The 143,538-nt window shown below is 41.7% G+C and overlaps 7 protein-coding genes across 10 annotated transcripts in view; 5 read left to right on the top strand and 2 right to left on the bottom strand.

Moving 5' to 3' along the window:
* Positions 1 to 14,290, top strand: part of ILDR1 (immunoglobulin like domain containing receptor 1) — a 17,196-nt gene extending 2,906 nt beyond the window's left edge. Inside the window, exons 2-8 of the mRNA XM_033146561.1 lie at positions 3,521 to 3,691; positions 6,500 to 6,649; positions 6,908 to 7,027; positions 8,170 to 8,316; positions 9,622 to 9,726; positions 10,945 to 11,771; positions 13,749 to 14,290. Of these exons, the coding sequence (XP_033002452.1) occupies positions 3,521 to 3,691; positions 6,500 to 6,649; positions 6,908 to 7,027; positions 8,170 to 8,316; positions 9,622 to 9,726; positions 10,945 to 11,771; positions 13,749 to 13,790 (1,562 nt within the window). The 3' untranslated portion in view covers positions 13,791 to 14,290. The remainder of the gene's footprint in view (positions 1 to 3,520; positions 3,692 to 6,499; positions 6,650 to 6,907; positions 7,028 to 8,169; positions 8,317 to 9,621; positions 9,727 to 10,944; positions 11,772 to 13,748) is intronic.
* Positions 14,291 to 17,186: 2,896 nt separating this feature from the next.
* Positions 17,187 to 28,253, top strand: LOC117045479 (apovitellenin-1-like). Of its 2 annotated transcripts, XR_004426434.1 has the most exons (4): positions 17,187 to 17,346; positions 18,192 to 18,354; positions 24,970 to 25,152; positions 27,663 to 28,253. XR_004426434.1 is itself a non-coding variant. In XM_033146559.1 (3 exons), exons 1-3 carry the CDS (start codon positions 17,289 to 17,291, stop codon positions 25,070 to 25,072), a joined length of 324 nt encoding a protein of 107 aa, XP_033002450.1. In that variant the 5' UTR covers positions 17,187 to 17,288; the 3' UTR covers positions 25,073 to 26,306. The 2 variants fall into 2 exon arrangements, 1 of the variants encoding a protein (XP_033002450.1); XM_033146559.1 differs by lacking the exon at positions 27,663 to 28,253 and having other exon boundaries at positions 24,970 to 26,306.
* A 6,906-nt stretch (positions 28,254 to 35,159) lies between these two features.
* GPR15 (G protein-coupled receptor 15) lies at positions 35,160 to 36,351 on the bottom strand. The gene has a single exon (XM_033146558.1). The coding sequence runs from the start codon at positions 36,292 to 36,294 to the stop codon at positions 35,212 to 35,214; it is 1,083 nt and encodes a 360-aa protein (XP_033002449.1). The 5' UTR covers positions 36,295 to 36,351; the 3' UTR covers positions 35,160 to 35,211.
* Positions 36,352 to 38,972: 2,621 nt separating this feature from the next.
* On the top strand, positions 38,973 to 47,280 carry CLDND1 (claudin domain containing 1). 3 transcript variants are annotated; one of them, XM_033146554.1, is made up of 5 exons: positions 38,973 to 39,093; positions 43,855 to 44,144; positions 45,284 to 45,388; positions 45,992 to 46,129; positions 46,246 to 47,280. In XM_033146554.1, exons 2-5 carry the CDS (start codon positions 43,865 to 43,867, stop codon positions 46,464 to 46,466), a joined length of 744 nt encoding a protein of 247 aa, XP_033002445.1. In that variant the 5' UTR covers positions 38,973 to 39,093; positions 43,855 to 43,864; the 3' UTR covers positions 46,467 to 47,280. The 3 variants fall into 3 exon arrangements, with proteins under 3 accessions (XP_033002445.1, XP_033002446.1, XP_033002448.1); XM_033146555.1 differs by lacking the exon at positions 38,973 to 39,093 and adding an exon at positions 40,553 to 40,740; XM_033146557.1 differs by lacking the exon at positions 38,973 to 39,093 and having other exon boundaries at positions 44,018 to 44,144; positions 45,280 to 45,388.
* Positions 47,281 to 55,502: 8,222 nt separating this feature from the next.
* Positions 55,503 to 64,671, top strand: LOC117045476 (phospholipase A2-like). The gene is made up of 5 exons (XM_033146553.1): positions 55,503 to 56,369; positions 59,587 to 59,752; positions 60,809 to 60,915; positions 61,885 to 62,034; positions 64,608 to 64,671. The coding sequence occupies exons 1-5, from the start codon at positions 56,330 to 56,332 to the stop codon at positions 64,628 to 64,630; spliced, it is 486 nt and encodes a 161-aa protein (XP_033002444.1). The 5' UTR covers positions 55,503 to 56,329; the 3' UTR covers positions 64,631 to 64,671.
* On the bottom strand, positions 62,981 to 73,720 carry LOC117045475. The gene is made up of 4 exons (XM_033146552.1): positions 73,404 to 73,720; positions 69,317 to 69,775; positions 64,800 to 64,940; positions 62,981 to 63,101 (listed from the first exon to the last, which is right to left on the bottom strand). Exons 1-4 carry the CDS (start codon positions 73,468 to 73,470, stop codon positions 63,097 to 63,099), a joined length of 672 nt encoding a protein of 223 aa, XP_033002443.1. The 5' UTR covers positions 73,471 to 73,720; the 3' UTR covers positions 62,981 to 63,096.
* Positions 73,721 to 78,480: 4,760 nt separating this feature from the next.
* GRAMD1C (GRAM domain containing 1C) lies at positions 78,481 to 138,519 on the top strand. The gene is given in 19 exon segments (XM_033146550.1): positions 78,481 to 78,573; positions 81,036 to 81,164; positions 97,505 to 97,589; positions 104,411 to 104,514; positions 105,035 to 105,130; positions 107,204 to 107,284; positions 115,850 to 115,968; positions 119,829 to 119,952; positions 121,774 to 121,888; positions 121,891 to 121,944; positions 125,670 to 125,813; positions 126,565 to 126,683; positions 127,510 to 127,652; positions 128,224 to 128,327; positions 129,112 to 129,288; positions 132,877 to 132,934; positions 135,131 to 135,241; positions 136,185 to 136,290; positions 137,945 to 138,519. Coding segments are annotated over 19 exon segments (1,950 nt in total). The 5' UTR covers positions 78,481 to 78,570; the 3' UTR covers positions 138,023 to 138,519.
* Positions 138,520 to 143,538: the final 5,019 nt, after the last annotated feature.

Here is a 143,538-nt window from a genome sequence, read left to right as displayed (position 1 = left end):
ACACTATCTCTCTGTCTGTCTATCTCCTATCTCTCTGTCTATCCATCTGTCTTTCTATCTGCCCAGCACGGGGAGCCGCAGCCTTTTATTGACAAGAACAAACAACGTCATGATCAATACTTTTACCAATCAGAACGCTGCCCCTGAAAAGGGCGGGAAGCAGATTAACTGACCATCAACCAATTTGAACTTGGAGCCAATAAGTCCCGGCGGAGGGATCTCAGCGGCAAGTCGCCTGCTGGATCCTCCTTTCACTTTCACTTTCTTGCGGAGGGATACATAAAATAGTGCATAATTGTTGTTGTTGTTCAGTCGTGTCCGACTCTTCGTGACCCCATGGACCAGAGCACGCCAGGCACGCCTATCCTTCACTGCCTCTCGCAGTTTGGCCAAACTCATGTTAGTAGCTTCAAGAACACTGTCCAACCATCTCATCCTCTGTCGTCCCCTTCTTGTGCCCTCCATCTTTCCCAACATCAGCGTCTTTTCTAGGGAGTCTTCTCTTCTCATGAGGTGGCCAAAGTACTGGAGCCTCAACTTGAGGATCTGTCCTTCTAGTGAGCACTCAGGGCTGATTTCTTTGAGAATGGATAGGTTTGATCTTCTTGCAGTCCATGGGACTCTCAAGAGCCTCCTCCAGCACCATAATTCAAAAGCATCAATTCTTCGGCAATCAGCCTTCTTGATGGTCCAGCTCTCACTTCCGTACATTACTACTGGGAAAACCATAGCTTTAACTATACGGACCTTAGTCGGCAAGGTGATGTCTTTGCTTTTTAAGATGCTGTCTAGGTTTGTCATTGCTTTTCTCCCAAGAAGCAGGCGTCTTCTAATTTCGTGACTGCTGTCACCATCTGCAGTGATCATGGAACCCAAGAAAGTGAAATCTCTCACTGCCTCCATTTCTTCCCCTTCTATTTGCCAGGAGGTGATGGGACCAGTGGCCATGATCTTAGTTTTTTTTATGTTGAGCTTCAGACCATATTTTGCGCTCTCCTCTTTCACCCTCATTAAAAGGTTCTTTAATTCCTCCTCACTTTCTGCCATCAAGGTAGTATCATCAGCGTATCTGAGGTTGTTGATATTTTTTCCGGCAATCTTAATTCCTGTTTGGGATTCATCCAGTCCAGCCTTTCGCATGATGATTTCTGCATATAAGTTAAATAAGCAGGGAGACAATATACAGCCTTGTCGTACTCCTTTCCCAATTTTGAACCAATCAGTTGTTTCATATCCAGTTCTAACTGTAGCTTCTTGTCCCACATAGAGATTTCTCAGGAGACAAATGAGGTGATCCGGCACTCCCATTTCTTTAAGAACTTGCCATAGTTTGCTGTGGTCGACACAGTCAAACGCTTTTGCGTAGTCAATGAAGCAGAAGTAGATGTTTTTCTGGAACTCTCTAGCTTTCTCCATAATCCAGCGCATGTTTGCAATTTGGTCTCTGGTTCCTCTGCCCCTTCGAAATCCAGCTTGCACTTCTGGGAGTTCTCGGTCCACATACTGCTTAAGCCTGCCTTGTAGAATTTTAAGCATAACCTTGCTAGCGTGTGAAATGAGTGCAATTGTGCGGTAGTTGGAGCATTCTTTGGCACTGCCCTTCTTTGGGATTGGGATGTAGACTGATCTTCTCCAATCCTCTGGCCACTGCTGAGTTTTCCAAACTTGCTGGCATATTGAGTGTAGCACCTTAACAGCATCCTCTTTTAAAATTTTAAATAGTTCAGCTGGAATATCATCACTTCCACTGGCCTTGTTGTTAGCAAGGCTTTCTAAGGCCCATTTGACTTCACTCTCCATAATTAGTGCATAATTACTAACAAACAAACATAAATGACCGCAGGTACACACACGAAGTGTATTCCCACAAGTTTGTTCTTGGTATGAGCTTTCGTGTGCATGCACACTTCTTCAGATACCTCATTGTACCTCATTGGTAGAATGTCAACTTGGCATGCCAAAGATCCCAGGTTCAAACCTTGACTTCTCCAGATAGGGCTGGGAGAGACTCCTGCCTGAAACACTGGAAAGTGTCAGTGTAGACCAGGCATAGGCAAACTCGGCCCTCCAGATGTTTTGGGACTACAACTCCCATCATCCCTGACCACATCTGGAGGGCCGAGTTTGCCTATGCCTGGTGTAGACAGTACCAAGCTAGCTGGACCAATGATCTGACTCCGTATAAAACAGCTTCTTATGTTAATGAGTACCTAACTGGGAGCCCAACAGCCAACCAGCCTGCAAGATTTCCTGAAAAAAATGCAGAAAAACCAAGGAAAACTCCCAGATGAAAAAGGCTTGCTTAGTTTAGGGTGCGTAAAACATGTAATGGATTAGCAAACAAAGACTCACAAAAGGGTAGGCTGGTTTGGGATGGGTCCTTGAATGGATGCTTTCCACATGAACAAAAGAAATGTGACCACCATTTCCTGCTTAGTAAAAGGAAAAGGAGTTTCAGAGTAGAGTTGTAGCATAGACTAAAGAGTTCTTTGTTTCTTTTATAGTATGGAGACCCACACTTCTGCTTGTCAAGTGCCCAGAAAGTATGAGTCCAAGCAGTTTTCTGTTTGCCCTGCTGCTTTCACCAGGAAAACCCCACTCCTTAGTACTGAAACACAGCAATCTGCGGAAAACCAAATTGACGTTCGCTCCGATTCAGCAGTAAAGAGCGCATTTTCCTAGGTGAAAGCGGAAGTCTGGATTAGCCCTCACTCTCAGTGTTGTCAATAGCTAATGGATTGGCGATGTAACACTTCTTTGATTGAAATCACGCCATTATATGAGGGATGCAGGTGCTCCCTTTTAGTTTCACTGGAGGGTGTTGGTGGGAACTTTCGTGTACATTTTGTCCTAATTTTCTAGATCTTTTCAGATTCCCAGGCAAAACTGAGACTTTTAAGGCACAGTGCTCGTTCGTATATGCAAGCATCCTAGTACCCTCTGGCATCAAATGTGACTGAAACAATCAGTTCCTGTATGTTGGATATGGATCTTCTCTGTTATAGCAGGGGATATAAAGTTCCAAACATAGATTTCCTACAGACTTGGCCAACCTGAAGAACTCACATATTCCCCATTTGTGAAACTAGTATTACGCATCCCTTACCCTTATTGAGAGATAATACAAAACCTGCCCTCATCCCAGCTTCTAGGACATCCTGAATAAAGCTGTCGTTTGCACAGCTTCTTCCCCATGACATTTCTTCATCTATCTCACACTTGCTCCTGCTGCTGGTAAATTCAAAGATTATGGCACTGCTGTCTTCCAAAGCCCTATCAAATCCAGAACTAGGATAAAGTAATTCCTGTGGGTACAGACCAGATGCAAACTGTAGAATATGTCTGCAGAGTCACACAAGTAATGAACCAGTCCTTTGGAAAACTATGTAACTTGATTTTTTAAAAACTAAATCTCCCTATACTTGGTTTGCTGTCTGCATTGGTAGATGTTTTTTCCCTGGGGCATAGGGGTGGTTTTCATATGCTTACTGATAGCTGTTGTTCATGTTCTTCATTGCAGGTTGCTTCTCTATCCTGGTGACTGTGCCAGTTGCTGAGCGATACACAACTTTATTTGCCTCTGTGACCCTCAGGTGTGACTACAGTACCTCTGCCCAGCTGCAGGATGTGCTAGTTACCTGGCGCTATAAGTCCTTTTGCAAGGACCCCATCCTTGACTACTACAGTGTTGGTGAGTGCCACTGATTTTTGCAGCCACCACCAAGGATTGCTCTCCACACACATGAGAAGAGGCAGGGAGGGAGGGAGCCCCAGGGAAGACAGTTGTTTGACTTGTTGTTCTCCAGAGCCAAATAATGGGGAAGTTGATCTCTTCGGTCTCTGAACCAAAATGGATGGAGTGATAGCTAGAAGATGCTGCTTTAGGAAATGACTGCTTGTGATTTCACTTTTAAGACACTGTGTTATCTTTGGAATGCATGAAACCCTAGAGGGCTCTGTGATTTTAGGAAAGGGGGCCTTTCACTTTCAGTCATGCTCTCCTTTGGCTCTAGCACTTCCAATTCAAAAGGAAAAATCTGAAGTTTAAGACTAATTTCTCCCTCTAATACTGAGCTCAACCAGAGAGTGCCAACAAATTCAGGAAGAGGATTGAGACTTGTGTTGCACTGCACTTTGGCCTGTAGTCTGACATGGATGAACCCCAGCCCACCTTCTAAGTTGGGGGGCAGGGAGGGACTATCTTTAACCTCACACCCTATTTTCAGAGGAATTCTAGAGCCAATCTGGAACTCGTTGTGATATTGGAGAAGGGATTATATCCCTCACTGAATGAGGAGCAAGGGTCCCTACAGTCAAAAATGCTGGCAGGCTATCCAAAAGTTGTGAGTCTGGAGAGGCTTAGTGAGATGCTCAGAGTTCTTGCAATCTGAACCATGAATTATAGCTTTCACTATTGTAAAATTAGATGAAAAGTATTGGGTTTCCAAAGCATTGTTTTAGTTATCTGTATGGTCTAATATCCACCAATTTTTTCTTCCCTCTTTGTGCCAAATCCTGATAGCTTATCCTGTGAATGATGGGCTTGCCAACTTTTTCAAATATATCCCAAAGTCTCATCCCACGTTGTTTCCCCATATGCCCAGCAAAGTTCGCAGTTCATATAGCATCAGGGCTTGCTGTCTCCGGAAATCAATTGACTCTTTGGTAATTTCTCCTCTGTACCTCCATAATTTTTTCTGTTGTTACCACTTATAAAGGGACAGGTAATAAACATAGAGTGATCTTTCCTCACTGGAATTTTAAGGAGCACTATTATGAATTTGGAAAGGACCTAACAGAAGCAGAAGACATCAAGAAGAGGTGGCAAGAATACACAGAGGAATTATACCAGAAAGATATGGAGGTCTCATACACCCCAGGAAATGTGGTTGCTGACCTTGAGCCAGACATCCTGGAGAGTGAAGTCAAATGGGCCTTAGAAAGCCTCGCTAACAACAAGGCCAGTGGAAGTGATGATATTCCAGCTGAACTATTTAAAATTTTAAAAGAGGATGCTGTTAAGGTGCTGCACTCAATATGCCAGCAAGTTTGGAAAACTCAGCAGTGGCCAGAGGATTGGAGAAGATCAGTCTACATCCCAATCCCAAAGAAGGGCAGTGCCAAAGAATGCTCCAACTACCGCACAATTGCACTCATTTCACACGCTAGCAAGGTTATGCTTAAAATTCTACAAGGCAGGCTTAAGCAGTATGTGGACCGAGAACTCCCAGAAGTGCAAGCTGGATTTCGAAGGGGCAGAGGAACCAGAGACCAAATTGCAAACATGCGCTGGATTATGGAGAAAGCCAGAGAGTTCCAGAAAAACATCTACTTCTGCTTCATTGATTATGCAAAAGCATTTGACTGTGTCGACCACAGCAAACTATGGCAAGTTCTTAAAGAAATGGGAGTGCCGGATCACCTCATTTGCCTCCTGAGAAATCTCTATGTGGGACAAGAAGCTACAGTTAGAACTGGATATGGAACAACTGATTGGTTCAAAATTGGGAAAGGAGTACGACAAGGCTGTATATTGTCTCCCTGCTTATTTAACTTATATGCAGAATACATCATGCGAAAGGCTGGACTGGATGAATCCCCAACCGGAATTAAGATTGCCGGAAAAAATATCAACAACCTCAGATATGCTGATGATACTACCTTGATGGCAGAAAGTGAGGAAGAATTGAAGAACCTTTTAATGAGGGTGAAAGAAGAGAGCGCTAAATATGGTCTGAAGCTCAACATCAAAAAAACTAAGATCATGGCCACTGGTCCCATCACCTCCTGGCAAATAGAAGGGGAAGAAATGGAGGCAGTGAGAGATTTCACTTTCTTGGGTTCCATGATCACTGCAGATGGTGACAGCAGTCACGAAATCAGAAGACGCCTGCTTCTTGGGAGAAAAGCAATGACAAACCTAGACAGCATCTTAAAAAGCAAAGACATCACCTTGCCGACAAAAGTCCGTATAGTTAAAGCTATGGTTTTCCCAGTAGTAATGTACGGAAGTGAGAGCTGGACCATAAAGAAGGCTGATCGCCGTAGAATTGATGCTTTTGAATTATGGTGCTGGAGGAGACTCTTGAGAGTCCCGTGGACTGCAAGAAGATCAAACCTATCCATTCTCAAAGAAATCAGCCCTGAGTACTCACTAGAAGGACAGATCCTGAAGTTGAGGCTCCAGTACTTTGGCCACCTCATGAGAAGAGAAGAATCCCTAGAAAAGACCCTGATGTTGGGAAAGATGGAGGGCACAAGGAGAAGGGGGCGACAGAGGATGAGATGGTTGGACAGTGTTCTTGAAGCTACTAACATGAGTTTGGCCAAACTGCGAGAGGCAGTGAAGGATAGGCGTGCCTGGCGTACTCTGGTCCATGGGGTCACGAAGAGTCGGACACGACTGAACGACTGAACAACAACAACATTATGAATTTAATATTTTGGATTTAAATACACTGGCATTCATTTTGTAATTTATCCCCTTTGTTTATTGCAGCCTATCAAGCAGGCCTAGCTCTTGGCCAGGACCCTTCCAACGACTGCAATGACAATCAGCGGGAAATACGCATTGTTGCTCAGCGAAGAGGGCAAAATGAACCTGTGCTTGGTGTTGATTACAGACAGCGGAGGATAACCATTCAGAACAGTAAGAACATTTGAGCAGGGACCGAGAAACTGTGGCCTGTAGAGGTCTCATTAGTGCTAAGGAAACACAGCCTTAAGCAGCCTTAAGCAGCATGAAGTAATTGTATCTTATGGAGGTGTAAATGACTCGGAATGTAGTTTCAGCTCTCCAAAAGTCTGCCTGCACAATACTTTTTGCAATTCAGGAATGTGCTGTCGTGGTATGAGAAGAATACCACCCATTTGCCTACTTTCGCCATGCTGTGTTTGTTCTTCATAGGAGCAGATCTCCTGATCAGTGAAGTGATGTGGTGGGACCATGGAGTCTACTACTGTAATGTTGAAGCTCCAGGAGATACAAGCGGTGACTCAGACACAGAGGTCAAGCTCATTGTTCTCAGTACGTAGCGCTGTTCTATTTTTTAAAATTTTTATTTTAGGGTGACCTCTTCATTTTTTTCTTACTGTTTATGAAGTTTTAGAGAACAAAGCATGGAGCAAAATGAGCCATGCTCTGATCCTAAAGATGTCTACTTCCAGGGTTATCACTTATTTCAATCTACGTATTAAAAGGGGAGAAGAAGACATCAGCAATTCCTGATCTTGCGTTGCTGGAATGCAGCCTACTGTACAATGACAAGAGCTGTATCTCTTGCCTCTGGCCCTTCCCAGCACTGGCATTCAGTCCTCAAAAGGCTACTGCAAGATAGGAAGACATTATTTCTGTATGCAACTGGAAGGGGAATTACATACCGACAAAGGAAGATTGGCTAAACAAGCTTTTAGAATTTATTGAATTTGCAAAACTAACCGCAGTAATAAGATATCAAACAAACCAGAAACTAAGATCACAATGGAAGTGGTTTGAAGAATGTGTGCATAGCTGTCAACCTTCCCTTTTTTTGCAGTGGGAAACGGCGCTGGAATAAGGGAATTCCCCGCAAAAAAAAGGGAAAGTTGACAGCTATGTATATGAGCAAACACTGTGCTAAAGACAACATGCTGATATGACTAGATTAAGTTGGTAAAGTTGATTCAGAAAACAAAATATTAGTAAAATAACAGTACTAAAGATGAGAGTTACAAATTGCAATATAAATAAGAATATAATAAACATAAGAAATGACGAACACTGGTGGAGGAAAGTCACGTAAGTGTAACATTTATGTGTGTGTTTTTGCATTGTCGGTATCTGAATGGTTGTAGTTTTAATGTTGTGTGTGCATTGTATATAATAAATTATTATTATTATTATTATTATTATTATTATTATTATTATTATTATTATTATTTTAAAAGGCTGCCCGTTATGCAACGAGCCCTTGGACTGGGTTTCTCTACCCCTGGAATAAACAAATAGTTTTTGTTGTTACATCTGAATGCAGCACTCTGTGTGAATGCTCTCTCTGTATTGGATGAGCTATCTTGTGAGGGAAGATTGCAGAAAGCTTCCTTTTTGGTGCAGGAAGCTCATCTTACAGGCATCTAGTAACAAGAAAAGCAAGGTGATAGGGGATGATGATGTCCTCTTTCCCCCATCAGATTGGCTGACTGTCGTCCTTATCGTCCTTGGTGGCCTCCTCCTCCTCATGCTGATAGGGGTGTGCTGGTGCCAGTGCTGCCCTCAGCATTGCTGCTGCCATGTGCGCTGTGCCTGCTGCCCAACTCGCTGCTGCTGCAATGAAAAAGGTAAATCAGAAAGCAGGGTGTCTGTAAATTGGAGAGCCAGTGTGGTGTAGTGGTTAAGAGCGGTAGACTTGTAATCTGGTGAACCGGGTTCGCGTCTCCGCTCCTCCGCATGCAGCTGGGCTAGTCACACTTCTCTGAAGTCTCTCAGCCCCACTCACCTCACAGAGTGTTTGTTGAGGGGGGGGGGAGGAAGGGAAAGGAGATTGTGAGCCGCTTTGAGACTCCTTCGGGTAGTGATAAAGCAGGATATCAAATCCAAACTCTTCTTCTTCTTCTTCTTCCTTGCATTTGTTCCCAGGGAAACAATATCAGCAAAATAGGTGTATTAAACCAAAAGTTGTTTTCGTGCACGCTTCAGCGACAAGCATGCCACTTGGATGTCCTCTGTGGGATTTGGGGTGGTCGTGGAGGGGGAATACTGCTCAGTTGGAAACCTGACTCTGCGTCTTATCCAAAATGTACACAAATAGGAGGGCCTTCATAGTTTCCTCCAAGTAGTTCAAGGTGATGTTTTATCCTCACACCAAGCCTGTGAAGTAGATTAGAATAAGAGACCATGATTAGCTTAAGGTCACCCAGTGAGCTTCATGACTGTGTCAGGTTTTGAACCCTGGTCTCCCAGGTCCCTGATATGAAATTCTAACCACTATGCCCCATCTCCATCCCTTTCTCCCATTTGCATTTACTCTTTCAGCATGTATAAATGCTCTCTTCGTGTAACATGCTGAAGTAGACCATAATTTTATGTTAAGGGCATTGTGTAGGACAGAGTTTGCTAAACTTTTGGGACCCATTGACACATCTGTGAACTGGAGAAACAGTTATGAACACCTTGTGTATTTATTAAATTTATTTTCTACCTTTCAGCAGCACAACACACACACATAAATATAATGTTAACTATTCTATTGGCTACAATAGAATGCTTTTGAGCATAATTTCAGCAGGGGGAATGGAGTCTGTGGGAACCAGGGAAGTCCTCTGCCAGGACTACATTGGCAAAGCCCCAGTGTGAAGGAATTCAGGATTGCACTTTTAATGTTAGAAAATTTAGTGTCTCCAGAATAAATATCCGTCTGAAATCAAAATCACACATTTGATGCGGACAGACTGTATTGTTTCATGCCACCCCAATCTTGGAGCGGTGCAAGATTCCAGGGGTTCCAGGCATTCTAAATCAAGCAAGGAACCTCCCTGTCACTAATTTTGGCTTCCAATATAGCTGTTCTATAAAATGGAGAGAAAAAGATCTCCAGACTGCTCGAGTGCACCTGTATAACATCTGTTGCTTTTTCTATCCTCTAGTGCTGGAACGACATCAGTTTATGAAACAGGCTCAACAACTTTTCCCATGGATGACACACCACTCCCGGTCATCTTCATATCAACTAAACCCATTGTTACAGAGAGGTAGGGCTGCGTCTACAAGTCCCAAGGGAGTGTATATATTACAGCAGTTTAATGACTTGGATGCTTGCGGTTTGGCTTAATGATGATGCTTCTCCCAGAGGTGAAAGAGCATCAGAGGCTACCAACCCAACTGCTCAGAGGTGGCAAGGGTCAGGGCTGAGTTTATTCGTTACACTGGCAAGTGGAAGCATATAATTTGGGATCTGTAAAGACTTGGCATCTTGTTTCCCACAGTGACCAACCAGTTGTTTTGGAGAAAGCCCAACAAATGTTTCTGGGAAATCCACAACCAGGGCGTGAAGAAGAGAAACCTCTCCCGTTGTTTTGGGGGGTGTTTCTTTTATTGTCCATCTGCAAACCTTGAAATTTCCCAAGCCTAGTGGTTCATCTCTTTTGTACATGAATGGAGCAGATCTGGGCTCCATGAGGATCTACACTCACAGAATTAGATTTCTATTTGCATTTAAGAAAGATTGCCCCTCTGTGGATTTCTTTTTGTAATCCACGTTTAAAGCCATCTAAGCTATTCACCATAATTACATTTTGTAGCATAGTGGACTCCATAGATTAATTATGCCTTGTGTGGTGATGTACTTTATCTGTCTTGAATCTACTGTCATCCAATTTCATGGAGGGGAGGGGGAGAGAGGGAAACCACTTTTCTACACTAGGCATAATTTTAGAAACTGAATTGCTTTTGTTTTCTAAACTTAAAATGCTCCAAACAATTACTTTCATTTATTAAATTTATATACTGTACTGCCCTTCATCTGAAGATCACAATGTAGCTTTTTCTCCTAAGGAAGGTCCTCTACTTGTTGATTCCTTTGCCTCCCATTTTTCTGCACTTTTTGAAGCAGTCTTTTTCTCAATGGGGTGATCAAAACAGGTACTTGCCAATGAGGTCACGCCCACTGTATATGCATTTGGAGCAGACCAAGTTTAAACAAATTGATCCTGCTGCTACTACATCTACTCTGAGTCTCTGTCTTAATGCTAAATTGGAATCCTTTATTTCAGGCCTAGGAAATCTGTGCCCCCCCCAGCTGCTGTTGCCCTCCAGCTGCCGTCAGCCCAAGCCAGCATGGTCATTGGTTAGAGATGGTGGAAGCTGTGGTCAAGCAACATCTCGGAGGGACACAGTTACCAGTCCCTCTTGACCTGTTTTTCTCTCATGGCAGGTGTCTTTCTTCCCTCTCCCCACCTTCTGTTCCATAGATGTGTCTCTGCAGAGCAGTCAGGCACGGATGCCTCCACTTACCCAGTTTCCCTCCAACAAGATCTTGGAGCAGCTTGAGTCTGAGGTCAGGAACCTTGGCGTTTCCCAGCCCGTGATACCTCCGCACCGCGTTGAGAGCAGTCGTCATCCTAGCATCCTCTCCTCTCTGGGCTCAGAGATTGTGGAACGCAGAGTGATCCAACTGCCTCCCATCATTGAGCGCATCCCATCCTCCCGCAGAACTAGTGGTTCGTCACGACCACGGCGGTCGACATATGCCTCGCGACCCCGGAGCCAGGCAAGTGACGACGAGAGGGAGAGGAGGAGGAGGCGCTTGTCTTTGGATGAAGAAGATGATTCCTACTCCAGTTACGACCAGGAACTCCGGAACAGACCTAGAGACCGCAAAGTCGAGAGGCAGAGGGCTGGCAGCCATTATGACAGGTCTCGGAGTTCTAGGCCAGACTTATCTCCCACTTTGCACGGTAGGAACAGTTCCGATTCGTATCCTGAGGAGGAAAGAAGGGAGCGTTCCGCACGGCATCCCTCTGACAGAAGGTATTCAGGGCAGCGAGCTTATCGACCTCTCAGTCAGAGGAGTAGGGACTCTGATCGCCAGGGCCGCCGCCGCCATCGCAGCTGTTCTCCACCATCCCGCCGGGAGTCTTGGAGTTCATCTGATGAGTACGAGCGCTTCCAAGGAAACAGTAGGCGGCATCGCCAGCGCCGCTCTCCAGACTGGCCAGAGAAACCTCCTAGTTACCGCTCGGTAGAAATCATCCCAGCCAAAGGCGACAAAGCCAGAAGCCTTGCGGAGCAGCAATCGGTAAAATAAGTGTGACAAATATTATCTTTCATAATCTCATGGGTTTGTAGCTTTGCACCCTGCTACATACATGCTGCTCTCTGGCAGAGGCTGAAGACAGGAACCATACAGAAAGGGGTGCCATGTGCATTTGCACAGGGCTGCTTTCTAAAGCTCGTGCCCCTGTTCAAAGACACATGAATGGGCTCAAGAGAAAGCATGGTCAAGCTCATGGCTATTTCTGAGTGAGGCAAACCAGGCCTTGCTTGCCTCTAGCCTACAAACGCTTCTTCTTTCCTTGCCCTGACAAGGGCTCGACAACTTACCAGGACTGGGGCAGGGCAGTGAGTAAGGAAGGCAGATAGTGGGGAGGTGCTCTGGGGTGGGGACAGGGAAGCCATCATTCTTGAGAACAGAGAAGGTGCTGCCTCATTTAGGCCATTGGAGTGCTTTTTTCCAGCTGTTGGGTATGTGGGAGCATCCATTCTAGCCCAAGAGCAAATAACGAAACAAAGCACTCCAGCCAAGAAGCTTCAGATTCTCTTCTTGGCCAGCATGGTATTGCTTTTCTGGCATGGTTTGAGTTCTGGTTTCTGGTTTGAGTTCCATGCCCCCCCAGGGGTGTGGACTTGCTGGCTTTTTATTATTTTTCCAACCTGGCTGCCACTTCTGCATTGCCTTCTTCTTCTGCTTCCCCAACCATCCCCGGTAAGTTGCTGAGCCCTTGCAAAGAAGAGAAACAGCAGCTCTACGTAAGACCCACCCAAGCATTTGCATGGTAGCACAGTTGTTGTTTTTGCAAGTGCTCACTTGGAGCACGTGCAAAAATGGAGCCCCTTTTAAGGCAAACGGTAGGAAAGCCTTGCACATCTTTAGAAAGGAAGCTCTGTGTTGTTTGTCCTCAGCATGCTAGTGAATCAAACATTGATATGGCCCAGCCCACTTGATGAGAGTCAAAACTGCACATGACTTGTCTCGTGTAGTTCTCCTCCTAAGAGAAAGGTAGTGGTAGTTGCGGTTTTCACAAGTAGCAAGCAAGTGGGGAGGGGTAGGTGAAAATCTGGATTCGAAAACTGTAGCATTAGGGTCAGACCTGGATCAGATACCTTTCCACTGCTGGTCTGATCCGAGTCAGGGGCTCCACATTAGTGTTTTCAACGGAACCTTTTTTATGCATTGCAAATTATACGTGCAGGCAGCCCAAAGGTTTAAAGCCCCCACCTCCCACTCTTAAGGCCCTAATCTGGATCAAGCCCCCACACCAACTTATTTGTAAAATAATAATAATCCGTGCACATTCCAAAAACAAGACAAAGTACCTTGCACACAGAGGTGGAGCTGTGAGACTGATATCATGTGCAGCTGGGCCTTAAAACACCCAGCTGCAGTGGCACTTCGTTTCCCAGTTGATGGAGGAGAAGACACCTGCCATGCGATGAGAGGGGCAGGAATAGTATATTCCAGCTTGATCCACCAGTATGTGATGGTCATTAATATCCAAAATTGCATTGCTGTGAACCACCCTTCTGTAATGCATCCATCTTCAACCAGAGGGAGCCTCACGAGTGCTATCGGCCCCACTGGCGGAGGAAGAGGAGTGCAGGGGGAGCACACCGCCCCCGGCAGCGCGATCCTAGTGGGGTGCCATAGTGGCTGACCCCCGCTCGGGCTGGGCACCACGCCCCAGGACGCATGCCATGCCCCCTCGGCACGCCACGCCCCTGGGACGCGTGCCAACCCTGCCCCTGTCTGCTCTCTGCCCTGTACAAAGGTTCGAAATTTTGGAGCTAATTAACAGCATCCATCGTTCAGATGAGCATCATTCAGATCAAGCAGCCTCAAATCAGACTGTGGTTGGGTTAGCCCAGTAGGGGGAAGTATTGCTGTTTAACAGCCTGGAAGGGAGGGAGGGTCAGAATGAATTATCAATAACCTGTTGCTCTGTCCCCCATTATGGCTGCTTACCAGCTGCTTACCAGCTTTCTTTTTCTCTTCTAGGAGAAAGGCAGTTCTCGCAGCGGAAGAAGCGTTGTCATTTAGCCTTTTCTTCCTGCTATTGTAAAAAAAAAAGTCTGCAAATCAAAACAGTCGTTAGCTGTTCAGTGTAGCAGCCAACAAGAGGAATCTGTTTCATCTCGATCACCTTCAGCCTGGATTTCCTCAACTTGGTGGACACTTTGATAAAGCAGGAATGAGATGGAACTCCTTTTCAACAACATCTCGTTCCCGACATCCCTGCTCTAGAGTTTGCTAGACAGTTGGCTTTTAAAAACATGCTTCGTACAGGAATAATTTGTACAAGAATGATTGCTTATTTTTGTACAAATCTTGCAACAGCATACCCAATACACCTAATGTTAATAATACATGTTGAAATTAACTGATTGCCAATGGCCTGACTCAGAGCCTGACGAAAGTAGCCTTGGATTGCATCAGACTCTGCAATTTGATATTTACATGAACCAGTTACTGAATGAACTGTACAAGACAGCTCAGTTGCTGAGCAATGTGGGCAAACAGAAATTAACCAAGATAAACATTTTGAGTATTCGGTATTGTAATACAGGTAACTCCAACTTATACGTGCTTTTAACTTAAGGGCATTCAGCTTTACATGGTTGGCAATTAAATAATAATAAAAAGGGGGAGGGCGTCCAGGAAAAGAGACATTGGCAATCCCACCCGGAATTGAACCCAACGTGTTTAGACTATATGTGATCTTAGCTTTGCACGCTATCCCCGGAACATAACCCCCATGTAAGTTGAGAGTTGCCTGTACATTGATCACCACTGTACATTAGGACCTAAGGCTTGGTTCACAGATGCACTTTCATCACTTGATGAACAGACTCCCATTGACTTGTGTTCAAGGAGAGACTTGTGTGAGCTGTGAGACATTTTTGCTGGCACAAGGCAACCCTGCCAAGTTCTTAGGGTTTTCTTGTCCTGCTGCAGGCCCCTGTTCCCCCATCTCACAGCATGCTGAACTAGCAATCTTCCACCCTCTCTGGAGTGGCTTAGGGAGGGAGAAGTAGAGGGGGAGCCAGGAGAGCTCCATTGTACCAGTGGCATCCCACTACTTCTCCTCTGGATCCATCCCATTGAGTTTGGCTTGAGGAAAAATGAAAGTTCTGTTCTAGAGCCAGAGTGGTGCTGTGACTGCAGTGTTGGACTTAATACCATTGGAGACCCAGGTTCAAATTTCTACTTGGCCCCAACACCTAAATCACCTTTGGCCACTCACTTCCTCTCAGACTAACCCTTCTCACAGAGTTGTTCTAAGGACATAAGGGGAGTTACAAAGTATGCTGCTCTGAGCTCCTTAGACGAAAGATGGCATACTAAAATATGTGTGGTATATCATTCAACAACACAGGTTATATGACGTGGGGAACAGGCTCAAATCAAAGTAGATAAATGTGATTTATTTTTTAAAAAAGACTTCCTAAGGAACCCTTTGTAGAAGCTTCCTCTTTTCAGATGATATATAGCAGAATGAAGGGTGCCTATAGCAGGTATTTGCAGATACCAGATCGCACCCAAATGGAAACTGAAGGTTATCTATTGTGTAATCATTTGATTTTTTTTTTAATCACAGACAATAAACGTGCACCCAAATAACTGATGTGCCACGAAGTGTAAACAGAAGCTAACAAAAATGTTTGTTCTGTTTATCATTTAACTTCTGTAAAGTACATTTACCTGTTTTCTGAAATGTAATTGCATCTTCTACACTGTACTAAATGTAAAATGGATTGTTAGAGACTGTCAATTATATGTAGATTTAACAAGAGAACACCTAGTCAGAGATTGGTACAATGTGCGTATTTTCCTTTCCTTTCTTGTTTTTAAAAATATATCCTGGTGTTTTTTGGGGGTTGGGGTTGGGGGGATTATTACACAATAGTTTTTTCTTTCTTTTTCATCACTTGAGCCAGTGATATGTCACCTCATGATATGTCTGGGCTTCTAGGAAGAAGGAACCAGATGACCACAAGGCCCAGTACTAGCACCCGGCAACTTGAAGCAGTTGTTGGGACCCCAATGGCTGGCAGGCCTCCCCCATGCCTGCTATTTGCATCTCTGAGCCACCATTTGAATTTTTAAGAAACAAAATTTGAATTCCATTTGATTTACAATTAGGGGGGTTTACTGATTTTTAAATGTCAAATAACAGCAAAAAGCACAAAAAATAAACAACAGCAACACAGCAACCCAAAAGGAATACAGGGTTTTGACAAGAGAAATTAAAAAAAAACCAGGTAGTTTTTCACAGCAAATATAAACACATAGGGGGTGCCCTGCTTTTCACTGCACTTGCCATCCTCACATACCCCTTTGCCAACCGCCCGTCCCTCACACCTCATCAACCCCTTTCCCTTTACATTTTACCCATCCCCTCACCTATTCCCCACAACGTGCCCTAGCTCCTTGCCCAAGCCCCACTTGCTTTTAAAGAAGGGAAAGTGGCATGCTGCAAAATGTACTTGGAGGGCTCCATCAGGCCCCCAAAGTTGGAGTTAATGAGCCCTGGAGTAAAGGGTTAACTAAAAACTATTACCATGTGATTAATCAGATTGCTTTCCTTGGGACTCCACACTTCCGCACCTATCTATTGCAAAAGAGCAGAAATGGAGCAAGCGGAGACCTATGACCCCTTAAATACATCTGTATGAGACCAGTGAGTCTGCTTTGCTTTCAGAGGTGACGTCAGCCACTGCCAGTGAGAAAGGTAAGTGAAAAAAAGATCTGTCTGTCTGTATAATGCAGATCAGTTAAGGGGAGATATTGAACATGGTACATTTCAAGAAATTTGAATGTGGAGTGCACCATCTTGTACTGTTTTATTCAACAATATGTCTTGGGTGGGCTGTGGGAATATTTTCCAGTACAGTGGAACCTTAAGTTTTCGAACGTCTCAGCTGCCAAATGTTTCGGAAGCCGAATGCTGAAAACCCAGAAGTGAATGCTTCTGTTTTCGATCACGCCTTGGAAGTCGAACGGCTTCCGAGGCGCATTTTTCAATTTTCACCATAGACTTTGCTGACAGCCCTTTGATCCTCGGTTTTCAAACGTTTCGGAAGTCAAACAGTCTTCCGGAACGGATTACATTTGAAAACCGAGGTTCTACTGTATTTATTACAATTTTGGTGCTGGTACAGTACATACTTGTTGGCCACTGATTTGTGATGTATTTTGTTAAGATTCAGATAATTTTTATTACTGATTTCAAGTTGTTTGTCACAATGGTACTTTTTTAAAAGAAAAAAATGCTGGTGGTATAGAAAAATAAATAAATAATATAAATAATAACAAGAACTTGCAAAAACGGATCCTGTGAACGGGTGCAGGAGAAGGGGAAAAAGCAAATAGAAATTTGTAGCTGATTTCAGCTGTGCTATGTGTATTTGGTTATTGGTCTCTATTCAAATGTGGCGGTGGTGTCACATTTTCCTTACAAAATACTGACAGAGTGCTTTCTTTGCAGCACTCTGTAGAACTGTAGCATCAGAGTCTTCTGAAACAGTGACCTAGATCATGCTTCAGTATAAAGCTTTGGCTGTCACTCTGATCCTCCTTACAAATACCCTTACTGGTAAGATCTAAAGTGCTTCGATCTGGCTTCAGATATGCTTTGCTTGCTGAATATGTGTGCACCCTAGCCCTCAATTAAAGTTGAGTATTAAGTGTCGAATGTGCAGGTTACTGCTATCACCATATCTGGTTATACTGTTGAAATCAACAGGAGTCAAAAAGTCATTGTAAAAAGGGGGGGATAATCTAGAGTTCTTAGTGTATTCTACAGCTCAAAGTCAAATAATTGCAACTCCAAATACTCAACTGTCCTTAGACACTGGAGAGAGTATTTATTTTTAAATCTGTCAAATAATTAATTATTTTTAAAATGTAGTTATTCATCTAGTAGGCTGATTAATTTAGGTACTGAAAGGGCCATGTTGCATTTCTTTTCATCAGATTTTGTGCATTTGCTGAATGCTGTATCTTGCCATCCTATACAAAATGAAACCCTAGTCCCAGGGTTTTGCTTATGTGGAGGTTTTCTCATAGACTGACAGACGCACTCAATCGATTGGGGCAACTGGTTTGAGTACAATCTTTAACTCACAGTGAAAATGTTAGTGAATTGTGCCAGCTAATAAAGCTCATGGCTTTAATCCCCCCCCCTTGCTCAGAAACAAATTCTGTATATCGGTAATAGCAGATTCAGAAGTGTCATAGTGCAAGGGATCTATCATTCCCCCTGCCTATGCTATTTATGGATCTTGATAATGCTGTGTAAACATGTCTGTACACACACACACACGATATGTGCCTTGCTTCTGAAGTTCTTAGGAAATACCTGTATCCAAAACTATCCAGCTGGACACTAAATTACAGAAGAGAATTTAAATTCCTTTCCCCCTCCCCTCTCCTCTCCAGAAGTTGATGCTAAAGCCACCTCAAAGAGGCATGTCCGTCATGATTTGATGATCATACCTGACGCAATTGCATTTTATGTGTTCGATGCTGTGAACAAAGTGTCTCCTAAAACTGCTGAGTTCTTGTACGGTGCTTTCCAGAATCCAATCATTCTTGAGACAAGGTATGTACAGTGATGATGACGCATTTCTGTCATTGGTGGTGCAATTGACTTCGGACATGCACACAGAGTGTGAACAAGACTGAGTGTATGGGGGGGGCTCATTTAATTTCGCTGCACACAGGTGGTGTGTCAATAAAGGTTTATTTATTTATTTATTGGTGGCGGTGTTTCAATTGTGGAGGTTCGAGCTGCAGGAACGAGAGCATAGAAATAAACCAGCTTTACAGTGAAAATATGTACTTGGGATATATTTCATCCCCACTAAAGTGTGGACAGCATGTGTTTGTACTGGACTGGTTTACAAAAAAAAATGCTATGTGTGCGAACTTTTCTCTTTCAGCATTGCACTGCTTTTGGCTAAGAGTATTGGCAAACTCTGGTGGGTGGTATAATTGGTAGCATATTGCCAGAGATGGGATTCACCCGCTGTGTCTTTTGCCCATCCTGGAAGGCCAAGTACAACCTAGAACCTGCAAAGCACTTGAAAGTAGGAATGGGGGACAATTTCAATTTGGTTCAAATTTAAAGCCCAACCTATCAAATCCACACTTTCCAGAACAGTGCAGTACGCAAACTGAAATACTGCTAACCTTCAAAATTCCCATTTTGCAATGCACTTATCCAGCCAGCCAGTGCCTACAAAAATGCATATCTCAGAGGCAAGTATTCATAAGAATGAAGGTATTAGTGAAAATAACATACAAATAATGTGTTATATTAGGGGAAATTGCTTCTAAAAATGTGTGCATTAGTCAAAACTGCATATAAAAAATGTATGTGTTGGGATAAATTCGCACTAGTTTTCATTAGTTATTTTAAAAAAAAAATCGCTGCAGAAATGTGGAGAACTGAATTTAAGATTGGGAAAATGAGAAGTTGAGACAACTGCAGTTGGCAGGTCCTTCCATCCATACCAGAATGGGTTTCATATGAATGCCTGCTACCTCTTCCCACCCACCACCCCGTCTTAAGGCTGCTACCAGATGCAGACAAGGATCGCTCAAACAAGAGCCTCCTCCCTTGCATTTTTTGTCATCCAGCCTGGTGAAGAGTTATAGTGAACATAAAAGCTTGTTGTGGCATTCTGGTTGGCTTAATAAAGGATAAGAGCTGTAGAATTTCCTGGGAGCTCTGAAGAACATGGATGGCCCTCTATATACCGAATGAGGGAGCAATATATTTTGTGAGGGTTCAGGTTGTGAAGCTTCCACCCATGTCCAGCCTATATATGTGTGAGCCATAAGCCCTGCATCACAAAAATGCTACAAGCCTCCAGTGTCTTCTGTGAGGGATCCTATTCCCTCCCCTTCAATACTTCCCCTGCAGTGACTCTCCCTAAGTTTCACTGACAACTAGGATGAATCCTTCAGTGTTCATATGGGAGTTGTCTCTGGGGTACCTCAGGGCTCTACGGTTGAAAACCTTTTGCCACCTATGGGATCTCCCTACCAGGGTTCCCAACTACTGCAGTTTGCCTTCCCTTTAGACAAATAGGTGGCACACTTGGCAGGCCCAAACAGAGGGTGGGCCATATGGGCCATTTGGCCCGGGCCTCCGACTCCAAAGGGGGCCTCGGTCAGGCTCACTTGTCTAATCTCAGCCTATTGGACGGCAGCTTCGTTTCTTGATTAGCTCCTGAACCCCAGAGACAAAGGCACAGGGCAGATTCATGTAAACAAATCCCGAAATCCCTTGCAGAATCCCAAAAATTTCCACTCCCCCCCCCCACCATAGGGTAGGTGGGCTTACCTGGCTGGTTGCCACCCATCTTTCTATAGCTGGGGGTTGGGCAAAGGTTGGTAAAGGCCTTTTCAGCCCAAACTCATCTTTGTTTCCTTAGCAGCTACACTACTCTTGGTCTTCGTTAGGTAAGTGTTTCTTACCTAATTCTGGGGCTGGAATGCGACCTGCTGGGCATCCTGAGGATGCTGGGGGCTGGCTCTGGGCAGTTGTGAAGGCCTCAGAGGCCTCCGATGGCCTGGAGGCCAATTGCGGAGCCTCTGCAGGTCCGGGGGAGTTCAGGGCTTGCCTCAGGGAGGCTGCAAGGCTTCGGAGGCTGATGGAGGCCTACAGGCCCATCGTGGAGCCTCCGCAGGTCCGGGGGAGTTTGGGGCTTGCCTCTGGGAGGCTGCAAGGTTTTGGAGGCCCATCGCGGCCTACAGTCCCATCGCGGAGCCTCCGCAAGCCCGGCAGAGGTCGGGGCTTGGCTTCGGAAGGCGGCAAGGCCTCTGAGAGCTTGGGAAACTCACTTCCAGGTTGAAATCTCAAAGAGCAAGCTGCTAGGACCTGGCAGTGCAAATGGTGTCACAAGCCAGGGCTTAAATGACTCTAGATAGTCGTAATGTACTCATGAGGTTCTGACAGACAACACACTTCAGCCAGATTACGGAGTTTCATTTTTTTTAAACAGATTTTTACAGATCAGTTCCGTAGAGCGTAGACATGAGTAGCACAGGGAGGAAGTTCGAAAGTGGTGCATCAAAGAGAAAACGCGCTAAACAACAAGACGCAGCTGTAAAACAATCAAAATCTATTACTGCATTCGTAGTCAGAAGTCAACAAGTCAACCCTGTTAATCATCTTGCTGAATCAGGAACTTCCGTTATAGAGGTTAATAATATTGAAGAAACTGGCGATCAATCAACCGAGCGAGCTGTGGAACTACAAGCGCCTTCTCAACAACCTGAAGATAATAATACAGAATCTTCAGTTGAAATAATCCCTGCCCCACAGCCACAAATCGATATTGGGTTAATTAATAAGAGGAATAGAAATGATACTGAGAGACTTTTAAAAGTTCAGGACTTTGAGGTACCAATGAATGTTCCGAGTGATAAGGACAATAATTCATTTCCAAGTCGTCTTTTTACTGTAATAATGAAAAATGGCGAAAAACATAAACGAGATTGGTTGTGTTGGAGCCAAGTTAAGCAATCGCTGTATTGTGTACCTTGTTTTTTGTTCTCTAAAGGGGGAGTTACGGCTAATGTGAGTGCATTAACAGATCATCCAGGATGGAGTATAGAGAAAGGATGGAGAAGATTAAAGGATCGCATTCCTAGCCATGAAAATTCTAACTTACATAAAGAAAACTATATTGCGTGGAAAATGTCAAGTAGAGCTGCTCTGTGTGGTTCTGCAGTTGACAATTATGTTGTTGATCAGCTCAAGACTGAAAGTACTAAATGGAAGAAAATACTTCAACGCATCCTCAACATTATCCTGTTTTTAGCTGAGAGAGGTCTCCCTTTCCTTGGTTCTTCTGAACGACTTGGTGATAGTCACAATGGTAACTTTTTGGGTTTAGTTGAGCTCCTCAGTAAATACGATTCATTATTAGCGGAACATGTTGCACAAGTACGAAATGCACAGGAAAATGGTGTAAGGCTCCAAGTACACTACCTATCAAGTAGAATTCAAAATGAGTTTATTGAAATTTGTGGATCATTCGTCCAGAGGAGTATCATTCAAGAAGTACTAGAAGCTAAGTATTTTGCGATTGCTGTTGATGCAACCCCTGATTGCTCTCACCAAGAACAGTTATCATTCATCATCAGATATGTGAGGAGGGAAGCTAAAAGTTTAGTGATTGAAGAGCGCTTTCTTGGTTTTCATGAATTTTCCATAAAGACTGGAGAAGAAATTGCCACTGAAATATTAGAAGTCTTAGAGAGGCTCAATTTGAACTTTCAAGACTGTGTGGGTCAAGCATATGACAATGGGTCTAACATGGCTGGAAAGTATGCAGGTGTACAGGCTATCCTAAAAGGAAAGAATGGGAACTGTATTTTCTCCAGTTGTGCCAATCATACTCTGAATCTCGTTGGTACCAATTGCGCTGAAGCCTGTAACGAAGCTATTACCTTATTTGGAACCATTCAGAAAACGTTCAATGTCTTCAGTGCAAGCCCTTCACGTTGGGAGGTACTGAAGAAAAATGTTCCTGCCTCACTTCATGCAGTCTCGAAAACGAGATGGTCAGCAAGAATTGATAGTGTAAAACCAATTGCAAACCATTTTGATGGTATTCGAACTGCAGTATCTGAGATCAGTGAATTTAAAAATTTAACTGCAGAATGTAAAGCTGATGTTCGGGGAATAAAAAAATACTTGAACACTTTTGAATGTGTTGTAATGTCAAGTATTTGGATCAAACTCCTCACAATGATACATGAGATAAACTTGGTAATAGAATCACGCAATGCCACATTGGATGTTGAAAGGGACAACATAGATCAACTGCGTACAGACATTTCGAATTTTAGAGAGAAATGGAATCACATACTTCAAGAATGTCGACATGTATCAGTCAAACTAGGTGTTTCAGATACTTTTATTACTCGCAGGGGATGTCTAACTCAAGAGGATGCTGAAAAAGACTTCAGAGTGAATGTATTCTTCAAAATAATTGACTTAGTTATTGTTGGACTGACACGGCGATTTTCTGCTGTTAGGGAAATATGTGAACTTTTCGATTTTTTGTGGAAGTTCCAACACTTCAATGAGGACGAACTGATACAAAAATGCACTCGGTTTCACTTGCGATACTCAAAACATATTTCCCGTGATGAAATTCAGAGTGAAGTGCTCCTCCTTAAGCGGATTTTCGATACAAATTTCAAACTTATTTCTCCGTCACCGAAAGAAATTGCCGATCAAATACTAAACTTGAATTTGGAAAACATTTTTCCAAACCTTCTAATTGCATTACGCATTTTCCTATCATTACCAGCTACAGTGGCCTCCAATGAGAGAAGTTTCAATATATTAAAACGGATTAAGTCTTTCTTTCGATCAACAATGGCTCAAGAACGCCTAAATGGTTTAGCAATTATAAACATAAACCATGATAAGGCGAAGTTGCTAGATTTTTCCGGTGTAATTCAAGAATTCGCAGAAAAGAAAGCTAGGAAAGCATTTTTAAATGTAAATACTTAAAACAATCCTTTTCCCTATGTATTTTTAAAAAGCACTGTTTTTTTATTCCATCATCCAATGTTTATTGGGGGGGGGACCTTTAGTCCATAAAAAACAAGACCCTTTCTTTCTCAACCCCACCCCCTCCCCACCGCTTGATTGTGATGCTGCTGCATTCTGCAATAACTGCAGCTTCCAGTTCAAAAGGCACCCTCCCAATGTCAGACTCAGTCCTGAAGATGGGGTTGGAACCACTGCCCCCAAATCACATTTGCTGGTGCCTGTCCAGGAGGATACCATGGTTAACGGCATCAAATGCCAATGAGGTAACAAGAAGCAGGAGCAAGGTCACACTCCCTGTCCCACACTCTGCAAAGGCCATCCATCAGGACAACCAAAGCAGACTAAGTTCTGTGGCCAGGACTCAACAGCAGATTGCAACTCAAGAATATGCTTCCTCCATAGTCACATCCTTCTGGGCATTGTACTCTTCCATGCTTGCCTCAAATTTGCTGAGTATGTGCTGGCAGACACCCATGAGATCCTCCAGCCCCTTCTGGAACATATCAACAGCCGGTAGGCCTCCTTTGGTCTGGATGCGGAGGTTTATTTTTCTTTCAGAAGGATGGGTGATGCTATATCCACAGAACTCCATATCAGGGTTTTTCATGATCATGTATTGAAGGGAGTTGCCACGGGTGTGGTCCTCATTGTGGAACACAAACGTAAAACAGTTCTTATCTGTCCCATCTGCCCGTACCATCTGCAGCACTTGCGGCTTCTTCCTGTCCTCCTTGTCCCCCATCCTCTTCCTTGTGAGGCCGCCAAGCGCAGAGGACATAAAAAGCACTGTTGTATATCTATATTTTTCCGTTTTGTCTTTATATGCAGATACGGTTCAAGCCTTGAAAGAAAATTATTTGTCAGCATAACTTTTGTAAAAATTATTTATATACTTACTTGTTTATAAGACTTCAGTGATCCCCAGAGAGAGAAAAGGGGGGGCCACATTATGTACCTGGCCCGGGCCTCTGCCTGGCTCTGCAAGGCCCTGACACTTGGTTTCACTGGCCAGCCCTCTGTATGACAGGAGAATAAGCAAACAGTTTCCTCTTCCACAGGAAAGCTTTGTTCTCTCCTCTTAGTCACACCTCTTAAGGTACAGATACACTGCCACAGTCAGCGAACGTTTAAGCACATTTAACTTTATTAGGTAACTTGAAAACATGGATGTCTCGGGTTATTTATTGGTACAAATCTTCTTCTCATGTAATTCAGCTTAGTTATAATATTTCCTGCATCCCTTTAGCAATGGTAATGACCTTTCCTAGCATTCCCCAAAGCCCAACCTCTCATTTTCTCTCTCTAACCCTCCATCCCCAAGTGCCAAACCCCCAACTGCCTTTCAAGGTTGTTCTCCCTCCTTTTAGAATGCCAACTAGCTCCGCCTCCCAGGGAACACCTACCTAACATGGGAGTGATAGGTTAACCCATAATGAACCTGAATCATCAGCAGGCATTATTCCGCTACATCTTCCTCCCAAAGGAAACAGGTTTAGGGTACGCGGTGAACCCCCGGAGTTCTCAACACTCAGAAAAATGGGGAAAGCATAAAAATACTGTGTAGCATAAAAATACTGTACAGTATATGAAATGTCACCTAGCACCTCATCATTACAGGTTTCTATTTCCTTGCAGGAACTTCTTGATAAAGACAACAACTGAAATCAATAGAGCATTTCAACAACTGGTAGAGAATATACATAGTTTATGGACAAAGGAAGAAGCAGAACCAGCATAGCACTAGGACCTAAACGAATCTGTGGAGTAGCCTCTTCCTTGTATTCATCAGTGGATCATAATGTGCAGAGGGTTATTTTGGTATAGTTTTTTATTATTATTTCATTTTATAACATATATGAAACAGATAACAATTATAACAACTGACGAAAATTTAAGGGTGAAAAACAAAATTATAAAATAGGCACATGGAATGAGTAATTGGACATGAGTTAAAATAAAGTCCAAGTAAAGACTATCAAATTTACCAGATCATTAAGTATAGTTTCAGATTTGCCAGGCTTGTGATGAAGGTTATCTTGAAAATGATGGTTCCACTGTATATGTCATGAAGGAATTCCAAATCATATAAAAAGTGTATGGAGGTTCTAGCTCTCTTCGAAATCTCAAATTATGCTTGATTTTCTCCTTTATAGCTATATTCTAGAGTGAACGGTACCAAGTGCAAGATTTTGGGCTGTTTTCCGCTGAATTGCAATTATTGTTTGTGCTGCCAAGATCATATATAAGACCAGTTCTTTTGAGGATATATTTACATTGGTATCATCAAAAAATATTCAGTCACATTACTTCCAGTGCCTTGCGAAACATCGCAAGTCAAGTCTAAGGCTTTGCGGGGCCTTGGAGGTGGAGTCTGAGGTCTCGCAGGGCCTTGGACATGACTTCTGGGGTTCCCAGGCACTGCCGCGGAGCTCACAAGGTGATGCCATGGCTCAATGTGAGGTCAGGATGTCACATTATGTTGTAGACCACTGGACACCCATAATCTGGGGCCCAAGTTGGCACCCCTGGATTCAACAGAAGTCAGGCATAGCTCTCTCTCTCTTCCCAGCCTGCTTCCAACTTCTAACTTTTAGCTCACATAACCCAGCTCTCACTCCTGGCCTTTGTCTTTCTAAATACCAGCAAGTTGGGGGAGAGGGTCCCACCCATTTGTCATCTCGCACAGAGCCACTTCCTTTGTTACCTTAATAACCCATACTTCAGCAATTACCTCATTAGGAAGTTAGCGTGGCTTTTCCAGGAATTGAAATTGGATCCAGGAATTTGAAAGGGGCTCAAGCATACAGCCTATGTCTCCTAAACTCAGAACAGTACAATTTAGAAACAAATCCTTTTCCCTCTCTACCCATTGTGCTTAATAAATTGTGTTAAGGATATCAGAGCTTGTTTTTTTACATGTTCTTTTATAATAAAACTATGAATTTGATGGAAATAAATCCAGTTTGTGTTCAGATTTGACGAAGTTAACATTTATTTGGTTACTAGCTATAGGTTGATTATTGGTATAGAAATCTTATAATGTGTATAAACTTTCAGATTTGCAGTATTCAAATTGCTTATCTCTCCCTTGCTGGGGAAAAAAATCTGGGTGATGTGATATTGGAATTAATGGAAAAACAATTGGTGCAAATTTAGGTTGCCAGGTTTTCCATATCTGAATAGTACAGTTAGTAAATGGATTTGATATAGAGTTCATTAGATCTGGTTTAAGATTCTCCTAGCAAGAGATGTTTATATAGTTTGATTTCCCAGTGTTTATTCGGTTCCTCTTGGATTATATATAATAACCGACTCAGTTGAAATCCAGAGTAGTAGAAATATAAATTAGGTATACCCCATCCATTGAATTGAGCTCTGCGAAATAAAAAGTATTAACTTAGCCTAGGTTTTTGCTTTTGCAAAATAAAATTCATTATTTTAAGTTGGCATGTTTTCTCCTGCTGCCACCAGAGGGAGGGAGTAGCTATTCTTCAGCAGTGACAAGTTATGAAGTCTTCCCACAAGTCAACAATCACTTCGTGAATCATCACAAGTAGCACAGCATATGTGTAACTCCGAACTCTTTGGAAGAAGAGTGTGCTTTTAAAAATGAAGTAAATAAATGGAATGCCGCCACATAATAAAATGTTATATGTAACTTTTATTACATATGTTATATGTAATAAAATGTTATATGTAATTATTAGGAGCCACTAGATCCGGCAGAGAATTTAGCAGTTTCCAGCATATCCTGCAACAGCTTCCTTTGTGAAATATGCTGCATGGCTGTAGAAAAACCAAATTAATAACGGATACAATGTCACTTACATCTGTATACAGAGACCTATATTTTGGTCTTGTGGAGCAAACCCTCTTCTGGATACAGCCCACAAATCAGTTAGAAATGTGATTGAAAATCTGCCTTAGGCAACTCTTCAGTGAAACGTTTCTTCAAGATTTCCTTAAACTATGAAATGAGTTGCCTCGGGTGTGCTTTTTTTTGGTACTTGAAAGATTAATGCACAGTATTTTTGTCAGTTTAAAAGCTGTGATGGATTCATCTTATAATCCATTTGCATGAGTCACAGCATATTTCTTCAGCAGTAAAGGAAAAGGACAGTTTTGGGTAACTCCTTCTGATGTATTGTCATCAGTACAGCTACTGTATGAAACAAGTGAATGTTACATTTAGCAGGTTAAGCCAATTCAGTTTTGGAAAGTTTTGGATATATTATTTTGCAAGAATGATGCAAATGCTAGTCAGCATCGGTCTTTGTGTGAAGAAACTGCATGTGGAAAGAAAGATTCACTGTTCTGATCCTTTTCAGATCCCAGGAAATTCTCACCATTATGAACGTGAACTGAACTATCCTGATCCATTTGCTTCATCAAGTACATCTTCATTACACCACTGGTTCAAGTTTTGCTCACTTCATGGAGTGATCTTCCTTCCTTTCTGTGTGTTGATATGTATTGCTTTGATACAGGACTTCTGGGGAAGTATAGGAATGGTGGCATACATCAGGAAAAGAGCTCTGTGACAATTAGCAAGTCCCCTCCCCTTTTCAATTTTCACACTCCTGAAAATTAAACTGAAATATGCCCCTTTGCCACCTGTAAATGGGGTTGTGAAATGGGGGGCAGGGAAGGTTTGGCTCAGTCCTAGTATTAGACTGGGCTGCCTTCAAGACATTAAAAGCGTTTGAAGAATGTAGAGACACTCAGCAAATCTGACAGGTCACTGCCAGAAACAGTTTTCTAAAACAGTGGTAGTGTCCACTGGGCCAGTTTCTTCAATGACAGGTGAATCTAGAACAGCAGATGCATTCCTAATCTCACATTTGCCTGTGAAGTGTTAGAGTAATACAGCAGCACTGCCATCTTTGAATCTTGAAAGTTTTGCAGCAGCACAAATGACCGTAGCAATATTATTTTTACATACTACTTTTCAATGTACTGCTCAAATGTAGTTCACTTGTCGTGATGAAAAGGAAAATATTGCACAAGAGGCTTCTCACTAAAAAAAAAAAAATTCCTTGAAAACAATTAGGAATAAAACCCAACATTTTTTCTGGTGTTTTTTTCCCCCTTTGGGAAAGAGGTGTTTTTCCAGTGTTTATTATCATGTGGCATCGCTAAGCTGCACCTCGCCCATTACCTTATCTCTTAAGAAAAGGTCATTCTCTAGTATTATTTGCAGTGTGGCAGTCAAAACACACCACAAACAGGAATTGTCTATACTGTGTACATGCTTCCTTCAGAATATTGTACAGAAGTAACTACCTTGATTTAATCTGTTTTAGTCTTAGGTAGGACTGAATTATGATACAACATAAAGTATAAGAAGACAGATTTCACAAATGGAGTAAGTAGTGTAGGGAAAAATACTGCACTGTATATATGTACTTTAAAAAACTTGTCTGTAGATTGGCATTTACTATATTAGACTATATTTTCAGCTAATGTCCTTATTAAACGGCAAACTATGTTTCTTGGTGATATACCAAACTGTGGCTACAACATTTGCGTTCACACATATGCAAATTTGCCCATAAATAGAATCCGATTTAGCAGTCTTCAGTTTGTGGTAGAAGAAGTTCACCACATTCAAAAGGCAAAACATCAGTTACTTCCACTCTGACAGCAACATTGAGAGTATTAATCTGTTTGTTTCACCAAGTTGTTTTCCTTAGTAACATATTTGACTGTTTAAAGAAATGTGTGTAAAGCAACTATTACTTGCCAAAAAGGAAATACCGTTAGTTTTAATTGCTCAAAATATTTAGGTTTTGTGTATGTGTGTGCGCTAGAATGCTTTCTCAGCAATTAGTTTGAGCAGTATCATTATCAAGATGAAGAAAAGTGACACATCTAGCATGTTTCCACAAACCATACATTAACCAAGAGCAACCACACATGGCATAAACATCAGGGAAGAACCTCATCAGTTTGGGAACCCATGATCTACATGTATTTTACCATCACTTATCTCTACCCTGTTTTACCCTACAAAGGAATGCTTAACAAGCTAGAGGTTAAAATATAGGAAGCTACTTTATACTGCATCAAACCATTACTCCAGGTAGCTCAGTATTTACACTAACTGGGAGCAATACTCCAAAGGTTTCAGAGAGGAATCTTCATCAGCCCTACTATGGATTCCAAGGATTAAACCCAGGAACCCATTTCCCATAGAAAATATGTATCCTATCACTAAGCTACACTCTTTCCTTTATTCAAAATACCATGTCTCATCTCTTAATTATAAGGATTCCTGAGGCAGCAAACTGGATAAAGCCACCACATTAAAATCACTAAAAAAAATAATGTAAGTAGATTAAAATACCCAACAAAATTAAACAATAGCTGTAGCACCAAACTCTATTAAAGTCTGGGTGGGGGAGAGGGAGCAGCATCTTTAGTTTATTTCTAAAATCAATAGGGAGTCTGGTAAGAGGCGGACTTGGGGGAGTGCAGCCAGTTCTTTTACACTGGGCACTGAGTCGCAACAAAGTGGGTGCTGAATTTTGGCATCACAGAGGGTGCCACTGAAATTTGAAAGCCCAAAGTCTGCCACTGATCTGGTCAAACATTCCAGAGGCCAGTTTCAGAGGCAAGGGGCCACAATGGACAAGGCACTGTTACTAGTTTGAAGAAGATTATTAAAGCTCAGGTGAACTTCAGATAGCCCGGTTCAAAACCATTTAAGGCTTTAATGTTCAAAATCCGGACAGTTGGAGCCAGGAAAAAAACAGTAGCTTCAAGTGCTAGACTGGTTGAGAGTCTGGGCTGACCTTAAACACTGGTAAGATCTAGATACAAATTCAAATTCGAGTCTTCTGAATGCCTATGTAGCAAAAACTTCATCATCCGCAAAGAGGAAGGGATGTATCTGCAGACACTGATTACTCTTAGGTACAAGGGGGGAGGACTAAAAGGGAGGAACCCCCAATCAGGTCTATCAAAACTCCATGGCACAATGTTGAGAAGACTGAGAGGGTAAACACCTGGGTGGGAAAGATGTCTCCAAATGTCAGTTGCTGAGAATCACAGTTGGTGGGGTATGGTTGCACCCAGGTCTTTTTTGTGGTCTTCCCTCACTGACATCTGTTTGGACAGTATAACAACAGGATATTGCACTAGAGGGGCCATTGGCCTGATCTATGTTCTTAGGATGGAGTGGCTAAAGCAGAACACACAGAGATGAAGAGCCAGGTCATTCTGGATAGGTGATTTCCTGGTTCACACCATGAGGTATTGTATGTTCTCAGTAGAGAAATTAAAGAACTGAATGTGGCTGGGATTTGTCATAAATATATCTATCCTACACACATGAACCCCAAATACAGAGAGGAGGAAGAAAACTGGCCAATGAGGAATGAGAATGCTCAGTGTGAATGGAATATTGACTGGTTTGGGAGAGGAGGAAAATCAGGCTGTGTATAAATTACCATTTACTCCCACTCCAGTGCATGCCCACTGCTGGTGTTGGAAGAAGGCTGCACATGAAGCAGGCCACAATCCATATGTATCCTGCAGTTTCTTGAGAAATACTGCTGTTTGATATACTTCTCTCAATCCAGCATCTATCTGATTTGAAAACAGAAGCTATGATTAAGCTGTGGTTTGTATGTTTTAGACAGCCATTGCACACGCTCAGATGAGAGCTTCAGTGAATTGGAGTTTGATGTGGGGAAACAATCTGGTAATGGGCACCAGCTGGTGTTTGTTGAAGGTTGCTGGGAACTGTAAATCTATGAGGGATAAACTACAGTGCCCCAGAATTCTTTGAGGGAAACAATGTTCTTTAAATATATAGTGTGTGCACAACCTTATTTGTAGCATAATTTAATAGTAGGTTTCATCCAGATCCAACCAAATTTTCTATGCAGGAAGCACTGCTTGAGGAAAAATCTGGCACAATATTGTATGGTGAATTCCCCCCCCCCACTGTCTCCTATGTGGACTGCTCAGCCCACGTTACTCTGCATCTGTAATACTGAAAGCTGAGTCTCGCAGCAGTTAATATTGCCTATGTTCCAGATACTGGTGCTGCTTATTCAGTGTTTGTAAAAGACATGACCATAGGAAAAAAAAAAATCAAAGGTCTGTTTGCACTTGCCATGGACAGAGATACAGGTGTGCAGAATGCTTGACCAGGTCAAGTGCTTTGATGGCTTGAGCTGAGCTGACAGAAAGAAATGGACCCATGCCAACTTGTATAGAATTTTTTACTTTGTTTAGCTTTTTTTCTGTTGGCCTCTGGTGAAAGGGTACATGATGCAGGCACCATGCAGAAGCTAAGCAAGTTTGGGTCTGGTTAGTGGCGCTCTGCAGTTCCCAAGTATACTGCCGAGTATACTGCCTTAAGTTGCATGATGGAAGAAAAGTGTGAGGTAAAAATGTACTAAATACATCCACACCGGAGATTTAAAGTAGCTTAACCATCAACTCTTCTTCCCAGGGCACTTTGGGAATGATTGTTCTGTGAGGATGATAGAAGGGGTCTAGTAATGACTCTCAGCACCCTTGACATATCACTGCTCCCAGGATTCTTTGGGGGAAACCCTGACAGCTAAGGTGGCATAAAAGCACTTTACATGTATAGTGAAGATAAGCCCCCATGCAACGCTTACCTGGGCTCTTGATTTTATTTTTTTTAAAAAAAATTCTTGCTTTTGAATAATGAATAACTGTGAGAACAAACATATCGTGCAATGAGCGTTTCCTTAACAGGTAGAGAGATGAGTCAGTTTCTACACAGAGATGTTAGAGACAGCTCACTGCTTGGTAGCAACTGACTCAAATCAAGCAAACATTTCCCCACTACCCTTACAAACGTGCTGAAAACTCAGTATAAGTCAGTATACAGCAGCTTGGGGAAGCCCAAAAGAGTTTCACTGACTTTTTAACCCCACACTTTCATCCACATAAAAATGTGTAAGGCATTCCCACTGTATAGAGCAGTAATTTATTTTCACATTACCATATGAGAGGTGCTCTCGGATTGTGCAGAATAAGAATAGCTAAGGAGATGAAGACTGAGCACTTACCCCTCAGGTAGTTGTTCCTGGAGGTAGGTAATTTCACTGGGGTGGGGAGCTCTTTAGTAGTTAATGTGTGTCTAGGGGGGGCTCATTATCATTCTGTTATGTGGGGGGCCCTGTCCTCCTGGGGGGGGGGAAAGAATGTTGATGTCAACTAAATGGGGTTGTATATTAGAGGTTTATAAAATGAAACCCCCACCCCACAAACAGCCCATTGGCTCAGTGTGCTCAGTGGTCATAGAATGTTGACTGACTGTTGTAGGAAAGGGCCAGGTTCTACTTGTTTGTGTTATTGGTCCTCCCCACAATTATCAACAGCAACTAATCAGTTTGCCTAGCACAGTGCCAGCCTGAAGAATACATTTAAAACCACTGATCAAGTTTCATTTCTGACCTAGAAAAACAACAAAAAGCTATTTAGTTTCACAGCTTGGTTTTACATTATCTCAACCTATGCCACATAACCTGTAATGTAATCAACATAAATAAGCATTATTTCCTGCCTGGTGAAAAATGGGGGAGGGAGAGGGAGAGGGAGAGAGAGAGAGCTTATTCCATCCCAAGTATATTTACTTGAGAATAGGATATTTAGGAAGTATGATTAGGACTGGACTTTGTTAGAAGTCACCTTGTGTACACCTTCAAATTTCTTAACAGAGTTGTGACATTGAAAATTGGAAGTGTGTTATGTACAGAATAACCCCAAAGCACCAGAGGGACATGACATTAAACTAAAAAAGGAATTGTTGCACTAAATAATTTCTTCTATCATGGGGGTTGAATGTCACCCCTCGCTAACTTTGCTACATGCACTCATCAAGTACTTTTTCCTAACTGGAGAGTGTCCATATAAACGGTCCCTGCTTGCCTAGTTGGGAGAGAGAGAGAGGAAAAAAGAAAAAAACCCTCTAACTTTTGCACAGATAGAATGTAGCCTATACAAAGGTAAAGGGCACTCAATCATTGCACCACTCACTTTTGCCACTACCTCTGACAACTGGTGGCATCATCCCCACCTCAAGGTTGTCCATAATGGGATACAGGTATTAAATTGTTTGCACTAAAGCTTGCTAGGAACAAGCTCATACTAAAACCAGGTGTGATCCAGATCTGTCTACATACTTAAGTGAAATACATTAGTTCCTTCATAGGTAGAAGTTAATTTGAGGTGATGTGCTAGGTAAGAAATCAGTAGAAGCCAAATTGGTTAGCAGTTGGAGGCACTGGTCTCACTGAAAAAAGTCTAATCTTTGGGTGGTATGCTGTCGTCTTCCAGCTTGTGGAAGTTTGAATCCCTATTTCTCAGTTCCAAATACAGCATTCTGTCTCCTACACAACACTGGCAAGGTCTAGTAAATCTGTGTAAAAAATTATGAGCTAGAACTTTGTATACTGTACCACATATTCAGCAAGTTGAAGATCCAGAATCTCTTAAAGGGGGATAAATAATGCCATTTGAAGTAGGTGTGTGTGTTAAAATAGAAAGGATGTTTTAATTTATCTTAACTTGGATTATTTTTCATCATGATTGTAATTATATTTTTAGATATCTTCTACCCAGCAAATACACTGTTTCAGCTATATTTTATTTCAAGAGAAGAAAAGTAAATTCAAATGAAATCAACGCACACTTTTTTTTAGTTCAAATACTTGATTTATTCTTCTAAGTGAAAAGGAAAATGCCAGTTTTTTTTAAAAAAACAACACTTTAAAAATTTACATTTTCAAAAAAAAAATCACACTGATTTCCAAAGCTAATGTACAAATTTCTAAAACATGTTCACTTTTCCTAAAGTTTCAGAAATTAAAACTGCTGTTGAAGGGAGGCAGTGTTCAGTCTCTGAGAGGCAGATAAATTAAACAGCGTAGTTCTTGTTCTGGTGGTAAGTTTTATATCTATTGAATGAAAAAAATTAAAGAAACTCAATACTTAAAATTAGTGGTGAGCATAGACGTCTTTTCTTCTATAAATCAGTTATCCTCAATCATGAGTCATACATGAGATAAGAGAAATATATAGGACTGCTCTCCCAATAACTGATCTAAAGTCAATAAATTATAATTGTCTGAAGAGTTCTTTTTTGCGCTGAATAATTTTTATTTTTCCTGTGAAATTTTAACTGAATTTCCAATACTGTGCTTATTGTACCATTTTACACAAATGAGAATGAGATTTACAAAAGGAAAAAATATTTTATGTATATATTTCTTTTTAAATTCTTTCAAAACCCTCTTTAAAATTATTATAACAGCATTATTTAAGGTTGTCGTCCTATGTACTCTTATCACGGCACAATGCAACTTACATTTTCAAGTATACATAGGATTGTGTTAAACTAAAATAGTTTTTACATGTAATCGTGCAGACACTAAGAGTTGGAAATGCAGATAAACAAAACAATTATAGATTTTAAAAGAATCCTGAACAATTCAGTATTATAGCATTTAACAAGAAAAGATGCAGAATATAACAAAAAATGCATCCTAAACTAATTTTTCTATGTTAATAAGATTTTATAAAAGAGGCAGGAATGAATTGGCTTGGTTGCTCTGTAGTTTGTAATATTGTACTTCTTATGAAACAGCAGACTATTCACCTAAGGTTTTCCATGGTTTGTTTCTTATTCTATATTCCAATTGAACTTTGTAATTGACTATAGGGTTTAAGATAAGAAACATGCCATTTTATGAAATACAATTTACTGTCATATTACAGTCAATTAACTTTTTTGATTTGTTCTAATCTTTTTATTTTCTTACATTTCCATTACATTCTCTTGATCTTACTCTTGACATGGAGACACTGGAACTTTCAGAATTATGACTCTTGTCAGAATGATACTGACCTCCTTCTCTTCCTAGAAACATCTTCTCTGTGGGCAAACGCAGACAAGGAGTAGCTAAGGCGAGTGTCTGAGCTATCAGAACTGGTTCCAAAGTTGTTGGCCTTTGTGCACGGAGTTATACATTGCATCATTGCCCTACGGATGTAGTCATCAAAGAAGTAGTAGATGAAAGGGTTTGTGCAGCTGTTGGCAAACGCAAATGGGCCACTCAGTTCCATACCGATATGGGCAACTTTGTAGGGAAGGCAGAAAGGTGGCTTCAGTTCCTGGATTGCAGACATCAGAGCTAGAAACTTAAAAATGTTGAAAGGAGCCCAAGACAAAACAAAAATGATCACTACAGTGAAGACAATTTTGATGGATTTCTTCAGCTTTTTATCATGTTTTCCAGATTTCTGATAATGCACACAGAGTTTCTTGGTGATGGAGCAATAAAAAGTCAAGATGATGAACAGAGGAACAAAGAATGCCAAAATCAGAAGCAGCAGCGACCCAATCTGGTGAGTAGATATAATTTCCTTGTCCACACAATATGTGCTGTTGTCATATCTCCTCAGCTCTCTGGACAGAAGGGTAGGCAACCCAAGTAGGCAGGACAGAATCCAGACACAAGTGCAAAGGATGATGGAATACAGCTTTGTTCTGATCCTCCTAGCCACTGATGGGTACATGATTGCCAGGTACCGATCGCTACTCATGCAAGTGAGGAGAAAGATAGTGCAGTACATGTTGACTGAGATGGTGTAGGAGCTGCCTTTGCAGAGAAAAGAGCCAGATCTCCAAAGTCCTGAGGTCCTCTCTTTGTCTACCCAAAAGGGTAATGTGACAAGGAATATAAAATCAGACACTGCCAAGTTGACAATGAAGATATCAATTAGCCTCTGAACCCGCCGTTTGAAGATTAGTGCTCCTATTAGAAGGGCATTGCCAGCAATCCCTACCAGGAATACAATGGTATAGAGAGCAGGCAGGAAAATGTGTTTGTAAGGCAACTCCACAGCTGAGCAGTTATCTTCAGGAGGATCTGTGTAGAAATAGTAATCATAGCTAGAAGTTGATTTCTCCATCTCAAAAATGATTTGTGCGAAGAAGCTTTCAGCACTTTTATGTTCTTATTGACACTACGGATGATAGCTCTCTTCTTTTTTCCTTTCAGTTTCTTCCAGATGATAAGAAAAATCTGATGTACAACATATCAATCTCTGACTAGGCATTTAAATGTCTAGCACAGAATGGGAGGGCCTGGTTTGATTTGACCAACCAGCATGCTTATACAGGCAGCTTTGACCATAAAATATGGTGGGGTGGGTTTCCTTGAAATTTTGGGAAGTGGGGAGGGGAGAGGTTTGAGTTTCTTTGTAAATACAATTTATTAGTTGAGGTTTTTGAGGTTATAGATGGTTAGCAGAAGTAAGAAAGTGGTGAATTCAGTTTGTCAGGGTGGGTTGTTATTTAAATAACCGTTAGCTTGTCTAATCTGTGTTTCTAAACTTGGGAGGCTTCCACTCCCGCAAAGCTTTACCAATTGACATGTTGCTGTTATTTGTAGAATGAAAGTCCAACACCTTCTCAATTCTGACAGCAGCAAAATCTTGCATACAAAGATGTGCTTTTAAACTTCTACCTGACCTTTAATGTCAAATTTTATTCTATATTGCTCTTAAAAACAGTATCTTGCTCCTATATCTTTTCTGAAGCGTTTAAATGCTCTTTTCTTTACTTCAAGTTTTGGTCCAATCTGTTAGTGGCAGCACCAGAAAAAATATATATGAGGGTCAAAAGGATGCTTAGGATTGCAACCTTGTTTTAAACTCTGTTTAATTTGTATGTGAACTGTCCTTTCTTTGAGTAACCAACTATGGTAGTAGTTCTCAAAGGGTGTGGTGTGCCACAATTGTGTGGCAGAAGAGGATAGCAAATGTGGCAGAAAAATTCAAGCACAATCAAAAAAACATTTAAGCATTTCAGTGTACTATAGTATCAATTGGGGGGGGCGGGGATATACAACCAGAAACAGTATCCAATGCCTCTCTCTTCAGGAGCAGTGGTTATTGTTCTACAGTTCTCCATGACATATTGTTGTGAACAGAGATTTTCAATTGTGAGAAATATGGAAGATCAGAAAACAGAAGGTTTTTTTGTCAACAGAGCTATATCTAGGCCCCTTGCACCATTGGCAGGGAAGTGTATCGGCACCTGCTCCCCATTTGCACAAGCAAATTTTTATTCTGGATGTGAGGCCCAGAGAAAAACTATTGAGAACCACTGGGCTACTTCTCTACAGAGCCATCATTACTTGAACTACGCTTCATAGCAACTGGGGACACATATGTACAGTATTGTAATTTGTTACTCCAAGAATGCTACTTTATTGAACCTATCTAAAAGTTCTAGACAAATTCCCATAAAATTGTGAATAAAATTGTGCCAAGGTAAAACCTGTTACACCACATCTCCCCTTGCATTATCAGGGAGATGTCATCTCTATTCCTGTCATGCAAGACTAGCTAGATTATGGTAAGCATGTGAGTACTCAGTGAAAGCCCATCAAATTCCAAAACATCATAAGAAGATAAACATTAGTAACCTAGTATAAGTAACATTTCTCTCTCTCACTGAATTCTCTGAGAGCTGAAGAAAGAACCAGCAATCAGTGGTAGAACACAGCTTTGGTGAGTAACCCTCTATGTGTATTCTGAGGACTCATTGAGCTATGGGCCTTGCTCCTAGGCAGGGATGAATGAATCCATCAATTTTTGTTTTCTTTTTCTCATTTTTACAGCCTTAATTTCAGCTCCCCACATTTTCACACTAGTTTGCAAAAAAAGAAGTCCATCAGCATTTTAATGTGAATTTATCCATATATATGCTTTTGTAAAATATATTTTCCCCAATATCCCCCCTAACATAATGCATTTTATATATTCTATGTGACTTGATTATATTATATTGCATTATAAACTTGATAGGCATGAGCTTCAGGGGGAAGTAACAACAATTTAAAAGCATTCTATAAACATTTTTGTATGTTCTTATTAAGTGCAATAAAGTGACGTCTTTTACATGCCAGTACAGTTGCCACCTTAAAAAACCCCAACACTGGCAGAGTTCCTATGCCAGGAGTTCAACAGGTGAAGATGTTTCAAAAGGAATGAGAGATGCTTGTGTTTTGGTGAAACTCCAAAATACCTCACGCCCTTAAGATTGCAGCCCTTACCTGGGAGTAAGCCCCTTCTGATTTAATTTACGTTACTTCTGAGTAGATAAGTACAGAAAGGCTAGCGCTAAGGCACTGCAACCTTGACAGGAAGAGGAGCGGCGGCGGTATCTGCACGCTGAACTGATTTAAGAACTGAAAGCAGTTTGTCCATTGAAAAGCACCACAGCACTTGCACACAAGAAGGACCGCCGCCCCCCGCCACGTCAGTGTCACGGCTACAATATGTTCTGCTCCACAACTGCACGTTTGTTTGTTTTTTTAATTTAGAGCAGTTTTAGTTTTGAAGCAAAAAGAGAGAGGATGGGGGAAAACCCACCATTCCCACTTCGGCCAACGCTAGGCAACCTCCCCGCATTCCAGCGCCTTTGGTCAGCGAGACTACAATACCCAGGATGCAATTGGAAAGCGCCTCTCCTCCCGATCTTGGGCCAACAACAAAGCTCTTCCCACCTTGGTTTCTTAGCGGAGCGCCGCTGTCGATGCGGCCAGAACTGCATTTCCCAGGGTGCCTGGCGGTCGGGGGCGGATGAGCGTCTCCGAGGGAGGAGGAGGCAGGAGGAGGAGACCCCTCCCCCGTCCCCAGGCTAAGCTTCGGCCGAGGGTGGGTGGTGGAAGCGGCGCCGTGGAGTCGGGAGGAGGATGGGAGGTGAGTATGGACGGGCCCAGCTCCCTTCCCCAACCCGGAATTCACGAGTGGGATAGTACAGGGCGTTGTGGGTAGGAGAAGGTGTCCGGAAAGAGTCCACGGAGGTGCGGGAGACCCGTGGCTTATATTTTGATGGGCATCTCCAAGGGGCAGAAAAGCCATCTGCCCACCAAGCACACCCCTGCCCGCAGCGCTGGCAGGTTCAGCCCTGCAGTTCGAGAGAGTCTGCAGGCACATGTCCATTATTATTATTATTATTACTACTACTACTACTACTACTACTGATAGTGATGGTAATGTAGTAATAATCACCCCCACCACACGCACCCCTAGATCTACACTCCCAGGTATGCGCATCTTGCCTCCGAGGTGCAGTGCAGTCCCGCTTTACTCACTGGGGCTCACTCCCATTTTAGCGTGCATAAGACTGCAGCTGTGGAGTTTTGTATATAAGATGAGGACTGAAGAGGGGAAACAGAGAAAGGTGTGTGCCTGCGGGCCTTTCACCCCCCCTCCACCCCGCCCATGAAAAAGGGATTAGGCTTTTGCTTTGGGAAATCTCTCTTCTTGTCAGCGTATATGTGTCAACCTGGGCGAACGTTTCATTTCTCCCCGGTATCGTAGCCTGAAATGATGCTCTCGCTGGTGGTCGTGATCCCTCTTGGTGCTATAATTGAGGAAAAACAAAAAAATAGGATATGAATGGGCTTTGTGTTCCTCCTCACTGACAATCTGTGCCCTCGGATGCTGGTATCTATCAAAGGAAGTGTTGTTTCCACTACCCTTGTAAAACTCTGGAGCTAACAATGGGATCATCCTAACAGAATTAGCCAGTGGATAGGACCAGTCCCCTGACCCTTTTTTGAGCCAAAGATGTGGCAAGATAAAAGTGCTATTATGCTACAAATGGTCTGGTTTCTAATTATTTTCTCATTTTCCTAATATATATATATTTAAATCATTGTTTCCATATTTCCTCTTTAATTATACATCTTTACTAGTAAGAATTGAGAAATGTTTTGGTTAAACCTCAGTGTGAGAATGTATACCCTAGTTACAGGTAGGTAGCCGTGTTGGTCTGCCGTAGTCGAAACAAAATAAAAAAATACCTTCCAATAGCACCTTAGAGACCAACTAAATTTGTTATTGGTATGAGCTTTCGTGTGCATGCACACTTCTTCAGATACCAATGTATACACTGACATCTTATTTAAATAGAAAGTGATGATCTTATCCCCGGCAACTCCTAAGTTTAAGACAAGCAGACTTCATAAGCCAATCTTGTCTCTTGGTTGAAATCCATAGTACATATCCTATGCTTGTTACATGCTCAGCTTTAGAAATACTACTAGACTTTCCTAGGTTTGGGTGTTGCCTGCCCAATTTGTTTTGTTTTTCCCCAATCAAGATTGTTGAGTAGCTTGTGTTAAAGACAAACTGTGATTAACTTGCACCAGCCTCAATTTGCTTCTTTCTTATCCAAATAAAACAAAAAGCACCTTTAACAGCTTAAGTACCCTGAGGACACTGTTGTGAAAATAATACTTGTTAAAGCTGCTGAGCTACTCTTCAGTCCTGATTTCTGTAGGAACACCAAAGTATTCACCTTTCAGCAAAGGAAGTCTCCACACCACAAGATTTTTCTTGGTGAGATAGAAGGAATGTTTCAAACAATCAAAAATCCTTATTTGGCATTAAGATTTATTAAAATGAATGGGGTTTATTTCCAAGTAAACATGTATTGAGTTGGGCTGCCAGTTGAAAATATGGTCCATTTGAAATTTATTCTGCTTGTGCACATGGGGATATTATCTGAACATGTGGAAGAAGTACTTTGAAAACTTATGGTACATACATACATAAGGCTTTACAGTGGTGAATGTGACCATTTCTGCAAAAAAACCACAATGTTGCTCTTGTTGGAATACAGTATATGTGTACTGCTGATTCATGTGCCACTTTTGCCACATAATAGGGGCCTGTTTTGAATTCATTACAGTTCAAAACAATTTTGTCTACTGTGATTTAATTAAATATGCCCATTTGACTGACATTGGGTGAATGCCAGTTAGTAGTATAATTGCACAACTTTGATTTTCCTCTATCAACATAAAGTCTTAATAACAATCTCTATCTAGATTGAATAAACTTTCCAATAAACAGCATGATTGACTTCAGCCTGGTAGCACAGGTTTGTGGCAATTAAGTTTTATTCATGGTTTTCAGCCTGTGGCTGGTAGACCTTAGGTATCCCAATACCTTTGATTTAATCTTTTTAACTTTCTACCTAAACCACTGGCAAGCTTGTTTTTTGACTCTCTACTTTTTGAGCTCGGATTATCTCTGCTACTAGTTTCATCTAAATGGTAACTTTTTGTTTCTTTTCTTTTCTTCTTGTTAGTTTTTATCCTTCAATTTTTACTATCTTCTAAATATAAAGTGCCTTTTGCAAACCTTATTATTTATGGGTGTTCTAACTGTGACTTCCCATTCTTTCTCCTGTTTCTGTACACCAACTTCTTCTGTATTAATACGGTAAGCTCTGGCTGCCTCCAACCTTCATCTGTGTGCTCATATCTTCTTAACCACCTGCTGCTTTGCGCAAGTGCTTCTTTCTTGAGCACTCCCTTTAATTATCTACATAATCTCCAGACCATGCTCCAGGCTTTCACTTGGTTCTCACTCTTACTTTCTTCTAAAGAACACATTGCAAACTAAGATAATCCATAAAATAGCCACGCTCCTGAGTCAGCTTGCTGTCCTGTTTATACTGTGATTATTTGTAAGTTCTTTGCTACTGGTAATACTGTGGGTGAGTTCAGATGCAGCAAAACCATGGCATTAAGAGAATGTTTCTCATCAGTCCTTGGGACTCTTATGCTCCCTCTTCCAGCGCTATTGCAAGGAGATTGGAAGCATCTACTTCCGTTTTATTTTAGCTACAGTTTAGCAAGTAATCCAAACACTAAACTGTATTTCACCTTAACTGTAGTTACAGTTGTACCTTGGTTGTTGAACTCCTTGGTACTCGTACGTTTCGGCTCCTGAATGATCGAAACCCGGAAATGAGTGTTCCAGTTTTTGAACTGTTTTTGGAAGCCAAACATCCGATGTGGCTTCCGCTATTGTTTCCGGTGCACCTGCCAATCGGAAGCCACGCCTTGGTTTCCAAATGCTTAGGAAGTCGAACGGACTTCCGGAACACATTCTGTTCGAAAACCAAGGTACAACTGTATTTGGAACAGGCCAGCTTCATAAACTGTGGTTTGAAGTTGCTTTGTTTCCGCAAGCCATAATCAAGACCGGCTACAGTTTGCGAAGGACTGGACAGCACAAGAAGCTGTGTTTAAACTAAAACAGAAGTTAAAGCTTCTGTACTTAACACCTCCTCATGACAAGGCCAAAGAGAGGGAGCTTATGAGTCTGACGCCCCCTGATGCATTCTCTTAATGCAATAATTGATGCTAAAATATGTTTGAATAAGGCCTATAAAAACTAAGGAAGCAGCTGTGACTGGGGAAATTGCAACACTGACATCTTTGAAAAGAAGTTTAGATACTTGAAAAAAATGAGAGAATTTAATAGTGTGTGTTTTTACAGAGACACTCCACATTTTTGTGTGTTCTATGTCTGTATGAGCTGTGAGCATCAATGTTACTGGTTCAAATCTCACCTGCTAGAAACTCAATAGGTAGCTTTTTGCAAACCTTTGTTTATTCACCTCATCTGCAAATTAGGGAGATAATACTGTGGTAAGGAGGTAATGGAATTGTGTTCAGCCTTCTAAAGTACTACACAAATGCTATATTGTATCATTTTGTTGGTTTCCACTTCCATATTCCAATAAATAATTATCATATCCTCAGTTTTTCATGGTCACAGCCACCAGTTGGAATGCGGCGTATTTCATTGTACAATATTTTTAAAGTTGTTATTTTACTATTAAAGTCAGTCTTATGAAACTTTACAGGGAAGAACAAAAAATGTAACTGATTACATGTATAGACCAGTCTGCTTGCATTTTCCTCTGTCTTAGGATAGGTGGCTTAACTGATGGGTCTGTTCAGAAGATCACTTGCATTGCCTGCTTTTTTTACATGCATGTTCTTCCAAATCTCTTAAGCCCTGCCTCCATTTTCATACATCAAGTTCAAGATGTACAGTGTAATATTATAGCAGTATCAGTTTGCAACTCAGATGTACCTGATTTGAGCAAACAGAATTAATATGCAATAATGCACATGTGTGTGTGTGTGTGTGTGTGTGTTTATTTTAATGATTTTAACCTCACTCATGAGACTCCAAAGCCACCAGAACGGCTTGCGCAGATCAATGATAAAACAGTCTTTCAGGTTTATAATCTGAAACATGACACAAAAGGAAAAAGAATAGAAATGGAGGAGGAAAAAGTCAGACTCTTTTGTTTCATTTTTTTGTTTTGGGAGTCTGTGGTTTTGGGAGTCCCTGAGTTCTTGCAGTGATAATCTGGAATGGATTAAAATGTTAATCATTTTGTTTTCTGGTTCAGTCCTTGTTTACGCTCAATCCAGATACAGTTCAATGAGTAGAATTTTACAGGAGGGGATGTTCTGAAGTTGCTTTAATTGCTTAATTGAACAGATGTTGCAAGTAAGCAATGAAAGGAACAGCTGGCGTAGGCATGTGAAAGAGGCTGGCTAGAGCCAGGAAAACACGCGTCTTGCTAACTCTGTTAAATTTCATGTTTGGAAACTTTCTTCTTTTTACTCTTTTCAATTGCAGTTGAGACACTATGATGGATAACCGTTTTGCCACTGCTCTAGTAATCGCCTGCGTGCTTAGCATTATCTCCACCATCTACCTGGCAGCCTCTATTGGCACGGACTTTTGGTATGAGTACCGCAACTCATCACCACCTGAAAATTACAGTGAAGTCAAGGCCACTTGGGATGATTTCACCGGTGAAGATGAAAAGTCTTATACAGAAGCTCTCTTTCGATGGAATGGCACCATTGGACTGTGGCGGAGATGCATCACAATGGCTGAGAACTCTTACTGGTTCAACTCACCAAGTAAGCCCACTTCAGAAAGTGTCTCTAAATGTGTCTTTCTGTTAGTGCCATTTTCCCGAGGGATCATTTGAATGCAAAGCACTGATGCATCAATAAATCGATTAGGTTATCAGGTCCCGCTTGAGCAGACATATCTCCCCCCCCCTTTTTTTGTTAATTCTCAGTTGTAAGATACACAAATTTGCCTGAGAGAGAACTTTAATTGTATCTTCTAAGCAAGTACCTCCATCATTTAAATCTAGGCTTGCTCTTAGGACCTTAAAATTATTAGTTTGTCTCTGAAGTAGTCTATCAAGTCTTCTGAGGAAATGACTAATAGTTTTGAGAACAATACCAAGTTTTAAAAGTTGGAGATCAGTGCCAACTGCTGAATAATAATATAAGAGGAATTGTAGTACGTAGGAAGTTAATCTTAAATGCCAGAGTTGGGCAACCTGTGAGCTGCATAATAATAATAACAATAATTTAAATATATATACTCCACCCATCTGGCTGGGTTGCCTTATTGTAACCCTTGGCATTATCGTTTGCAGTCCTTGCAGCTGCCCCCACCCTCCGGCCAGTGTCTTCCTTCCTTCCATTCCTCAGCATCGTTGTTGTAAATCAATAGTCTTGTAGTGCCTTAGAGGCTATAAACCTATAACCATAAACCCGTTCCTTCTTAAAATGCTGCAATGTGCTTTGTTGTATGGGGTGGGGCCGCCGACCTGTCACTGATTTCACAATGACATCGGGAGACTCATTTCTTTGCCTGCAGAGTTTGAAATCCAACCATGCAGGCAAATGCACAATCTGCAATGCACCTTTCAAAGCGTTCTACAAAACTGGCAGTCAGCTGGATGTTGGGTCTTGGGAAGTCTCTTTGTACAGGGCTTTGCAGGTACCTACATACCTCACCAGACTGAGCCAGGCCTTTACCTACCCCACACCTTACATCATACATTGCATCAGGCAGGCATGGCTTGACTGAAACGGCCTTGTGGGCCAAATGGTGAGGCCTCACAGGCCTCTTTAGGCCTACAGGTCAGAGGTTCCTCACCTCACCTAGTTTACCTAGATATATGTATGCGCGTGAATGAAGAATGACAGTCAAGCAAAGCAGATCCTAATAAATGTTATTTCTTTTTTCATTTTGGAAGCTGAGATGGTCACAAGGTGCGTCAGTTTTTCCCTTTCGGATCAGTTCATGGAAAAATATAAGGATCCTGGGAATCACAATAGTGGCAGTGATCTGAACCGGACCTGTAAGTAATTTTTGGTTTTGTGTAGCAGATAAAATGTATCTGAGCCTACAGTCCTGCCCACCTTACCAAAGAGTAAGAGCCATTGAACGTGGTGGGACTTGGATCTGAATAGACATAGGATTGAGAAAGACTCAAGACCCATTTTAACTTGGCCATAAGATATGTTTGCCTTCATCAAATGTGGATAAATGGAAAGTATGCTACCTTGTCAAAGTAAGTTCCACTGAGTTGAACGGGACTTACTCCCATGCAAAGTATGTTTAGTATTGCAGCTCAAGTCATTTATGATGCTCTGGTAATTTACTTGGGATTCTTATACTGTATATAGATATATAGATAGATAGATAGATAGATAGATAGATAGATAGATAGCATAATCCTTTATTTAGCAGTTATACTCTGCAAAATTCAATATTGTTTTATTATGTGATGTATTTCTGTACTGTTTAGCACAGACAAAAAGCTAGAGTTCTTGGGCTTTGTCACAAATAAGTAACTAGATAGTAGATTGAACTACTCTCTGTCTTGGAAACACCATGAGATTGGAGGAAAGGCCCTAAAGTTGGAACATGCCAATAATGTTCCTCTCCCAATTTCCTTTAGATCTTTGGCGCTTGCAGTTCCTCCTGCCTTTTGTTAGCCTTGGGCTGATGTGTTTTGGGGCTCTCATTGGGGTCTGTGCCTGTGCCTGCCGCAGTCTCTACCCCGCCATTGCCACCGGAGTCCTCCACTTTCTAGCAGGTGAGTCCTCTTGGCAAACTTCATCCCATGTATTCAGTGTTGACTATCTTAACATGGTGAGCCAAGAATTGGGTGCTGTAAGTCTGACCAAAATATACTTACTGCTTCTTCTCCAGGTTTGTGCACGCTGGGTTCAGTTGGCTGCTATGTAGCTGGAATTGAGCTGCTCCACCAGAAGCTAACCCCTCCAGAAGATGTGCAAGGCCAGTTTGGCTGGTCCTTCTGTCTGGCCTGTGTCTCAGCACCCCTGCAGTTCATGGCTGCTGCCCTTTTCATCTGGGCTGCTCGTACTAACAGGAAGGAGTTCACACTCTTGAAAGCATACCGTGTGGCATAACGGGATATTTTCATTGCTTCCCATGTCTGTTTTCCCCCCGTTTTAATACTTCGTTTTTGCCCCCTTACCCCTGGCTCTTCCTTTTTATTTTATTTTAATTTTGTTCCACAAAATGCATGAAGTGAAATGGCCTGAGGGTTTTTAGAATTTAAAGACCTTAGAGGCCAATTACCAGGAATAGCACTTTCTTGCCAGTGATCTGCAAGGTTTTAACAAGTTTCTTAACTGTTTGGTTGGGTTTTTTTTTAACTATAAATTTTGATGACATGTCTTTGTTATTCCCAGTGCAGTACTTTTTTCCACATCTAAACCTGATATTCAAAAATGATTAACAGGGTAGTGTAAGTAGGAGAAGAAAGATTTTAATGACACTAATTTTGGCAGTACTGTATGTGTGTTATGACCCACTAGGAAATAAACCAGTGCAACCTCTTTCATAAATGTAGCAATAGAACTTTGTTCTAGATTGTGATACAGTCTCTCCCTCCCCCCCTCACTCCTATACCTACCGCTGTATCCCTTTCAAGCTTTTTGGCTTGATTGTTGTAAAAAGGTTGGTAGCCATGAGCTTTCTAAATTAAGTGAAATGATGTCAACATTTGTTTGTTCCATCCCTGCCCCTTGTAGTAGGAGCTTCTATTACAAGGTGTACCTTCTAATTTGACTAATGTAAGTGTGTATATAAATCTGACTTTTAAAACCCTTTATTTATGCAATGCAATACCTTATTGGATTTTTGTATAAGTATTATTCATGTCGCCTAAACTAAAACTTTTGTTTAAAAAATAAATCTGAGCAAAGCTCGTGGAATTTTGCTGGATTTGTATGCAGCCGATGAGACAGAAAAATGCATGGAGTACAACTGAAGCTCACTTTCCACTAAAAGAATCTTGACATGGACTTCTGTCCAAATTTCCATTTTCATGCATGTGTAAAAACTTTGTAGGATGGGGAGTAAGGATATGTGGAAGGAAAGAGGAAAAGTTTGTTGGTCTCATTTCAAACTGATACCAATATTAAACAGATGTGGTACACATTTTTTAAGGGAGCCGCACAGTGGTTCCAACTCAGATTTGTCCAATTGTGTGTTGTGGTCCTTGCAAATAAATAGGTAATAATTAGATCCACTGGGAAGAGACGGTGGGCCAACCTTGCAGGTCCAATCTAGATTACACTATTTGTTCGTACACAAAATACATTGCTCTTTGTATGCATCAAGGGATTTTTAAAGATGACCTTTACAAAACATTGGGGAGTGAAAGGGAACTATGGAATTACGCCTGTGACATGAATAGTGGTAGGGCTACTGGCCAATAGGCTTCTATGACATTCCCATAGGCACCTTTCAGATTACACTTCACTTGGCAGTAATAGCACAGGGAGGAGGGTTTGGGGGATAGCATTGCAATCTTGAGCACTAGGGGAATGTGCTATCCCCACAATGCACAGAGAAGTAACCCTTGAGCCATGGTTCATCTGGATTGCCCACAACATACGTGTAACCGAAGAATTTGCATGTTTATGTGATCATACAAGTATTCCCTGAGGCTCAAAACTGGCATGTCCTAAACACCAACATGTGTGCAGCTAACTTGCAACTTATGCTTATTTAACTTAAGTGATCACACCTTTGCACAGGTGGGGGGAAATAAGTAAATGGAGAGTGGAGGAAACCCACTCCATTTATTCATCCCCTCCCCCCACCTGCTCAAAGCTGCAATCACGGGTTTGGGAAGGCAGTGCAAGGGCTCTGGCAACATCCTGGAGCCCTCTTGAACCTCCTCGTAGCTGGACAAAACTTACCACGCTTTGGGAAGGAGGTTGGAGGACTCTGGGTTGCTGCCAAAGCCCTCCCACTACCTACCCAAAGCAGGGCAAGCAGCCCTTCACTTTGCAGGGGACTCAGTTCCAGGGGTTCCTGGTTTTACGTCTTTTTGCGTATATTCTTGGACCCCTGGAACCTAACCTTGTTCGAGTTGCCTGTGTTGGGCAAATGCTGTGTTTCTCCACCTTATTGAATGAATCATTTGAATTGCTTTACATATCTGTTCCATTAGAACATGGAGAACAGGAATGGCAGCTTGTTCAACAAAAGAAGGCACCCCAGAAATGTATCACTTCTGCATTTCATTTCCTTGTCTTTGCATTGTTAATATGCAGCTTAAATGGATACTGCAAGTCCTTGGCCATCAACCCTACGCTTTCCGTGTGATATGAGAATCTTGTTTCTGCCCTGTGTTCATACTTTCTCATGTAGCCAAGAAAAGGAACCTGCACAATCTCTGTTTGCCCAAAGTGATATTTTAGTAGCCCCCTGTGCAGCACGCACGCACGCGCACACACACACACACACTTTTCAAAAAAGGGAGGGGGTTCAAAATTGGTTTGTAACATGGTATGGAGGACTTGTGGTTCGAAGAAAATAAGTAAAATTTATAGCAGGCATCCCTAAGCATTTTAATGCACTAAAATAGCTCTTTGAAGCCCACATTTGAAGAGGAAATAGTTCTGAGCAGTCACATTTGATAATGTTAACGTACCCCTCACCCCTTCAACTGAACCCAGTACTTGATCTTCCAAACAAACTACCCAAAGTCTTGTCACCTCTTCAGAGTCATTAGAATTATATATTAAAAATCAGCATTAGAAAACAGAGCAGGAGTCAGTTTTGAGGAGACCATCAACATGTTTATGGAAAAGTTTGTGAAAGCCTAAGGGTTGGATACATTTTTATTTTATTTTAATGGCAGATCAGTTCCTCTGGAGCTGCATGTATCTGAAACCAGAAACCATCTAATTGTGTGCTGCCTTTCCATAGTTGACCATGCTCAAGGCAGTTTACAACATGTAAATAGTTGTAATTACAGAAATATAACAAAAGTCGCAAGCAATAAATAAGAGAATATAATAAATAGACAACAATGTTTTGGTGTTTTACAAAAAAAAGCTCAAAGTAATAAACTTAAGTCTTGGAAGGCTTCTAGGATGTCTGACTGATAATGATAATAAAATGCTGGTGCATATGGAGAGGCTGTGTGTGTAAAGCAGGCTTCTTCAACCTCGGCCCTCCAGATGTTTTGAGACTACAATTCCCATCATCCCTGACCACTGGTCCTGCTAGCCTGGGACCATGGGAGTTGTAGGCCAAAAACATCTGGAGGGCCAAGGTTGAGGAAGCCTGGTGTAAAGCAAGGTGTCAAGGCAGGACAATGTCACACACATTGAAAACTGCATGATCCAATCACAGACATATACTCTTGATCTTTGGAAAGCCAGGATGGGTGGAGACGGCTTGAGGTAAAACTGAAACATAGCTGCTATTATAATGCCTTAATCTGTGTTGTAAGCAGCAAAACACTGAGAAGGGTGTGTATGTTGTGGTTGCTGTTTCAGTATTGGAAATTGGCCTCAAGCGGTAGAAAAAGTGCATAATTTATTGGTTTCATTCCAGCTAAAATTAGTTGTGACTAATGGTGCACTTCCACGCATGCTTACTTAGAAGTAAGTCCCACTGTGTTAAATGGAGCCTGGGCAACAGGCTGCTATGGGAAGATATCCTTTCGTATATTTGGATCCCAATACCTATATTCAAGTGCTCCCTGATACTGTAGAAGATCTACCGTAAGTCCAAGAGTGTATTTCATAGTCCAAACTGATGCTGCACCCATAGAAAGCATACAATTCCCTCTTTAATATTGGACTTTATTTTAGAGGCTGATACAACTGACTGTGAAAGAAATAGTACTATTTGATGATAAATATAGAAGATCTGACTAAAGCAGTGTGGGCCTTACTTCTTGAGAGCTTTAGATAAATGTGAAGACCATTTTTCATTCCCATCTATTAATTTGTTCTCTTATTTTATCACTTCTTCCCTATGGTGAAAGACTGTTGAAGATACCTGAATTTAGTTTTATGAGGGGAGTGACTGAAAAGAGATTTTACCTTAATTGCTGTAAACTGAGTTGCTCTAATAGTTGTTTGGTCTTTTAAGAGACCCTCATTCTGTTACCCCTGTATCTCACACATGGTGTCTCTACCTAGTACTTTATCCATCCTCTTAATGCAGCTGATGAAGTAATCTGTTTCCACCCAAATCCCCTGTCACAAAATGGCTGATTGTCTTTAGATATTGCAACTGTCATCTTCTTGCACAAATACTGCTAGTCTTCTACATTTTGAAGAATGTTATTGGAGACTGGAGAGACCTAAGATGATATCCACCATTAGCTATGCTCTAAATAGACCCACTAAAAGCAGTGGGTCTACTCTTAGAATCATAGAATTGTAGAGTTGGAAGGGACCACCAAGAGTCATCTAGTCCAACTCCCTACAATGCAGGAATCTTTTGCCCAATGTGGGGCTTGAACACATTACCCTGATATTAAGAGTCTCATGCTCAACTGACTGAGCTGTGCCAGAGACTTAGGCTGCATACACACTAAGCTGTACCTTTGAAGCACCTTTCACCTCCACCACACCCCCAAAAAAGAATTTTGGGCACATTGGTTGCTGGGAATTGTAACTCAGTGAGAGTTGTAACTGCAGTGCCTAGAATTCTGTGGAGGGAAACACACTTTGTGCTTTAAAAGTATAGTGTTTATGCAGGCTTAGTTGAGTATCGCTCATACCATTTATCCCGATTTTGTTCAAATGTTGTTACTGATTATATTGTTTGTGAAGAGAAGAGGGCTGGTTCACAGCTCTGTTGTTTTTCTTTATGCATGTACAGAAACCACAAGAAAACATCTGCAGGGTTAGTACATCAGCTACAAACATAAAAGGAAGTGGTTAAGTGACTAATATTTAAACACAACACCTTTCTTTGTTGACAGAAAGCTTGCCTTAAGCTCTTTGAAGGGCTCAGTGGAAATAGGAAAAAAGATGAAGATGCATCTCTATCTTGCTTCTAGAGTTGCATCTGAATGTCCAGCTGAAAGGCCTTTTGATAGAAATTCCATTCGTTCTGTAGTTTTGGAAATATTGCAGTCTGTTTTATAGACCATACATAAGTCCCACTATGATGTGTGTTTGATATATATCCAGTTTTTAGCAAGTCTTCAAGCATTCACAACATTTATATAATGCACCAGATAATACATTAAAACCTGCGGTTCACTCTGCTGTGTCCAGGACTACGTTATTTCCTGACACTAAATCTTAAGAGTATCCAACTTTAGCCCCACCTACACCAATAATTTAAAGAACTATCCTATTACTTTGAACCGTCATGGCTTCCCCCGAAGAATCCTGGTGTCTGTATTTTGTTCAAGGTGCTAAGAGTTGTTAGGAGACTCATGTTTCCCCTCACAGAGCTACAATTGCCAGTGTTCCCAGAGAAGATGAATTGTTTGTTAAACCATTCTTTCAAGGTCACCCTAATGTCATTTTATTTGTACTCCAGTAAGAGGCTTCATTCCACTATAAAGGTCTCTTGTTGTGTGTAGTCCTTTCTGTTTCCAGTCTTTGCATTGTGTTTCTCTAGTACTGCTATAGAAATTCTGTTGTGTTACAGCAAATTTGAGATCCCAATCCTCTCATATGTGTTGAAACACTGCTAAAGAATCCTGTGTCTTAACATGTGGTGGAATGTCTCAATTTTCTGCTATTTCTTAATACTGTGGTTATATAAATATTGCAATTGCATATGTATTGCATGAGTTTCAATTTCCCCCAGTATGTTTATCTTCTCTTTTTAAAAAAAAACAAAAAATCCTGGAATGGAGAGAGTTCATGTCTCCCTCAACATCTCCAATGCTTCCAAAAGTTATCAAGGAAGGACAGAGAGATATGAGAGAAGTAGAATTGTATCCAACCTCTGGTCTGTGTTGCACTCTTTATTGCTGTTTTCCACTAGGTGGAAGCAGTGGTTCCCTGTCTGAAAGCAATGGGCTAGAATATTTCACGGCTTCTCTAAAATAACTTTAGCAACACTATAAACACTGGCCTAACTACATAAGACGTGGGATGGAGGTTGTTGGTAATTGAGGGATTTTTTAAAAAAGAGGTTTGTCACAGTAGGCCAAGACTAGTCTTCACAGAATTCAATTTCATCAGTGTTATTTACTCCTGTGGCTCTGTTGGTATATGAGTTTCAGACAAGGAAAACACTATGGCCCCTGAAACTAGAGGTGAGGAATTTGTGGCCTTCCAGGTTATGCTAGACTCCAGCTCCTATGAGCCCCAGATAGCATGGGCAATGATAATGGGAACTGTAGTCAACAACATATTGAGGGCCACAGGTTGCAAATCCCTGCCTTAAAGCCTGTACTGTTTGAAAATAAAGGTTTGGTTGACACCTAAATATATTAGCTAAACGGCATTTCCATGCGCGCTGGCAATCATCACAGTGTCCTGTCGCACCAGAAGCAGTTTAGTCATGCTGGCCACATGACCCAGAAAGCTGTCTGTGGACAAAAATTGGCTCCCTCGACCTGAAGGAAGAGGGGCGCCACACCCCATAGTCACCTTTGACTGGACATAACTGTCCAGGAGTCCTTTACCTTTACTTTTACCTTAGTAGCTAAAGTATTTATAATTAAACAATCCTGTCTTTTTAAAGTACCTAGGACTGTAAATAAAACCTTTTAAGTGTGTTTTAAGTGCAATACACAATGTGACACTAGATGGTGATGGTTTATGGAAAATTTGATGTATTTTTAAAAACGCTTTTTACAAAAGCATTTTCAGAACGGTTTTTATATGTGTGTAGATTCCACCCTAGTTTCATCTATGCGTTGTTTGGCAGCTGGAAAGCTGCCCTTTCTCCTGCCCACCTCTGTCTCCCTTGTAATTGAGAGAATGACTATTATTCCTTCACTGTTGTCCTGGGAAGGCTGTGCTGGTGAAGAGACAGTGAAGCTTTGACAGACTGTGGTAAGGTGAGTAGCAGGAGTTATTGTGGCAGGGAAAATACTGGTTTAGGTCACTTCCAGCCAGGCAACCTGCTTATTGAGCATTCATCCTGATTCGTTTGCACAAAGTTTGTGTGGAGGTTACATGACGTCATTTATTTAGTTGTTCATCTGAGGCATGGAAGCCCCTCTACGCTTCAGCTAAGCAAGCCCCAATGCTGCTCTGGCTTATGTGAGCTGGTGAGATTGGGGGGTGGGGCTCGTTAGGCTGCTCAGCTGAGGCATGGAGGCCTCTCTGTGCCTCAGCTGAGCAAGCCCCAATGACGGGGGCTTTTTAAGCTGTATGGAAGGCTCCCCTTGCCGCAGCTGAGCAGCCTCAACAAGCCTCTGGCTAATGAGGAGACCCCCCCCAAGAGATCCTCTTTGGGCTCTAGGGTGGGTCTTCTGAGGGGGTCAATCTGGCACTTTTTTCTCTAGAACCGGGGTTCCCAATGTGGGGCACATGCAATTTGATTTTTAAGGGGAGCAATTTGAGAATGAGATATTAACAGTGAATGGCCTTTTAGGCTTCCTCCACATGAATAGGAGTTCACTTTTTGAATAATTAGAATTATATGTCACCGGGGGGGGGGCATCAGGATTTTAGAGATGCTTAGGTGGGGCATGGCCAAAAAAAGGTTGGGAACCACTGCTCTAGAAAATAAAGCACTGGGTATATGTGGAATCTGAACTCTTCATTTTCCCACTTCTCTCACAATTAATATCAGATTATGGGACTATGAGTTGAGCATAAGAATTCTGGGCAACAAAGGAAGCTAAAACTGAGATGAAACTGAAATGCACAAGGTTGTGATGACAGATTTTATTTTCATTATGCAGTAGGGCTATTCTGAGAGAGGCGAGGCCAGTCTGGATTTTTGTTTTTTGGTCTAGGCACTGACCCTTCAACGGGGCTCATTTAACCAACACACCATTCAGAAAGTGAGAGTAAGAAGGGAGAAACCCAAAAGGGGATACAAAAGGGGGAGGGGAAGAGGAAGGACAGCAAAAGATCAAGACGGAAAACCTGGAAGAAATAATGGGAAAATGTGAGCAACTGTCTAGCTGTCACCATGTCTATAATCTCCCCCCCCCCTCATCTGAATGGAAATGAGGAATGAGCAGGTTACCACAGGGGAGCTGGCACTGGTTCCCAGAAATGTTATTTATAATAATTTTGTTCCATGTTTTCTAAAAGAAGGAGGAGAAAAATAGGATCCTGAGCAACTAGCAAAATCCCTGAAAATGTAAAAAACTATATTATACAATAAAAGGCAGATGAAACTCATAAAGAGAATTAAAAACCTAAAAAAGAAGAACATGAAACAGTTCATAAAATTAATGCACAAATGTTTTTTTTGGACCCATTTTTTCACCTGCCTTTTTCACTGCTATCAAATAATTAAATCAGTCTTCATAGAAGAAATGTGAAAGCAAGGAATCCTAAACAAAACAAAACAGTACTAAAAACAGTCTTGTATAAAATCAGTATAAGAACAGACCTAAAAATAAAACAGGAAAACAGTTTGTGCCTGGTTCTACATTCACCAGAAGTCCTACAAGAATTATCTCCTGCTTAACCTCAGTGGGGAGAACCTAGAGAAGAGCCTCTGATGACTATCACAAGGACTGGGCAGGTGTGTGTGAGAGAGAGTTAGGGGGCGTTGGGGTTGTACTGGATTCATCAGGGTTCAAATTGCTGAAATAGCCAGGCCAGGTTCTTGATAGTGGCCCCCAAAGTATGGGCTTTTAATGTAACAAAATAAGTGGCTCTTTGCCAGAGAGCAAATGAGTGTGCCTCCCTCCCTCCACTGTCTGGTAATAAGAAAGACAAAAGCCAGAGTTGATGTTTGTGAGGTAGAAGCTAGAGGCAAGAAGCAGGCTGGGCAGCTGAGACAAAGAGCCTTGCCTGATTTCTGCTGGAATCCAAGGCTGTGACTGGGGGAAGCAAGACCCTCTTAGGGTGTTAATACTGTGAGCTCCTCCATTGTAGGCTCAGGTAGCATATGCGTGTAAATAAACCATAGTATCATCAAGATACTGCTGTCCCTCATTCCAAAGAAGCTGAACCCTGGGCTCAGAGATTGGGGTGGCATGCAACAATTTTGCAATGATCACTCTCTGTTGATGATCCACAACGTCTGATTCTCAGACGTAGTAGTGTAGTGTTTATTGATATGAAATCAATGATTTAAAGCAGGCATGGGGAACTTGTGGCCCTCAGGAGGGTCACATTTCCCTGTCCCTGGTTTAAAGTTACGATACACCCTTAAGGCGATGAAGAGCCAAAGAGATTACAGTTAACATTTACAAGCCTATCTGAACCACTTCTATAACGTCAATTAGTGTGTTGAAAATCTCAGGAAATTGTAGGTAGAAGCTTATTATTTCAGCTTGGCATTTGCAGTTGTTTTTCTAATTAGAAAATTCCTGCCAGTGCCTATAAACTCAAATGCTACCCGGTTATAAAAGTTGGACTGTAGCAAACACAGCTTTTACACTTCAGCAGTGGAACGACTTGGAGGGGTCAGTTGAGGATGTAAGCAAACAGCTTAGGAAAGGAGCTCCCGGCTTAGTGGCTGCAGCATCTAAACCTGTCCAAGAGACATAATTCCCTCCCGACAACCCCTCCCGAAAGGAACAACGTGCAAACAGAGGCATTGAGCTGTGTTTGCCAGATGTGTTCTTAGTAAGGTAAAGGTTCTTAGTGAATTGGGCCTTCCATCAGTCTCTGGACAGTGGGCACTTGAAACGCAGAAGGAAGTGTCTCACCTTTAACTATATATATATACACACACACACATATATTTAGCTCTGAGAGTAGACCGTAGAGGAGTAGCCTTGTTAGAGTGTTTATACACTCCCACTCCTTGGCTCAGTTTGACAGCAGAACTACAGGGAGACTCTCTAGACAGTCAGGCTATGTGTGTCCGAGTGAAAGTGTGGGGGTCATTCTGAGTTGACCTCCAAATGGAACTCCGGCTGGTGACACTGCTGTTGTTTCAAGCAGGTAAGTACAAAATAGATGCTGAGCAATGTAGCTGCTGACCTCATAAAAACACCTGTGCTTTTGTGCCCCCCTTAGTGCAGAGGTTTCATTACTGGGCTTTACACCATTCTTATCGACCAAAGCAAACAGCTTTTGGGCAGGTGAGTAAGCTAAACTTTTTCATATTGTCATCATTGTCCTGGAACTGAGCTTTCGGTGTCTGATTTTAATGATAACTGTGCATTGTTTGAGCATGTAAATAGTGCAGGCGAAACATGTTCCAGTGTGTTTACAAGTCTGAAAGTTCGTAAGTCAGAAAGTTTACAAAGTATTACAAAACTCCTTCAAATAGGTGGACTTCTTTCAGTACAGTGGCATTTGCACCAGGACACTGTTCAGGCTGTTATTAGACACTGAAAAAATGCTTCAGTGGAATTAGGTCAATAGAATGGCTTGGTCTTAAGTGCTTTGGCATATTTCCAGGTGTCTTTCTCATATCTGAATGATTGTCTTTGTTCATGCTGTAGCTATCTGTTTGCCTCTTCTCTGTACTTTAGACAGCGAAATGTGAATAGGTAGTTTTTATCCATCGAAAGTCCAGGGTGGATGGGAAGAAGGAAATAAAGCTCTTTTTATAAGGCCCCACTACAGAAGCAGCACACAGCAGAACCGAAGCATGTGAGACCGTTATTGCAAGGCCTTTTAATTATTTGAGGACGCCTATATTACTGCAGCTTAATGCCTGCCAGTGTAAACTTCATCATGCCAGGAAAGTTGAGATCATATGATCCCACCCCAACTGCCAGGCACATTTTTGTAACTATTTTGCTATCTATCAGGGAGAGTTAGAAGAAACTGGGCCTGCTGGGCATTTAAAAACTTGTTCAACTTTTCGTAGCAACATGGTCCTGAGTCAGAAAGAACAATTTAATGAAATAGTTAATCAGGTAAAGGGCTGGTCTTAATTGTGTAAACAAATATAATAATAATAATAATAATAATAATAATAATAATAATAATAATAATAATAATAATAATAAATATTTATACTCCACCCATCTGGCTGGGTTTGCCCAGCCACTCTGGGCGGCTTCCAGCAGAATGTTAAAATACAATAATCTATTAAACATTAAAAGCTTCCCTATAAAGGGCTGCTTTTAGATGTCTTCTAAAAGTCTGGTACCGTAGTTGTTTTTCTCTTTGACATCTGGTGGGAGGGTGTTCCACAGGGCGGGTGCCACTACCAAGAAGGCCCTCTGCCTGGTTCCCTGTAACTTGGCTTTTCACAGGGAGGGAACCGCCAGAAGGCCCTCAGCACTGGACCTCAGTGTCCAGGTAGAATGATGGGGGTGGAGACGCTCCTTCAGGTTTACTGGTGGACCGAGGCCATTTAGGGCTTTAAAGGTCAGCACCAACACTTTGAATTGTGCTCGGAAACGTACTGGGAGTTATTGATTGACATAGCCTCAAAAGGATACTCAGCTTGGAATTTAACTACTTTGTAGCAGGAATGAGTGAGAATTGCATTAAGTTGCATGCTCTTTCCCTTCCTGTCAGCTCTTTCAATACTGAGAACTGAAGTTTGCAATTTGTGCACTTAGTACTTTAATACTTTGTCAATCACCTTGAATGTTCATGCTGTTCTTATAGTACAATAATTTTCAGCAAGGAATTCATATATACTCCTTTCTTCTATACATACAGATTGGGAGGCTTTTCTCATTTTTTAAAAAAGTTTTTTTAAAAAAAGAAAAGAAAAGATACTTCTGTTAAATGCAATGTTTTATTTGCAACTAATATGTTTAGGGTGGACTCCCTGTGCCTTTAAAACCTGAATCACCTCACAGTTATGGCACAGACACTGCTGCTGTTTGTTTGTTTTTCCTTCTTAAGACAGAGCTGCTGCTCACATGTTTATTAAAAATAAAAAATTCCTTCCAGTAGCACCTTAGAGATCAACTAAGTTTGTTCTTGGTATGAGCTTTCATGTGCATGTACACTTCTTCAGATACCTTCACATCTTCAGATGCATGCACACAAAAGCTCATACCAAGAACAAACTTAGTTGGTCACTAAGGTGCTACTGGAAGGAATTTTTTATTTTCTATTTTGTTTTGACTGGCAGACCAACACTGCTACCTACCTGTAACTATGTTTATTAAAATTGGGCTTGAATACTGTGAAGTAGAGAGGGAATGCTACATTTTTTCAGAATGCATACTTGATAACCAAGGAATGTATCGAAAAACAACAGCCGGTCTGTATTAAAACAGTAGTCTTCAGTTTGAGGTTTTGTGTTTTTGTCTTGGCAGTTGTTAAATGTCCCTGTTAAATCATCCTGAAATAGACAATGAGGTACACTGCCACTTTCCTCAGGTTTATAGTGCAGAGACACTTTTTTTCCTGAAGCCTGTTTATGTCTTGGATTCAGCAGAATGCTTTAACCGAAGTGCCTTTGGAGTATAAACATTTATAGCCTATGCAATTTCCTTAGAATCAGCTATGATAAAACATATTTTCCATTTTGCAAGAACCAAATGTGTTTATATAATACAAACATATAGATTAAAGGAAAAACTCTAAATAACGTCAAAGAAGTTATGTAGAAAAAAATGATCCTGATAATGTTTAGATTATCTGATCCAGAATTCTGTGTGTGCATATGTAGTGTGCCCTAATATAGGCACCTGCATTCCACTTGCGCATGACTACATTTATGCAGGTTGCTGCAAAGTAAATAAATAGATTAGCCTTCCCTTGCACTGGGTGGCGGCCACAATCGAGGGGAGGCTTGGGGCAGGCTGGGCAGTGGCCCCAGGCTACTTCCAGGCAGCAGCCCCAGCAGTGCTTGTGAGTCTCTTTCTCTTTCTCTCCTCCCTGCACGCCCTCCCTATTAAAGTGGGTTGCTCCCCACTTTATGCAAGTTAATTTATGTGCGCAGGAGCCCAGAACGTAATCCCCGCATTAGTGGGGCGGGGCACCTGTACATTTAAGTGAAGGGAGCTAACCTGGAATGTCATTCTCAACTGAAATAAATGGGAATGCAAGGCAGACCCATGGTTGCAGAAATGATGTGCGTAGAATTGTTTAACTCTTTGTGAGCAATAGTGCATTTTAAAGATATCATCAATAATACATACATTAATGCAGAACTGGGAAAGTGTAAAGATGGGAAACCAGGATTTTGAGTAATGGTTCTTTACTCAGATGCACTAAATTTTTACTTCTGCCTTTGCAGTTTGGAATAGTGTTCTTGGGAAGAACCATTCTGTACACAAAAGAGGCCTGCTTGAGTTATCTGGAGCCATAAAGTGTGGCACAAGACGATTTCCTTTGGCCTATTTAGGTTATGGATGCTACTGCGGCCCAGGAGGAAGAGGATGGCCTAAGGACAAAACAGACTGGTAAGGACATCAGAGACACTTCTAAGTGTCATATTTCAATTGATTTCATTCAATCTTATTTAATACCCTTGAAATGATGGCAGGTTTAACTTGTGGAGGAGAAACTGTAGGAAACTATATTGTGATTAGAGATGGGGCAGAAATTTTATCCCGTTCACATTTATAGGTGAACCTACCAAATTCACGTATTACAATACAATACAAGAACCAAAACACAGCTATCCTTCAAAATTCACACTGCTCTGAAATTTGCAGTGCCTTTCTCCAGCCAAGTAGTGTGTGAAAAAAAATCATGTACCGGGGTGAAGCATCCATAAAATGCATATATTAATGAAAAAATAACATATAAAAATGCATTATTTTAGGGGAAATTACTTTGCATAACTTTGTATATTATGCAAACTTACATAGAAACAAGTACATTAAGAGGAAAAAAATGCACTAAAATGATGAATTTCATTGAGGACTTCAGAAATTGGGGGAAATGTGCAGAACAGAGCTTGAGATTTGAAAATGAGAAACCAAATTTGACAGATTCGCCCATCCCTAATTGTGGTAGCACAAACCAGTACCAAATTCACATACTGGTGGTGAGTGAGTAGTGAGAATAATAGGTAACACGAGCAGCACATAACAAAACCTGCCCTTTATTATGCCAGATGACATTACCATGTTGCTAAGTTGAGAGAATGCAATGAGAGAAAAGGAATGTCGTGTGCCCTCTTTTAACTTGATCTGGAACCACTGGACTTTCAATAGAGATAAATTTGATTTCTTTTTAACCCTTGCTTCACTGAGTGAAGTGGTAGGTGTAATATTTGCATGCTTGTTGTTTGTTTACCAAATGAATGATTCCAGGGGGATAAGTACTTAATGTAAAAACTTAATGGGCTTTCCCTGAAACACTAGAAGTACTTGAAACAATACTGGGAGAGTGCCTGTATAGCTGAAGAATTTACTTCTGTATTGGCACATGCCTCCTTTTAAATCTTGGATGGGCCTCGAAGAAATGCTCACAAAATATAATGGGTACAATTCAATCTCTGTTGCTTAAAGGTGCTGTCATGAACATGACTGCTGTTATGGCTTCGCGGAGGAACAAGGCTGTAACCCCATAATACGTCGATATAAATGGACCTGTAATGACAATACTGTGGTATGTGGTAAGGTAACAATTTTAATTTCATTGGATTTATCCATTTTATCTTTATAAGCAATGCATGATCTAGTGTTAGGGTCTACTCAGAGTAGACTTAAATCCACTGATTTCAATGCCATAGTTTAACTACACACAGTGTGAAGAAGTACTTCCTTTTTCTATCCTGGATCTTTCAGCATTCGGGTTAATTGAGTGCAAGTGAGAGGAAGAAAAACTTATCTCTATCCACACCCTATCTCTATACACAGATTCCACCCCATGCATAATTTTATACACCACTTTCATGTCACTTACTCACCCTTTTCTAGACCAAAAAGCCCCAAATGCCTCTTCTCATATGAACAACCCAGATCCTTCAACCATCATCTGAGGACCTTCTTCATATGCCTCCTCTACAAGAGGTCTGGAGGGTGGCAACATAAGAACGGGCCTTTTCTGTGGTGGCTCCTGTTTGTGGAATGCTCTCCCCAGGGAGGCTCACCAAGCGCCATCATTTCATATCTTTAGGCACCAAGCAAAAACGTTTCTCTATAACCAGGCCTTTGGTTGATTAACATTCTATGGCTTTTTAAATGTGTTTGTGGGGGGGTGTTTGTTTGTTTGGTTTGTTTTTGATTTATTATCTATTTTGTGTTCTCCTTTTGTATTTTTCTGTTGTGAACTGCCCTGGGATCTTTGGATGAAGGGCAGTATACAAATTTTAAAACAAACAAACAAACAAATTGTCCATTGTGAAAACTGTCCCTATCTGCTACCTGTTATTGTAACTGCTTTTAGAAATCTGAGCCTAAACTTTAAGAATGACTTACTTATTTTGATTTATAGTTATATTTTCTTCTTGGTCTATCATGATTCCCAAAGCAGCTGCAATGAATAACAAATGCCAATAGACATTAACAAATTGTGGCTAGTTATTCCAGTTTGGTGGTCTTATTCCGTTTTAACTATTCACCTGTTTTTTTCTCTTTTTCAGATACAATGTTAGACAGATGTCAAAAAATCATATGCCAATGTGACAGAGAAGCAGCCAAGTGTTGGAGATCTGCCCCCTTTAACCGACGCTATGCCTTCTGGCCAAATTTTCTGTGTGGTCAAATTTACCCTGTATGCAGTTATGGGAAATGTAGGCATTAAGACTACTTTTAAATGGAAATCTTCAGTTTCTTTCCACTTTAAGCTCTCTGTATTTTGTATATCATTCAACTAAACTAGCAGCTTCTGAATTGTGTATGTATCTTCAGATTTCTGGAAATGACAGATTAAACAATGACCTCTATACCTGTTGGTTGCACAGATTCATAGGCTTCTTGTTATATCTTGTCATGGAAAACATACCCTACAAAAGTGTTTTTGAAATGCCACGCTACAATCTTTTAAAGAAGTGGTACATACAGTAAGTCCACATAAGTACAGTGCATGTGTCCAAACCATCCTGGACCTCCACAGGTTCTTTGTGGTTGGTGATGCTGTGTTCCTATACAGTGACAGTCCTATGGAACAGGAAGTGTAAGAGAGATACTCTAAGGCATGGGTAGGCAAACTAAGGTCTGTGGGCTGGATCCAGCCCAATTGCCTTCTAAATCCAGCCCGCAGACAGTCCGGGAATCAGTGTGTTTTTACATGAGTAGAATGTGTCCTTTTATTTAAAATGCATCCCTGGATTATTTGTGGGGCATAGGAATTCGTTCATTTCCCCCCAAAAAATATAGTCCGCCCCCCCACAAGGTCTGAGGAACAGTGGACTGGTCCCCTGCTGAAAAAAGTTTGCTGACCCCTGCTCTAAGGACAGAAAGGCATCATAAGATTCCTGAACACAGCAGAGAGCTTTTTACTGAAAGAGAACAGGAGGTTCAGCCATCTTGGCCACACACTGGCTTATTGTGTCTGGAGAAGATATAATGTTCAGTGCAACCACTCCCTTTCTGTGCTTTAATATAGTTTTCTTCTTTTATTTAGTAGAGAGGATGCTATTGTAGAAGGTTTTTTAGGAAAAGGATGCTTATTTTATGACTAAGCTGTAGTCACAATTTGAGGCATATATTCTAAAAGGATGGTAAAGCATTTTTATTACACCATTTTTAGGTACACTATAGAAAACACTCAAACAACTGACAATTTTGCTTACATTCAAAAAACTATATAGTTGGTGGCACATCTGGCAATTACTTTAACCATGCTGTCCAAGTTATGCTGTGGAGGAAGAAAAAAAGATTAAGTAAATAACCAATGAAGTAGAGGATATGACACAATATAATACAACTAAGTATTTTACAACCAATTTTTCACAATATACATTTGAAGCATGTTCAAAGCACATTTTTCCTATCAAAGAATTCTGGGCACTGCCAAGGAAGCTGTGTTTCAAATGTACTTTAAAGGTATAATGTGTACGCAGCCCTGTATGATCACAAAGTTAATGTAGTAATGTGCTTGAGCTGTGCAAGCACTTCTGATTATTTGGCTCCACTGTAGGTTGGCCAAACCCTTGCCACAAATATAACATACAAGAGCAGCACAAATTTCATGTTAATCATCTTAATGTGTTTATTTCATTTTCAATGTTAAGTTCATTTCTTGTGTTTACATTGACCTTGTTCATCTCTGCACCTTGAAGGGACCTTTTATAGTTGTTTTATTGGTCCTAAAAGAATTAGAATGGAGACAGTTGCAGCAACTCAATAATATCCAGATGAATTTAAACAGGTGGCAAGCTTTTTAATCTGACAGTTCTATGCTACACTTGGTTTCTTAGACAGAGAATCATGCAATAAATCATTGAAGTCAGAGCCATTGTAGCAGGCTTTGTGCTGCTACCAGCTCTAACATCATCTCAAGGACTATAATCTCGAAAGCTTTCACTCAGATTACAAACACCTATTGGTTTCACTGTAGCTACCTTCCAAGTAAGTATTTTTAGGACTGCTGTCTTAATCTTTTCAGTGTAATTCAACTTCTTCCTTGTATATTTGTTCAATCTGCTTCAAGAACCTTGCTGTGCCTGTTTACAGAACATTCAGACTATTTCCTCTTTAAGTGGGCTTTTTTTTTTTGCTTTTGTGGTGTATGTATGTGTACACACACACACACACACACACACACACACACACACACACATGTATACACACACAGAGAGAGACAATTTGGCAAAACAACAACAAAAGCTTTGAAGATCGCTGAGCATACAGATATATACAGATAGCAATTGTGGTGAACTGTTTATTTAATAAGAAACCATAGTACTGTATGTCTATACATAGACAACAGCAGAGAGATGCGACTGCAGGTTTCCTCCATCAGCTCTTCTCAAAGCCCAGCCTCACTGCTACCTTTACCTGCCAATAGCAATTCCATGAGGCTATAGTAAATGCAGGGACAGGACTGGAGGCCTCCACTACTGGCTCTGCTGAGAGACCAATTCCATCAGGCTCCCCCTCCAGCTATCACCTATAAGCAGTTATTCCACCCAGAGGTAGCCAATATGGTGCCCCCAAGTTGCTGGGCTCCCAATGGTTGAAGTCCAGCAAAATCTGGAAGGTCCTTGTATAGCAACCTTGAAGCTATCTATGATCTTGAAGGTATAGCAATGGGAGAAATTGTGCTGCAGAGACTCTCTGTTGAGAGACTAGCTCCATCTGCTGAAATTTCCTCTTCTACACCATGCTTAAAGCTGCCCCCCCCCCCGTTGTTTTTTTACAGCTGGCCAGCCTTTCAGAAAATGAAGTGCAGAGATTTGCTTGTATCATTGGATATATCAGCACTGGCGATCTCTCTAGAGATCTCTTTAGTTCTTCTTCAGTATAAAGCTTGTTTTTCTGAAAGCATTTGGCAACTGATATGCATTGCATCTATAATTTTGGCAAACAACAGAGCATTTTGCTATCACCATACCTTGGTTCGACGTTGCTTTAGCACATGGAAGGCACTTCCTCAGCTGAGGAGTTAAAACTACTATTAGAACTAACACACCTCCAACGCCAGCTGCCACCACGCCAATGATTGTTCCAATGGATTCTTCTATGCCAAACAATCCTGAGGGGAAATGCACAGAGGCATCAGAAATCAATTGTGTTGAATATAGAGAATTGCAAGGAAAACTCAATGCACTCAAAGAGACTGAGGGGGCTGCTTTGGATCTATGTTTGCTAAAGCTGTGAGAGGAGCAGCGAGAGACACTCTTGGGATGTAACATTCTGCATTACAGACTAGACTATTTTACGTTCAAAATGACAAAAATACCTCCCTAGGAAAACTGAGGACACGCTTAGCCTAGGGGCCTTTTTAAAATAGAGTGAGAAAGCCTAACAAATACACACACACACACACACACACACACACACACACACCAAGAACCAATTGTGTGAATTGGAACACAGTTTGAAGAGAGTGTGAGTGAGGTGGGTTGGTAGGTTATGAGTAGCTAACTCCACCACTGTTTAACATTTATATTGTGCTAACACTAAGCCCTGTTTCTATACAAGTAATGTAGAATGTAAGCTGTCCCCATTCCAGGGACTTTATAATCTACATTAAACTACCAAAACAAGCATAGGACTGATGAGCATTTACTGTTCCCAACCCAAATCCTGCAGAAAGCCATCTAATTCAGATTTTAATTTTATCCTGACTTGTTTTTAAGAGGTAATTTAATTATTGTTTGATTTTATACCAATGTTTATATTTGATGTTAGCTGCCCTGAACCCAGTCTAGGCTGGGGAGGGTGGGATACAAATAAAAGTTGTTTTTTATTATTATTCCTGTTAAGAATCTATAAATATTAGGCCTGTTACATTTCTCTGGCAGAAAACTCTGGCATACAGAAGATCTCCAGCATGGCTTTGGCCTTATGGTCTGTGCCTTCCCATGTTTTCCTAGCAAGGTGACACAAGTACTACCAAGGTTTGTACTGGGAGTGGAGGTGAGTCGGTTGGAATTGCCATTTAAGTATCACACACACCCCTGCCAAAAGAGGAAACACATCACCACAAAGGACAAAAGAAGGCAGACCTGCATTAGATGGTCATGTGTTAGTGTTTATGTATATATGCAAATTTATAAACATGTGCTATAACTGTAACTGCATTTAAATGTTTTTAGAATGTTTTAATCTGTTTAATCTGTTTTAGAATGTTCCTGTTTTGCTTTAAAAAAATTGTTTATCTGTTTGCCACCCTGGGCTATAAATTCAATAAATAAATAATTTGAATAGAAATACAATGCAGCTCACTGGTAGGGGCTGGGAGATTACTGTGGGAAATTGCAGTCAAACATAACTACGCACAAGTGCCATTGTAGAGCTGTGCTCCTGGACTCAGCTAGGTCATGCCCATTTTCCTCTGGTTCCTTTTCCTCACTCTCTCTTATGCCATGTGAACTCACCACAAGAGCAGCTCACACCATGTGCTCAGTAGCTTTTCTGTATTTTGTAACACAAGATATTTCTACTTGTGTTCTTCTTGCTGCTGCATGGAATAACACATGACTCTGACCATTGTTGGAGTTTTGTAAGTAAAGTATTTTGAAACTTATTTAACAATGTGGCCTGTTCATTGCAAGAGGGGTAGAAATGAGGAGCGCTGTATACAACTAAATGAGATACGAAAAGAGTTGAATAGCCCATATCCCATGCTATACTGCTGCTTGACTTTTGTGAGTTTAAACTCTGCTGCTGGGGGCTCTCTCCTGCTGCAAAGTGTGTTAAGCCCCAGATTTTGTATTTAGGAACCCAGCTGATCCTTTTACTAATTACCCTCATTGTGGGGTCAGTGATCTACTTTCCACTGACATAATTATGACCACATGACCTGTGTGCTTGCTCATCCGCTGTCTATGTGCGAACTGTTTATGGACAGTCTCAAGGCTCCTGCTTAAACTTTGTATAGATTTTGTTGTCATATTTAAACTGGTGTTAGACCAGACAAATTAAGGAAGCACTTGGAGGAGAGGGAGGTAGATGATTACAGAAAGGGTGATGGTTCTAGATAGAAATTGCATGCCAAACGATAAGGAAGTACCAGAAAGGGGTGGTAGTAGTAGTTGAACATACAAATGGAGAAAAGGTGAAGAGCCTAAAAAGTAAGGCTTATCAGCTTGAGGCAGAAAGTATTATCGAGTCACGCCAAAAGCTTATGGCATCTCTACGTTAAAGGTAGATGCTGAAATATTCTGCTAGAGCAACTCCTCTCTGAACACAGAGGGATATAAAATGTATAGGATTTGTGCAGAGCACCTGATTTAGTAGACATCCCCTTTCCCAATGGAGCCCCCCTGTGGGGGGACGGGACGCTCAGAATATGTGACCAAAGAGTCTCAGTACATTCACCAAGCTACTATTCCCAGGATTCATTGGTGGTGAAAGTAGTATAAAACCACTATTAGGTCTAGCTTGGGTGTTGATCAACAGGTTGATATAATCACAACACTGGGGGGTGGGGGTGGGGGGAATTGATCAGGAGGTACTTTTTAATTGCTGCCATTCATTTGAAGTAAGGAATGTCGTTGCAAAGAGTTCCACTTCTGAAAAGCAGCCACTTCATAACGATTGCATATTCTCATTACCACCTGTCAAATGAAGTGAGATGGATTCAATTAATCAGGCTGTGACTATATTACAATGCCACCTTGATCATACCGTGTTTCCCCGAAAATAAGACATACCCATAAAATAAGCCGTAGCAGGATTTCTATGCATTTGTGCAATATAAGCCATACCCTGAAAATAAGACGCGGTGCCTCCCTTAAGATGGCCTGGATAGGCGTGGCTATGCAGCGTACCAACGCGGAATGGTTAAAATAAGACATACCCCGAAAATAAGCCATAGTGTGTTTTCTTGAGGAAAAAAAATACAAGAGTCTTATTTTTGGGGAAACACGGTATTTTCAGAAAGGTTGGAAGAGAAATTCTAGGAAAAAATAACAAAAGTTCCTTTGCTGTTATTTCCCTAACATGATTTCTGCTGTGAAAGCAGTGCCTGAATTTCTGAAGAATGTGTGTGCCAGAGCTAGTTCACACATGTATGTATACTTCACTTGGGGACTGTGGCCTGTGGCAAAACTGAACCTGTCCATTGGCTTGTGGTAATGTGGAACCAGTAGTGTGAAATGCCCCCTCTGCTGAAATAACAAGAAGCTGCACCATTGCTGGTTTTCTCTGGCTCCTGAAGTCACATCTGTTCAGGTAAACATTCTTCTGAATTGAACTTGGGATTTAATGGTTTTAATTTAAAAAAATTGTTGTATTGCATATTTTAATTAGAGGTGTTTTAATGTTATTGTGTATATTAATTAGGGATTGGTTTTTATAGTTGTAAACTGTTTTGGCATATTAACAGTACATAAACAAAACATGTAAGTTGATACTCAAATGATTAGAGACGTCAGAAGCATGTCACTGGTCATACATTAATCACACAACAATGTGCATATCAATGCATCTACATGTATAAAACACTATTTTGCCACTTTAACAATCATGGCTTCCCTGCAATGAATCCTGGGAACTGTGGTTTGTTCAGAGTGCCAAGAGTGTTAGGAGACCCCTATTCCCTTCACAGAGCTAGAATTGTCACAACATGTTAACAATCAATCCCTCTTCCCAGGGAACTCTGGGAGCTGTAGTTCTGTGAGGGGAACTCTCAGCACCCTTAACAAATGACATTTATCGGAATTCTTTGGGAGAAGTCATAACTGTTTAAAGTGCCATAATAGTGCTTTTACTATATGGTGTGGATGTGGCCTTATATGCATATTATACTTAAACTAGTTTCATCATCATATCATCTCCCTAGGTGTTTCGGCAGGACTGAGCACCCTCATCGAGCCGCAAAGCTCCCAGGATTCTTTCTAGGAAGCCATGCAATATAAAACTATAGTATAGACATGCCCTTAGGCTTGGCCATGCATTTGTCAATTTATTTTGATGAGCAGCATAACGCATGATGCTTTATTAGTTCATGACAGTGGAGGTTAGTCCATTAGGGTGAAGGGTGCACTGCCCCCTTTAAACTCAGTCAGCCCTCAGTCGGCCGCCACTCAGTCTATTTTGTTTACTGCTGTTATTGAGGCGCCATCTGCACTATATCTTTAAGGCAGTATAATACCACTTTAAACAGCCATGGCTTCCCCCAAAGAATCCTGAGAACTGTAGTTTGTTAAGAATACAAACAGTTATTAAGGGGCCCCCCTATTCCCCTTAGAAAGCTACGATTCTCAGAGCTCCCTGTGAAGCTCCCTGATAAAAAGTAGCTCTGTAGGGGAACAGGGGTCTCCTAACAATTCTCAGCTCCCTTAACACTCCCCAGGAGTCTGGTGGGACTAAAGGGCAGTTATGATTGTTTACAGTGGTAGGATAGCGTATAGTGCAGACTGGGGCTAATTTAGAAAAGAAAGAAACAAAACAAAACATTACCCAGCGCCCTGTGGATCCTGAGCTTTGTGCCACCTCCTGTCACCACATCTCCATTGGAAAGGATCACCTGGCAGAAATAAGTGCCATGATCGCTGGTTGTCACATTTAAGATAGTCAAAGATGCATTGCCTTCAGATAAATCCCCTATCAGGAATGCTCTGGTATAGTTTGCCAATACAGTGATGTTGTTTTCCATTAGGTCCCTCGACCCTTTTTCATCCTCCTTGTACCATTTCACTGTTAGGTTATTCAAAGATGAGCCATGGGAACTTCGGAACCGGCATCCAAGGGTCACCGTTTCACCCTCTTTAGCTTTCTCTCTGCTTGGGCTCTGAGACACAGATGGAGACACAAGACTCATTCCGTATGTGTGAAACACTGTCGTGGGGGAAGCGGCAGGTGAATGGGTTGAGATAGCTCTGTTCTCCTTGGCTGCATTTCCAACACCAGCATAAACAGCTGCAAAAGAAGAGAGAAAGATGAATGTTCTTGGTGAGATTTGCAGAAGGTAGCGATTACCGGGTATTTAGGGGATGTGTGGGGTTCTGTGGGTGGGCGAACTGGGTTGTGTGGGGTTTAAAGGACTGGAAGCTCTGGCTTCATAGCAGATTATTAGAAAGGGAGGGGGAATAGGTAATAAATAAAAGGGGGAGTATGTGCTGATTTACTTTGTGAGTCTGCTGGAAAGAGATGCATTTTCAGTTGTTTCAACCATTATTCTGGATACGGGTGGTATACATTTTTGTACTAGTGCAGGGATTAGCATTAGTGCAAAAGGATTTCCCATCTCCCCCTCCCTCTCCCATGGGTGCCCCCCCCAATCTACTCTGGAGGTTTAAAAGTCCCTCATTTCACTCCAATATGGACTTTGATTGGCCCAGGAATTGTAGAGTTGGAAGGGACCCCGAAGGTAAACAGGTCTGCAGGAATGTGCAGGTGGCGAAACCCATGACCTTGGCTTTATCCACACCACGTTTTAACCAACTGAACTAACTGTTTTCATGTATAGGACCTATACATGTGTACTTACTTGCATGCTATGGGGCCCTTCTAACACACACCAAATGCGTGGAGACCTGGGCACATTGGCAGCTAGCCTACATGGACCCACAATCCCTACATTCATTATTTGAATGTTGGAGGCGGGGTTGTTTGAGCACCCCGTCCCCCCCTTAACTCTGATTTTTTTCCCTCTCAACATGCATGTATATTAAAAAGGATAAATAAGCAGAACCAAACCAAGTTGTCCATGAAATAAGTGTTTATCCATCATAACTCCTTCATATATGGAAACATATACGTTAACTGCATTTGACTAAAGCTTTTAAAAGATCACAGATATCTAGCAAATCCATTTTAATTTCATGACCTTTGCTGAGGGGCTCAACTGTTTACAAAATCCTTTGCCCTGAAAGAGATCATTGACATCCAGCCATCTTTAGTAGCCTGTGAAGCCAAGTGGAGAGAGAATAACAGGTGCACTTCGAGAGAAGCTGGACCAAACAATATGGAAAGGAAGAATAAAGACTCTGTAAATACAACAAGGGTTTTTGCTATGGCAACTTGAGCCTGTGAATCACTGTCATGTGCCTAGCTTCGACACCCCACAGTTAAAAGAAAGACCTATGCATAAGCATAATTAAACTGGTTCACTTTTTTTTAATGCCCTTAGAATGATCATTTGAACTATCCTTATAATTTAGGTATATAACAGCGTTTCATTCCCTACTTTATTTTCACAACAATTTTACGTGTTACATCACAATTATCATTTTGCAGATGGTGAACTGAGGCTGAGATATTATAAATTGGCAAAAGTCAGTGTTTTTCTTGTTATTGTTGTTTTATTGTCCTGGTACCAGATATGCAGACAGTGCAGCAACATCAAAACTGCTTACTGTATATATCTGCAGTTGCCAAGCCCTTCTATAGATCCTGAGCTTTTATTTTGTAATTTATTTCATAAAATGTATATACTGATTGATTGTTAAAAACAACAAAGCAGTTTAGAAAAATAATACAATGAGATTTCCAGTAATTAAAAAACCCAGTTAAAAACAACTACTTAAGACATTTTTAAAAATTAAAATAAACAATAAGTGAAAACCTAGATTAAAACGCTTGTCAACAAGCTACATATCTGGATAGACTTCCCTAAACAAAAATGTATTTAGCAGGTGCAGAACAGAGTACAGGGAAGGTACTTGCTTGATGTCAATAGGCAGGGAGTTCCAAAGTTTGGGTGCTGCTACATTAAAAGACAGATTTCTCACCCACCCCAAATGTGGAATAAGTATTATGTAGCACTGGTAACTGCACCAGTTCCATAGATCAAATTTATATAATAAGATTTTTTTTTACTTACAGAATTATCTTTCTGTTTCGATTTAGCACTAAAGATTGGGTTTCCTTTGTGGGAAGCGGCAGGGCAAATTGAGGTGTGGACAAGCTCATGGCTTGGTGGGGATTCAAATCCTGATTTCCCAGGTCTTTGTCCGATACTCTAACCACTACACCACACTGGCTCTTAATAGTACAACAAGCTTGGTTTATCTGCCACCTTCAAATATCAAACCTGAAGCGTGTGTGTTCCAAGCTTTGCTGGAAGCCAAAGATTCCCATCTTTGGTTCAATTACCAGCTCATTCCACGGGCTTCACTGTGAAGGTCACCACGGAGGACTTGCTCTTAACATTGCAAAAGGTTACTAGTTCACTTGTATTTATTTATATTGTCCTCCCGTAATACAAGCACACAGGAGTGTCCCTGTGTGCATCTGTGAAATGTTGGAAGGCAGGGTTGCTGGCATACAGACATCTTTTTGTTTTCTAGATGGGACCTTCGGACACAGAATTTGGAGAGTTCTTTGAAATCAATATGTGAAACCCAGCCCACCACCATCAGCATCACCACTTCATCTTGGCACTTACCCTTAGGGATGACTTCAGTGACAGTAGAAATCACAGCTGGCTGTAATTGTCCCTCTAGCTTCTAGTTGCAACAACCCTATCAGTCCTATTTCTCCCTCTCTTGCCTGCCCACTTATCCATGCCTATAAGTGCACAGCTTTTATTGCCTCCTGAGGTCACACACAAAGCTTTGGCCTGGTTGTACATTCTCCTTGGTTTCTGTTTCCTTCAACGCCATTGTGTCCTCAAGCCTCCATTTTTTTCACGCCACTGTTTACTTTATCCTACTTTCCAGCATTTACTAAACCCAGGCACTTGGCACCCTCAACCTATAACAGTATCAATATTCACTCCACTACACATGTAGGAGCCTTATTCTCTTTGGATGTGGTCAGCCTAGGGTTGTATATCCAGGCAATAAACACATTACAATACTGTGTCCTCCTTAACTGATTTTGTGACAAATGTTTATGCATAACCTTGCAAGATCTCTTCAAATTGCAGGGTGAGGGAGGACATAGAAAAAGTGTATTTATAGCAGCTCTCTCATTAGGGTTTGCAGTCAGCACATCACAACAAGAAGAGACATAAAGTCCTAATGATACAAAACCTGAGGACAAATTTGCCCAGCTAAACCTCTTCTCCAGAACTCCCACATTCTGTCTTTAAGTAAAAAGGCAACATAATTATAGTTGCTTGTTGAGAAGCAGAAATGGGGGGTTGACTTCAGATGTAAAAAAATCAGCACAGAAGCAACTTCTCTGCCTTGAGGATTTTTTTTTTAATGGAAAAGTGTGCCCCCCCCTTTTTGTTTAAAAATCACCTTATAAAACCAAGCTCCATAAATTATAGAACCATAGACTTAACAGAATGTGAAAGACTAAAGGCTGTCTATCATAATTACAGATACGTACACTTCAACCACCTTTTACAAAGTAGCCTATAGACCAATAGACCAGATCACAACCCACCTACTCAGACTGACTCTATGGATGTTTACTCAAAGGTACGTTCCATTGTGTTGAGTGGAGCTTTACTCACATCCCAGACAAGTAAGTGTGCATAGGATTGCACCCTTAGTTTGCTACAAGCAACTACAGTATAAGAAGAAACCACAGGTCCCCTCTCCCTGCTCCAATCTCCTAAAAATGAAGGTAGTTCATTAGTCCAGTTACTTACCCAAACAGATAGAAATCAGAAGACGGGGCACTGCCCAGCTGTAGGATTTCAAATTCTGCTTGATCATAGCTGAGAATGTATTCTCTTTGTTTTTTGCCTTTGGCTCCAAACGTATGGGCAAAAGAAAAAAGATGTGCCTCTCTGCCTTTGTGTTGCAACAGAATAGGAATTCACATTCTGCCCAGTAAATGTCACACTTACTAAGGTTACCACAGCTTTGACATCACAGCTCTCTGTCTGTTGCCTAGAGGGCTGCCACTTTTGGTCTTCCTACAGTTATTTCATTGGGAAGCTGCTCTAATCTCTGTTAGGGAAGCTGCAGAGAAGGTGCAGTATATAGGGAGGAAATTTTAAGAAGTGCATTGGCTAAACAACTCAGAATTTGCACTTGACGATCAGGTTTTAGAATGACCTTCCTAAGATCCTTTGCCTCACAAATCCCCCATGAAAATAGCCAGCACTAAAAAAATTGCTTTCGGCCCTAGTTATTCAGCAAGAATTGTGAAGAATCTTCCCCTGAAATGACAACAAATATGTTTTGAATGCCATTCATATTATCTGGATATATTAATGTGACTTTTGGTAAGTTTTTGTGCATTTTGTAAGCCCCTCTAGTTTGGAAGGGAAAGTGAGTGACAATTATTTTTTAATAAATACATTCTACCCCTCTTGTGCAACTTTTTTCAGTTACTGATAAAACTGATTGTTGGTTGTCTTTATTCTCCATGACTAATTTAACTACATTTAATTTAATTGCCACTGGGGTTTTGAAAACTACCCAAACAAACTTGTGTGTTGTCAGGGAATAAGAATAAATAGTCTCATGACCCATGGGAATAGTTGGACTTAACTGTGCCATGCCTAGAGTCTGTTTTCAATTTCATGGCTTAGCCCTGGGAAGTGTAATGTAAAAATGAAAAAGAGTATGTAGTCCAACATCTGGGGTGTCACAGATCTCTTGTCCCTGCTGCCCTGCTTCATCTTGAAGCTCTAATATCTGTAGTGAAAAATCACAACAAAAGTATGTTTAGCTGCCCTGCCCTGTGCTCAGAGACCGGTTATCTCATTTGATGAGTTGTTTCTTGTATTGTTGATAACAAGGGTGAGAAATTCAGCGGATTTAACTTAAGCGCAGGTAATTGAGTTTGGTGGTTTACCTGCACTGTCATCCTAAATCTTTTCACCCTACTTTTACCAACAGAAGCTGAAAGGACACATGTGACTATATAAGATTGCATTACAGGGCTTGTTTTCAACCACAACTCACCAGAACTCAGTTCCGGCACCTCTCTGGTGGGCGCCATTGCCATCATAAGAGAACAAGGGAGACATTTGTGGTGAGTTCCGGCACCTCTTTGTCTAGAAAACTGGCTTTGCATATCTAGGTCAGGCCCAAGCAGGAGGCAGAAGGGCTGGAAATGGCAAAAGGAGAGGAGACCTGTTGTACATAGTTCTTACCTGATCTTTATTAAACAGAGAATGTTACAAAAGTCATTGCAATGTATTTTTCATCTTCTCTGCTTTGTCTCCTGCATTCTCAATAACATGAGACAGAGATGTAAGTAACAATGTGCTCAATATTTTAGAATAAGAATAGAAGCATAGAAGGGATCTATTGTCATGGCAACAGGGCAGATTACCACCATTAAATATAATTGCTTTCATCCACATACCAGCTGATGATCTAAACAAACAAACAATTTAAAGCAGCCTTCTCAGACCTGGTGGTTTCCATATTTTGGACTACAAGTCCCATTATCCCTAGCTAGTGTGGTCAGTGGTCAGGGCTGACAGGAGTTGTATTCCACAGCATATAGTAAGGGCAGGGTTGCTTTATAGGCATACGATTTGGACTGGGCACAGGTAGACAATCTTCTGCCCTCGGCCTAGTAACTGTACGTGCCTTTTGGCAAGACCCATCTATCCCTATGGCTCTCCTTCCTTGGAGGTTTTTAAGCAGAGGTTGGATGGCCATCTGTCATGTACAGTCATACCTCATGTTACAGATGCTGCGGGTTACGTTTTTTCAGGTTGCGCTCTGCACGGAACCTGGAAGTACCGGAACGGGTTACTTCCGTGTTTCGGCGCTTGCACATGCGCAGAAGCGCCGAATTGCAACTCGCGCAGATGCGGTGCTGTGGGATACAAACGCTGTGGGTTGCAGACATGCCTCCGTCACAGATTACGTCCGTAACCCGAGCGTCCACTGTATGCATTAGCTGAGATTCTATTATTCTAATAGCTGTCATTACTTGATGGTGACAATATACCCTGCTGCACATGTGCAGATGCCCTTCTGTTCTACTAGGGGTGCCAACTTGAATAAAATATTGTGGGGGCCCAGGTGAGCCCTGCCCTGCATAATTGATCATATGACGCAGTGTGCACACACCTTTTGAATGGGAATGCCCATCAACTTTGTGGTGGCCCGACCTCATCAAATAATTTATTGTGAGGGCTGAAGCCCCCACGGTCCCTAGCAGTAGGCTCCTATGCATCCTACAAATTCACAAGTGGTGCTCTAGCTCTGCAAAAACAGATTGCGAGGTCAAGGCAGAAGAACTCTGAGTTCTTGCTCCCCAGGGATAGGGAGACGAAGGGTAGAAACATTGTCTATACAAAGGGGTCTGCTGCCAGCACAGAATGGAGCAGCAAGCTATTATATCCATGCTTGTTACAAAAAGCAGAGGCTGGGATTGGGAGGGCGCGACTGCTTGCTTCAAGCATCCATGGCCACTAGAGAGAGCTGCTGGGTTCTCAGCAACCCTATTGTAATAACTCTGGAGCTCAAGGTGGGCTCTTCTGGGTTGTTTAGCAGGGCCAGCTCTCAGGAGCCCACAGCAGGTAGTGAAAATTCAGCAGCCTCTTAGCATACAAGAGTGTGACATTGAATACCAGCTTCTGGGGAGCCCCGAGTCTCTAGACTCTCGATATTCCAGCTTCTCTTGAGCATCCACCTATTGAGGCCACCACAAATAGCGGCAGACCTGGGTTTCAGCCACCCCCAAGTTTCCAATTCGCTGGAAACATTTCAATTGTATCATCACCATCAACATTATCTATCTATCTATCTATCTATCTTTATTATTATTATTATTATTATTATTAATTATTATTATTATTATTATTATTATTATTATTATTATTACAGTGGTACCCCGGGTTACAGACGCTTCAGGTTACAGACTCCGCTAACCCAGAAATAGTACCTCGGGTTAAGAACTTTGCTTCAGGATGAGAACAGAAATCGTGTTCTGGTGGTACAGTGGCAGCGAGAGGTCCCATTAGCTAAAGTGGTGCTTCAGGTTAAGAACAGTTTCAGGTTAAGAACAGACCTCTGGAACGAATTAAGTTCTTAACCAGAGGTACCACTGTATTATTATTATTATTATTATTATTATTATTATTATTACTTCATTCTCTCTTCCACACAAACACCAACATTTCAGGTCCAGATTTATATTGTAAGATTATTAGCAGTTCAGTTATTTCACAGCCACCAGCTCTTGTGACTTGAGAGACTTCTGGCAGCACACTTTTTGATGAAGCTGTGTGAATCTCAGCTTTTGTACAAAAATATTCTAGCTCTAATGACTGCATAACGGGGGAGGGGGGAAGGAGCCATCAGCACTGGAAATTAGAACAAAAATGTGAACTATAAACACAGGGAGGAGAAATAAAAATAAAAAAGAACCTAATCCAGAACAGAATATCTGATAACATTGATAGTCTTTACTTGGACTTTGTTATTTCAGCTCATGCAACTATCCATACTATGTGCCTTTATAGTTGTGTTTTTCATCTTTTAATTTGTGTCAGTTATAATTGTTCTCTCTGTTTGACATACATTATAAAATGAAGAAATAATAATAATAATAATACCAAAAAAGAACCTGCTTTGTTAACAAGGAAACCAGGCCCTTGCCTGGAACCACTGGAACCTCAGATTGGAGTGGCGTGCAACAAACAATTTTATTTTTTTTAACATTTAAAAAAGCTTGTTAACATATTATGTTCCTGTAGGTGGCTCTGTTTTGAAGCACATGGAGCTCAAATGCAATGCTGTGGCTGATATACTGTACTAAGCAGTAATTTATATATAGCATAGGTTCAACTAGCCAATTTTATTGGTTTTGTCTTTTGTTGTTGTTTTATTGTGCTGTAATGCTGTATATAGTGTGCCTCCTTGGTCAGAAAGGTGAGCTATTATTTTATTGGAAATACATGATAAATAAAGGATATTATTTCAGTCTTGGGGGCGGGGGGGGGAGAGTCTGCTCTTGTTTATGTAGTAGCACAAGAGGTATCAGCAGGCTTGGGGGGGGGGTCGGAAACCCAGGTGTGCAAAAGTAAAAAAAATATAGTAAAGCAAAACGAAGGGCGCAATCTCTCTCCGCCCCCCCCAAAAAAAGCCACAGAGAGAGGGGGGGAATAGAACTGAATATGAACGAAATAGAACCACTACCCTGCAGTGTTTTGTCCCACACTTATATATTACTAATAGTGACTATCTACACATGAAGGAGCCTGGGCAGGGGAGGGGAGCAGCTGCCCCCCAATCAATCAAAATCAATACAAATCTGAGGTTCTGCCCCCCCCCCCAACAAAAGCCTGCCCCTCCTAACAAAAACCCTGGCTGCGCCCATTTGAGGGAGGTATTGCCAGACTTGAGAGAATACTCCGCTCCTGAAAATCCCTCGACAACACCATCTTTTTCTTTTAATGTGTATACTGCACATAAGAGAGTGAAAGATGATATTCGTTTGTACATATGGATGGGCCTTAACCCCCCCCCCCTTTTAGTCAAGGGGGAGGGGTGAAATCCCAGCCATCCTGGATCTTATTTTTGTCCTAAATAATAAAAAATCTTCCAGACTCAGAAAGAGCAGCTTTTAAAATTCCCTCGCAAAAAAACTTCTCGTGTAAGCATCTCCACAGCACAGGGCAGCTTGGCCAAAGCGTCAATGGTCGGACAAATCGCCTGCTTCGAAAAGAGCCGGCACTTCTCGTAGGCGAGAGAAACTCATTTTCCGCGCGCTCTGTGTGTATTTTGCTTAATGCTGCTGCTGGCCCTTTAAATTGCTGGGGAGAGAGGCGTTGCAGGCAGCCCTATGGTGCTAATTTTTGAGACAACCCGCTTGCAGGTTGCATCTTCTTTCTTCTCTCCATGGTAAGCGTTGCGATCTTTGCCCGTTGACTTTGCACTTGTACTTCCTCTGCTCCCCCAACTCATTTTGCAAGCAAAATTTAATAGGCTCTTCAGCCTGTTAGTGGATGGCTGCGGACTTGGAGGTTTCAAATAGCGTCCCTGTATTCACAGTCCTCTCCTCCCGGGTGCTGCTTTTTTTTTTCCTCTTGCAAACTATCGGTACAGTAGTCGTTGCTGATAACGTAGGTAGACGTTTGAGGTCTAAAAATTTCCCCCTTTGAGGGGAAAATTTGCTGCTTGCTACTCCCCTTAACACCCGGCTATGGGTCACGGGGTTTTTATTTCCTGCCCAACAATTTTTTTCCTTGGCAGGAATTCTGTATCTTTAAGCAAAAGGGTTCCAATTTCCTGCCATGCAGATCCAGTGATAGGAAGAACTTCACTTGTTGAATTTCTGCCTGTCACACAGCTGTTAAATGGTGCTGGAGTCCCGGAGGGGAATAGAGGGAGGAGCAATCCCAATATGCACATAAACCTGTTTTAAAATGCTAGTTCTTAAAACGTTTTGATCCTATAGATTCTGTAAGCTATGTGTGTTGTAAGCTAGTCTATACTGGTAAGGGGGGGGGGGGCAAGAAACTCAATACCTGATAGGGCTGTGCTTTGTCCTTTATTTTTTGACCACTACCACCCCCTCAGCTCTGGAGTGTTCTCAGGATGCTTTTTTTTTGTAGCCTTCCATAGAAAACTTTAAAAATTAATTTAAAATGAAACCCTTCAATGCCATTATTATCTTTTGTAAACTTCATTTACAAAAGAAGTTTAAAAGTAAACATTTGTCGGCTGTTGGCATGTGGTTGTCCTTTCGCAAATACTGTTGAAATTGTATAGTGTTATAATGCTGGTGCATTAGAATACTGTACGTTTCTATATACAGTGGTACCTTGGTTCTCAAACTTAATCCATTCTGGGAGTCTGCTTGACTCCCGAAACTGTTCAAAAACCAAGGCACGGCTTCCGATTGGCTGCAGGAGCTTCCTGCACTCAAGTGGAAGCCGCGGAAGCTGTGTTGGATGTTGACTTCCGAAAAAAGTTCGCAAACCGGAACACTTCCAGGTTTGCTGCGTTCGGAAGCTGATTTGTTTGGCAACTAAGCCATTAGGGAACCAAGGTTTGACTGTATAATACATTAAGAATTCTCTTTTAAGCTGGGTGAAAGCTGATTTTCTAAAGAGCACTGTTTCTCTTGTCCGCCCTTGGGATCTTCATATACTGTACTTTCCCTCAAATATCTTTGTTCCAACCAACTCCACTACAGGTATTTACTCAGAGAATCACAGAGTTGGGTTTGAACCCACAAGCCTGAGATTGAGTCTCATGCTCTACTGACTTGGCAGTCTTTGGTCAAGAGTCTTGAGGCATGATGTGGACCAGCATACTTTATCTATATATTGGTCCTGTGGCGATAATCCTGTGTGTTCCTTTTCAGTGTAAAATTTATTTTCTGCTATTTACATATAAAGGCTATTTTGCTGCAGTTTTCATTTTTAAAGAAACACTGAATTATGACTTAGTAGTGCCATATATCCCCGCCCCCCAGCACACGCAAGAAAATTTAAAAAACAGGCATGGGGGTGGGTGGGTGGGCATGACCTGCTTCACACCCTCCTTGAGTGTTTGTGTGGTTAGAATACGCCCTTGACTTTTGATAATGCTTTTTGTTCATTTGGATGGAAGACAGAGGGATATGAGTGTATGTACAAACCAACCTACTGAACAAAAATAAAAGCAACTTTTGTTGCTCCTCCCACTTTTGTTTCTGGCCCCACCCACCACTGGCATGTGACCCCGGGAAGATAGCTTAGAAGGGTATGTGGCCATTGGGTTGAAATATTTCACTGCTCCAAACTCCAAAGCTAAGTTTTCTCAAAATGGCAGATATTGATATCAGATGGTTAGCTTTGTTGGTTTTTAAGAACTTAAAACCTTCTGTGGTCAGCTGACTGATCCTGCTCTGCCGTAGCAAAGTGAGAGAGCACATACCTTCTGAGAGGCAAACACTTGCCCCACATAAAAAGTTAACAAAATAAAGGTAGTTTTTCTCAGTGCTGTGCTGATTATAGTCTGATCTACACAGGCTGTAAACAAAAAGTTAAAGGGACCCCTGGAATGGAAAGAGAGGATGGGTAAAAATAACTTTCCCTCCAGATATATCATATAGGAGTTTGAGTGCTGGTTGAATTAGTGGGACCTTAACTGAAGATGTGAAGCCTGTCTGCAACAAATGAAAGGCATAATGTGCATGCAATGAACTAATCAAGGGGTAAAAGACTTTGAAATGCTATAACCTAATTAGAACAAAGTAGATTGGAAATGTTCCTTCCTTGTTCCTTGTGGCTTATCCAGAGCCGTAAAGGTTTAGCTAGAAATGCTGCATTTTACTCCAGTTTATTGAGCTGCACAATTTTATTCCTTGTTCACAGGCACTTCAAGAAGTGGATCATGGCCTTATCAGTCAGCTGTTGGTGGACTCGGAGGAAAACCTTAGTTTGTGTACAGAGAAAATTCAAGCCTCCCCTCCATACAACTGGAATACTGACTGGAGCTTTTGGGTAATTTCATGGGTTCTCTCTGTTATGTATAAGTGATCTGTATTCCAAGACAACCTGCATTCTATAACAGTTTGAATAAGCCAACCCCTTCTTTCATCTTGGGGAGATTGTAATGATCACTGTGTGTATCTCTTGACTTGAAGAGAAGTGACCTCACTGATATATTTCATACTGAGTCATTGGCAGCAGCGCTGTAAGGTTGCAAGGCTTGCTTACTGATTTATCTTGTGCATTAACAATCTAGGGTTAGTGGTGAACAGTGAGGTGGCCAAGTTTGGTGATGGTACTAAATTTTTCAGGGTCATTAAAACAAAAAGAGATTGCAAAGAGCTCTAAAAGGGTCTCCAAATTGGCTGTAAAACAGCACATGCAATTCGGCATAAAGTGTAAAGCTGCATATTGGGACAAAAAAAAATTCATTTCACATATATGCTCATGGAACTGGCTGTGACTTACTAGGAACAGCACCTTGTGGTCACAGTAGGTAGCTCAATGAAGATGTCGCTGCAGTGTGCAGCAGCTGTGAAATGGCAAGTTTCATGCTAGGGATCATTAGGAAAGGACTTGAAAATAAAAGTGTCGATATTATAATGCTGTGTCACACAAATCTATGGTGCAGCCGTATATGGAATACAGTGGTATCTCTGGTTGCGGACGGGATCCATTCTGGAGGTCTGGTTGGATCCCGAGGTTTCTGCAACCTGAGGACGACTTCTGCGCATGCGCACAGCACGGTAGAGTGTTTCTGCGCACGCGCACGCAGTGAAACCCGGAAAAATACTTCGGGTTTGCCGCGTTTGCATCCTGAAGTTTATGTAACCAGAGGGTTATGTAACGCGAGGTACTACTGTACTGTGAAAAGTTCTGGCTACCTCGCCTCAAAACGGGTATTGTAAAGCTGGAGAAGGTTCAGAAAAGGGAATCCGAAATGATCAACAGGATGGAGCGATACTCCTATGAGGCAAAGTCAAAGTGTTTGGGACTTCTTAGTTGAGAGAAAAGGTAAGTAACAGGTGACATGGTAGAAGTTTATACAAATATGCGTGGCATGGAGGAAGCGGCTAGAGAAAAGTTTTTCTCCCTCGTAACACCAGAACTTGTGGACATCTATTGAAGCTGAATGGTGGAAGGTTCAAGACAGATAGAAGAAAGTACTTATTCACACAGCACATAGTCAAACTAGGGAACTTGCTCCCACAGGAGGCAGTGATGACTACCAAAGAGAATTAGACAAATTCATGGAAATGAGGTTATCAATAGCTTCTGGCCCTGATGGCTGTGCTTTGCATCCATAGCTGGATACAGTAATGCTTCTGAACTCCACTTGCTGGAGGGGAGAATACACTGATCCTGGTTCCGAGCTTCCCATAGGCATCTGGTTGGCCACTGTGGGAACAGGATGCTGAACTTGATGGACCATCGGCCTGATCCTGCAGGCTCTTCTTATGTTTTTAAGAATGTGGAAGTTTCATAAGGCGTCTCTTGAATACCTTTTTATGCAGACAGGCCTTTGCGGCTGTTGAATTAACTACCGGTAATCACTTTAATAATTATTTGTATTGTTTTTTCAAGGTGTCTTATGTTTTATCATGGTACACCATGGTGATATTTTGTGATACAGTATGGCAGTATAAAAATACTTTTATAAATAAGTAAGTACAATCCAGTGCTGTGCCACTGGGCTTTATTATTATTCAGCAGTTGCAGTTGCTGCTGATTAAGAAACAAAACTACAGTACAAGGTTTAGCAACTGTGATTGGTTTTGTAGGTGTACAAAGCCAGGGAAGTGGTGTCGCTGACCCAGGCTGCGAACCTGGTGAGGCAAATCATAGAACTGTAGAGTTGGGACTTGGAAGGGACCCAGATGTAGGAATCTTCTACCCAATGTGGGGCTCGAACCCTCAACCTTGAGATTAAAGAGTCTCATGCTGTATTGACTAAGCTATGCAGAGGGAGGGAGGGAGGGAGGGAGGGAGGGGGCTTTAACCCTTGCCTCCTAATGCACCCTCAATTTGGGAATGAGGAGGCACACTGGAAAGGGACGATTCTATTCACACCAATAAAAACTTCTAGTCCAAATAGCAGGTGGAAGTGATCTGATTGGAAGCACAGGGAGCAAAGGGTTAAAGTCCAGCCCTCACGTTCCTAGATCCCAGACTAGATTGGCCACTGTACCTGATATTTACACTTAAAAGCTATTCACCCAACTGCTAGTTTTGTGAATGATGTCATGTTTAGTTTGGCCTAAGAAATCATAATTTCTAAGTAGTTTATGTCTACAGGCTAAAAATCTCTCTGTATTAAAAAGCATTCTACCTGTAAACTGTGAAACAGGGGAGTCCGATCACTCGGGCAATGCTACTTGCTCACCTGCTCCAGGCATGGAAGCATTATCTGAGCCATCCTTGATTACAATTTTAAATTATTAATCATACTCTTGGCATAGGAAATTTGAGTCAGAAGTTAAATACCTGAGCTGATGAAGTGAATCAGCTGCTGAGCTGAGATCTTTAGTCGTGTGCTGGATCCTCAGCATCACACAGCATTCCCTCAGCTGGAATCTCCTCACCTAAGATCTACAGATGAAGGGTGCTATACAAATTTAATAAATAAATATTTAAATAAATGGCTAGTAGGGGAAATGTCAAATTTTGCTCCATGGATCTTAAAACCATTCTTTCTTGCTTCTGTGAATTTCTGGTGGAGCCTTGAAGCTCTGAACATTAGGCATCAAACTGTGGCAGCAATCCTAAACGTACTTACAGGTATGAGTAGCCATACTTATGAGGCCCATTGAACACATCAGCCTTTTCTGAGTTGTTCTTCCCTGATAGGCTTACAATTGTGTGATGGGAGAATGAGGCCATGCCCCACCCCTGTTATTGCTTCTTCATTGGCCCTGCCTATTCACCAACCACATGTTGTGTGGGGTGGTCTGAAGTAGAGAGCCTGCTGCAAGTGCCTCTACTTGCAGTTGGGGCATGGCCTCAGTTGGGGCTGCAATCACATGGTGGTTTATTCTGTTTTCACGACTTCTCCCTAACTGTTAAGTTCCACATTATATCTAAGTGTTCACATGACATGAAAGTCTCTTCTGGACCTATAGTGGAATGTAGTGCAAGTTTAGTGCTAATTTGTGTGTTATTTGCTTACAGGGGAAAAAGTTTGCAAATAATATGGAAATGAGTGGTAAACTTGCATTATATTCCACTGTAGTTCTGGAAGTAGATTTTACATCATGAGAGAGCTCAAACATAATATGTGAATGCAGCCTTAGAAGGGTGATAATGCAGGGTTCCGAATCACGGGAGTCTACATTCATATTGTAGCTCCCTACTTCAGACCTTTAAACACGTGAGGACAGGACTAGTAAGAAGACAACAGAGGGCGGGGCCATAAAAGGGCGGAGCCACTGAGTGGGCAGACTTGTGAATGTGGCTCGTGAGTGTTGCCCTCCTCTACACATGTTTATTATCGCATGCAAGTACAGTGCTTGAAAAGAACTACTATGACTGGCTTCTGAGTAAATAAGCATAGGATTTTATAGTTAGTGTGATTTCATTCTAATTAAAAGTGGTTTGGGTTGACACACATCAGACCACATCAACTGTTCTATTCCTTTTTCTTTTTTAAAAAACGCCCCAAAGGGTGGTAAACATGCAAATTTAGAACAAGGAACTGGGATTTAAATTTCATTTCTGTATGCTTGCCAATAGTGATTCTTGAGGCCAACTAGCAGGAAACAGATTTCTGCAGGGAATGTTGTTTTCGGCTAATCTGTATAATGATGTAGAAAGGTAGGACGCAATTGTTAATTAAGCCTTAGTTGTTGGGCTGTGAATATTTCCATGAAGATGTAATTGCACCTCTTGAGACCTTTTTTATTGTGGTTAAACCCAAGTAAGAAGACAGCCTGGATTCTCACAGATTTTCCCCCAGGGCTGTTGGTTTCGAGTCGACTAGATGTTGCTGGGAAACTTTGCTTGTAAATTCACTAATGTTACTTAGAGAGAATCAGTGTAGATTTCCATAATATTATTTTAGCAAAAATATCAAACACCAAAATTCCTTGTAAAATCTTGGAAAGGTTTATCATTGTTAAAGCAGAAAACATTTATGGCAATAAAGGTTGAAGTTGCAAGTCCAAAAGTCCACTTTTCCTTTGGTGGCTTTCATGATGATCAGCTGTTGAGCCTGTCTCTTTTGTAACGTTTCTCTGTTTTTAATGAGTGATTGTAATGTTTATATCTTATAAGCCACCCTGTGTAGTGCATTTACACTAGAAGGGTGCGATAACAATGCCTTAAAATGCTTGTATGCAATAAGAGGCCACAAATTTTCTATTATTAAAATATTTATAAAACAGTTAAATGAGAACACCCATAATGGATGCATTAGTTGAGATCTCTGTATTGTAGGGGGTTGGACTAGATCAGGTTTAGGCAAATTCAGCCCTCCAGATGTTTTGGGACTACAACTCCCATCATCCCTGACCACTGGTCCTGTTAGCTAGAGATGATGGGAGTTGTAGTCCCAAAACATCTGGAGGGCCAAGTTTGCCTATGCCTGGACTAGATGACCCTCAGGATCCCTTCCAACACTATGATTCTATGAAAGGTGAGTTAGTAACTTGTGGATTTTGCCAATCTGGCTTTCACAGTGGGAGACAAAGAGTTCCGTGACAAGTCTATTGTTTCTCCTTAAAAAAAAATAAAAAATTGGAAAGGTGAAGCAGAGTAGCTCTCCTTGTGCTGAGTATGGTTGGTTCATGATGCCCAGTCATTTCACAAAATTCAGCATAGTATGGTAGTCCAAAACATCTGTAGAGCTAGCAGGTTGGGGAAGGCTGCTGTAGGAGACGCATGAGCCAGATCAGGTGGCAACATACCTCACTTAACACATTAAGCACTGTAACCCACTGTAATTGTAGTGCACTGTCATTTTCTGTCATGTTTTGCTGTGCTAATTAGATGTCTCACTAACACATGGCAGGGTTATTCACAGCTGACTGCGACCTGTTCTTGCATCCTGATTCATAACAAACACGTGAATGATATAATTGCTGGCAGCGTGCTCTCAAACGTTTAAAACAGTTGACTTTTAACACCCTGCCAAACAGTGATCTGGCATCTTAGGATAAGCACAGATCTTCCCAAGTGTACTCCTGGTCATATAGTTAAGGGAGCTGTGAAAACAACAACAAAACCGTACCTCTAAACCCACCGGACCATGTTTCTAAACGTTGGCATGCTTGCTACAACATACACCTCAGCCCCATACAATGGAATATTCTCCCAGTGGATTTGATGCTGATTCGCCCTTTGAGGATATACTCTTCTTTTCAAGGTAGGTTGTATCAGACTTTCCAAGATTACTTAGTTTAAAAAAATCAAAAGACCTTAGGGTTTATCTGTGGCTAGTTTTTTTTGTGCATGGGTCTTTTTGTTTGTAGGCGGAAAAGCCTAAATTAATCCAAGCTTCCACCTATTAATGAAGTGGCATAGATGCAGTTTTAGCACCTCAACAAGAATTAAGTTGAAGAGTATACGATAGAAGAATTTTAAACTTATTAGATACTTGTTATGAGTCTGACTGGATTGAACCATTAGTTATATCTGGTTTGTGTGTCCCCTATTCAGACTGTTTTTTTAACAGTGTTGTATGTCTAGCTGCTGCTCTTGTTTGTTTTTCCTAGCAAGCATTATACGAAAGCTGAAGGGCACGCATCCTATTAGTTCAGTTGGGTTTTTTTTGGTCACATTGTCTTCTAGTCCAGTGTTTACTTTGAGACAAGAGTAACCAATATCTTGTGGGAGAAGATGAAGGGAGGCACAGAACACACTAAGGCCTCATCTACAATATATATTTAAAGCATTATACCACTTTAAACAGCCATGGCTTCTCTTAATGAATCCTGAAAACTAATTAAGGATGCTGAGAGTTGCTAGGAGACCCTTACTCACAGAGCTGCTATATTCAGAAATCCCTGGGTAAATGTAAAGGGACCCCTGTTAGGTCCAGTCACGGACGACTCTGAGGTTGTGGTGCTCATCTTGCTTTACTGGCCGAGGGAGCCGGCGTTTGTCCACAGACAGCTTCCAGGTCATGTGGCCAGCATGACTAAGCCGCTTCTGGCGAACCAGAGCAGCGCACGGAAACACTGTTTACATTCCCGCCAGAGCGGTACCTATTTATCCACTTGCATTTTTGACGTGCTTTCGAACTGCTAGGTTGGCAGGAGCAGGGACTGAGCAACGGGAGCTCACCCCGTCGCGGGGATTCAAACTGCCAACCTTCTGATTGGCAAGCCCTAGGCTCAGTGGTTTAGACCACAGCACCACTCGCGTCCCTGCTCTGGGCATATAAAGGACTAATAGCTGCAGAAGGCTTATATTTCTGTGGTTTAATGGGAATACAAAAGGATGGGCAATAACATATTTCTCACAATACATTTACAGTACATGGCTCAATAATCCAGAGGAAGTCATTTCCCCAAAAGCAAGCATATCATGGGTACAGGAGAATCTTGCACAAATGCTGCTCATTGGCTTCTGCTGGGTCTGTTCTGATCCCTAGTATATCTGTTTCTCTCTGCCAATTAGCAGGACATTGGAGAGAGCTCACCTCTGAATGTTATGTGTCTTGTGATTTAATTCCCATCCTAAAGCTGCAAGATGTCAGCCAGACAGTATTCACAAGCTCATCAGGAGTATTCTTGCCTCTGTTGTGCCAGAGGCCAAACTTTCCATGGTCTGTTAATACAGAGATATGCTGGTTCTCTTAAAACAGTTTTTCTCATATATATAATCCCCTTAATTCCTGCTATATAAACCATGGTGAAAATAAAGCCAAGAAAACTAAAGCAGTTGTTTTAGATTCAGTTCAGATAATACTCATACATAAAAGCGTCAACAACAAAATCAACCACTCCTAAGTATTTAAGAGTTTTATGCTGCCAGGCAACGATTAAAAACATCTTAAATGTGGCTTCTTTGTAGTTTTGCTTTTGCTTTTAAGCATGTTTGAGCATATGATCTCAATTAAATGTTAAAAATAATTGCTTCAGTACTGTATAGGCAGTTGGCATAATTTGAGTTGGTTTTATTTTCACCGTAGCGTCTGTACTTGGCATGAATAGGTAGCCCATTGGCCTGCAAAATATAAGTGCACAGCTTTTTAAGTTGTTGTGTGTCATGTGGTTATTGTTTCTGTATAACAAGTGAAGGAAATTTTTAAAAGTTCAAGCCTGACTTAAAGTGAGTGTAGGAAACAACATTTTTTAGTCTTAAATAACTAGGGGTTGGTTTTTTTTTTTGGCTTGCAATAATTTTTTTTTTGAAGCATTTCCCTTAAAAAAACTAATTTATGAGAAACAGAAACCTTATTTCTTCAGAGCTAGAGAAGCTTTGTGAAAATCATGGTGCAAATTATGAGGGTGGTGGAAGCAAGGAGATTCTGTACGTGATTAGATCACAGCGGAAGTATGATCTGTTATAACACCAGTGCTGCCAGTGTGGAGCACTGGGTATTGAGGCATATATGAGTCATGTTAAAAACACTATTTTCAGATGCCTTCTATCACCTTCCCAATCAGGAGGGAAGTGATTGTTAAGTATTTACAAATGTGGTTAAGAGTCAAAATACGGATAAGGCAGGATGCAGATTTATTGAAAAGCTCCTTTACGTGTCTGTGTGTGTTCATCCATACTTTGGTTTGGGAGGCTGTTGAAGGATTCCCTTACTTATCTGGAAGAACTAGTTTCTGGGATTTACTTGAGTAACTGAACCTTATACAAAATACATATGTGGCCTGGTACTCTTTGGCACTCAGCATTATATGAAAAAAACAGCTAACATATGAAAAAATATACAGTATATCTCAAGCAAGGTATATAAGGCTCCAGAAATGTACAGTGGTGCCTCGCAAGACGAAATTAATTCGTTTTGCGAGTGCTGTCGTATAGCGAAAATTTCGTCTTGCGAAGCACCAACGGGGGAAGAGCAGTTTGACGGGGGGGGGGGGGATCGCAAAAAACTTTCGTCTTGCGAGGCAAGCCCATTGAGAAATTCATCTTGCGAGACAGCCTTCCGCTAGCGAATGCCTTTCGTCTAACGAGTTTTTCGTCTAGCGAGGCATTCGTCTAGCGGGGTACCACTGTATTTCCTTTTTCTACCAAAGAAAAGTTGTGTCCTCCATCATGGAGGGCATGTGTTGCGGTGAGATCACCGTAAATTGCCTCCCTGTTGTGGGGCAGGACCGTTTGGATGGCCACAATACCCCATTGGTTGCCCCTCTGTTGCTGGGGCAGAAATTTGGCTGGTTAGGGTGGCTATTGGCTGCTGAGGGACTATTTAAGCTGCTGCACGTCGCTGGAGAGCTTCTCTTTCTTGCGACATGCAGCGGATCAGCCGCCCTCCTCTCCCTATATTTAGGGTTGTTCTTTTAGCCTTGCTATGTCTGTCTAGGGGGGTCATCTGTTTTGGAGCAGGGGCCCGGTAGGAATTTTGTCATTTGGCTGATTGGCTGGTGCCACTTCATTTTTGCCTACCATGTAGCAAATCATCACAACTTTGTAAGGTTGGCGGTTAGGCATTTGGTTCAATGTTTTGGGGAGGAGACGTGGTTGGCTGTGCCTGCCCCTCCATTGCTGCTGCTAGGGAATCCCATTAAAGGAATCCAGGGGGCTCGCCTTGCCTTTGTCCGAACCCTGTCAAGGGGCTAGGGCCACGCAGAGCCCCTGGAAGCATCTGGGGTGAGCTGTAAGAACAAAGCCAGCTTCTCGCTCCCCCAGGATGCTTTCCCTTACTGACACATGGTGGTGCCCAATGTCAGTCCTGTTCCTGCCACCGTGCAGGTTCATGTAGTCTGGAACCAATGCTTAAGCAACCACTCACTTGCTGTAATCAATAAGTTGTGGCCAAAATTAATGCCAAAAACCTTAAACTAAAATTTGTGTCTATTGTGTCTTCATTTGGGGGTGGTTTTGGGGGTCTTCACACGCAACTGCCTTGACAGGTATAGTCAGATACAGTGTTAGAAACTGATATTTGAAAGCTAGGAGCTAAATGGCACCTTAAACCCAGGTTATGGGTGCAACAACAGAATGTCCAGATGCACTTTTACTGCATTATTGTATGTTATTTTCACTTACATTTTCATTTTTATGCAGTTTTATGCTCTTTTGTAAATAAGGGTTGGCTGGAGAACTGTATTTCAAAATTTGCACATTTTGAAGGATGGCTGCCTTTCAGTTCTCACATGGATTCAGGAAGTGGGACTTTGATAAATTTGGCTTTAAATGCAAACTGAATCAAATTTCTCCCCCATCCCTAAGCAGCAGTCACCTGGCCTCCTCCTCTACTCCCCATAACATCAACCTCTGGAAAAGGTTATAAGTGACAGTTATGGTTTCTCACCACCACCAAGCCAACAGACTACCCATCTCTTCACAGTGGCTCCAAGAGGCAGAAAGGAGAGAGGGAGCCTGCTGTTTTGGCAATATTTTCTTATTACAGTACCATAGAGCTTGGGGAATGGGAAGATGTTCTAATTCCTCTTCTACTGTTCCTTCTCTATATCCTCTACTCTGAGAGCTGTCATAGCAAGAGGCTATGAAGCTGTGTCAGCCACAGTAGTTGTGGTGCCATGAGGATTTTGGCAAATTATGGTAGTGCCCTGTCCTTGTAAGCCAATAATTCTTAACAGGAACCATATTTGGAACTGAGGAAGAGTTAGCAGCACTGGCTCTGCCCATTCAGCTCTCATGTGAGCGAAGGTGCAGGCAACATTACTTTTATTTCTTACTTGTTAGCTGTGAACAGCATCTTATTTTCCCATTATCCACATAAGCTGTTTACTCCTACGGTCAACCTACACATTATGTTTAATGCAGCTATGTTTCATCTTTTTCTTAAATTCAGTACAGATGTGTGTATGTGTATGGCCCATTGTTACTGGGATTGTGCATTGGGAAGGAAGAGTTCACTCCCATTGGTAAGAAAGTATGTTTGAGCACAGTGCGCCACAGTCCTAATATTGTTCCAGTCATACAAATTCCCTGTTTGTGTTGACAATCCCAGAAGGGGGAAACAAAAATCTAGTCAAGTGAATTTGCTTTGGGACATGATTGAAAAATTAAGTGTGAATGCACCTTTTAAAATTCCAGGAGCATACTGGTCCTTTCCTGACATCCTACCTTCTTTGTAATTGAACTGACTGATTGGATTGGTATGCAGATTTTAAGATCTTTGCATGATGGAGAATTCTTAAAAGAGCGGAGTGTTGATTTCTGTCTTGATAAGCAAGATGTTGAGCTGTTGCACGGATGAAAAGAAACTAGATGAAATTGTTATGAAACATTTATTGACTGGCAAGGATTTATTTATTAAGAGATTTTTAAACCTCCTCCCACAGCAGTCTCAAGGCTGTTAAAATTTTTGTTACACACCACCCCAATCTCAGAGTTGTGTGACATTCCAGGTGTGCTTACCCAGGGTTTGTGTTTGCTTCTGGAAATGAGGCGCAGCACAGACTCTTGTGTCTTTATGATATATGGTTTATTTACACACATACACAACCTGAGTCTATGATGGAAGGGTTCTCAACATTACACTCCCAAGAGGGTCTTGCTTCTCCCATAGGCATAGCCCTGGATTCAAACAGACATCTGCCATGGCTGGGCCTGCCTGCAGCTTTTCTTCAGCTTGTAGATCACATAACTCATTTGTCACATCACGGCTCTGAACCCTAAACGTAACCTAAAGTTGGCTTCATCTCTTGAAGAAGAGGAGCCTCACCCATTTGATGTCACACACAGAGTTCCTTTGATCCTCTGTAGTCTTCTTAATGGCCCACCAGCCCAGGCAATTTCCTCACAATGAAGTCAGCCAGCTTAATTAACCTTTCAACACTTGGCTTAATTAAAGGATTAGCAGTGTCTAGCACACATCTTAATGCACAGGGTCTGGCTTAACACACCTAGTCTTAACACTCTAAGCATTGATTAAATTCTAACACCTACTGGACCCAGATCACATGACTGGACATGATTTGAAAGAAATACGTTCTCTCCCAAGCCCACATCCGCATCAGAAATGACAAAGGAGGCCATGTACCCATCCTCTTAATTTGTCATGAAATTGGAAGATACATGGAGACACTTTTTTGTAGAAACATTAAGAGGTATATATTTCTTGCAGTGGACATGCCAAAAATTCATGGAGGTTATTTGTATTGGTACAAATGATAAAGCCCCACACTACTACTGTTCTGGATTTGTCTAAAATTCTTCTAAAAATGTTTCGGATCTTCTAAACCTTTGGAAACCTTTATATTGTGGGGTTATCTTTTCTGCAGTTGCCTGGTTCCATACATCTTTATGCCACAAATATATTTTCAGGCATTCTGCTCTGGATAGAGTAGCAGCTGCCAGCAGCCATATTGCCATTTCTTTAGATTGTAATCTTTGAGATTTATCAGATTGATCATTGGGGCTGGGAACATTGCAGAGCACACTAGTGTAACTGTTTAGTAGAATACCACCCATCCTTTTTTCTTCCTATATCTGACTGTGTGTTGTGTGGGCATTTTTTTTTAATGTGTCTATGATTCTGTGACTTGGAGCCAAGGTTTCTAAGATACTCTGCAATGTGACCCTGAATGGTTTGTTTCTCTTGTATCTGATGAAGTAATATCATTCTCTTAACTACTACTGTGTTTAGTTAATCTGAATCTTAACAAAAATGATTATTGATGTAGTGTCATGTAGCATGAATGTTTCTGAAAATTAGTTTCTTTGATTCTACTGGGAATGTTTTCCTAGTCTGATTGAAGGCAAAAAAATCTCACCTGCCCAAACACTGCACAGTTAATCTGATTTTTTCCCCAAAATCTTTCTCCTTCAGCCTCTACAAGTAACAGGGGGGCTGAGCCAAAGACTGGGACATAATCACACTAATGCCCAGGCCTCTGTCTGCCATTAGCCCTCTGGAAGAGTGCCCTCTGCTTAGGAGACTATCATCTCCAGAGCAGCTCAGGGGAAATGAAGAGGAACAGAAAATGCATGTAAGTAGAACACATAGGCCTGATTCTTCTAAAGCTTGAAGAATAGAGATGTTTCAGTTCAGCTGATTCTCATCTGGATGTACAGCTGGCTCCAGCAAAAAACAAAACAAAACAAAACAAAACAAAACATTTTATCTGAGGTGAAGTTGAAGCTCTTTTTTAAAATGGTGGATCTGTGACGGCTCATTCACACACCTTGATACTGTGGTCACGAAATGACGACCGTGCATATATTAAGAGGGTGGTGTATATGTGTGCATCAGCAATATCTTTGCACATTTAACGACACTTATTTTCTAGACTAAACAGTACTAAATTTGGTAAAAGAGCCACATGACCTATGGAAGTTAAGTATCTTAAACTTTCTTTCTTGAATGAGAGATGGAAGGAGAGTAAGCAAGTCAGTAGCTCTGCTTCCTGTGCTAGGGCTCTCTGGGTTTAGGTGCTGATTCTGAGAGGAGTAAAACGCACCTGCAAACAATGCAGAGTGGCCACACTTCTGTAGAATATTTATGTTAAGAAAAGGTAATAGGAAAGCTGCAGCATGTGTGAGAGATAAAGCAGTCGTGAGCTGTGTTCACATGTAATAATAAACCATGGCTTGGTATTATGAGGATGAGCCACAAGGGGCCTTGGGCTCATGCTCTCCCCTTCCTCCACCAGCAGAGCCGTACTTAGGGGTTGGCAAAACTGCCCTTCACAGGAACACACACACACAAACACACCTCTCAGATTTGGGGTGTACAGCATATAGGTGTTGTGGTGAGATAAAACATGGAAGAAGCTTCCTGCCCTTGCGGTAAAATGATTTTTCTTTGCAGAGGGCGCCAATGCAACTCCTTGCCAAGGGCACAAGGGACCCTAAGTATGCCTCTGTCCACCATCACAGTGGCAAGGAGGAGTTTGGAAACTAAATGCTGCTTTGTGGTGATGTCTGAACCCAGACAAACTACAGTTAGTCTTAACTTTGATGAGTAGAAGCAAGCCAGCTTCAAACAATAGCTTATGAAGGTGACATATATTTACAATTAACCACACTTTGCTGTTCAGGCATAACACTAAACCATGGTTAATGTGAACCAGTAGTGGAAGCTTCCAATTTAATGGCTGCACTGGAAGGGGCTTGGGGGGCGCTTGTGCAAGGCCTGGAGTCAAACTAGATTTGATGCAGGAGATTGTCCGTGGAGAGAACCATAGAGCACATGCTTTGCACCCAGAAGGTCACAAGCTTAAACCTTAGCATCTTAGGTGGCGGGTGATGTGAAAGACACCTGTTTCAGAGCTGCTAGAGCAGGAACGACTGTCCGAAACCATTGGAGATGTTGTTGGACGGGGATGATAGGAAATGCAATCCAACAACATATGGAGGGCCCTGGGTTCTAGAGCTGCTGCCAGTCAGCAGTGGACAGCAACTAGCATTCAAAGTCATAGTGCCTCTGAAAGCAGACATAGAACATAGCCATTCTTCTACAGTGGTACCTCGGGTTACAGATGCTTCAGGTTACAGATGTTTCAGGTTACAGACGCTTCAGGTTACAGACTCCGCTAACCCAGAAATAGTACCTCGGGTTAAGAACGTTGCTTCAGGATGAGAACAGAAATCACACAGCGGCAGTGGGAGGCCCCTTTAGCTAACCTGGTACCTCAGGTTAAGAACAGCACCTCAGGTTAAGAACAGTTTCAGGTTAAGAACGGACCTCCAGAACGAATTAAGTTCTTAACCCAAGGTACCACTGTAATCTCTACCTCTTGTGGGAGTGGATGCTATAGTCCCAGCTAAGTGCTGTATGAAGAAGTTACGGTTCCTTTTGCTGTTTTCCTGACTTTAATTGCTTTAATTCCAACTGAAGCGGAGTATCTTAATTGTCCTTCCACCACAAACATGCCTTTTGTACTAAAATATCATTATGCCTGGAAAAAGCAGCATGTGGATTATGCTGAAGAATACAAGACACAAGAAAAAAAATATTTATTTAAGATCCTACACATTCCACTGCGTTTTCCACTATTTTAAGCTATACTGTATATGTTTTCTCTTTGTCTTGGACATTGTATCTTCTGCTTAGAAACAATTGCATTTTTGGTAGTCTTTGTTCAGTTTATGGAAAAACAGTCATAGATTTATATACCTGCAAGCTGTTTGTAGATGAGGCCTGGTGTGATTTAGCAGTGCTGAGGCTCAAGAGATTTAGTTTGTGCAGGTTTAGCTTTGAAAAGACTCTCCTGAAGTGCTGCTTTTTAGCAGTGTTGCTTTGGCCTGAGTATTATGATAATCTAAGCGTGCTTGCAGAAGTTTTTTGTTTACCCAGGGGCAACTGCGGTGAATCAGCTTGCTAGTGGAGAAATCCTCTTTGATGTTCCAAAGGGTGCTTAAAGAACTCCAAAATGATGTATATCTCACATGATGACCTGCAAGAATGAACAGAACACATGTGGCATCTATATTAATCCTCTGCACTATTAAACACAGAAGAAAATTCGTAGGGACAGGCCAGTGTTTGCCACTTATTCTGTGAGATTTCTGGCTGAATCTATTAAAGCAGGGTGGGTGGGATTTGTGGCCCTCCAGATATTGAACCTCAGTTCCCATCAGTCCTAGCCAGCAGGTTCCTAAGGTGAGAGATGATGGTAATTTCAGTCCAGCACCATCAATAGGGCCACAGGTTCTCCACTTCTACATTGAAGATGTTGGGTGGAATTCAAAGTAGCTGTTAGAAGATTGATCCATCAGTGCAAGTATTTCTGCTTGGCTGTTTGGAACACTCTCCCCCCCCCCAAAAAAACATGCTGTTCTAGGTGTTCTGCTGACACACACATCCCAAGCTGATTTGCCGGGGGGGGGAGGGGGAGGGAAAGCCTTATTGCACTAGTGGGACTTGCTGTGCTGGTTTCTAACAGCACAACTATTTAGTTGAATCTGGCCCATCATTTTGCACCAATATTTTGAAACAGTTCAGCTTAAGGAAGTGGTGGGGGAAGAACTAGGTAAAAGGTAAAGCTGGAGTGGTGGATCCAGAACTGGGCCATACTCTTTAGACCATTTTGAAAGCAAGGTGAGGACCACCCGCCTGTTAATTACGGATGTCGTATGAATCATGTGATGCCAGGTGACTCTTAAGTTCAAAGCCATGGTAGCAGGCGCAGGCACATCGCCAATGTTTGTTCTAAAGTCCCACATCTCTGAGATCAGAGGTAAACCTCTGCTTTTTCTTTTATATTAAAAAATCACTAGTAGAAGCTTATCTTAATTGGATATAAGTCTTTGCCAGTTGCCTTTTAAAGAGGAGGTAGAGGCTTTTTGTACCTGCTGCCTTTTTTCTTGTTTGCATCTTCTAAAAAAACTAGGCAGAGGCTTATTTCCGATATTAGCACTGTGGTCTCACGGTGCCAAGACTAGAGATATGAGTTCCCTTATCTCTTACTTTAGCACTTTGTGCTTATGGAAATAGTATATCTCAGTGCCTGGTGTCATACGTTATCTCGTGACTGGCAGCTGGGTGCAGTTTGCCCAGAATGGCCTTGCAGGTCAAATCCAGAGGCCTAGTGAGGTCTTTGGGCCAGAGCTTCCCCATACTAGGGCACAAGAAAGGGAAGGACACTAGTTAGGTCCTCATGGAATGTCATTTTCTGCCAGGGGCTGGGCCTGCTGCTTCCAGAATCCCAAGTGAGGTACTAACTTGCACATGCTATTTCTACCATGCTATTTCTATGACCTCTTCTTATGCTACCTTGGAAATGTGGGAGTTGCTACAGCACAGCTCCTTTCCACACCTTGGAAACAGTCTGAGATGTCCTGAGCCACAGGAGGAGTCTTTATCTCACACCCACATTCTGTGGCTTTATCTCACACCCACATCTCAGCCTTTTGCACGTTTCTACAGATGGAAGGCTGTCAGGATTCCAATAGCAGAGTACAGCTGCTTTTGCATTTTGCATTAATATCTATGATACATTCAGACTGCTGTATTTCATAAGTGCTCATTGCACAATGAGATGATAACAGTAATTTCATTTTGTGTTGTCTGTGGGTATGGAATGCAAACTCCATGTACAACTTCCTGGCTGGGATTCAGGAGGCTTCACAACTACAGGAGGGTTTCTGCCAGATCAAGGGAAGGCTGGAGACTGGGTTGTGCTTAAGGTGACAGTGCATGGTTAATTCACTGGGTGTGGACACTGTACAGTTGCGTTAATTCTGACACTTGTTTTTCTGCGAGGCTTTCATAATAATAAAACACAAAAATCCTTATTTTCTTGAACCTTCTCTTTTTGCAGATCTCAAGCTCCACTTACAAATATAGGAACGAGGAATTTAAGAGACAATTCTCGCACCTGCCAGATTTGGAAAGGCTTGTAGTAGGTAAGAGGGAAACGTTTCATCCTATGAGTGGAGCTACAAGCTGCATTTTTATATTTAAAGCAAATTTGAACCTTGTAACTTGGAAATGTATTGCCAAAATTACTGAATGCTTTGTTGTGATAAAAATGAAACAACTTAAAGGACACTTCCCTTGAGCCACACTTTCTGAAATAATAATAATAATAATAATAATAATAATAATAATAATAATTTTTATTTATACCGTGCCCATCGGGCTGGGTCTCCAGTATGTAAACTGAAACCCAGCCGTTCTTTGAAATTCACACTTTTCAGAATTTTGCAATGCAGTTCCCCAGTCAGGTAATATGCATAAAATGCACATGCTAGGGTAAAGTGTGTATAAAAATGTCTACAACGATGGTTTATATTAGGAGAAATTGCTTTGCAAAAATGCATGTATCTGGTAAAATTGAATACAGAAATGTGTATATGGTATTAGGAAGAATTAGCACTGAAGTGCTGGTGAATTTTCATGAAGACTTCTTTAAAAAAATGGGAACTTAACTGATGTTAAGACTGGAAAAATGAGAAAAGGAGAGAAACCAAAATTGACATATTTGCCCATCCCTAGCCTTGGATCTCTGGACCTTGCCATAATGTTGAAACATTTTCAAGAAGTTCAAACAGCAGATTAAGAAGAGATCTTTGGGGGGACAGGCGGCTTCTAGTTCATTTGTACTTGCAGAACATCTTCTTGCTAATTTCATTTCATTTGTGCCTTCCTTGCTTGCCTTTAATTTCTCTGTGCTTGAACAGCGCTGACATTTTGCTCTTTAATCTTCTGGATGTATTTGCCTTTTGTTCTCAGAATGTTCAACAAGGCCCTGCCCATTCATTTCAGCCCTTTGCAAATCCTCCATATCTCCCTTGTGTATTTTGCACAGCTTTCAGATGCGCCTGTGACACAAGCTAACTTGATCTCATTTTTAAAATATCCTTACTGAAACATTATCTGAAGCTTTAAAATAGCCCATATCCAATAGAGAATTAGTATGATCTGCAGTAAACAAGTCCACTTTATTCTAAAATTCCAAGCTGCTGTTTGCACTGGTGTAGGAAAGAAAGAAAGCAATTTGGCTCTTTGTGTGAGGCATACTTTCCATATGACAACCATTCTGAATCTGAAGAGTAAACAGCCGGATTAGGTATGGGCTGCATTGAATGCAAGTTTGGCTAGTCAAGGACAGTGCAAAGTCATAGTATTGTATTCAAAGGAAATGTTATCATTCATTAAAATGTTTCCTACTCTGACCTTAAAGTTTTACTGTATTGCACCCTACAGCAGTTTCAACCGTTGTTCTCCAATATGTGACGCGAAGTCAGAAACTATTACATATGATAAAAAACGGAGCAAAACCTTTTAAAGAATAAAGAATGAGAGGAGAGGGCCAAAAGCTCAGGTCTCCATGACACCACGCCCTCTGTCCTTGAGGCCTTCCTTCTTACTCCTAGAAGTTGAAGCTTTGTTGTTGTTCAGTCATTCAGTCGTGTCCGACTCTTCGTGACCCCATGGACCAGAGCACGCCAGGCACGCCTATCCTTCACTGCCTCTCGCAGTTTGGCCAAACTCATGTTAGTAGCTTCGAGAACACTGTCCAACCATCTCATCCTCTGTCGTCCCCTTCTCCTTATGCCCTCCATCTTTCCCAACATCAGGGTCTTTTCTAGGGAGTCTTCTCTTCTCATGAGGTGGCCAAAGTACTGGAGCCTCAACTTCAGGATCTGTCCTTCTAGTGAGCACTCAGGGCTGATTTCTTTGAGAATGGATAGGTTTGATCTTCTTGCAGTCCATGGGACTCTCAAGAGTCTCCTCCAGTTGAACCTTAAGCCAGCTAAAACAGATGCTGTGAATAAGAAAGCTGATTACCCTGGATGGTGGTGTTCAACCAATCCTTGATGGAATTGCACTCGCCCTGAAAGACCAAGTTTGCAGCTTGGGTGTGCAGCCCCCAGATGGTGGGGGGTGCAGCTGCTTTTTATCAGCTTCAGTTTGTTTGCCATGAACCTATTAAGAGACAATTATTCATGCAATAGAGATTGCCAGGCTAGACTACTCCAAAGCTTTCTACATGGGGTTGCATTTGATGATAGTTCAGAAGTTACAACTGGTACAGAATGCAGCTGTCTAGCTATTGGTTGGGGCCAATTGTGCTGGTTACCAGTGTGTTTCTGGGCCCAATTCAAAGTGCTGGTGGTGACATAAAAGTCCTAAATGGTTGGGACCAGGTAGGTAGGTAGGTTTATTTCGACCATGTGGCCCATATCACATCGCAAAACACATTCATCGTAATACACACAGAGTAAAACAATTTAACAAATTTAAACAATACAGTATGAAACCAATTTTAAAACAGCCCATTTAAACCCTTCCATCTAAGTCAAACTGAGATCTGGGTAAAAAAAAAAATCCATTAAAATTAATTTATCACCTATTTTATCGCCCCAATAATAGGTCTTAATTATTTTCTGCATTGTCATAAATGGGAAGAGAACCAGTCCTCTTCTTTGTAAATAGCACATTAGTCAAAAACCTAGCGACCATATGGGTTTCTATTCGGTTCCTCGTCATTTAATAAGTAAATTAATTTAGCATCCTGAGTTCCATCTTGGGTTAGGACCAGGTTATATTATGTGCATACACATTAGCCTACTCATACCCTCATACTACTCAGAGGTGCCTGTGAAATAGGGTTGCCATATTTTAAAAAGAAAAAAAAACCAGGGCACCTCAAAAGTTGTTGAGGTATTTTTTAGGGAAACCCCAAAGTTGTTGACAAAGCACCACATTTCAGAAATTCCCAAGGATGTCATCTCTACCTTTGAAATCCAGGAAAATCCAGACGTATGGCAGGCCTATTGTAAAAACTATTAGGCTTGCAAGCACATAGAACACTGTCTTTTCTGCGGTGGTTGCCCAGTTTTGGAATTCTGCTCTGAGCGATGTTTGTTGTTGTTGTTGTTCAGGTCGTTCAGTCGTGTCCGACTCTTCGTGACCCCATGGACCAGAGCACGCCAGGCACGCCTATCCTTCACTGCCTCCCGCAGTTTGGCCAAACTCATGTTAGTAGCTTCGAGAACACTGTCCAACCATCTCATCCTCTGTCATCCCCTTCTCCTTGTGCCTCCATCTTTCCCAACATCAGGGTCTTTTCCAGGGAGTCTTCTCTTCTCATGAGGTGGCCAAAGTACTGGAGCCTCAACTTCAGGATCTGTCCTTCTAGTGAGCACTGAGGGCCGATTTCCTTGAGAATGGATAGGTTTGATCTTCTTGCAGTCCATGGGACTCTCAAGAGTCTCCTCCAGCACCATAATTCAAAAGCATCAATTCTTCGGCCATCAGCCTTCTTGATGGTCCAGCTCTCACTTCCGTACATTACTACTGGGAAAACCATAGCTTTAACTATACGGACCTTTGTCGGCAAGGTGATGTCTTTGCTTTTTAAGATGCTGTCTAGGTTTGTCATTGCCTTTCTCCCAAGAAGCTGGCGTCTTCTAATTTCGTGACTGCTGTCACCATCTGCAGTGATCATGGAACCCAAGAAAGTGAAATCTCTCACTGCCTCCATTTCTTCCCCCTCAATTTGCCAGGAGGTGATGGGACCAGTGGCCATGATCTTAGTTTTTTTGGATGTTGAGCTTCAGACCATATTTTGCGCTTTCCTCTTTCACCCTCATTAAAAGGTTCTTCAATTCTTCCTCACTTTCTGCCATCAAGGTTGTATCATCAGCATATCTGAGGTTGTTGATATTTTTTCCAGCAATCTTAATTCCGGTTTGGGATTCGTTCAGCCCAGCCTTTCGCATGGTGAATTCTGCATATAAGTTAAATAAGCAGGGAGACAATATACAGCCTTGTCGTACTCCTTTCCCAATTTTGAACCAATCAGTTATTCCATATCCAGTTCTAACTGTAGCTTCTTGTCCCACATAGAGATTTCTCAGGAGACGGATGAGGTGATCAGGCACTCCCATTTCTTTAAGAACTTGACATGAGCGATGTTAGGCAGGCCTTTAACAACTTTTAAACAGCAACCCCCCCCCCTTTTAAATCATGCCCTTTTGAGGTCAACATTTGATGCTGAATTAAAAGGGCTACTTGCTCTGTGCTAGTTTTGTATTCTATTTTGGATGTAATTGGCTTTCAATGCTTGTAGTGCTTCGTTTGTATATGCTTATTGATTTATAAACTGATTTGTTAGGCAATTTGGCCTTGAGAAGCGGTATAGAAGCTTTTAAAATAGATAAATAAATTAAAATGCATAGTGTTTGGAAATAATTATTCCTCGATGAGAGAAGCACTGTGTGCATAGGGAGAAAGCCTGTCCCGCTCACAGCTAGTGTATTTGACGGAGAGGCTCAATTTATTAACACAGTCTTTGAGTCCTAATCCCTGAAAGTTTTTGTTTTAGCTGTTCAGATGGCCAGGTCCCAGTGATAGGGAAGCACTCTATTTTGGAACAGATGGTGGCAAAAATGTGTCTTTTTTGGTTAGCAGTAGATACTGATGCAGATTTATTCATAAGATTCCACTTTTAGGGCTCAAGTGCAGTTTGAAGTCTGAGCAATTTGTAAAATGGGCAGGGCGATCTGAGCTGCAAGAAGCAAGCCTGATTTATGCTGGGGTATATTATGCCCAGTGGTGGAGCTTCATTGTCTGGCACTGCGGGGCAGAGAGCAGGCAGGGGCGTGGCTGGCGCATGTCCCGGGGGCATGCCGTGCATCCTGGGGGTGTGGCATACCGTCCACGGGGGTGTGGTGCACATCCCAGGGCGTGGTGCATGTCCTGGGGGCATAGTGCACCGCCTGCGGGGGCGGTGCGCTCCCCCCGCCCTCCTCTTCCTCTGCCAGTGATTATGGCTGTGTAACTTACCCCCTGAAGGACAGGGGCTACTGATAGCTGAGGTGGCCTGAGCCTGGCGGAGGGAAAACAAGCCATTAAAATAGAATTTGACTTACATCACTCTTTTTTGCCAGTGTCACTTCTTCTGGGTGACCGAGCTGAACAGAGGTTGCATTGGGGTAGATCTCTCCAGTGCTCCCCCCCCCCAGAAGGTACTCAAGGGGCACACATTACCGGCATCTCTTTTTAAAAGTGTGGCACTTACTGTAACAACTTCATGGTGGGTACTGGCACCTGTTTTTCTAGAAAAAAGGCACTGGGTCTCCCCCTGCCTCTCTCCTAGAATGGCTCTTTTTAGCCTTGGCTAATCCCTGACTGAAAAAGGGACGTGGGTGGCACTGTGGTCTAAACCACAGAGCCTAGGGCTTGCTGATCGGAAGGTCGGTGGTTCGAATCCCCGTGAAGGAGTGAGCTCCCGTTGCTGTGTTCCAGCTCCTGCCAACCTAGCAGTTCGAAAGCATGTCAAAGTACAAGTAGATAAATAGGTACTGCTCTGGCAGGAAGGTAAACGGCGTTTCTGTGCGCTGCTCTGGTTTTGGTGTTCCGTTACGCCAGAAGCGGCTTAGTCATGCTGGCCACATGACCCGGAAAAACTGTCTGTGGACAAACGCCGGCTCCCTCGGCCTGTGAAGCGAGATGAGCGCCACAACCCCAGTCGTTCGCGACTGGACTTAGCGGTCAGGGGTCCTTTATCTTTACCTTTAATCCCTGACTGAGTTGGGATGGATGACTTAAGATGGCATACCTCCATCTGAGCAAGGTTGAGGGATTTCAGCTGATGTAGGCCTAGCTGAGCCCCGACTCAGCTGGAGATCTGACTATTCCAAACCTGGCTCATCCCAGCAGATCTTGGGTTTGGATTGCTTCCTCAATCTTTTTAGAACTGGGTAAATCTTGGTATCTTGAGGAGGGGCCAGAGTTGGTAGCAGAATACGTGCTTTGCAGGGTTTCTGTTTTAAGTTTTATTCTCTTCTCTCTCCATGCCATGGTCCTTGTGAAAAATGTCCATACCTCAAAGCTGCTATTTTCTCCAGGAGAGAAATTGTCATTATTAATGCCAGTATTATGGCTTCTTCTCTCCTGGGGCATACAGTAACTTATGTGTTCTGTGTCTGACACCAGGACCATGGGATGGAGGGAAAGCATGTAACAGAATTTCATTCCTGCTCCTCCCACACATATAACTTACCGGTAGGTGTAGTTTGGCCCTTAAGTATGTAACCCCTGGGAAAACTGGTTCTGGAGGTAATGATGTCACCAGTTTCCACTCAATCTTTGTTGCAAACTGGCAGAACCAGTTTCTGCTCAACTCATTATGGGAGAGAAGATGATATACCTAAATAAAACCTGGCGAATGCACTTCCACAGCGAGCTCACCTTTTAAATTATGTAAGTTGTGGGCATCCAGACTGTGAGCGGACAGCATTAGGCTTAGCCTGATGACCATTCTGTAAAAGAGCAGGGTCAGATACATGACTTCAGATGCATGTAAATTTCAAGGATATCCCTTTCCAGCACAGACATGCCTTTTTCCTCAACCTGTTTTTGACGTTTTGCCAAGCATGTAGATTTACTGAGGAATGAAGCACATGTTAATTTCCCTCACATCTTAAAATAGTTGTACACTGTTCTTTTAAAAAGGTTTTTCCCCCGAAGCTGCTCAGAATATGCAATGTTTCAGGTATCCCTCTAACAGATGAAGAAAATTTCCTTCATTTTAACAAACACCCACGAGATACTTAAAGCTGATTGAAGTTCCTTAGGAGCACAACATTGCTGATATGAGCTGGTCTGTGACCGTAAAAATAAATTCATTCATTCAACATTGCTGATAAGCTAAATCATGAATTTAGCTGAGCTCTGTTAAAAAGATACACTCTTTTATCATTTCCCTTTTTAGATTATGCCTGTGCTCTCCAGAAGGATATCCTCCTTCAAGGACGACTGTATCTTTCTGAAAACTGGCTCTGTTTCCACAGCAACATCTTCCGATGGGAGACCACAGTAAGGCCTGTGTGTGTGTGTGTGTGCGCGTGCGCATGTGCCTGCAGTGACTCCTCAGGACTGACCCTACCATCGGGCATAGTAGACTATGGCCTTGGCCAGCAAAATTGGGATTGACCTACCATTAAGCAAAATGAGGTGGCTGCCTGAGGTGGCCTTGCACTTCCTCAAGTGTGGTGATAGATGCTGTCCCATTGCCAGTGTTGAAGTGATATTTAACTGCCAGTTTGATTGTCTTCTGGACATGGGGTGGGGGAGGGATCCTCCTTTGCCTCAGGTGGCAAAATGTTTTGGGCTAGTCCTTACTTTCCTAAAGTGATCTGTACCCCACTTTTTATTGTGCCCAGAATTCTCTGCCACACCTAGAAGGTTCTGCTGCAGACAAGTTGATATAGAAAAGGTTCCTTGTGGATAGCAAGTCTGAAGACCAATGTTTTGCATACTATGACATACTATGTCTTTATAGCTTTCGTCTGAGGTCTTAACATTGTTTTACTTCATGTGTGTTCTTGAACTTCAGATTTCTATCGCCTTGAAGGATATCACCTTCATGACAAAAGAGAAGACAGCTCGGCTCATCCCAAATGCCATCCAGATAGCAACTGAAGGGGAGAAGGTGTGGTGCTCTTTAATTTATTCTTTAATCTTTTTCTTAAAAAATACTGAACTGTCCTGGCTCCTGCCCAGCACACACAGACAGAGATTCTTATGTGTAAGAAAGAAAAAAAGAGATATTTATTCAAGCATGTAACAGTACCAGCTTGGCAGCAGACACACAGTTCAGGAATTCAGGAATCAGACAAGATGCTAAGAACTGGATGTAAACAATGATGGTGCCCCAATTGTTTCCACTCCCCACAAGCCATGTTTTTAAATACAAGGCATGGCAAGCTCACTTGCAGGACTTCCTTGCTTTGTGGGAATGTCAAGATTGCAAGTGCATGCTTTTCTGAGGTGGGTGGGTCTGCTGTCTTCTACATCCCTCTTGCATCCTCCTGATCAGTTGCTGCTACCTCCTGATTTGCCCCACTGCTCATCTAGTTTTACCTCCATTCTTAACCCAGCTGAGTTCTACATTGGCAACACTGAGACTAAGGAAGAGGAAGGTGACAGCCAGTGCCACCCCCTGGACTCAATATAAGTGGGGGCTATCCGAAGTTGATGGGGTAGTGCCCCATTTGCCCTAATGACTTATGTGGCAGTCAACCCTGTTGGGCTTTTGTTGTTCAGTCATTCAGTCGTGTCCGACTCTTCGTGACCCCATGGACCAGAGAATGCCAGGCACGCCTATCTTTCACTGCCTCCCGCAGTTTGGCCAAACTTAGTGCTTAGTGGGACTTATTTCTGATTAGATTTGTATGGCATAGCAATGTAAACATTTTATTTTGTTATTTTATTTATAAACATACTGCTCATCTTGTAATATCAGGGTGATGAGCACACACAATAAAACCATAAAACAATTAATTTGAAATACACACATTTTTCAAGCTAAAGTGTCACCCCAGCTACTTTTTGTGATCCAAATATGGATACAAGCATATAATAGTGATTTAGATAAGATATGCTCAAGTTTCTTGAGACATCCTGGGGCTCCCAAGTTCAATCAAGTATGAGACGATGTGTGCAGAACTTGGTATATACACGATGGAATATACACGATGGAATATATACTTGGTATATACACGATGGAATATTGGGTGTGGGCTAGCACTATAAAATAATGGTTGCGTTGCCATTTCCGTTGCCAACCTTTGAATGTGCTCTCTGACTTACTTAAGGACTCTTATAAATCCAGAGGATTCCAACTCTTACATAGCAAAATCAGATATATTGGTATTGACTTGGAACCCTTGTATAATTCAATTGAGCAATATATTCATTGCAATATTCAAACCAGATTAAGGGACATTGAAAACAAAACATCGAGTCAGCTGTAAATAAAATTGCTCCATCAAGTTCTATGGTATAAATGCAACAGATAACAGGGTCACTTATATCTCAAAATTAATAATTCCAGTCCAAAGCAGGCCTTTATGTTAACCCGACAGAATGTTTTCCCCTCAGCTTTTGTCAAGGGCAGATATTTAAACATCCCCAGAAATGATAGACATTGTGGATGTTTTTTGAATGTGCTGGACACTGTAGAACATATCCTTTTCTATTGTCCATTGTACAACCAGCTATGCAAACACGTGCTATCCCCCTCTTTGGCTAGTCTAACACCATGGCACAGTGAAAATATCAGATACTATCTGTCTGACATTAACCTGGAAGTAACTGCAAGGGTGGCTTAGTGTTTGTCAGTAATATCTCTTAGAGTGGTGAACGGCACTATTTAGCGGGAAGAAATCCCAATGAAATTCCGTGTCATTATAATAAAGGTTTGGTGAAGTACCGTAAGTAATTAATTTAAGCACAATTTAAAAGCATGTTATGCAAATCAAAACAGCTCAGCAGCAGCGTCAGAAATAGCCCTTCTCAATAACAGACGTCCCAAATGCCTGTGTGAACAGATGTGTGTTAAGTTGTCCTCTGAAATCCACCAGGATGGGGACAGCCTTATTAATGGAAACAAAATCAACTGAAATCATGTAGCCTTAGTTCCATGTATTTTCTTTGGGATGAGGATATGCAACATTCAGATCATTTTACAAATTGTACACATGATTGTCATCTTTCTTTGCAGTTTTTCTTTACTTCATTCAGTGCCAGAGACCGAAGCTACCTCAATATCTTTAGATTGTGGCAGAATTCGTTGTTGGAGAAGGTAAGCTTTGATATGCTTGGGAAACGTCTGCACTAGCCATTTTTTAAAATGCTTGAATTCTAACATATATTGCTAGTTGTTTGCCCTTGCACTCTACAACTAAGTTCCGAGACCTGCATTTGTTAAGTTATGCATTCTTGAAAAATCAGCACTGGATATCAAGTGCTTAAGGTTGCTTGTGGGCAAGATTGGTGTGACTAGATGTTAATTGAAAAACATTCAGTGCAACATTTGCCAGAATAAGAAGTCTATAGCTGTGGCAGGCAGTAAAGTCAATCTTGAGATGATAGCTAAGTACCCTGCCCAGTGCTATGGCATTTTTGGTGATATTTGGTTCATAAATAAGAGCTAGGAAACATGATGTCATGGGGAAATGGCATAAATGGAATTTAAACATCTCCACTATATAACAGGGTTGGAGAGAAGGGAGGTAATTATTTGGACAGGTGGTCTTTAGTGCTTGAAGGTTCTTGAGAGCCTTATGTTGCATTACTTTTTGCATCAGAACAGGTTTCGTCAGAGAGTGAATTGCCTTCACATGAGGTTATGTGAGGGCAGTGTGAGCCCAAGGCTCCTAACTGTGTGCTCACATAATGCCTACCAAGGTTTGGCATGAGGCCTGATGTATTTCTGCTTTGGGTTGTGGAGAGATCTTAGTCACACACACACACAAATCATAACAAAAGCATATTGTGATCTATAAGGATATGAAAAGAAGGGAGAGGAAATCTTTCTCAGCCTGAGCATTGTATTCCCCTCATGGGCAACCTGTTGTGGGCCACATGTCAGCAGTGGTTTAGGCCAGAGGCCAAAACAGGTAGAGCATTAGATCATGCGACTCTTAACCTACAGTATGTAGCAGGGATGGGAAACCGGTGACCTTCCATATGTTGCTGGACTTCAGTTCCCATCATCCTTGACCTTTGGCCAGGCTAGCTGGGGCTGTTGGGATTCCAATAGCAACCTAGTGGCCACAGGTTCCCCATCCCTGCACCATACAGTAGGCTGCATTCCAGCCATGGTTTCTGTGCACACACCCAAACACCAAAGGTCAGAGGTTTCTATGCATACATGTCTCCTCCAGGAACACAAGGATAGGCAAAAGCACCCAAGGAGGCTGCAGAGTTAGGGCTGCTGAGGGGATGTGGCCTAGAATGTGTGATATTTTAATGTATTTTGATTTTTGTTGGAAGCCGCCCAGATGGGTGGGGTATTATTATTATTATTATTATTATTATTATTATTATTATTATTAATAATGATGATAATAATAATAAGAAAGAGTCCTGAGGCCTCAGAACCACGCATGGCCCCTGGACTTACCTGTTACCAAACGTAATAGTTTCCAAATGAGGGATTTAGGCATCTTTATTTTAAAAACTGAATTGAATCCTTAAACATGTTTTGGTTTATTCTAAAAATATTCTTAGAAGGACTTAAACTGCAGTTCTAAACATGTTCAGAAATGCCACATGGCACACTACTTCCCTAAAATAGGCTGTTTCAAGTACCCGTAGCAGGTGGTAGATGACATGTTGAAATATTCTCTCCACGTAAAAACAAAACAATAACCCAAACATCTAAGCTTCTCTTAAGCGTACTAGTTTGTTCAGGGATGTTTTTTTTAAAAAAATATATATAGGAGAGAATTCAAACATACTGGCCACTTGAGTTTAGTGGGATGAGAAGGAGCCACACCGAGCCTTGTGTTTCCATGCTTGTCAGTGTAACAAACATGGCAATGAGAAAATGGAAAGCTATCACTTTCTTTTGATTAGCCACAGTTTAATGTGTCATCCAAACCCTAAACTGAATCTGCTTACTCATTTGGTAAGGGTCTGAGAAATATATTTAGGAGAAAAGATAGCTCTCTTGAATTGGTGAACAGACCCACTGTTTTGTTTGTGAAGCAGCTTTTCTCTTGTGTTTGAAATACATTGGGAATTAGGTACTTTGTGTGTGTTTTCAGCTACCTAGATCATCCTATTGTAGGTTTTCCATGTTTTTTTTTTACAGCTATTGGGTCTTTTTAGGTGTTTCTTGTGCACTCATAATCTTCCTGTGATTGAGGGGATTCCCCCCTCCGACTACTTGCAGCTTTAGTGTTTTGGTTAGAGAAACTGAAGAGAACTGACACAACAGGATTAGACAACATTCCTTTTAATACCAGGTGCTGTAAAGCAGTAGTGGGACCCAGAGGCATACGGTTGCCAGTGTGAGAAACAAGATGCTGGACTAGGGAGATAGTTGTTTTGGTTCAGCACCAGGGCTCTTACATTCTTAGCAAAAGATAGTTCATGCCTGTGGGGTTGCATATGCAAGTGCAGAGGTATTTTAATGCTGGATTCACATTTTTGAAGGCTGAAGGTATCTTCTCACAACCATAAGGGCTATAGACTTAAAGAAACATCAACAAAAGGAATTCCTTTCATAGCAAGCAAAGTTGAATGTGTCCAGGGAGATTGGTTGTTAGCAGGCAGGCGGACAGACACACACCTCTACTTATTGTGGGTGGAAGGCATATATATCAATGGTTGATCAATACAAATTTAATAAATTTAATAAATAAACTATTTATTATTTATTTATTACATTTTATACCAGACATAGGAAAACTCGGCCCTCCAGATTTTGGGACTACAATTCCCATAATCCCTGAACACTGGTCCTGTTAGCTAGGAATGATGGGAGTTGTCCCAAAACATCTGGAAGGTTGAGTTTGCCTATGCCTGTTATATCCGCTCTTCATCCAAGGATCACAGGGAGGTTTACAATTTAAAAACACAAAAATTAATAACATAGTAACAAACAAAACAATCACCCCTCCCCACCCCCAGTTTAAAAAGCCATAGAATGTTTAATTAGCCAAAGGCCTGGGAGCAAAGGAATGTTTTTGCCTGGTGCCTCAAGGTATGTAACATTTGAAAGGCCTATAAGATAGTAATCAGCCAAAGGCCTGGTTGAAGAGGAACATTTTCACCTGGCACCTAAAGGTGTATAATGAAGATGCCGGCCAACCCCCCCCCCCTCCCGAGGAGAACATTCCATAAACAGGGAGCTGCTGTGGAAAAGGCCCATTCTCATGTTGCCGCCCTCCAGACTTCTTGTGGAGGAGGCACACAAAGAAGAAGGTACACAAAGAAGGGTCCAGGTCAGTTCATATGGAGAGAGGCGGTCCTTGAGGTATTGTACTCCAGAGCCTTTTAAAGCTTTATTGGTCAAAACTAGCACATAGAATTGGGCCCAGAAACTAATTGGTAGCTACTGCAGGATTGGTGTCATATGCTTGAACTGTCTTGCCTTGGTGAGCAACCTAGCTGCTGAATTCTGAACCATCTTCAGAGGCAACCCTACGTATAACGTGTTGTGATCATCTAACCTAGAGTTTACCAGAGCATAAATGACAGAAGTTAGGCTATCCCTGTCCAGATAGGAACATGGCTGGGCCACCAGCCCAAGCTGATAGAAGGCACTCTGCACTACTGAAGCTTCCTGAGCCACAAGCAACAGCAAAGGACCCAGAAGTACCCAAAGCAAGCTATGTTCCTTGTCCTTCAGAGGGCGTGTTACCCCATGAAGACCAGGCAACCTCCCATCCAACTGGTCTAGGGAACTGCCCACTAACAGTGCCTCAGTCTTGTCTGGATTGAGCTTCAGTTTATTCATGTTGCCCTGTACTGTACAGGGTTTCACATTCCGGAATCTGCAGTTTTCTGGAAGATAAAAGAGTTTCACAGCAAATGCTATGTTATTATTAAATTATCATGTAATAAAATCATAAGCAGTGTGAATCTTCAATCACAGCAGCTGCTTCACCAGCCTAGAAAGGAAGGCAAGTTGAGGGGCAGACATGGCAAAGGGTCTACTCTGGAAGGGCTGGTACCGGTTTGCTTTTTCAGAGGTGTCTGGGCCTTCTAGTCAAGTGTGATTTCCCCTCTCTATTTATAGCCTGCACACCCCACCCCCCTAATGTATGTGCATGTTAGTGAAAGGGTTAAAAGAGAAACCTGATAAGGAAGCTCTGCCCAGGAATGCTGTCAGTGTTCTTTCCCTGCAACAAACTGTGGCTTGACCGGCTTTCAGTGGAACTAATAGCAGCATTAGTGTACTAAGCAGCCTTGAAAACAGCTCCCCTGAGATAGTGTTAGAGACTTAAGGCATTTTTAAATGAATTGTGCATGAGGAGCAGAAGATAAATTATCTCAAAAGCCGGGTAACCACATCTGTTTTCCTGTCTATCCAGGTGTTCTGTGGTGGGGAGGAACCTACTCGATAGATTCTTAGGAATCCTGAGCCGTATGTTTTCATATAACCTGCTTACCTGTTTTATTGGTGGGAGGGCCCCAGGAACTGAGCAGGAGCAAAGTACGTCCCACTTCCAGCTCTGAAAACAGACCTGCCCATTTTTCAGCAGCTTGCAAAGTGCCTATAGTAGGAAGTTACATAAATGCAGCTCTTTCTCTCCAGCGCTTTTCTTCATGACCTCTTGATCACTCCAGGTTGTTTGCCACTATATTGCGGAGGCATTTGTCTACAGGGGTGGAGTGGGGGCAGTGATCTTCCTTTTTATTGCGTTCTACTTGTGTAGCCTGGAAACTGCTTCCAGTCCAGCTTGTAAGCCATGTGGCCATGAGAGAGTTCTTCGGCACTTCAGGAAATCCTTAATGTTATGCAATGATTTCAAAGCACGGGAGGTTGTTGAAGTACACTCTGCCAACTTTTCCCCGAAGATGTGTCCAGTTTCCTGAATGCCACTATGAAGTTACTTTCATTATGGAACTGCAAATGTAAGGTTTCATTTTCTTTTCATGCGGCAGGTTGCAGGTGAATAATGCAGGGAGAGTGGGTTAAGTCTTGCGTGAGAAACCTGGTAATCTTAAATCTGTATTCTCCCGAGGGAGCATTTTATGTGTATTGGTAACTTGTGAATATATTATTTGACGGAAAGTTTTCTGCCATACTCCTGACTTACGTGGCATGCTTGAGCAAATATTTTCTACCGGCTCCATATGAATGGCAAATAGTTACCATTAATTCATTAGGAAAGCTTGAGTTTTCATGGTGAATGAGTTACACAGTATAGTTGGAGCATAAACGTTGTGACTTTGCTTGTCTGATTCCTGTTAGTGGATATATCACCTGATTGGAGGTTGGGATTTAGGAGGAAAAAAACCTTAATATTCCTTTAATGGGTGTAGCTATTTCCTGAACGGCCAATTCATTTACAATGGTGGCATCTATGACTAGTGCTGTGCACAAGGGGTGTGTTTCTGGGGGTGGGAGGAAAAAACACACAATTTGAATAAAGTCAGGTAAAGGGAGAACTTGGTGAAGCATGCACAAATAGTTCTCTAGGGACTTACTGTCTGCTGAAGGAATGTCTATATATTTGTAAATCAGGGTCAGGGGACTTGCGATCCTCCAGGTGTATTGGGGCAGCTCCTACCAGCTCCAGCCAGGATGACCAGTGGGAGTTGAGAGTCCAGCAACATCTGGAGGGCCACAGGAGGTCCCCCACTCCTGTTGTAAATAAAATCAAATATTAGAAAGCCAATCCTAGTGCTATGACTACTCTCAGTTCTATGCATGGAACAGCACATTTCCATGCCCTTCTCACTTCACCTGAACATTGATGTGGGATTAAACTGGGAGAAGTTGTCTAGGGAAATCTGAGACCCGCCTCTTTATGTTAGCAAAAGGGCCTTGATGGGACATGAGGAGTGGGGAGGCTGCGGCTGGGTGAAGGGAACAGCAGGACTTAAGAACCCTCCCATGTGAGCAGACACACTCTGTTGTTGTTGTTTGTTGTTGTTGTTGTTGTTGTGTTGTTCAGTCGTTCAGTCGTGTCCGACTCTTCATGACTCCATGGACCAGAGCACGCCAGGCACGCCTATCCTTCACTGCCTCCCGCAGTTTGGCCAAACTCATGTTAGTAGCTTCGAGAACACTGTCCAAGCATCTCATCCTCTGTCGTCCCCTTCTCCTTGTGCCCTCCATCTTTCCCAACATCAGGGTACACTCTGTTGTATCTGTCACTAAATTTGTCATGTCCAAAGGAGGCTAAATCCTTTAGCTGTGCCCCTGGAGCTTTTCACTGCTTGAGGAAGTGGGGGGGCACATAACGGTATGATTGATCATTCATCTGAGATTCTCTCAGTTTACTTATCTTCAAAACCAGCTGCCTGTACTTTGACTGCGAAAGACCCTTGATTGTACAGTAGCTGTCTTCCCTTCTGGGAGGGCCAAAGTTCATTTGAGTGGCATATCAGTTTTTCTCAACAAGGCAAGTACATAGAAGACAAGTATAATTGTTTTTAAAATCTCATTTCCTCCACATTTTGAGAAGCATTTTATAGAAATGGCAATACTTTTAATAGCTGAAATGGAAAATGTATGAATTACTTGGTTACAATTTGCACAGGGCAGCACCGTGGGAAACTCAAGAGCTCTCGGGTTTCTCAAGTTTGCTGTTTTTATGAAACTTAGAATACAACTAAAACTTTTAAAAGCAGTTTAAAAACAATTTTCTAAAAATAGTTTAAAACTTCTAAAACAACAACCAATAACTCACTCAGTAATTCCAGTATTGCCAGGAAAAGATCTTTCAGCCACCAAATGCCTAAGTAAACAGAAATGTTTTTAGATTCTTCCTAAAAGTTAATGAGAGAGACAGACATACCTCACTACTTTGGGACTATGTATGCTAGGACTAAGATTTTGAACTGAGCCCAGTGGCGCAGTGTAAGCCATAGCTAAATCATAATTTTGCTTGGAGTTTTGTGTGAACAGGCCATTGGGTGTTTCAGTTATTTGCCACAGCAACTGTGACCGCCACTCCACATGAAATGTCAACTGGCCCACGCTCAAGGTCATATAAACAAATACAGGCAAAGAGGGATGAAAAAATAATGGCGAAAAAGGGCAAGAAAGCATAGGCCTCATGCTGCTTGCCTTCTCTGCTAACATCTGAATTTAGAAATTCTGGAATGTTTGGTACTGGTTATGTTACAGAGTTTAGTTTCTTTAGAACTGATGTATTTGGAATGAGTGCATTATAGACTTGTGACACCTTTTGTCATTTATTTACAAATATACAAGCAGATCATACTGGTAGCAAATACAAGGCTAAGACAGGCAGCTGACCCTGCATCCAAGTGTCAGAGAGGGACCCTGCACCTCCAGAAGCTTCAACCAACTTACCGCTCCAGATTCTCCCTCTCCCTCTCCCTCTCCCTCCCTCCCTGCCTCTCTCTCTCTCTCTCTCTCTATCTGTGTGATCTTCTCTCCATTTAAAATGCAAATCCTAGCTCCAAACTGTTTCTCTGCAACTCTTCTTATTTATTACATCTATAACCTGCTATTTCACAATGAAACCGAAAGTAGCTTGATTGTAGGCAGTCTCCAATCTTCATACTGACCAGAGCCCATGGCGTGCTTAACTTCAAAAAGGTTGCCGCATTGTGTGCTTTCAGACTATTCCCTTAACTCTGAGAGGTGTCATCTTCCAAATTCTGATTGGTACTGTATTCCATGGCTATCAGAAAAACAACATTTCTGGTCATTAAGGACCATTGAGGTTCTTTAGTTAACAATCCTGGCCACTCACAGTGAACAGAAAGTGCAGTTCACAATGCTATTGTGTCACATCTCAATGAGATGGAGGAAATCTTCTATTTCTCCTAGGCTAGGGGAAAGCGTATTTGGAAAGTGTTTTAATGCTTCTGAGGTTTGTCAGTAATTAGGTACAAATGGCAAGCGTACATATGCTTTAGTGAGTTTTATGCCACTCTGTGCGTCCTGCTTTAACATTAAACATGTAATCCTAGTACAGTACCTCATTTCAAGGCAGGTTTGTGAATATGTTCTGGCAAGGAGGAGACAAGGGAGAAAACAGTTCAGTGGTGGTTAAGGCATAATCAACATAGGATCTGATTTTTTTGGGTTAACGTAGTGAGCTATCTTTGACTCCTGTGTTTGAGTTGGATAACTCTACATTGCTTTGGTTCACATGCTATTTTGCTGTTGTCACTATGCTTGGGGCCTCTTCAGCAGTTGAGTGAAGAAGCCACTTGACCTGAAGACAGCTGGCTAAGAGGGGATTGTGGTATTGTTGTACAACTAATGTCAGCTGAGAGGATGCAGCTGTTCACATAAGTTAAAACGACTTGGATAAGGTTTTTTTTTTTAATTTCAGGAATTGGTGTGGGAGGGGGCAAAGACTATAGTGGTCTTGGATCCCAATAGCCATATGGAGAAGTATCGGGAGTGTACTGTCTTAAAGATAATTAATCTATAATGATGGGTTTGTATTGTTAGCTTTATGTTAGAGTTGAAAATGGGTGTTAGAATGAAAACTCTGTTTCTCATTTTTAATTAGAAATGCAGATAGGTATACTGTGGATCATAGATTGAACATTACTAGCAACTGGGATTTTTTTTTTTTTAAAAAAAAGCGAATAAGAGCATTTGTTACCTTTGCTTAAATAGGGTATAACTCTAAAAGACAAGCCATCTACTGTGGTTACCGACCAAGCGTACTTAATTTTTTTGTTTTGTGTTTTCCAGAGACTGACCAAGCAAGAATTCTGGCAGCTTGTACAGCAAAGCTATGGCTCTGAGCTGGGCTTGAACACGGAAGAGATGGAAAACATTTATTCTTCATCGGAGGAGAATGGGCAGTCAAGGTAAGAATATGCTGCAGATTACCACAAAGGAAGGTACATATTATTGGCACCCCATTTTATACAAGTCATTTGAAAGGCTACTATTGAATGCACATAGAGTTTTGCTTATTAGTGGTGTTTTCATTTTTCGACACGATCTTCTTCCTATGCAGATATAAAGCAGGTATAACTTCTATTTTGCCCTTCTAATTCTGAGCTAGTTTAGAGATTACCACTTGCTTGCTTAGATTGTTGAAAAGGTTTTACCCACGATGATGCTGGGTTGCGCGTTCAAGCAGTAGCAGTAGCAACACATGTATTGCCGGTTGGATGCCAAAGTATATCAGGAACTTTTAGTGCAAACCATGCAGCAATGGCACTGCTACGTGCAGGTGTTGCATAGGGTAAAGCAGTGTTTTTCAACCTTTTTTGGGCAAAGGCACACTTGTTTCATGAAAAAAATCACGAGGCACACCACCATTAGAAAATGTTAAAAAATTTAACTCTGTGCCTATATTGACTATATATAAAGTAATTTTTCAATTTTTCCCACGGCACACCAGGCAACATCTCGCGGCACACTAGTGTGCCACGGAACAGTGGTTGAAAAACACTGGGGTAAAGAGCATGTAAATGTTAGCTGGCTTCCATGTTTTTCTGCTACAGGGGTAGAGGCCTTTTGGCAACTGCATGGGCAAGTGATGATATCAAAACCAAACTGAAAATGAATGTGTGGAAGTATGATGCTAAATATCCAATGAAAGGTGTTTTCAAGGATTTAGCATATTCCTTTTTGAAGGTGCTATTTTTACTTGTCTTGGGGCTGACACTTACCTAATAAGATCGTATGTACATTTAGCAGCTCAAGTGCAAGATCTACTTTATCTGCTCAGGTTTCGTGGGAAGAGAAGGGAAGCTCATATTTTGGGTGTCCTTTGTGGAAATTGTTTATACTATGGATTAATTGAGTGACTGGACTTCTGTGTTAAATCAGTTTTCTAGTCAAAGAAGCTCTAGGAAATGGATGGGTATGATTCCTTCTATTAGCGCCTCTTGGTGTGTGCATGCATAGGCACACGTGCATGTGCACACACAGACACACACATGTATTTTTGCTTCATGTATGTTAAGTAAAACGGTTGAGTTCCTTTGGTTGCAACGGCTTGAGCAGACATTAACTTCTGTCACATCTGTTGTTTCACAGTAGCTTTAAAGTGTGTTTTTGCTTTCAAAAGACAAAGCCTGCATCCCTTATTTCAGCTCTTGACAATATCAAGAAGCTTCCTTGTTTGTGAAAAATGTAGTTTCTATAATATTACAGCATAGCAATTTTTGTTGCATCCTTCACAATATTGTATAGAAATGACTTAATGCTTTTCTATACAATATTGTGGTGAAGGGTAGAATACCAATTATTCTCATCTTTAATGGTGCCTATAGGCCAGCCAGCCTTCTTCAATACAGTGCTCTCCAGCTATTGTGTACTACAATTTCCATCAGTCCAAACTGGCACAGCTATTGGAGAAGGCAACCATAACCCTTCTTCTGTTTTGTGTCTGTTTATGTCTGTATCCCCACATTTGGGGGATATGCATTAGCAACCCTTAACACGCAAAGATTCTAGAGTCAAGTTTCCAAGAGGCTCACAACCCTGTCCTTCTTGCTGATTAAACACATTTTTCAAAGGCTTGCTTATAGGCTTTCTGCTCCTTTCCCCCCCTAGCCACTGTGGGGCAGCAAGAAATTCCTGGGTCTGAGAAGGTTAAAACCTTTCCTTTCCTAGTTTTTGGATCAACATTTAGTGTTGGCAGCTTTCTATAAGGAAATGATGTTTCTGGTGAACATGATAACCACATTGAAACAAAATGCTGCCTCAACTTCTAGTGCTATGGGTGCTAAACCACCAGAACCTGAGAATTATACTATACCACTCCTAGGGGCTCAGGAATCAATATGACCCCATTTTCTTGAGTGTAGTGACAGTACAACATGTGCTTGAGAGTGCTGCTAGCTAAGAGGCTGCTGTGGATCACTGGGAGAAACAAGGACAGTGTCTTGCACACCCAGCAGTGATGATGTAGAGAAACGATGTCTTTCATAACCCTTGATACCATCCCTACTATTTGCATGCATGGGAATTCCAGATGACAGTATCTCATCTGTGCTGCTGAATATTACCACATGCATGCCACTTCGAATTCATATCCTCTTAAACTGAGTAATGCTGCATGTTACCACTTTAAGAATCGAGGATCTGGGCCAGTGGCTGGTCTCAAAACACTTTTAAGACTCCTGTGCCATTGCAGTCCACTGATTGCAAAGGTTTGACAGAAATAGACCAGAGAGTGCAGAAGTGGGCAGTAGAGAGTGCTGTGTGCATATTGCTTGTACCATTTTGGCCACATCAGCCTTGGTTTATTCAGCTGCTCCACCTATCAAAGAGGAGAGAATAATCCAACATGGAGGCAAGATCCTGTACTGTGTTGATGAGATGCCTGCATCTGGCAGCCTACCGTAGTACCTAACAACTGCTTTTTCAAAAGGGATCCATCCTTCTAAACTGTAGCAAACCACATAGGATTCATGACTTAATTAAGCTAGACAAACACAGTTAGTGGCCTGGTAAAATGCATTCTACTCCAGTGCCTAATTTGGAGCCCAGTTTTGACTTCCTGCTTTACTTACAAGGACAAGGGATTATCCTTGTCCTTGAAAGTTTGCCTCTGTGTAGTTTCAGCCAGACAAACAATGGGGCATTTTCTTTATTTGCTAATCCCTTATTGAGGAAATTCCATCATAGCCTTCAATTCCATTAAAATCTATTTTTGGTACTATATTAATTGATGGCGAAGCCTTTCAAGCAGAGGGTAAGCTGTGATTTTCTTAAGAGAAAATCCTTGGTAAGCCTTTTAGGAACCAATAAGGGTAGTATCTACATTCTAACCTAATGTGGACTTGAGTACCAGCTTTCTCCTCTAAGCATAACCAATTTAATTAATAATAGGGAGATGACCCATGATCTTGATGTCTGGAGGACATTGTTTCTTTCTACCTGGATTATACAAATCTGCGGATAAAAATAGGAGAAGCTGTATGTTTGCAATGCTCTGGAACTGTGTGAATTACCTTTGCTATCATCACACAATTTCCTAGTGAAGTTTGAACTAACAACAGCATTTTCTCCCGGTTGGTGTGGAGGACTAATGGGATCCAATGGATTCCTGAATGCCCTGGTTTTCTTTTTCCCCAATGGATTGAGCTGGCAATCAAGCTGAGACCCAACTCTTGTTGTGAAAAAGCGAGATGCAATGGGCCATCAACATGGTTGTTCTCGGAAATTTGTTCTGATCCCTGTCTTGCTATGGACAAGTCCTGTGTAAAGTCAATCCAACAAAGATGAGAGCTCATAGCTATGCTTACTGTGTGACAGTGGGATTGGCAACGAAGGGTTATCTAAAGTAGCTGAGAGAGACTAAGTGCATATTTAGGCATTTATAAGGAAGCACTTTGACATTTGTCCAAATTCTGTCCTGAATTTAATCTCCCTTGTCGATATCTCATGCTGTATATGACTGTACAAAAGATGGTTGGAAAAATAAGCTAGAGGTAAGGAATTCTGTGCTCTATTCATACAACAAAGCAGCATTAATTTCCATCTTTATGTTACACAAGTTAGTTGTACCACTTTTGACAAAGTCTGAAAAGCTGATACTTACTCAAAGGCGCAGGAAAAGAAATGAAGTAACTTGGCGGTAAAAAGACTGGATGTCTTAAGGCTGAAAAGTTGCACTTGCCGCATTGGAATTCCAAAATGGTAAAGTACTAACAATGTATGTGAAATAAGTGTAAGTTAACTCTGCTGCTATTTTTGTCTCTGGCAGATCTAGCCTTTGTGACGAATCTGGGGATAAGGAGTCACCTAAAGCAGTTGGTGTAATTCGAGAGCCCATTGCTCAGATACTTGGAGTTGAAACGGAGTCTCTTAATGGAAACATACGGACAGAAGTAAGCTATGAAGGAGTCTCTGTACCCCCCCCCTCTCTCACCATCAGCGTACAACACTAGCAGTGTTGGGGGAAATGGGGTAATCGGGCTGACTGCGGCTTTGCCACGTCCAAAGCCTCTTTGTTTTTCCAACATGCCCTCAGAAGGTACCCTATGCTACCTTTGTAGCTCGTATAGTGAATTACCGTATTTTACGTGTGTAAGACTAGGTTTTCCCCCCCTAATAAATTATGTCAAAAATTAGGGGACGTCTTATACACGGATAGTGCCGAAGCCATTTTCTTAAATCTGAGTCCCCACCCCCCAAATAGATCTCATAGATGGAAAAATTATTTCACACTGTAACCAATGAGAAGGGAAAAGAAAAGGTACTTCTCAATCTGCCCATAGGAAAACAGCAGGGCAATAGATATGGTGATTGCTCTTCCAGTGCATCTCCCCTGCTCCCACTCCCACAATTTGTTGCTAGAATTTGTCTTATAAAAGTATTTTTGAGCAACTTGTGGTAGTCCTGCCCCACCCCCACCCTGAATTTGAAAGGGAAGTAGAAATCTATTTATCTATTTTCAGCTGCGCATCATGCGCTGTATATGAACACTTAATGAGCTTACAAATTTGTATGGGAAATGAAAAACAACAACAATGGAATCTTGACATTGTCCTTGGTAGATTAAATCTTGTTCTGATTATTGTGGCTGTGTATGCTGTGGCTGTGTATATTGTGGCTGTGTGTGCGCCTAGGTGGCGCTGTGGGTTAAACCACAGAGCCTAGGGCTTGCCGATCAGAAGGTCGGCGGTTCAAATCCCTGTGACGGGGTGAGCTCCCTTTGCTTGGTCCCAGCTCCTGCCCACCTAGCAGTTTGAAAGCACGTCAAAGTGCAAGTAGATAAATAGGAACTGCTCCAGCGGGAAGGTAAACGGCGTTTCCGTGTGCTGCTCTGGTTCGCCAGAAGCAGCTTTGTCATGCTGGCCACATGACCCGGAAGCTGTCTACAGATAAACGCCGGTTCTCTTGGCCTATAGAGCGAGATTAGTGCCGACAACCCCAGAGGTCGGACAGACTGGACCTAATGGTCAGGGCCCTTTTTTACCTTATGCAATTTAGGTTTATTGGATGGGCAATAACTTCACTTCAAGGCATGCTGATCGTTCCCATATAATTAATTTGAATCCCGATTTTTTTGCTCGGACACATTTTCAGACTGCTATTCTGTTATGATATGTACTACCCGTATCTGCTTTCACTCCCACATTTCCCACATTTTCTTGGCATTTGAAACCACTAAAGTTTTGTTAACGACAGATCTCTCATTATCTTAAAAATATATCAACATTCTGTTCGGCACATAATTCTAATTTAGTATTCACAAAGTTTCAGCACTAAGCAAAAATGTGGTAACATTACTTTACTTCAGTAACTACTGCAATAATTAATATTATATAACATTTACCCCCACACCCACTCAAGGTGCTTCATACATATTTCTTATAAATGTATAATGGAAAGTTTAAAAAAGCAGAGCTGCTGTTTACCCTTTTAATTTCAGTAGGTTTTGCATGGGAACTCTGTGCATGCTCCATTGAAAATGAACAGATTGCATGGCAGCGGTGCTTGGCGCATTGTATGCAGAAATCCAAAAACCTGTGTTATAGAACCTTTTACGGAGAATGCATATTTGGGGGCCTATGTGTTCAAGAGTTCTTTCTGCTGTTCTTTTTTTTTTCTTAATCAGGAAATTGTGAATAGTAGTGAATACAATTTTAACTGTAGCTGCTTGTAAAATAAACATGATGGACTATGTGGATGCTCTCTTTCACTAGGGCCCTGAGTTAGAGGAATTGCACTGTGATAAACAGGACAGGAGGAGTTCTCTGCTTCCTTCAGAAAGGAAGCCAGCTGATGTAGCACACCGCAAATTTTCAATACAGTCACCGGATCTAATGAGAACTTCGCTCAAGAGAAGAGCAGTGCGTCAGAAAGTGACGAAGAAGGTAAATCGTTTCCATTTCATAACAAAGTCCTTAAAACCTGGTTCCAGGAAGGGGCAGCTAAAGTAAACATGCATTCACACCAGTCTTCCCCAACCTGGTGGCCTCCATACGTTTTGGACTGCTGCTCCTATCATCCTTGACCATCGTCCATGTTGGTTGGGAGGTGTAGTTCTGAAAACTGGAGGGCACCAGCTTGGGAAAGGCTGATCCACACAACCCTCCCAACTCCTATAAATTTGAGTTACTGTTTGCTTGGCTATATTGACATAAAAGTGAGATTGGCAAGACTGGAATGTCTGGTTTCAATATTGCATTTTGCAAATGGTACATCTGTCACTTAACGGTATTAGTTGCCACAGAAATCTGTTGCTTTGGAATATGGACACTTTATTTTTAACGTAGATAAGATTCGTGTTGCATAGGCAGGAAGGGTTTTTTTTGTTAGTACTTCTGATTATTTTCAAAAATGTTTGAATGATCTCTGAACTAAAATGAATATCAGCGGTACCTCTGGATATGCACACCTCTGGGTTGGTATCCTTCAGGATGCAAACGGTGCAAACCCGGAAGTATTTTTTCGGGTTTCGCCACACGCGCATGCGCAGAAGCGCTCTACGCGTCGCACACATGCGCAGAAGCGTCAGCTCCGGTTGTGAATTCCTCGGGATCCGACCGGAGCTCTGGACGTTCAGTTTAAGCTTTCACTTCACTTTCACAGCCATCCCTCTACAGTTTGGCAGTTTCTTATGTCCTCAGCCTGATGTTAGAGAGAGGCATTCAAGGCTGGGCTGTCTGCTTCATTTTGTTCAGTCTGTGGCAGGCACCCCCAACCTTTAGCCCTCTAGATGTTTTGGACTACAATTCCCATCATCCCTGACCACTGGTCCTGTTAGCTAGGGATCATAGGAGTTGTAGGCCAAAACATTTGGAGGGATACAGGTTGGGGGTGCCTGGTCTGTGGCCTCTTCCTTTGTAAAGACCTTCAGGAGTGTTGCTGAGAAGCTTTGTCTTGACCATGTGGTTGGGAGCAATTAAGAAAATAACCTTGTCCACACTGACATCCAGGTGCTGTGTCTGGCCTAAGATGACATGGTTATATTTCTAGTTACCATGTGCAAGGATTAGCTTTTGGTGTGCCCAGAAAAGTAAGTGCCACTTAGCTTTGACATGCCGAAAGCAGAATTCTGCACATTCAGGCAGGTGTGTACGAATGATTAGCCCATACTGGGGGTAAAGGGAGTGAAAGGCTACCTTGCATTTCAACAGTCGTGCAAGTTAGTTTCCAAAAAGTAATAGGAAAAGATAGGAAAAGCTTTTAAATATAGCTACGGAACACTCACCCCCAGTTAGCTGAAATGAAGGGTTGCATGCAGTGGTGTCTCTTCGCTGAATGAAAGGCACTTTGATCAAGCAGAAGCTGCCAGCAACCAAACAGCAAGGCGTTTTTTGCTAATTTGCCTTTCAGTCTGCTCCAGTGCTGGAGAACCCTTCAGAACAGCATGGGAGGTGGTGCAGGGAAAGGGAGAATCAACAAAATCCACCATTCCCATTCTATTGATGAAAGCTTCTGCTAAATCAAAGAGCCTTCTGCCAATTGATGCAATCCATATTGCGTCATCCACTGAAGGGTTATTAGTGAATACTGTTTTTTCCTACATGAGTGCCCATTGACAGGGATCACAGGGATATAGGAATGCAGTGAATGTGCACAGGCTCAGTGTTTTCCCCAGGGGGCATTATATAGGTCTCCTTTCCGCAAGCAGCTCAGCTTTTTATAAGGGTAAGGATCTTAAAAAAAAAAAAATAGTGTAACCAAAACAGCAACAACCACCCAAGGAATATTCTTTGCAAGATAAACACTGAACCTTGTCAGGAAATATTTCCTTGCCTTGTGGTTTGTTCCTTTTCATTTCTATACTGCAACACACCTCTCTGGCAGTGTGAGCAACTGCACAGAGCGAGTAATTGCTTGTGATTAGTGGGCTAAGAGACATCTCTCTATATTAAAGTCTCCAGTGACATGTGCACCTGGTCATTATGAACGGACTGACATTCTGTGCCTTAGTACTTTTAAGTTTAATTTCCTGATTTTGATTACAGCACAAAGGTGTTCTTGCCCCCATTCTTTGCTAGTTTGAATGGATATACTTTTTTAGATTCTAAATGCAGTGAGCATGACTCTGTGGCAGCCAAAACTGTAGATCATGTGGAAAGTGAAACACTTTTATTGTATTTACTTGCATTTATCATGTGGGTCGATGTTTGCCTCTAATTACCACGCCTGGATATTTTAGGATATTGCAGTTGTCTATTGTTAGTATAGAGAACATTGCACCATCTCGGATTCTTCTCTGTGGTATTTGCTTTCAGCAGTCATTGCTATATGGACTCCACTGCACAAGCACCACATCTCAGTTTTGTACTGTAGTCCTGATTTCTCTCAGTACTGAGGACAAGATGAAGGATACTCTAGCTCTTCTTTTCTTTTCTTTTCTTTTCTTTTCTTTTCTTTTCTTTTCTTTTCTTCCCTCATCACCAAAATATGTTAGATCTGGCTTACTTTTACTTTACTTTTGGAGAATGAGAATCAATTCAGTAATTCTTTCTTCACTCTTACATATTGCAGACAGTGCTGCTATCATGCCATTGCATATATTCCCCCTCACACTCGTGTGTGTGTGTGTCATAGCTGTCAACCCTCCCTGCTGTTCCCCACTGCTATATACATAGCTGTCAACCCTCCGTGCTGTTTCCCAATGCTATAATAAGGGAATTTCCAGGGGGGGAAGGTTGACAGCTATGGTGTGTGTGTGTGTGTGAGAGAGAGAGAGAGAGAGAGAAATTAGCTGCCATAATCTTTTCCCACATCAGCTTAGAAATCAACCATAACAATACAAAACATATAAAACGTAAACAACATAACTGTAATAATAACATCCGTTTTTAAAAAAACCAAATCTATCACGGCCAGCCATAAGATTATAAATGAAGGCTACTGCTGAAAAACAATCCTTTATTTAAAAAAAAAAAGGTTTAAGAGTCCATCTGAACACTACCAAGGAGTGGTATATCTCAGGGAAGGGAGTTTCATAGCCATGGAGCCATTGCAGAAAAGGCCCTGCCCCCTGTCCCTGTCAGCTTAACCTTCCTTCCTGGTGGGCAGAGGAGGCAAGCCCTTGTAGCTGTTCTCACATTCCTGGCAGGTTCATATGGATTTAGGCAGCCCTTTAAGTAGCTTGATTCCATATACACTATTGCTAAGGGCATTAAAGTTAATTCCCAGTACTTTTGAGCTTAATTTCTCTCGGTCTCTGTCTGTCTCTCCCCCGCCAAGCCGAACTGGCAGACATAAACCTAAGAGAGCAGAGAGCAGCAATCCTCTCTTGCTGTTTAGCACAAGAGTCAGTTACCAGGTGTCATTCTCTCAAAGTCTTGAGCCTTGGTGTAAGATGAAGGAAATGCTTCTTTCCTCTAACGCTTGGCATCATGTGCTGATATTCCTGTTTGTACAGCATCATGGGATGCATTTAAGCTTTATCTGTTCATGTATAACTCTTCTTATGTTGAGATTGTCTCACAGGTCTACTCTAGAGACAATTTACTGTTCTAGAGTGGTGTACTAAATTTGAATTTTGCAAGAAATGTTTGTTTTCCTTTGGGTATGTTTTACTGTGTTTTGCCGCCTATTTGGCTAACCTCTTTTTTGTACACTTCCCCTCCCACAGATGAGGAAACATTCCCTGAGAATGACCTCCATGGAAAACTCTTTATTAATCGGGTTTTCCGCATTGGTGCGGATAGGCTGTTTGAAATGCTTTTCACTAATTCCCATTTCATGCAAAGATATTTTAGTACCAGAAACATAACAGGTAAAGTATTGTTCCTTTTAAAATTTACATTGCAATAACTTTATACTCTCTCATGGAAAAAAATCAGTTTATTTGGGACCAATAGGGTTACCATATTTCCAAAAGTGAAAATCCAGACACAAATGTTGTTGAGCTTTTCAGATGTATGGCAACCCTAGGGACCAACACACTGTGATCTGAAACCACAATTTGATGCTGGTTATTCTTATGATACTTTTCTCTGTAAAGTAAACACCTAGAATACTCTCCTTTCTTGAGAGCTTTCCCCACTGTAGATGCTCCTTCTTTGCTTGTGGATTCACCTTTTTCAACGAGCAGTGATGTATTTTTTGCCTGTATCCCCTTCAACTGATTCATGATTTTCTTGTCCTCTTGGGCTCCTACCAACGATGACAAATTATGTCACTTCTTCTCCCTTTGTAACATGCAGTAAAACCTACTTCTTTCATATTGCTGTGTTTCCCTACCCCCACTCCACATAATTGGCCACCACTGGTGAGAACAGAGAAATGTGCAACATAATGATGCCAAGAAACAGAAAAGACTTACTATAAATTACAGAGGGTAGGGTTTGGGAGAGACCTTGACATTGGCCATCACTATTGATAGTAGATCCAAGCTCCTTATAATGTGTAGTTCTATAGTTAGATGGATACATATTGCAACCAGTGACCAAAAGCTCATTAGGTTTAAGGATTATGATGATATGTGTAAATGGCTAGATGTGATTGATTACATGTTTTGGGTCTAGATGCTGTAACAACCCCTTGGAACAGAGACATTGGAGGCAATCAATTGAGGACCATGACTTACACTATTGGGCTCAACAATCCACTTGTTGGAAAATTCACAACTGCAACAGAAAAGCAGGTACGAAACTCCATTGGGGGTTATTAGTTTATGCTAAGTATGGAAGTTGCCTAAAACACCAAGTTTGTAAAGGTGTGGGAACCTATAGCAACGGCCAAATGGGCAAAATACGTAAGAACAAGAAGAAAGCATAATAATGGATCCATTTTATTGACAAGTAAGCATGTTTTATTGGATTTTGTAGATTCAAGTTAGTATTGCCGTATCTTTGTTTTAAAATGAAGTAAAGGGTAATAATGAAATACTTAAAATAATCAAATTAAGAATACCTGTTTAATAGTTTATTTCGAAATACATTATCATTTATGTATATCTCAGCCTATATACTGGCTGGGATTGTATATAATACTAAAGATAGACCATGTTTAAGTATGAATGAATGAGTGTGCAGGTACTCACAGCAAAAAAATCATGGCCACTTTACTTCTCCCCATTCCTGCTACTGCTGTGCTTCCCAGGGCTAAACCATGGTTTGGCTTAGCATTACATTTAAACCTGGGCTTATGGTTTGTCTCGCTTCAGACAAACCATGAGCTGTAGACAAGGTATGTTCTTGGCTTACTGCTCATGGTTTGTCTGAAGTGGGACAAACATTGGTTCCGACATAAGGCTAAGCTACTTATTTGTAATTAACCATGGTTTGCCTTAGTGTTGCATGCAAAGCAAGCCATTGTGCGATGACATTTTAAGCATGCTTTTGTTTCAGCTGTTTTAAGTTTATTGCAATATGGTGAGGGGAAAGATGTTTTTGCATGCATAAAATCATTATTTCAATTCTTTTTGAACTATAATCTTAAAAAAAAACCTTCTTTATTTTTTCTAATAGGTCCTGCATAAACGGAGCCATAAAGATCATTGCTATCGGATAGACACGGAGGTGGTGACACACGATGTACCTTACCACGATTACTTCTACACCGTGTATAGTTATTGTATTGTTCGCATGTCCAGCCAGAAGTGCAGACTACGGTGAGGCATTTTGCATTGTTAAATGGGGAAACTGGAGGCAGTCAAAAACGACTGCACTCAGTATGGTAAAACTGGTTCTTCAGCACAAATTTCTTTTGCACAAATTCCCTTCTCTGTTTACTTTGGTAGTTGGAAAACGATCTGTTGACAGAAACAGGCGTTTACTTGTTTCTTTGCTTCTATTTTTGCCAGGGGATTGAACATACCTATAAACATGTGAGCTTTCTCCAACTGCCTTTTCAGTAGAGTTCATCATCAAGTTACAGCTGGCAGTGTAATCTATAATAGCCTTTTAAAGCCAGTGTGTGTGTGCACTCGAAAGTACAGTACTGTGTTCAGCATAGAGCTGTTAAGTGACCAAGTGTTCTATGCATTTCCTCCTTTTGGCTACCGGCATGGGTGAAGGAGGTGTTACCTAGTGACCATGCCTTTGCCTCATGTACACAGCTTGCTGTTTTGAGCTGCAATGACTGACAGAATTGCTCTCGTAGTGGGTGAAAAAGCATGCCTCTGTCCTTAATGTTCCTTGTATTGCAGTCAGTTGCTAACCTTACTGTTCTTTTTGCTGCAGGATCTCCTCAGATGTGAAATACAGAAAGCAACCATGGGGGCTTGTCAAGAATATAATAGAGAAAAATACATGGGGTGGGATAGGAGAAAACTTTAAGCAACTTGGTAAGTGCTGTGTCTCCTCCTTGCTGATGATTCCAAATTGCATCCATAGCTGTGATATTTGATAGCACTGCATAGTTCTACATGGTGGTGAGATTTGCAGGATTTTCACAAGAATGATGCTTAAGAACAGTCTTGGACCTTCCCAGCTTTTAGAAGCAGTTTAAAGACTGTTTCTCAACTTTATTTATTACCTTTTGGTAGCCTTCCAGCAGATGTGTCTGCTCTTGAACACTGCATGTGGAGGTGACCCATCAGGTACTATTGGATGATAAGGTCAAAAATGGAGCACCAAAACTCGGCATTAAGCTGTTCATTTGTCCTTCATAGTATACCTACATTGCATCATTAGAACACTGTTATTTCACTTTTAACCAACTGTTTGTGATAACCTGGAAGTAGGGCAGTAGCAGAACCTTTTTAGGCTCTGATAAATTATTCCCCATGTACCGCAGTAAAGCATTACTTGTTGCAGGTAGACCGGCCTGCTCATTTTTATGTGTACAGTACTAATAAACTGCCTTGTGAATGCAGCCTTACTCACTGTTGGTTTCCCCATTCCCTTTTTAAATAAGGCCAGCACCTGATACTGTTTTACTCGTTTGTCTCTCCATATGACTTCTTGAATGTAACATTTGGGTTTCCCCATGCATCATGTGTTTCCTCACCCCCCCCCCCAGTCAAAGGCCACTAAATATCCTGGGAAATGTCAGTATAGAGTGTTGTGAATTTCTGAGTTAAAATAAAATGAAAACTGAGTAAGAAATAGGATGTTGTTCCATTACAGAATCAGAATTGCTAATGGAAGAATATGAAATGAACAAACCTGTAGAGGATCCAGTGAAACTTGGTGTTTTGAGAAGGAGGAGGTGGACTTTACAAAGGAATGTGGGAGAGATACTTCCTAAACGTTCTTCACAGTACTCTTCAGGGGAGACAGGTGCACCTCCCCGTGGTGATGGAGGTGGGTACTACAAGTAGGAGTATTTGTTTTGACCGTTAACTTAAGCCAAAGAAATTTCAGGGATGTGCTCGCGTGAGAGCCGTGTGTTATATAGCACCTCTGCATAGCTCATTCAATTTCCTTGCCTCTCCGAATATGGCATCTCTGAGGTACATGCAGGTGGGTACAGTCAACACAAGGGTGGTGGTGTTGCAGCTCACACACAGCTCCTATGCAAAGTTGTGCCTTTTCCCGCAGGTACTGTCTCTAGTGCTTCCCGGTCCAGTGCTATAGTGCTGAACTGTTGGTGTAGGAAGTGGCTACACAGAGATACCTTTGGAATTATTATTTTTTGAAATAATTTTTGTTTGGTTTTACAAATATAAAATTATAACAATACAAAATGGATATCCATATTTGGAAATTCCTCCGAATCTCTGTACTTCCCACCTTCCCTGTGGGTCCTATTGTCTTCCTTTTCAACTGCATATTATTCAATAATCCATATTTTAAGTTGCTCCATTTTGTCCATAATATTTGCTACATCACAAGCGTTATTGCAATCCTGCTAATGTTTTCATCTGCTTACAATGGTCTCCCGGATAGGTTAAAAATTTAACCCAATTTTTATTAAAGTTTTGGTCTTCTTGGTTCCTGAGCTTTCTGGTCAGTTTTGCCATTTCGGCATATTCCAAACAGCTTAATTTACCATTCTTCCCTCGTAAAGACTTTGTCTTCTTTCCATCTCTGGGCTAATAACATTCATGCGGCTGTCGCTGTATACATAAAAAGTATTTTCTAGTCCTTTGGGATATTGGTACCTACAATTCCTAATAGAAAGCTTCTGGGGTTTTTTTTTGGTAAAAGTTACTTTAAACATTATTTTTCAGTTCATTATGAAAGAATGCTTTTATTACCTTACATGCCCATCACATATGATAAAAGGTGCCTTATTTTTCTTTTGGAAATTTATTTAAGATTAGCTACTCGTTTTTACAAAGCATCCTAATGGTAAATACAGTGTATTTTATTTTACTTTGCAAAGAATTTGGTTCACATTTCAGAACTTCTCAGATTCATTAGTCTTCAGCTGCTTAATGTGTGCTTACATCTGCCTTGTAGGATCTGTCCAAAATATGCAGATTTCAGGACAGGGGTGATTGGACCAGCTTTTTTCCCCCTTTGCAGTTTGCACAACAGTGTATTTGAGATTTATGTTCCAAATGTCATTCACAAGACACTATTGGATGACTTTCATTATTTATGCCTATGTATGTATTAGTGTTTTCCTTCCATCTTCTTACCATCTAAACCTTCTTCTGAAATCAGACTTAGTTCCATTTAATTTATGGGATATTGAAACTCATCTTGTTGCACAATTGCCCTTTCAAAATTCCATATGCTAGTCAATTGCATATGATCATGTACTGGCTGATTTAGAAGAGAAATGACTATTTTGAGGAACATATGGCACAGTTTAGTGTTCCAAGAAGGGTGAATGAACTAAACGAAGCAACTTTAAATGAGTCTAAACTGCTAATGCATAGCTTCATTCAAGGAAAGATAATACAGAGAAAAACAATACTGTAGAGTGTGCTGTAGAAACCTTAAAACTGTTTGATCCCTTTCATTATTTTAGTGGTTTTAAGATGCCTTCTAGATTTTTTAATCAGTCCACTCATCGGTGCTCCAGCTTTTCAGATGAGAGTGTTTGTGTCAATACATACACTGCACTTATAATGCATACCTGTATGCCAGAACACGAAATCTGAATTTTTAAAAAGGTTTTACTCAGTGTTATACTAAGTGACGTGGGGAGGGAGTGGCAATTCAGTTTCAGGGAAAATGTATACACTCTTAACTTTAATCTCATCCCTTACCCTTAGTACTCAAATATTTGTCAAGATAATGGCTATTTGTTTTAATGGCCATGGAGATGAAAGAGCTCATGAAGTGTAGTGGAAACTGGTGATGCTACGTTCCGGGATCAAGAAAAACCTAAATTGACAAGTGAAAGAGAGCATTCAGTGCTGAAACCAGTAGGAGAACACTTCAATCTCCCAGGACATTCTATACAAGATCTCAAAGTAGCTGTCTTAATACAAAGGAATTTCAGAAATAGACTGGAAAGAGAAGTTGCTGAATTGCAACTCATTACCAAACTCAAAACCATGGCGAGACCTGGCCTGAACAAAGACATTGGATTCTTATCTCATTATACATGACAAAACTATCTTTAGCCATTTCACCCCTTGCTTTTTCCTTTAGGACTTATTGCAGTCGTTAACAGTCATCAACAGGTTTTCCACACCCATCAGCCAATCACCCATTCCTACCACCCTTCTGAGTAATACCCCTCCTCACTCCCTCACTATATTTAAGGGTCTGGTGACATCTGTTTCAGTGTATCTGAAGAAGTGTGCATGCACACGAAAGCTCATACCAAGAACAAACTTAGTTGGTCTCTAAGGTGCTACTGGAAGGATTTTTGTATTTATTTTATTCAGTGCTGATGTCATTCTGTAAGTCTAGTGTGTGCTTCATACCTCACCTTATCTTTAGGATGGCAATCAGATGATAAGCCCAACTGCTAATGCCATCGGTGTGTTCTGATCTAATGCCTAACCTAGTTTGCTACCCTGGTTTGTATGCAAGCACCAGCCCTAGTTTGCCTATTTGGACCAAAAAGGCAAAATATGGTTTGCTGCAAATAACAAAAAGGAGGAGGATATATTGGTGTGCAAGTGAGGAGGAGTATGTTGACCAGCCAGAGGCTTACCAGCACTAGTTGTAGAACACAAAAGTATAGAAATATCCTATGTGGGTATCACATGATTTCCTGGTTCTGATCTGTGAAATCTTGATGAGTGTGTTGCCTATGGAATTTATCTTTGGTCATAAATTTCTTTCTGTAAATGATGCATGTTTTACTTTTCCTGGTCTCCACATGCATCAGGATATATTGGAATGCTGCTTGGGATGATTAGATGGTTTTTCTAAGTCAGTGTCCTAAAGTAGCTTCCTTTACCGCCACCTCTGTTAGTGAATTGTGCACTTGTGTGGTATCAGAACTGTGTGTAGGTCTCATCAGCTGTAACTTGTGGAAGAGGTTGCACAGGGGCCTCATTGTGTAAACATGACAGAGAAAAACCAGCTTACCGGGACGTAGGCTGGAATTGTGAGCAAAGGCAAGTAGAAGAATGGGCAGTGGACAGGTATGTGCACATGACGGAAACAATCTATATGCAGCAGCCATCATAGTAGAATCCTGAGATTAATGCAAGACTATTCTTACACTAAAAGTCTGCCTATTACATTGTAGTGGTGGATGTTTCAGGCCCTTTACAACTCTGGAAGAGCTTCCAATGCAACAAGAATATCTGCCTACTTCTTGCTGTGCATGTCAAATAAACACACTCTACATTAAATTTGTATTTTGAATCCATACATGACCAGCATCTTTCAATTCAGACAAGAACCAGAACTGCTCCACCATTGAGAAGGGGAGGGGGGGAGTCTTCAGAAAAGATGCACGTTCAGGTGAAGTTAATCTAGTAGTTTAAGAAGATGGATACAGTGGACTTAATAGTTGCTTCTCTTGCCTTATAGGACCAAAAAGGAATGCTACAAATAAGACCATCACCATCATAGTGGTAATGAGCATCTTGTAAGTACTTTCTTGGCATTTCATTTGACTTCATTGGCAAAACATATTGGGGGAAACATTTTTCCCTGGTGGCATCTGAGTGAATTTCATGGAGGTTGATTTTGCAGAAGGGAGCTTTCCTAAACCATTGTCAAATTAATCCGAGATTGCTCACATTTTTAACATGCAGGATACTGACATATAGGTGCAAGTGATGAATTGGCTTCAGAGGAAACATATCCTGGTCACATACACATAATCCTTTGCTGGTTTGGCAGGTGGAGACAGGGAGTCATCCGGACTCCCAGAATCTTTCTGTAAGAGTATAGGGCAGCCTTCCTCAACAGATGGTGCCCTCCAAATGTTTGGGGGAGGATTGCTTGGAGCTAGTCCAAAACCCATGGAAGACGCTAGCTTGAGGAAAGCTGGATCAATGAAAGTCAGGGACCCTCTCCTATCCTCTTATTTTCATCCCAGTGTGTCTCCATGCAGCTCCAGCCCCGCCCCCCCTTGCTAATGATTTTCAAATATATTGTGACTGTATGCGCAGCAGGAATGGGGGAAGAATTCAATTCAGTTTGCATTTAAAATGGAATCTCCCTAATCCACACCTTCTGAAACAATCTGAGAACTGAAACACAGCCATTCCTCAAAATTCAAACTGCTTAATATCTTACAGTGCATTTGTCCAGCTAAGTAACAGGTGCAAAAATGCATATACTGGAAAAAGTGTGAATTAAAATGCATATATTCATGAAAATAACATACAAAAATGTAGTATGTTAAGGGAAAGCACTCTGCAAAAAATGTGAAGATTAGGACAAAATGTATATTAGTATAAAATGGTATGCCGGGATGAAAGTGGCGCTGTGGTCTAAACCACAGAACCTAGGGCTTGCCGATCGGAAGGTTGGCGGTTCGAATCCCTGCAATGGGGTGAGCTCCCGTTGTTTGGTCCCAGCTCCTGCCAACCTAGCAGTTCGAAAGCACATGAAAGTGCAAGTAGATAAATAGGTACCGCTCCGGCGGGAAGGTAAACGGCATTTCCGTGCACTGCTCTGGTTTGCCAGAAGCGGCTTAGCCATGCTGGCCACATGACCCCGAAGTTGTCTGTGGACAAAAGCCGGCTCCCTTGGCCTATAGAGCGAGATGAGCACCGCAACCCCAGAGTCATCCGTGACTGGACCTAACGGTCAGGGGTACCTTTACCTTTATAAAATGGTATAATATACAAGCATGTATAATGGGGGAAATTTGCAATAAGATTCTGCTGAACTTTCATGAGGGCATTTTTTTGGTAGGAGTTCACAGACTGATGTGGAAATGTGGTGAACTGAATTTAAGACTGGAAAATGAGAACCCTAAATTCACAGTTTCCCTAATCTGCAGTGAAATATCTCCACATTATTCATATACTAAAGTTAGCATATCTAAAAGACTAATATAAATGGGGACTGCAAAGCATTCCAAAAGCAGTTACCTTAGGTTTCAGTAAAATAGCTTGAATTGCTGGATTTGGCTAACTCCTCTGAGAATTTGACTTGCAGGAAACAGGGCAAATATAATTTTATAACCTGCCCTTCTTCAAGAAGGATCAGGTTGGCTTAATGGGAGGGATATCCCATGCTATCATGGCAACAACTTTGTGCGGTAGAGGTTAAGATGACAGCTTGTGACTAGCCTTGATCTCCCTGGTCTAACGTAGCTTGAACAATGCCAACACTCTCTCATGCTAGCTCTCTTTTCAATACACATTTTAAAATGAGAATATTGTAATTTATTTTGCCCAGTGAAAAGTCTTAACCACCTTGCCAAGGTTGTCATGAAGATGATCTTTCCTCTCTTATCTTATATGTTTCCCCCCCCACTGCTGTAGTCTCTGTAGCAGGGCTGGGGAATTTGTGGTGTTGTACTACAGCTTCCATTGGCCCTGACCATTGGGCATAGTGGCTAGGGCTGATGGGATCTGGAGCCCAGCAGCCATCTGGAGGGCCACAGTTTCCCCATCCTTGCTGTTTAGCCTCTTAACTACTGTGATGCTATAAACAAGAAACAGGAAAAGTGATTTAAAAAACAGTCTGGTTTTTCTGTATTGTATTTTGATATTTGTTGGAGGCCGCCCAGAGTGGCTGGGGAGACCTGGCCAGATGGGCGGGGTATAAATAATAAATTATTATTATTATTATTATTATTATTTCTTTCTTTCTTTCTTTGCAGCTTGCTCCTACTGGTTTTCCTAAATGTAACATTGTTCCTCAAACTGTCTAAGATTGAACATGCAGCTCAGTCATTTTACCGTGTTCAGCTTCAGGAAGAAGGATCTGTAAAGTGAGTGGATTTCTCCCCACCTCACCCTCATGCTCAACTATGCCTCATCAGTCAAATACAAGATACCAAAACAAAACAAAAAGTTTTGCTGACTTCACAATACAGAGCTGGTTTAGAGGCTAAGAGGGCCAGGAAGCACCAACTTCAAATCTCACTTTAGACACCAATGCATTAGGTGGCTTTCGGGGAAGCTGCTCAGCCTTTGTTTTATGACAGGAATGGGGAATATTTTTCAGTACAAAGGCTGCATTCTCCTATGCAGGCATGTCCAACAGGTAGATCGTGATCTACTGGTAGATCACTGGACGTCTGTGGTAGATCACTGGTAGATCATTGGCTTCCCCCAAAGAAGCTGAACAACTGTGGCTCCCCTAAAGAAAACTCAACATTTTACCTCCTCCCTGAAAAAGTAAACAACTTTGACCCAACCCCCCCCCATTGACCTTCCTCCTTCCTAAAAACCCCAAAAAGGGGGTAGATCACTGCCAGTTTTTAACTCTGTGAGTAGATCACAGTCTCTTGGGAGTTGGCCACCCCTGTCCTATGGGGAATAGAGGCAAAAGTGGGTGCAGAAACAAATACAATTCATACATTTGTACAGTAGGTAAATTCAGAGGTGTCTATAAACACTGTCCAGGAAATTAAGACATTATTACAATTCAATTCAAGGACACAGTCCAGCCATGCAAGAGCACCTGAGGAGGGCAGGGGTGTAGCAGAGAGGGGGCTGTTGGGGTGATTACCCAAGGTGCATTGGGGGGCGGCGCTGCTCACGTTGCCCTCCCCGAGCCAGCCCTGTGGTGTTTTGCAAGGCTGGGATGTGATCAGAAAGCATGTACATAGATCATGGCAGTAATGTGTTAATTAGGCCAAAGCAAAGAATGGGACTACGTTCTTTAATTACTGTAAGGCAGCTACTTAGCCCTGCATTTTCTCTTCTCAGTTTAGCCCTTAATGTGGCATCAAGAGAAAAAACTCACCAGCAGGACAAAGATCAAGTCCAGCATGTGAAAGGAGTGCTGAGGGACTCCATAGCGCTGCTTGAACAGGTGGGTGTTGCTGTTTCTTACTATTATTTGGCCCCCGTACATGTGAAAATGAAACGTGGGATGTGTGAAAAAATTAGAGTTTGAGTGCTTTGCTAATAAAAGAATTAATAAATCACTGCCGAATTTGGATGCTATGGCCTCAGGCTTTCAGGTATTAACTAGTGAGAATGGGATACAAAAGACTGATTGAGATTGCTTGAGAAAGAGAATATTAATATTCAAGAAAGCTTGAGATACTTCCATTGCTGCTACGAATACTTAAGAACTAAGGAAGCTTTGAAGTTTAAGATTTGCCACAATGTATGTTTGTGGCATGTGTGCTAATGAAATGGAACAATAGTAAAGGTGACCAAGAGACTGTAATTAAAAAGAACTTTCTTTGCATCCCAGTAAAACTTACAAAGGAAACGTATCTTTAAAAACTATATTATTTAAAGAATTGCAAGTTCTACTGAATGAAGCTCAGCAACCTCACACACACATTTCAGATTTGGTACGATGTAGATTAGAGAATGGGCCTAATTCTTTTATGTATGAAAGTAGAGATGAGAAAACCCATGCCACTCTGTTGACTGTAGGTACTTCAGAGCAGATTCTGCTGCTGCTGCTGATGCAATCATAGAATCTTAGAGTTAGAAGAGACCAACTCTAGTCCAAATCCCTGCAATGCAGGAATCTCAGCTAAAGCATCCATGACAGATGGCCAATCAATAGACAGTTTTACAGATGATTATGCTTGTTGTTACATGTTACATACAACTGGGGGTTCTCAGGTTGCCACTAGGACATCTCTAAGTGGGTTGTCTTCCTTCTAGTTCATTTCTGGTATTTGATTTAAGTAGATCTCCGTTGACTTGTTGTTTGGGTTCCCCTCCCTTAAAATACAGTTGCAGTTCATCTTTAGTAAGCACTCTGTTAGTACATAACTATTAGTGTGGGGCAGGATCGGCGACACAAAGCAGCATTTTTGGGCAGCCTCCCAAGTACCAAGTGAAGCTGATGCTATTTACACTCAGGGCCGGTGCGTCCATTTAGGCGAACTAGGCAGTTGCCTAGGGCGCCAAAATGGAGGGGGCACTGGCCAGCCTGCCCCCCACCCCCCAATGCCGCTCCGCCAGCGGCAGAGTGGCGGGGGAGGGGGAGCAGCCCGAAATTGGGCTTCTCCGCCCCCTCCGCCAGCGGCACAGTGGCGGGGAGGGGGGAGCAGCCCGAAATCGGGCTTCTCTGCAGGGCCGGTGCTAGGGATTGGCCGGGGGGGCGCCAGAAGGTGATCTCGCCTAGGGCGCAAAAAACCCTAGCACCGGCCCTATTTACACTGCTGCCCTGACACCCATTTTCCAGAGCCCAGTGAACACTGGGTCACTGACATTTTAGTTGCCCACAATCAACCAAAACTGACATTACCACTCAGTCACATTTTAAGCAGTTACAGTGGCCGCCATCTGGCATTCATTTTCGGTACCCAAATACCTACCTGTCTGGTGGAAATAAATATGAAGAGAATAGACCACGTAATACCATGGAGACACCGACAAAGGAAGGCAGCCCATGTTGAGGGTCCCCTCAAATCTGGAGCTGGTTCTGCTGAAAAGTAATTAGATCTCTTTTTAGAAACAATTCACTGCCTAATTCTTCTGGGATTTTATTTCTGTAGCTGAAGAATTCCCTTTCTATGCTCCAAAGTAGCTTTGATCACCTAAACAAGACGGACAGTAGGAAGCCTGAAAGCTGATGTCACCAAAGGACAATGAAGATATTTTGTATTGAATGTGAAGCTGCTTATTTTTCTCATATTTCTGCTCACAACCACTTGCACACCTTAGAAATATATCTATAAAATGTGTTCGTTTTTAAAGCCATTAGCCTGTGAATTCTCCTGATCCACTTGACATCTTCTTTTGAGCAGTTTCCTGAACTGTGAATACCTGGTGTGAATGAGTAAGAACATTGTGTGGTCTGGTAAATTATGTGATATGCAAATTGTAGGGGAAGAATTCAGCAAGCAATGTGATCTGTAAAAAAGTAAAAGTAAATTGGACTCATATCTGATGGGAAAATCATTAACATTATGAAGGATGCAGCATAGATTATCTTGTGGAGGTTGTAACACCAGAAGTTCTCCATATGGTCTTTTTCCATATTCATGCAACAATTATTCAAAAGTAAGCAATTTTAAAGGTCTGTACATATGTTCTAGAAAATTATTTATAAATCTGAATTTTGAACATACTGATTGTTTTGTTTGTGTGGGTCTTCTGCTGTACGAGTCAAAGCAATTCTACCTCTTTCTACCACTGTCATTTCAGCTCTCAGGATTTCTCAGGAATTGTCCTTATATGTCAGAGAATTATATTCAAAAAATGGCCAGTCCCTGAATATTTTTTTAAAGGCAGCCAATGCATTAATCTTACTTCCATGCTGAGTCCATTGAGACTTTTTCTGATTTTAACATTTTACAGTCTTCAGGCCTGGGAATCCACTTGTCTTTTGGTTGTGTTATATCTATTTTGTAGCACAGACTAAGACCTTAACTGTGTGACATGAGACGGGAATCACCTTTATCTGCTAGAGTTAAGAACATGCTTGTAAGCCATTGAAGAACAATAGGCTTTCTATAGTATACATCTGGAAGAGTAGAACGAAGTAGAATGGTAGTGTGGCACAAATAAAATTCTGCATGTGCTGGATATGACTGTCTGTTAAATGGAAGTGACCACATTTGTGACTTCTATTTTGGGTTTTTTATTTCCACTTGACGTACATCAAAAGTGCCTTTATCCCTGTTTGTATAGGAAACCAGCTTTAGCAGATGCACCTACCCAGGCTTAAAAAAAAACCAAGTAAGAAGTACTGTTTATGTACAGTGCAGACAGAAATGTGCTGGAGCAATTTGTGTCAAACTACTACATGTTTTTGTAGTATGTGTATCTTTTTAAAAGCATAGGCATTGAAGTTATAAATTACTAGTCAGAGTAGACATAAATGAAGGCCGTTTCTGTGATGTCTCTTTACTTCTGATGTATTGTGTGCTTTTTGTACTTGAAAGGAACACCACACTGATAATTTTATATGATAAGAAAATGAAGTTGAAGATTCTGTATATAATACCTGGAGAATTATGTTAACCTTTCTGTGAATAAATATGAGAGGATCCATTAAAGTTGCCAGGAGGTTTGCTGTACATAAGAAGAGGCTGCAGAATGAGGCCAGTGGCCCATCTCTTCCAGCATTCTGTTCTCATAGTGACCAAACCATGGGAAGCTCAAAAGCAGGACCTGAGTGCAACAGCACACTGCCAACTTGTGATTTCCAGCAACTAGTATTCAGAGATGTACTGCCTCTCACAGGAGAGGCAGAATATACCCTCCATGAATTTGTCTAATCTATTTTTCAAGCCATCCAAGTTGGTGGCCCTTACTGCCTCTTGTGGAAGCAAATTCCATAGTTTAGCTGTGCACTGTGTAAAGAACTACCGTACTTTCTTTTATCTGTCCTGAATAGGGCCGACTCACCTAGAAAGCAGGGTGAAGCAGCTGCCTCAGGTGGTAGAAGCCCCTGAAGCAATGCCCCCATGGGTGCCCCACCCACCCTGCAGAGAAGCAGCACTGGTTGCCAGTGAGATCTGAGAAGATTTCGCTGAAATTTCATGAGATCTCATGGAGCACAAGAGATCTTGCCATAAATCGGCAATGATTCCAGCGTGGCTTCTCTGCTAGTGGTAGGTGGTGCAGTGGTGATGCCGGCATGGTGGGAGGCACGGCAGAGTGGGCCGGCACTTCCCATTTTACCTCGGGTGGCAAAACAGGATATTGATACATTTAAGGATTTTTTAAAATGTGTTTAGCAATGTGCTCAAATTCTTCTTTAGCATCTCTTATTGGCTGGTAGCATTTCTTTCACCAAAGTTTGCATTGCTTTTCCTTCTCCTCATTTGGAAAACTTTCGTTTTCCAAAAGAAGTCTTCTTGCCTGTAATAGCTTCATGATTTTATGTAACTTCCTCAAGGTGGGAGCTTGGAAATGCGAAGCACAACAGCCACCTGTCATTGGAATAGCATAGTTATTATGGCTGTGATTCTAAACATGGTTACTAGCAAGCACTGAATTCAGTGGGACTTAACCTCCGAGTAAACATAGGATTTCACTGCATACCTAAAAATCAAACAAAATTCACCGAATAAAATACAAAAAAAGCTATTAAATGACTCTCAGGCCAACCACCTTTTATGTTTTGGGGTAGAGACCAAGCTAAATTAAAAACCAGGGCAGTTGACAAACTGGAATGAAATCAAATGAGCTGTTAAAGGCAAGCAAAAAGAATTGGGGTAGGGGGTGGGGAATGGAAAGTATGATGGTAAAGGAAAAGCAAGTGCTTCCTGTGGAATACCAGTATAACTGTACAGAGAATATATTGGGATGTTTTAGGAAACCTGGTTCTTGCTTGAAACAGTCATATAAATGAAGCTTCCGTCTGTCCTAGAGAACATTATTGAGTACACCAATCCTGAATTTCTTGAACACAAGCCCTACTGTGTAGAGCCAGGTGACAAGGTTCTATATTTCATCCAAACTGAAGGGATGTCTTGTATTACAAACAGGTGAAGGGAGGAAGCATGAGTCACTTGCATTTCCCCTTTTGCCTTCTGCTTTGCAATATGAGAAGTTGGTCAGTGCTAATCTATTCCAGTTATTTACTGTAGGTCATTACTGGCTTGGAAGTATCCATGATGCATACCGATCAGCACTGGCAACACTTGTGTTCATGCAGTCCAGTGCTGGTACTGTACTGACACATACACCATCAGGACAAATGGCAGCTCAATTACCTGCTTAGGGGAAAAAAAGGTTTGCAATTAGTATTTTTTGTTTTGCAAATTCAGAGCTGTTAGTCCTGTGATGAAAGGAAAATGCAAAAGGAGCAAGTCATAATAACTACAAATGCACAATTCTTGCCAGACCTTTAAAAAAAAAGTGGAGGGGGGAGACATTTCATAACATGGAAATTAAAAAACATCTATCCTACAGTGAGAGAGCCAGTGTGATGTAGTGGTTAGTGTTGGACTACTAGGATCTGGGGGACCAGGGTTCAAATTGCTGTTAAGCCATGAAACTCACTGGGTGACCTTGGACCAGTCACAGTGTTTCCGCATAACCTACCTCGCAGGGTTGTTCTGAGGATAAAATGTGGAGGAAGAGAATTATACCACCTCCAGCTCTTTGGGGGAAAGGTAGGATATACTGTAAATGTGGCAAATGCACTGCATGTCACAGCATTTATTTCCAAGGCTTCAGACAAAGGACTTTCTCAGACTAACCTGGAGATGCCAGGGATTGAACGTGGGGCCTTCTGAATGGGAAAGCAGATGCTCTATCACTAAGCTATGGCTCTGCTGCTTGAAATTAAATGGCATATTACAAAGGTGGCTGTTAAAATTGTGCAAATTCTGCTGTCAGCACCAGAAAAAAGGGGGAGCACGGAAGGAGTAAAGCTTATTTTTGTGTGGGTGAGCTTTGCCTCACACATTCCTGAAAGAGAAATAATGATGTATTTCATATTAACACTCAGTTCCTAAACACAGTTTCTCTGAAATAAGTCCTAGTATGATTTTGATGGAAGTTCTTTTTCCCAACCCATGTATGCCAACCAACAGATATGAAGTGAGACCAAGAACTGCTGATATATATAATAAATGAGATGCATTCTGAGTATGTGAAAAGTGTTTTTTTTTTCCTTTTAAGTGAATATAGGGGTTCAGCTACATTGTGGGGGAGGGGGCCAGCCACTTTTGAGAGGCCATTTTGACCCCTCCTTTTTTGTAAATTTGTTTTTCAAATATTTGAACGTCCAAACGCGTGATAGGATCATTTGAGTCTGTAATCAGCACAGCACCTGATACTTCTAAAGCTAGCATTGAAACATCTTTGCTATATCATATACCTATTCATATTAATCCACTTACAGGTGGGTAATTCATATTAATCCAGTAGTTCTCAAAGGGAGGGGTGCACTGGTGCGGCAGGAAAGGGTGGCAAGTGTTTGAGGAAGATTCAAGGACAGTAACATTTAAACAATGCAGTATAGTATAATATCAAAATAATTGTTTTACACTTTCTGAATGCTCCATATTCATATTATAAAGTAGTTGCGTTCCGCTTAGATCATTGCCCACTGTACCCCTGACAACTTCCTCTTCTGTGCCTGGCAGTGTTGCCTGTTTTGTTAAGGACTTGTATTGATAGGTTAAATGACTGGCGATTTCAGCCTTTGTGAAGTGGCGTAGCTTGTTATCCTAAACATAACCCAGCAGTGTTTGGCACAGTTTTGTCAAACCTTCATCAATTCTAAATTTTACCAGTTTCAGAAATTATGGGCAACTTGCACCACACTCTGGTACCCAAAACCTGCAGCATGCCCAAGCCAAGCATTGGATTCAATGATTCGATTTGCTTCTGGAGGTATAGGTGCCTAATTTGGGGTGTCCCAAAGCTGATTGTTGGGTGCCCGGTTCCTTTTATTTCTATGACTCTTGTCACAAGGGTGGGATACTTCAGGATCTTGCATTGTCAAAGGATCACTTCATATTGGGATGGAGCACGTGTCATGAAATTCTACTCAGTAGTGATTCAGAGTAGATATCAGTGTATGGTTAGCAGAGTAAAAAATACGTTGCAGGCTTCCCAAAAAATAGACTAGGGACAATTGTATTTCATCCAGCAGAGCTTTATCATGCTGTCAGTTTGCCTCACATTTTCAGACCTGCAGGTTGGCTTGCAATGTCAGAAGCGCACTTACAACCGAAAGGCAGCAACTCATTGGTGGAGGAACTGCTTTGCATGCATTGTGTCCCAAGTTCAGTTCCCCACATCTCCAGGTAGGGTTGGTAGAAACTCCTGCTTGAAAACCTAGAGAGCCTTATGGCTATTTCCTTAGGTTCTTCCTAGGAGTGGTCAGGTCACTTTTATTAGGGCTAGGCTGGCAACTAGGATGGGGGAAACCTGTAGCTAGCTGGCCGCTGCCGTTTTGACTACACGGTTTCTTAGGATCTGAAAATGCTGCCTCAAATTTTGTGTTGCAGTTTCTTTCACGTACTTTCCTTCGCCTTTACTGAGCTGCTTCCCAAAGCCCCATCCAAACTTCGAAGGCGCGGCTTTTTTTCTTCCTTACAGCGACGGAACTTCTGGTGCTCACAAGTGCTTTTTCTCCCTCTCCTCCGCTCCCCCCGCGGGCATTGGGCAGGGCTCCGTGACG

The sequence above is a fragment of the Lacerta agilis genome, chromosome 4, assembly GCF_009819535.1.
Source record: "Lacerta agilis isolate rLacAgi1 chromosome 4, rLacAgi1.pri, whole genome shotgun sequence".
Classification (NCBI taxonomy): domain Eukaryota; kingdom Metazoa; phylum Chordata; class Lepidosauria; order Squamata; family Lacertidae; genus Lacerta; species Lacerta agilis.
The sequence above is the reverse complement of the archived record's forward strand: the minus strand, read 5'-3'. Positions and strand labels throughout refer to the sequence as shown.

Bases quoted from the DNA above. Each gene is read 5' to 3' on its own strand.
- LOC117045479 (XM_033146559.1), top strand. From the start codon at position 17,289: ATGCTTCAGTATAAAGCTTTGGCTGTCACTCTGATCCTCCTTACAAAT. The intron at 17,347-18,191 runs GTAAGATCTAAA...TCTCCTCTCCAG, and splicing joins CCTTACAAATACCCTTACTG to AAGTTGATGCTAAAGCCACC. The intron at 18,355-24,969 runs GTATGTACAGTG...ATTTCCTTGCAG, and splicing joins CCAATCATTCTTGAGACAAG to GAACTTCTTGATAAAGACAA.
- GPR15 (XM_033146558.1), bottom strand. From the start codon at position 36,294: ATGGAGAAATCAACTTCTAGCTATGATTACTATTTCTACACAGATCCT.
- CLDND1 (XM_033146554.1), top strand. From the start codon at position 43,865: ATGATGGATAACCGTTTTGCCACTGCTCTAGTAATCGCCTGCGTGCTT. The intron at 45,389-45,991 runs GTAAGTAATTTT...AATTTCCTTTAG, and splicing joins CAGTGATCTGAACCGGACCT to ATCTTTGGCGCTTGCAGTTC. The intron at 46,130-46,245 runs GTGAGTCCTCTT...CTTCTTCTCCAG, and splicing joins AGTCCTCCACTTTCTAGCAG to GTTTGTGCACGCTGGGTTCA.
- LOC117045476 (XM_033146553.1), top strand. From the start codon at position 56,330: ATGGAACTCCGGCTGGTGACACTGCTGTTGTTTCAAGCAG. The intron at 56,370-59,586 runs GTAAGTACAAAA...CTGCCTTTGCAG, and splicing joins ACTGCTGTTGTTTCAAGCAG to TTTGGAATAGTGTTCTTGGG. The intron at 60,916-61,884 runs GTAAGGTAACAA...TCTCTTTTTCAG, and splicing joins TGACAATACTGTGGTATGTG to ATACAATGTTAGACAGATGT.
- LOC117045475 (XM_033146552.1), bottom strand. From the start codon at position 73,470: ATGATCAAGCAGAATTTGAAATCCTACAGCTGGGCAGTGCCCCGTCTT. The intron at 69,776-73,403 runs GTAAGTAACTGG...CTTCTTTTGCAG, and splicing joins TCTGATTTCTATCTGTTTGG to CTGTTTATGCTGGTGTTGGA. The intron at 64,941-69,316 runs GTAATGTTTTGT...ATTTCCCCTCAG, and splicing joins CAGGATCCACAGGGCGCTGG to GATTGTTTGGCATAGAAGAA.